Below are 141,410 nucleotides of genomic sequence, written 5' to 3'. Positions count from 1 at the left end.
ACCCCTGGCAACCAAATTATTTTCAAAATATTTAAGGAAGTTAAAAGAATGACCAGAAGTAGTCTAATAACTGAAATGCTAGGTAGAGGAGATTATAAAAACATGAGTCTGTAATGTTGTGGACTTAAATATATTATGCAATGATGCCAGAAACTTTTCTCAGACCAAATGAACAATAAAAAAGTGAAAATCTGACTATGAAACCAACATTATTAACACTTGATATAAGGGCACAATTTTCTTCCCATTTGTTGTTATTGTTGTTAACTGCAAAGTCATGTCCGACCCATTGCAACCCCATGGACAATGTTCCTCCAGGCCTTCCTGTCCTCTACCATCTTGTGGAGTCCATTTAAGTTCATGCCTACTGCTTTAGTGAATCCATCCAGCCACCTCATTCTCTGTTGTCCCCTTCTTCTATTGACCTCAATCTTTCCCAGCATTAGGCTCTTCTCCAGTGAGTCCTTCCTTCTCATTAGGTGGCCAAAGTATTTGAGTTTCAACTTCAGGATCTGGCCTTCTAAAGAGCAGTCAGGGTTGATCTCCTCTAGGACTGACCGGTTTGATCGCCTTGCAGTCCAAGGGACTCGCAGGAGTCTTCTCCAGCACCATAGTTCAAAAGCCTCAATTCGTTGGCGCTCAGCCTTTCTTATGATCCAACTTTCACTGCCATACTTTGCAACTGGGTAGACCATAACCTTGACTATACACACTTTTGTTGACAGGGTGATGTCTCTGCTTTTTAGTGTGCTGCCAAGATTTTTTTTTTAATCCCATTTATATCCCGCCCTTCTCCAAAGACTCAGGGTGGCTTACAATCTAAAGCACAAATCAATGTGCTTAGCAATAGCCTTCATTCTATGTATATGCCTGCTTATTAGTGCTTTCGCCGCCGCCCCCCAAGCGGCATTATTACAAAGTCAGCTTATTGCCCCCAACAATCTGGGTCCTCATTTTACCTACCTCGGAAGGATGGAAGGCTGAGTCAACCTTGAACCTGGTGAGACGCGAACCTGCAGGCAGCTGGTGTTACTTAAGGAGGCATTTGCCATGCCTTTCCTCCCCAGGAGCAAGCGTCTTTTAATTTCTTGGCTACAGTCCCCATCTGCAGTGATCATGGAGCCCAGGAAAATAAAATCTGTCACTACCTCCATTTCTTCCCCATCTATTTGCCAGGAATTGAGAAGGCCAGATGCCATGATCTTGGTTTTCTTAATGTTAAGTTTCAACCCAACTTTTGCACTCTCCTTCTTCACCCGCAACAAGAGGCTCTTTAGTTCTTCTTCACTTCTGCCATTAGAGTGGTATCATCTGCATATCTTTCTTTCTTCCTTCCCATTAATCCAATCTAAATCAAATTGATATACATTTGCTATGTTGTTACTATAAAATTCCCCAGAGATGAAATATTTTATGTTCATATTATCTGCTTTCTTTCATTGCTTATCCACATATTAAGTCCTAAGTTCCTGATGCTCATAAATTCTAAGTAAAGCCAAGTTAACTTATCAAGAAAAAAATAGAATGATGATGGTGATGATGATGATGATGATGATGATAACTTTGGAAGGTACCTTGGAGGTAATCTAGTCCAACCCCCTGCTCAGGCAGGAAACCCTATACCATTTCAGACAAATGGCTGTCCAGTCTCTTCTTAAACACTTCCAATGTTGGAGCATTCAAAACTTCTGGAGGCAGGTTGTTCCACTGGTTAATTGTTCTAACTGTCAGAAAATTTCTCCTTAGTTCTAGGTTGCTTCTCTCTTTGGTTGGTTTCTATCTGTTGCTTCTTGTCCTTCCTTGAAGTGCTTTGGATAATATTTTATAGGGATGTTCCAATTAGCTCCAATAGATCATAAAATGCTAGAAGCTTTTAATTCATGCTTCATTAGCATATCATCATGTATCACCTAGAAAATGGCATTTATATACAGTAGCTATAACCTTAAACCTTTGTCATATATTTGCTGAATTACAATGTTATTATTTAGATGTATTATCTATACTAAATACAATTCAATCTGAATCCAGATTAGTATGTTCAGCAAATAACCAAAAATGCAATGTAACAAACATTTCTTAAATTATTGTACAATGAAATATAAACATTCTATTAAGACTTGGTTTTATTAAACAAATTATACTGATCTGGTTCCCACAAAAAAGGAATTCATAAACTATGGTTTGTAAACCACAATAGCTGTCTTTCTATGTTGCACTAAAACTAAGCCAAACAAGCCATTTTACAATTTAGTGGGATAGGTGCATTCAGTCAAATGAATGTTCATTAAATTTTTTAATAGTAATTTTATTAAAAATTAGAATTGCAACAATACAAATTAATACAAACTAAAAAAGTGAAATAATAAATAGAAGAATAGAAAATGCAGAGAAATAAAAAAGAAATAAAAATAAGAATACAGTAAAGAAAAAATATATAAAGAAATTACCTCCCTCTTCATCAAAACAAATACAAACAATTTTAATAATATATTACCTTCTCTAAAATTACAGCAAAGGATAGCTTTTTCCCATATCCCATATCTTATCTTTAAACAAATCCTTAAAGTCCCAAAGGTGCTTTTTCAAAAGACAATTGGACTTTTTTTTTCTTGAAGACGTTTCGCTTCTTATCCAGTGCTCATTCTGATGACTGCAAAAGTCTATTAAGGATTACCAGGTATAACAGGCATGTCAAACTCCTGGCCCGTGGGGAAAATGTGATATGTCGCGCGACGTCACAGGACATTGCGAGTTTGACATTCCTGATTTCTTTTCTTTCTTTTTTTTCTTGGTTTCTTCGAACAAAATTCTTCAACAAACCTTTTTTGTAAATCACATATAGGAAAATTATCAAATTATCTTTCATTTATGTAACTCTTTTAATTATTAAGATATCACAGAGTTTGTTTTTATGTCCAATATAGCATTTTTCCCATGTTGTCCTTATCAAAGTTCTAATTACCCTTTTGCTTTTTCTTCAAAAAAATAATAATAACTCCTTAAAATTGTAGTTAAATCTTTTTTCACTAAGAATCAAAACAAACTCACATAGCGTTTTTAGATCGGGTGATCCAAAGGTTCCTAAAAGCAGAAAAGCAGTTAACAAGCAATTTCCAAAAGTACCATATTAGCAGGATAAAAGAGATGGAATGGATCTTGGCAGTCTTCTAGTCCAAACCCCTGCTCAAGCAGGAAATCCTGTACCATTTCAGACAAATGGTTGTCCAAACTGCTCTTAAAAAATTTGAAGCACCCACAACTTCTGGAGGCAACTCATTCCACTGATTAATAGTTCTAACTGTCAGGAATTTCTGCCTTCAGGTGCTTTGGAGAATAAATTCCTTGTGGCAGACTTTCAAATATTGGAACATTGTTATTATGTCATCCCTAGTCATTCTTTATTAAATTAGAAATACCCAATTCTTGCAACCATTCTTCATATATTTTAGCCTCTGGTCCCTAATCATCTTTGCAAACCTAATATATTTTTAAAGGTACAAATCATGGTTTAAGCAAAATGTCTATTCCCTAATCTTCCAAAGCATTAAAAATTGCTGGAGAGTGCAATCTTGCAGTTTTCTCACAAGGAACAATTATTCAAAGAACTTAAGGGTGATGTCAGTTCCATTCGTTGTGCAGAAAGGAATTACAAAGAGCTGTTCAACTGATTGATTCCTCATTCTACCACAATTGTTAGTGAGTTCACAAATTCTTCCCTAAAAACTTTTATTTTAAAAAATATGTTTAAAGAAAAATAGTATGTATTAGAAACATTGCTGGTATGGGTCATTTTGTTTAATTATAAGCAACTGTATTCACAAGCAGAAATTTATTCTCTGTAGTCTAAAACAACTCAATTATTTCAAGACCTTCTTAATATATTGTGCTGCCTATCCAACTTCTGGGAAACTCCAAATTTAGTAGGCTTTTATTAACAGATCTGGATTATCTGGAATGGTATTTATTTGAAAATTTTATTGTACTTAATTCATCAAAAATATTGGATTATCTGGATCTGTAATTATCTCAACACTGTACCATATTCAAATCCATGTATTTGTATCACAGAACTGAAATATTCAAGGACAGGTCATTGGGCAATGGGAATTATTTTGCATTCTATATTGCTTTTACATTACCATTATTCATATGTAGTCACTTTTTAAAAAAAAAACTCTAAATATTTATTTTAAATATATATATATATATATATATATATATATATATATATATATATATATATATATATATATATATATATATATATATATATATATATATATATATATATATATATATATATATATATATATATATATATATATATATATATATATTATTGCCATGTATACATCAATTCAAAATTAACAAAGAGAATATATTCTCTATCTTAGTTACTAGTGATTAATAACAGGGGATAAATGTTGTTGACTAATAGCTACTAGAAACATAGTGTTAAGCCAGTTTTGTCAGACACAAATGTGGCTATAAGCACCTAGAAATGTAGATGAATATGGTTTAAATTTATTATTTCTAGTAATTCTGGAATGATATACATATCAAACAATTGACAGTCTTTGAATGGGTGGGAGTGATGATACAGAATATATACGGACTCATATTTGAAATGTATAATACCTTTAATGCCATGCAGAAAAGATTTAGGCTTACTTTTCTCCCATACTTTCATTTGGTAGTTGAAGAAACTATATGTTTGCATTCTCTGCATTCATGCTCTTCTGTTTAGGTAATTCCCATAAGTTATATTATTTTTAAAAATTTCTATTTCCTTCAAAATAGGATTCCCTTATCTCAGAATTCTCAGTATTGGACATGCTGGCTGCAAAATTCTGCAAATTGGTCTATACAGTCAGATGGTATCCAAATTGTGGGAGCTTATGCAAGACTAAAATTTTAATTTAGTCTAAGATTAGGCCTAGTTTTGGAAGCTTTAGGAAAGATGTTCTGAGTGCTCTTCCAAATGTAGTAACCTTTTACCAACACCACCCCATTATTATCGTTATAATCTATTTTCTCACTTCTCAAAAGTATACAATTGTTGTGATTATTGGCATTGACATCTTGGCATTGGCAACCAAGATCAATGAACAGCAAGAGCAGTACAGAGAAACACCAGGTACAGGTTGGTATTACAGTCAATATTTAAGCCATAAACAAATGCCAAATGATGCCAATCACTTTCACTAGCTTTGAGAAAGCAGCCTTATGCTATGACACAGTGTAACTTCATAATTCATAACCCTAACATACATTCATGCAATTACTTTGTAGAAAAGACCAATATATGTTTGATGGATAAAGCCAATGAAATAAAGCATATGATGCTGCTGTGAAGTGTTCTGCCATGAGATAGCTATACAAAACTTGCAAACATTGCTATGCAAAGAGGAATGACCCTCTTTGCTAAAGTGATATTTTTCAAACACAATGACTTTCTTTTGAAGGAAGAAAACTATTACAAAAAGCTATCTATTGTGATTTGTAGGACAGTCTGAAATGTGACAAGCTTTATAAACCAAAGAAATTAGTGCAAACTTCTCTCTTTTGTTGATGCCATTGCCCATGAAGGTTAATATAGTTATACAAAGTCCATTATTTTTGAACATTGTAATGGAAAATGTCCTATTTAATAAAGTGGGCATCAACATCCTGAAGAGGTTCCACAGCTATCTGTCTTCTATCTTTAATTTTAATTAACAAAACAAATGGACAGTAAATTTAAAGCAAAGAATCAACATTAATCTCTAAATCAAAGGGTTTTACATCAGGATTACAATTAATCACATGCATGAAATACCTTATTTAATAGGGTGATGCCCTTGGTTACTTTGTTTAATCACTAAAACAATTCAATTTCCAAAATTAGAATTTGGATCCATTCCAAATATATCCCATTAAGATGATCAATTTGGTAACAACAGTGACAGAAACCCTTTGAAAAAGAAATTGCAGGCTTCATCTTCCCCTGCACCCAGCAGCCACGCATGGAAGTATTTATACCACCGGACACCTTATGCTTCATAAGACCTGAAGCTAAGTCACAGAAATTATGGGGTAATTACATTTAAAGGTTGCTTCTTAGGCACTAAGACACAAAGCGAAAATAATGTTAGTACTTTTGTAAGGCCATTTCTATCTTCAGGCTGAGTCCTTAAATATACTATCTTATAAAGGTGATGCTATACCACTTTCTAAATTACAAGATTATTGCATTCAGTTTAACTTCCAGGTTCAGCATCTCCCACATAACAATGAGAATATTGATGCAAGCATATTGATACCAAGACACAACATGCCTTGATGCCAAACCAAAAAAGGGAGAGTTGCTGTAGAAGCTTAGTACCTGGTTACATAAGATTTCATACAGGTCTTCACCATTACAGTCCAGGTAAACTATACTAAAGTCCATAAGGAACAGATCTCCTGATCCTTCTTCTCTGATACTGAGTAGAACTTATTCTGAGTAGAACTTATAGATAGATTGATGATATATTTTATTCATTAGACAATTGACCATATAAAATTATGAGCATTACCCTACTGAGAAACAGTACATTGGAAAACAAACTTTAGCACAGTATTCAAAGCTACTGTATATGCTGCCTCAGGTACAAGATTTCCCAGTGTGATTAACATTACCAAATGAAATGCAACAATAACATGTAAGATCATAATGTACTTTTCAATGATAAAAACATAATGAGAAGGGGGAAAATCTCAGTCACAGATTCTGTTCCATGACTTCCACAGTAAATAATTATAAGAACCATAATCAGAAAGTATGAATAGAAATGAACTGCATTTTTTTTAAAGTAGGTTAGCAAATGATCTCTTAAGCACATTTTCCCATTGACAGTCTTTGGGCTCTGGAGAAATGTTGGCTATGAAGTAAGAAAGAAAATTTTCTGAGATAAAAATGTTATAAGAGCCATAGTGGCACAGAGGTTAGAATGCAGTAAAGGTAAAGGTAAAGGTTCCCCCGCACATGCGTGCTAGTCGTTTCCGACTCTAGGGGCCGGTGCTCATCTCCGTTTCAAAGCCGAAGAGCCAGCGTTTGTCCGAGGACGTCTCCGTGGTCATGTGGCCGGCATGACTAGACGCCAAAGGCGCACGGAACGCTGTTACCTTCCCACCGGAGTGGTCCCTATTTTTCTACTTGCATTTTTACGTGCTTTCGAACTGCTAGGTTGGCAGAAGCTGGGACGAGTAACAGGCGCTCACTCTGTTACACGGCACTCGGGATTCGACCCGCCAAACTGCCGACCTTCTGATCGACAAGCTCAGCGTCCTAACCCACTGAGCCACCGTGTCCCCTAGAATGCAGTATTGCAGGCTAATTCTGCCGGCTGCCGGCAGTCCAGTCCTGACCAGCTCTAGATTGACTCAGGCTTCCATCCTTCCAAAGTCAGTAAAATAAGGACTGAGATTGTTGGGGGCAATGTGCTGACTCTGTAATCCACTTAGAGAGGGCTGTAAAGCACTATGAGTCCTTAGGGAGAAGGGTGGCATATAAATTTAATAAATCCTAATCCTAAATAAATCCTATATAAGTCTAAGTGCTATTGCTATATCCTGCTTGGTTAGCAGATTCCACTTTAGGTGATACTTTATCTGCTGCACTTTGGAGCTGTTGACTTCATCCCATACTGCAGATTAAGAAGTGGAGGAAAGCTAAACTTCCAGTTTTTGCATCTGAGGTACATGGTCGCACGAGAGCGGACCTCCGCTCCCCACAGCTAGTTTCTTCCTACTTGGGGGACCCTAGATGAGTCCGAAGTTGCCCTGGAGAGGTGACTGTGAAGGAGGGGCGCCCTGTCGATCACGAAGCAATGGCAATCACTTTGTTTGATCCGGGAAAAGCCCTCTGAACCTGAAAGGAGAAAGGCTAGTGTGAGATCAGCGTCTAGCCCAAGCTGCTTGCAGCCGAAGTCCCAGAGCACGAACCTAAACATCAGTGAACAGCATGCTTGGAATTGGTGAGAGTATTTTCTATCTACTATTTAAATCCTTGAAAAGATCCCCAAAGCAAGAAAGCCTCCAGAAGTGAAGGGAGGGAACTATATCCCCATTCCCTTACAGACGGAAGTGGCGAATTAACATAAAAGGTGGAAAGAGGTATACTAAAATTTGATTTAAAATATTTCAGTCTGGACAAATCTAGGAACTAAAAAACTGTCAAGATTATACCCTAAAATATTTCTGATGGAATTATAAAAATACATAACAAAAATAACTTTTCGATTGAAAGAAAAACTGAAAAAAGAAATAACTGCTAGTGGAGAATCAGAAAATAGAACACTAACAATAAGGACTCAGAAATTGGCAGAATGCCCAGAAACAAAGAAAAAGTTGTTCCTTTGAATTGTAAATAACCTTGAAGACAGCTGGGAACAAAGGAAGAGCCATCTATAAGATTAAAAAGTGTTTGAAAGGGGAAAAAAACAAACACCTGAACTGTTGCTTAAACGTAAGAACTGTTTATGGGGAAAAAAACTCTTGGCTTTTTGGCTAATCTTTTAGAGGAGAATTTGCAGGAAGGATTTAAAGTGGCTTAATATACTGAATCTGTAATTTTGACTGACTGAAAAATTGACTTTTGAATTAAAACATTGATGAAAGATTATTTGAAGGGGGGAGACAACATGGATATCACATACATATCAAAAAATGACAGAATGCCACATTCAATATTTTCTCCTGAAGGACTTAGCCTTCAGAAGCAATATTTCAAGGCAAGATAAATACTTTCTTGGAGGAAATATATGTAATGTTAGGACAAATACAAATGACAATAGATTCAAACCACGATGAAATTTGAAACAACTTTGAGGATTTAAATAAGCATAATTCCAGTCTAAATCTACAATTAAAAAATGCCCAGGAAGCAACAACAAAGGAACAAACAAATCAGACAGCAGATTACAAACTAGAAGAGTATGATCAAATTGATGAAATAACAAAGGAAAAGAATTACAATTTGACACAAACAGGAAAAAATCTACAAGGTTCTGATACAAGAAGAAAAATGGAATTATTAGAACTATTAAAGTTTGGGGGACAGAAAGAATTTATCTTACTTACTTCATCTTTTGTAGTCCCAACAACATTTGTAAAAATACAGGAATTGTTGGGTAACTTTGAAAATTACTCAGCAAAAGAAGAAGACCAGAGACAGATACAAGAGATTTGACTTGCCCTACCAGAAGGACTATTACGTGAATAAACATTTGTTTGAATATGGCTAAAAGAGCAGAGAATTTCAAACATAAAGGGGCCTTATAACAAGGATAATGAGATTTAAGTAATATAGTATATTTTATAATATATTAAATGTTAAAATAGTAGGTTGGTGTAACTTTTATTAATATATAAGTAAAATATAAACTGATTAAAAAGGATGTTATACATACATACTATAAGACAGATAAAAAGTACAGTATTTTTATAATGCATGATATAAAATATTGGGATGATGTACCTAAATGGGAAAATTTAGACAGTGAGATGACTAAAATGAAGAAATTATGACTGATAAGAATTAGATTGAATATAAGGGAATCTAAGTGAACAAAAATTATAAAAATAGGATGTATGCTGAACTAATGAGATGATGGTTATGAGAATAATATAAACTGGAGAAAATGTTATATACAGAGATGATTATTATTATTTGTATAAATATTAAAATGCCTATACCTAATCATTTATATATTGAAAATATTAAGAATTATATTTTGGCTAAGACTGAAGAAGGAAAACACAAATGGGAGAAGGGAAGAACAAAGAAATGTATTATTAATTAATATATTAATTATGAAATTATCAAATTTAATCATTATTGACTGTTAATTATTACTGTCCTTTTTTCTTGTTAAAATATAAACCAAGAAAACATGCTGTACACCAGGCACTGGAGATAATTATAGTTAAAAATCAATAATATATATATATATATATATAAAAGAAGTGGAGAAAAGCTTGATATAAAATTGACCAATCAGAGGGAATCATCATTATATAGTCTATTGTGTTGCAGCAACAACATAAAAGTAATCTCTTCATCACCGTAGTGTTCAGTTGCTTCAGTACAGCTCAGTTGGGTTCTAGATATCTTACTAAGTTCACAAAATTGCACATAGTATCCCCCTTAACTGCCTTTCTTTAGTATTAAAATGTCAAACTATCAAAACAAAAATCTTCCAAATGCTACACTGTTTTCTTCAATAAGAAAACTAACTTACCCCTCTAATAATTTGGGATGTTCTTTTTTGAAAACATTTTCCAGTTTTTCAACATCCTTTTGTTATGTAGCTATGGACAGCCTGGTAAAAAGTTATATTTCATATTTGAGTAAGAAAGCAAAACATAATAAGGCAACAAAGCTGAAAACTCATGGTCACAATCAACATGTTGGTTGAGTGGGCTGGTTTTTTTTGTGTTTGCTTTTTAATTTTATCACTTTTGAAAAAGGGTGGAACGATATTGCAGCTTGCTTTGTTTTTGTACCTGTGTAAACTGCTCCACTCATAGCAAGTCACAATGAGACTATATGACAACATATGAGATGACAGTAAACAAATGCTATTTGTATCACAATGTCTGACATTAATATGTAAGTGGCAGCATGTGTAGTATGACATTGTAATAAACATCATTCATCTCCTCTGGTCCCTGGGGAATCCCTGGGTATATAAATCTTATCTAGGTGTTACACTACAGTTTTCATGGATTGTCCACTTCAGAATGATAGAAAGCATTGCCATCAATTTTTAGCAATCAGCTCAATTAATTTTGAGCGGGCTTTAAAAGTTATAAAAACAAGTGTCATATGTAAGCTGATTACTCACTGCTGGTCTACATCATCATACAAAAATGTGGATTTTTAAAAAAAATATATTTTGGATATGATAAATAAGTTGTAAAGTTAAAATGATTCTATTTAAGTACTGACTTGAGCACATTCAATATATTGGTATATGACATATGATGTCTTTCATGAGCAAAGCTCCTCTAATAGATACAGGAAGCAGGAAACTTTGTGCCATCATGTGCAGGGCAAAAAGCCATAAAAAGGGGGCAGCTCATGATTAGGAAATTCTTCTGAAGTCTCAGATGGCTTTCACAACTGTGTTTCTCTTTGCATTCCTTGCTCTCTGGATAGGTAAAGACATAAGCCCATAATTTAGAAGAATAGTTCATCTCCTCCCCAAAGGATTATTTCAATGCTGAAAGATAGCTGAAAAAATATACCAGGTCTTGGTGCTAATATTCAAGTATTTCCTCACCAAATAGAGCAAGCAGATGATCTTGCCTTCACAACAAGCCAACATATGGTACTTATACCTTGCTGATTATGTCAAAGTTTATTAGTTAAGAATCATAAGTCTTTTAGAGGAAGGGACACAGGTGTCTGCAATTAATATGGCTCATCCCCACTAGAGGAATGTAATTTAATTCTGAATATCATAAAGAAAGGTTCTTCATGTAAATAAATAGATAACTCACAAATTATGTTATTAGAAAGAGACAGCCTTAGAGAGACTTGCAATAACGCTTCTTCTTGTTTTCTTTCCATAGCAAAGATAATTGGAGCCAAATGAGTAAAAACAATGCAGCAAGGGCAAACAGGAAAATCCCAGCCCTTTAAGAAACTCAAATAAATTAAACCAATCACTGTGGATGAAGAATACAATGTGTTCAATTAATGTAAATGGGATAGCAGTCAATGGCAAAACTCTGCTATAGCAGTGATGAGATGGGGGGGGCGTGCTAACAGATGTCCTTTTCAAGTTGTGTAAGTACAACGTGGAACATCAGAAAGAAGATAGGCACTCTTGACTTCTATGTTTTACAATAGTTACAAACAAACCTATTATTTTTCATCCCTCTTTAAAATTATATTACATGGTGCCTTTCTTCCAATCCTTTTTCATCAGCCAATCCATCAACCAACAGTTCATTTTATTCTCAATTTGTTTTATTTGTTGTTTTTTCAAATCATAAAGTAGCTTTTTTCCCCCTCTGTTGTGCATTATTTTCTCCACATTTATATTCCCCATTAGGTATTTAATATCCAAATTTATGTTGAAAATTTAGAAAAAATATATACCTGTAGTGTCCAGTGTGGTACTTATCTTCCTCAATCTCTTGTATTTGCTGCATAGAGCCTTCATTTTGATCCACTAGCATCCTCCAGTTCCTTTTTAAACTTTTCAAGGAAGTTTCTTGCCTTTTGGACTGAGTTAAATCTGTGCTGCTTAAAAGTTAAAATCATCCATGGCAAAGATCTCAGCGTATTTGAAAGACCATTCGCAACAGAGATATATTGTGGAGTGGAAAAAAATGGATTGATTACATCCAGAATAAATATGGGACTAAAAAGTTTCATTTAGCATTTGAATAAGTACTGATGTGATATTTATATTGCTTGTAGTCATTTTATAAGAGTTAGAGTGCGATAGATTTAATAGTTTATTGTTGTTTGCATATGGTAGATTATGATTGTTTCTACTTTTATACCTTGTATTTAGCTCTGGGAAGTCGGGGAGGGGGGAAGGGGAGGGAGGTGTTGGGGAGGGTTGGGAAGAGGGGAGGGGGTTGGGAGGGGTTTTGTTTTGTTTTGTTATAAATAAAATGTACTGTAAAACTTTTCAATAAAAAAAAAAGTTAAAATCATTCCGTCCCATTTATTCCAATGAAATTGCATCTTTGTGGTCTGCAAAGGAATGCTGGTGGGCTAATCAATATTTGGTGACTAGAGGAGCATCTACAGTGTTGGAGCTCGTGGTCATGGTAAGCCATGGAGACACTAGGCAACATGACTTTTAGGGCAGTGGTGGTGGTTTTATTACTTTTTTTAAAAAAAAATTCTGTGCTCTGTCTAAGGGTGCTTGGCAGGCTGCATGTACAGGCCTGGTCTAGAATTTATTTTGGAGCATTCAACTATCTAGAGCAAGCATGTCAAACTCATTTTGTTTGAGGCAACTTCTTATAAAAGAATTGCTATTAATTTGTTTTAATAAAATAATTTAAATCAATTTTTCACTTGATTTCAAATTCAATGAATTATATTGGTTGACAATGAGATTTTTTTTAATACAATTGCCAAATGCAATAAACTGGTTTTAACTATATGTTACTGGAAGGAAAAAGCAATCCCTGCTGCGTTACTGATCCCAGAGAAGCATTTGCATGTATGCAGGTATCCTTAGGGTGCCATAGTTATGGATGAGAAATATTGGTTGCAAAGTTGGCATTTCTGGATGTAATACAGATATTTTGGACTTATTTTTGTTTCTTTGCATGTTTGATATTTTTAAAAAGGCATATGCTACTGACTACGCTTATGCACATATGTAACATCTTTTGCTAGAATACATGACCACTGCTTTTTCCAGAATGTGAAAGGTGAAAGATTGTGACTAAACAAAATTTTAATGTACGGATAATACCACCAGAAATTATTTTAGCCTTTTTAATAAATGTTGTTATTGATGTTAAGCTCACCATGGAAAACATCATATATTGTTATGTATATACTAGGTTAATTATTTAAAGACTGAAGTGCAACATAACTAGATTCTAAATAATCTATTTTTCAAAACACACAACAGTCCAAACAGTAAAAGTAAAGTCCAAATTAAGAATGTTTTATTCTTAAGAATTGTTTCCTTTGAAGTGGTTTAGTTGCAATAGATGGTTAGATTCAAAATAGTTTTAAATAGTACAAAATAGTACAAAAGATACTATTTTTTTCTAGCATCAGCTAAATTAGACATATTTCATTGAGAAAAATGTTTCTCATTTCTTTCCTGTTACCTTTATGAAATCATCATTGCAGAGATGTTAAAATAGGAAATAGATTATTTTGTTATCTAATTTTACCTTCCAAAAGACAGAAGCAGATGAAAAATCTGAGGTTCTTTCCTGTTGGCTTTTTTGAATTAGCTGCTTTAGATTCTAAAAGTTTCGTTCCTAAAGAAGTAACCCTGTAATAATTTTAATGTCCTCCTCTAGTGCAGGGGTAGAGGAATCCCAGAATTCCTGAGCCAGCATGGCTCAGCTTGAAAACCTCTCCCTTTCCCCTCAGCATGGCTGGCTCAGGATTTCTGGGAGTTGAAGTCCACGAGTCATAAAAAAGAGCCAAGATTGTCTAGCCCTGCAATAGGCTTAGGAAAACCAATAGAGGGAGCTTCTTCTTCTTCTTCTTTTTTTGCAAAAAAAAAAAAAAAAGGTGCCGGAACGCCGTTCTGAGCGTTCTATGAGAAAAAAAGCCCTGATCTTCCCTAATTCTTCAAACATCCTTTGTAATATTTCTGGCATAAACACTTTTTCTGCGTTGAAAACAATCCTTTTCTTCCTTCTATGGTTTTTGCTGTTTTTCTAGTAGCAGCCATTTCTATTTTTATAATCCAGAAAGGACAGGTTAAAAAAAATAAAAGAAAGTTTTTTCCTTTCTTTCTTTTTTCCCCTCCCTCTATATCTTAGTTCTGTAGTCTCATTCAGCACTCTGTAGTTATGAAAGAGGGTTATATCATCTTTCATAACTTTCTCTTATTTTTTTTTTGTTTAATGAAACCAACCAGTTGTCCCTCTTAGCAAATTTGAACAGTCCTTATTTCTACAGAAATATGTGTTATTTATTCAATTTAATCAAATTAAACTAAGAAAGTTTAAAATGATTGTTCCGTTAATCAATTTTAAACTTTCTTAGTTCAAACCCTGGACAAACTTTTATCATTTAATTATTTTTAAAGTCTTGCATTATTTCTTCTTTTTACATTAATCGAGGTCAAAGAATCATTCACCAGATTATTTAATTGCTCTGCTGCTCAGAAAATCTCTGTCTCATTTAAAATTTATAATCCAACTGGCCACTAGAAAGTGAAGTTTTGGGTGAACCCAATATAAAGCAGATTCTGCATAAGACAGTGAGTTTTTTCCATGACACTTGTTCCTCTACTCTCAAGTTATCCATAGGGTCCCTCCAGTGTTTCCTGATAAGGAGCTGCCTTCTGGGACATAAGTAGGCAATCTCCTGGCTTCTCCTTGTCAAGTGAAGCTCTGCTAGCACCAGGCACTAGTCTCCACCCCAGCGGCTTCTCCACTGTTCAGAGATGTGTTAGTCTACCATCTCCTTCGCCCTGATGTCCCTGACTTTTCTTAAGCTTCCTATTGATTGTATGTTATTTCTACAAAACGGAACAAAACAGAACTAATGAAAAATTCTAAAACCACTACACTTTCAATATCTTCACTGGCAGCACAAAACTCACTAGAATTTCATTTCCACATATATTTTTCTGCGAGCATTTGACACAATGGTAAATAGAATGGTTTTGCTATGAGAGATGAGTAACAGAATCAAGCAACCTTCCCAGCTGCATTAAAACAAATATGTAGCCTGCTGCAGTTTACCCTAACCCTTAAAGATGGAAGCATAATGTTTGTTGTTGTTTTTAAAGTAGCCTTTTTCTAATGTAGTGTTTTTCAGAATATTAGACAGTATGCCCATCATTGCCGCCCAATATATAGTTGTGTATATGTATAGAGCATCATGTTAGGGAAGCCTGCTCAAAAGCAATACATAAGTCTGAATGCTGGAATCCATGCATCAGCATATTATTAGGAACATGGGTAGCATAAAATGAACCATCTCAGTTTTAAACTTCACAATTCATGTCAGGTATGCTATTTAAAAATGTATCTGATTTCTATAAGAACTTGAAAACAATTTTTGTTTAATTTGTGGGTTACTTTTTTAAAATTTTATTTAAAATAATATAAATTTTATATAAAAATAAATTTTATAAAAAATATTTTTATAAAATTTTATTGCATTAATATAAATTTCAAATAAATAAATATTTAATGTTTTATTTATTATAACATTTTATTTTATTTATTTAAAGTTTATTTATATTAATAATATAAATTTATTAATTTTATTAGTATATTTTTAAAGAATATGAAACTTTGACCACTGTCAAGCCCTAGCTGTAACTGACAAGAAAGCTAAGTTCTCAAAGATTATTATTAGCCACGTTATAGCAAGGAAAAAGGAATTATATTATAGAATTCTAGAAACTAGATTTGTTACCTTAGCCCCATTAGTGTCTTACATATGTTAAGAAAAGGCATTCTTGATACCTTTGTTCCTTTCTTTAACTCTCTTTTGACTCAAGGGAAGCTTACTACCCATTTGGAAGATGCAAAAGGAATGTGCACCTTCTGCAGTATTTTGGAAGCATCCATTCCTATTCCCAGGCTCAGAGAATTCCAATGCATCTACCCAGAATTGTACCAGTCAATGTGTTATAATGGAAGAGATGCACTTGACAGGCTGAGTGTGAACATCTTTCTTCAGCCCAGGAGTTTAGCTTCAGAGGGATAATTTATTTCCAGCAAGGCCAAATTACTTTATAACTATAGTCTAAGTTCAGTAAATCCAGAGCTATTCATAAATGGATAAATTTCTTGTTTTAGGTATACAATTCAGCATACTCAAGAAAGTTCATAAAATGTGTCTTGACTTTCCCCAAGCTAAAGTGCTTCATTGCTCTCAATGATGAAGAATTTCCTCAATTTTCTTTAGTTTCCTAAGTAGCAAGCTACATGTTAAGTTTATTTTATAGAATATAGCTGACCCTCCTGGGTACTTCTATTTTAAAATAAATGACCCAATCTAAATATAACCAATGAAGGCAGTAAAGATTTCAATCTCCCACTAGCTGTTTTATTTCAGTAATTCATCTCATCTAGAGCAGAGATTTACAAAAGTCTTCAGTGTAGGGGCCAGAGGCCACGCTATTGTTGCTGCCACTATTTCTAGCAGACTTGTTGTGCCCATAATGATGCAATTGTTAAATATATTTCTTTTTGGTATCATTGGCTGCGTGATTTTGGATAGCAGGCAGCAGGGAATATCTGAGTAAGCATGCATAATATTGCACTGTGTAACTAATATAGCAGACTTCACCCAACATAGATTATTATAGGCGCTTGGGCCTATACCCATCACCCTTACCCACAGCCCAGTCGATGTTCTGGTGGATGCCTGGGAAAGGGCGGCCGCCGGGGCACTTGACTGTGTTGTACCCTTGCGACCTCTGACCCGGCGCAGATCCCGTTGGGCTTCATGGTTCTCTGCGGAGCTCCCTGAGATGAAGCGTCGGAGACGAGGTCTAGAGAGCGGTTGGAGGTCCAGCCGATCCGAATCTGACCGATTGCAGTTAAGAACCTTTATAAGGTCTTATCTTGCGGCGATAAGGACGGTGAAGTCTAACTACTTTGATGCCCTTATCGCGTCCGCAGATAATCCTCCCTCAGGAGGTGAGGGAGGATCCCTTACGGGGACGAGCCGAGGAGTTTAGTCATCATCTGGCAGACAAAATCGCTCAGATCCGGACCGGTCTGGACTCTGACTGGGCAGAGTCTGATGTGGAGGAATCGGACGATCTTGAGCATGTTATCTGGACTGAGTTCGACCCTGTTTCCCCTGATGATGTGGACAGGATCATGGGGAGGCTGAGCACCACTACCTGTTTGTTGGATCCGTGCCCCTCCTGGCTAGCTTATGCGGCCCGGGAGGGGACACGAGGCTGGTTCCACGCAGTAATAACTGCTTCTTTGAAGGAGGGTGTCTTCCCTGCCGCCTTGAAGGAGGCAGTGGTGAGACCCCTCCTCAAGAAGCCTGCCTTGGACCCGGCTGTTTTAAATAACTATCGTCCAGTCTCCAACCTTCGCTTTTTGGTGAAGGTTGTTGAGAGTGTGGTGGCGCATCAGCTTCCTCTGTTCCTGGAGGAAACTGATTATCTGGACCCGTACCAATCGGGTTTCAGGCCCGGATACAGCACGGAGACGGCATTGGTCACGCTGGTGAATGATCTCTGGAGGGCTAGGGACAGGGGTTGCTCCTCTGTCCTGGTCCTATTAGATCTCTCAGCGGCTTTTGATACCATCGACCATGGTATCCTACTGCGGTGTCTCAGGGGGTTGGGAGTGGGAGGCACCGTTTTATGGTGGTTCTCCTCCTATCTCCTGGGCCGCTCGCAGTCGGTGTTGATGGGAGGGCAGAGATCCGCCCCGAGGCCTCTCATTTGTGGAGTTCCTCAGGGGTCGGTTCTCTCGCCCCTCCTGTTCAACATCTATATGAAGCTGCTGGGTGAGATCATTCGTGGTTTCGGGGTGGGGTATCATCAGTACGCTGATGATACCCAACTTTTTCTTTCCACCCCGAACCAACCCAGCGATGCCCTCGCCGTGATGTCCCGGTGCCTGGAGGCGGTCCAGGTCTGGATGGGGAGAAACAGGCTTCGTCTCAATCCCGCCAAGACTGAGTGGCTGTGCATATCGGTATCTCGGGTCAACCAGACTATTCCATCTCTAACGATGGGGGGTGAGGTGTTACCCCCCATTGATAGGGCTCGCAACTTGGGCGTCCTCCTGGATTCACGACTCAATTTTGAAGACCATATAGGAGCCGTGACCAGGGGGGCTTTTGCCCAGGTTCGCCTGGTGCGCCAGTTGCGACCCTATCTGGACCGAGATGCCCTACGCACAGTCACTCATGCGCTCGTGACCTCCCATTTGGACTACTGCAACGCTCTCTACATGGGGCTGCCCTTGAGGACCACTCGGAGGCTTCAGCTGGTGCAGAATGCGGCCACGCGAGTTGTGATGGGGGTCTCCCGATACTCCCATGTAACACCTCTACTCCGCGAGCTGCATTGGCTTCCGGTTGCCCTCCGGGTGAGATTCAAGGTGCTGGCTGGTCATCACCTATAAAGCCCTACATGGCTTGGGTGCGGCATATCTGAGGGAACACCTGCTGCCGGCATCAAGTTCCCTTCGTCCAGTGCGCTCCCACAGGGAGGGTCTTCTCAGGGTGCCACCGGTAAGAGATTGCCGGCGGACGACACCCAGGGATAGGGCCTTCTCAGTGGGGGCGCCTGCCCTTTGGAACCAGCTGCCAGTGGAACTGAGGACTGCCCCTGACCTCCGTTCATTCCGCCGGGACCTGAAGACCTGGCTCTTCGAGCTTTCTGGCCCAGGCTGAGGATTAATCTTATTTTAACTGGGGTTTTATTTATACAGGGATAAATTTAATTTTTTTAAACTTGTTTTTAACTTTTGTATTTTGGTTTTTAATTACCCTGTAAACCGCCCTGAGTCCTTCGGGAAAGGGCGGTATATAAATGTAATAAAATAAATAAATAAAAAATAAATAAATTAAGTGAACGTAATGAAGCTGAAGTATATAGCCATTTTATTTCACATTTTTATTGGTTTAAAAAATGTAGTCTATCCTTTTTAGATGAACATATTGGTCTGAAATCATTTTATTTATGCTAAGTGGTGGCTTGACATTGACATATTGTTAAAAAGGAAATCATGCTGTACACAGATAACGTAGACAAGTTTAGATCAACATTTATCTTTCCTATTTTAAGTAAGTCGAACAAACGCTTAAGGTTAGAGCAATTTCAGTCATTTCTGGATAGGTCATTCTTTTTTTAATCTGACATCCATCTTGCTTATGGTACTGAAAAACAATGCTGTATTCATTTGGGCCAAAGCATAATTTTCTGTGGTGTTGAATTTCTTGGACCTGCCATTTAAGAAAAAGAACCCCTGCAAATGGAATGGAATATTTTCCATTTTCAACCTTGAGATAGTCCAAAAAGAAACCATGATTGTGGGTATAGATTGAGAGCTCAATACTAGGAAGGTCTTGCCAGAGATCATCCACAAGTACAGTCAGTTTCATCTCGGTTGCTAGATTGAAATCTGAAACAGCATTAAAAAGGGTCTATCTATTTCTTCTAACATTCTAAAAATACAACCTCACTATCTTCTCAATGGTCCTCCTATGAAGGGACAGTTGAACTTGGTTAAAAAATGAGCAATAAATTCTTGAGAAGTGTTACAATGTTGCTTTCAAGGCAGACAATATCACCCTCTTTCATAAATAATTCTAACCCTGACCATGGAAGCTTTCCCCAATGAGGAAGAGTAGGAATCCAAATTTTAGATGGAAGAACCAATATTATACAGAGCTGTATCCACTGTCAAAGGAATCATATGCACAGAACCCATTCAGATAAACTTGCAAAAGTACTTAAACAGCTACCCTGCAGGTCTGAATGGAATAATAATAATAATAATAATAATAATAATAATAATAATAATAATAATCTCTTCTTAAAAACTTCCAGTGTTGGAGCATTCACCACCTCTGGAGGCAGGTTGTTCCACTGGTTCGTTGTTCTAACTGTCAGGAAGTTTCTCCTTACTTCTAGGTTGCTTCTCTCCTTGACTAGTTTCCATCCGTTGCTTCTTGTCCTGCTTTCAGGTGCTTTGGAGAATAGCTTGACTCCCTCTTCTTTGTGGCAGCCCCTTAGATATTGGAACACTGCTGTCATGTCACCCCTCACTCTTCTCTTCGTTAAACTACACATACACAATTCCAGCAACCGTTCCCTATAACCGTTCCCTTTTTCATCTGAAAAAAATTCCTGGAAAATTCCCTACAGTGCCTAATCTACCCTAACAAGTCTGAGTCACTTTACAAAACAACTAATTCTCCGCTTCTTTCTATAAATGTGAAAGGAGTAGAGAAATATTGAAGTATTGCCAGTCTTACAGTGACAGTATAGACTCAAATATGAACTTTTATTTGTATTCAATCTGATTTGCTACTTGCTCCCAGTATAACTGAATATCTTGAACTTCATCAGCACATCAGTAAACAAAAGAGCATTCTCTAGATCGGCAAACTAGGAAAGGTTGTTCAGGTGCAATCCTACTTAAGGTTTTTGGAATCTCCTATTTCAGCAGAAATGTTCATTGTAGTCTCAGGAAACTCTTTGTGCCCTTTGGAAACTCTGTGGTTCCATAAGATACCTGGACTAGACAAATATATTCATCCTCCCTGAAGAGGCAGGTGGCCCCAATCAACTTCATAGCCATCATGAGTTAATCTGACGGTGACAAGGGACATGTGGTAATGTACCAAACCCTCAGATTCCATCACATCTGCCATGAGACAGCAGTATGTGGAATTCCATATGCTTCAGGCCCTGGATGATCTCAGACAGGGCCATGGTAGCCCTATTGCCTTTGATTCTTGTTCCAGGGAAGGCATGTTGAAATTCCCCAGAAACATAATCCTGAAGATTTCCATCACCAACTCCATAATAATACCTTCTCCTTTATGATGATGCCAAGTCCAAAATGGATGAACACATCTTTGGAAAGAGAAGCTCAGCCTTTCCTAATAGAAACCAAATCTGTCCTCTTATCCACCATAAAATCATGGATGAGGGAGAGATTTATTCCATGCAATTTAGCAGTAACAGCTGAAGATCAGGGACTCCAAAGATCCAGTAAGCTGACTTTGGGATCAGGATTAGGGGGTTTTCAGAAACAGCCCTTCCCCTGCCTCTCATTATATATCTTTTGCCAATCACTGCTTTGATCTTCATCCTTTCCTTCATATTCCGCTTTTATCACTGGGTCTTCCATTTTCCATAGTCCATAAGAAGATCCCTATTTACTGTCCTATTCACACATCTCTCCATATTTTTATCAAATCAATCTACCCTGTTGCATTCAGTGCCCTCACCAAAACCCACAAACCTTCTAAAATGCAATTGAAACTCTTTGGCAACTCTCATCCCAGTTAATCTGTTCAACTTTTATAATCTTATATTCTAATTATCACCTGCTGTCACCCAAATCAGTCAGGGAAGAATATTAACCTTTTACTATCTCTCATAATTGCTTTTGAGTTATGGCATTGAAGAAGACTCTTGAGAGTCCCTGGGACTGCAAAGAGATCAAATCAGTCAATCCTAAAGGAAATCAACACTGACTGTTCTTTGAAAGGACAGATATTGAAGCTAAAGCTCAAATACTTTAGCCACAAAATGAGAAGAGAGGACTTATTGGAAAACCTGATGTTGGGAAAAAATGAAGGCAAAAGGAAAAGGGGATGGCAAAGGATGTGATGGTTAGATAATGTCATCGATGCAATGAACCCGACCCACTGGAGCAGGGAGGCAAGGAATGTTTCAGGTCCCGACCCCTAAGGAGATACATCTGGTGGGACCCAGAAGAAGACCCTTCTCCATGGTGGCTTCCTCTGTCTGGAACATCATTCCCCCAGAGATTAGACTGGAGCCCATTCTGACACTTTTTGGGAAGGTCCTGAAGACCTGGTTCTACCAGTGGGCTGGGGAACCCAGAGTGGAATGGAGCCCATTAAATGGCTAGTGTGAATATGTATTGTTGGGGGGGTACTATTTTATTATTTTTCTTATTATTATTTTTATTCTTTTTATATGGTGTTTTATATCCATGTAAGCCGCTTGAGTCATTATGTATGAGTAGGCGGTAATATAAATTTTCTAAATAAATAAATAAACCTGAGTTTGTACAATCTCCAGGAGACAATGGAGGACCTGGGGGCCAGACATGCTGTGATCCATGGGGTCATGAAGAATTAGACATGACCTAGGGACTAAATAACAACATCATCATTTCTCATAGCCAAACATGTTACTAATAAGACAAAACATATTGGATTTTTATATAATTTTTCCATTGAAGAGCCTTCTCTAGTTAGTATCCATTTCCATTAGTTATTAAACCAAAATTCTTAAACTAAAACATAATATGCCTATAAAAATTAATATATGTAGCAATAAGACTACAACATAAAAGAGAGCGAAGACCCAGAGTTCAGGCCAACAACAATGGTCTTACTTTACAGGAAGTCAGAGTTTGGTTGAATGTTAGGGGAAAACAAAATATTAAAATGTTAATATTTAAAGTAGAGCAGTAAAATAATTATCCAGAAAGAAAACTAATTCCTCTTTTGCAGATGCATTCAAATAGAGGTTGGGCAGGAATATGTCAGGATGGTAGCAATTGATCCAGGAATGAGAAAAGGTTAAAAATAAATGTAAAGCAGAGATGCAAAAAGTGTATCCCACAGATATTTAAGGCTTACCAGCATAATTTTGCCATCTCCTTGGGTTTCCCAATGGGTGGGGTCAATAATTGAAACTCGTTTTTCCTTTTAGAGAAGAAAGATGAAAGGAAAAAACCCCACTGAAAGTAACCAATGGTTCCCAGGAGACTTCAGGAATGGCAAAAGGAAGACCCAAAAATTTAAATCATGTTCTCAGCCTACAAAAAATGTGCAAAAATAGTGCCTTTGGTGGAAGCTTCTCCAAAAGTTCTCATCAAATAGTTGTTGTTTTTTTAATTCAAAAACTGGGAAATTATTTATTAGATGGAAAGTAATCATATTAACTGTACTTAAATAAATTAAATTTTAATTAGATGAAATCCAATTTAATTTTGTAACTGTTCTAACCTATTTTCAGTGCATTTCCCCTCCCAATATAGCATTCAAAGGTAAGCAAGTCTTTATAATAAAATAATGACATTACAGAATTATAAAGGAAAAAAAAGTCCCTTAATATGTAATAAAATAAATTAAAAACATATATATATATATATATATATATATATATATATATATATATATATATATATATATATATATATATATATATGCACACACACACACACACACACACACACATATACATATACATATACATATACATATACATATACATATACATATACATATACATATACATATACATATACATATATATATATATATATATATATATATATATATATATATATATATATATATATATATATATATATATATATATATATATATATATATATATATATATATATATATATATATATATATATATATATATATGGATCTTTGGTTATTCGGGTTTTTCCCCGCGTAGAACTAAAGGTGTAGGCGCAACGTTTCGACGGAATCCCATCCGTCATCATCAGGCTGGTGGCTTCTGCTTCCTTCTTCTGGGAGAAGCATGTGGCTGTTTGTTCCTCTTTTTTAAACTGCCAGAGGGGGTGTGTTCTGTGGGTGGAGGTGTGCTCTGATTGGGTGGGGGACCAAGTGTGTTCTGATTGGGTGGGAGTGTGTTTTGAATGGTGGGTGTGTTCTGATTGGGTGGGGGTGTGTTCTGAGTGGATGGGCTGGTCTCAGCTGCCAGCTCCAGACCTGAGCTGGTGAGTTGTGCTGCTTTTGTTCGGCTTCGTGTTTGTGGTGGTGCCATGTTTTTATAGTGGGTGTCAGTTTGCCACATACAAACACCCACGAAAACCTCAGAAAACACACACACACACACACACACACACACACACACACACACACACACACATATATATATATATATATATATATATATATATATATATATATATATATATATATATATATATATATATATATTGCAATCTACAGAATCTCTACTGAATATATTGAAGAATTATTGTTCTCCATTTCAGTTTCTAGTGGAATACATTTTCAGAAAAGATAAAAGACTTCAGCGTACTTGTTTAGGTGTAATGACAAAAAAGTAGATACATATACTTTAAGAAAAAAAACCAATTGTATGTAAATTATTTGATTGGCATGCTAAACAGTTAATTAAGTGCCATTGTATACTACCACTGTTTTTATAGTTAGTTTCAAATTAGCCATAATCATCTCCATCTTTCTTTGTAATACTGTCAAGCAAACAAGGCATCACATGAAGAAGAAACAAAGTCCTCATGCACAGGAGGAAGAGGAGGAGAACAATTTTTTTTGCTGCAAAAATGCCAAGCCTACATTCCCCATGAAGGAATTGCTGAGACATCTAAAGATCAGGAGCCAGGAAAGTAGAGTAAAGCAGACATTCCTTCCAATGGGAAACTCTGTGGAGTTGCAACATTTCCAGGCATTACAAAAGAAAATGCGAAAGTGTTGTGAAAGGAAAAAAAAAACTTTACTGCAAATTCATCTACTCTGCAGCTGAGCCAGAAATCAATCAGGTTCAGTTCTCCAACATTGCTGATATTAAGTTACTTTTAAATTGGCATTGATACCTTACACGAAAGTAGTTTTACTGTTTGAACACTACAAACTCAGAGGAGAGCAGAATGGATAAAAAAACACAAACTGAAAAGTTGCCTTTACCTCACTCTTGAATAATATAGTGATAATGATGACCTGCTTTTGCTGTTGTTCTCAGTTGGTGTGGGGGGTAAGTGTCATTGCTTTTATGTCATTAAGCTGACCCTGATTTGCATATAAATAAATATTTAATAAGAATATGCTCTATCATCAGCACTTTACTTGTTCAAAAGTAAGACTAATTTACATTCAGTATGTTGCTTCTACTGACCATCACTACTGTGTTCACTCTCTCAAGCACACATACAGAATTCTTTAGGGAAACTTGTCAGAAAATAAATCCATAAGGAATGCATAAAAAGTTGAACTGATAGAAATAAACCAACACTGAAATATTAACCATTTCAGTTCACATATGCATGAGAACATATTTTCCCATCCTTTCAGATTACAGTAATATTAACATAATCCCATGCATATAAATTATGGTGGATTCACTACTTACAAACAGATTAAAGGTGAATTATAGATTTTCCATTAGTACTCTATTCTGTGTTAACAAATGCATTAGTTCAATAAGATGAAGGTAACATGTTTTATGAGAAACTAAGACAGAATTGACGGGAAAATCACTTTGGATGATGACAATTCAACTGCTGAGTGAGCACACAATTCATGGTTTCTTAATGGATTGTGGTGCAACATCTCCACACAGTGGCAGCTGTGGGAATTTTCATTAAAATTCTAATGGAACAATTGGATAACAAGTAGTAGTATCTCAGAGAAGAGGTGGAAAAAGTCAACATTGTCTAATATACTCAAGCAGTTTGGAGCAGCTTTTGATGCTACATCTGAATGGAATAATAGTAGTGAAGCAGCATATTTAATTGCATGAGACTTTGGGTGCATTTGTTTTTGCTCTTTGTTTTGGAGGTGAGTTCCCAATACAATGCAAGCTTCCTTCCAAAGAGATGGAGGAAATCTCTGCTTTGAACATGCAAAGCTACTAGCAATCTGTATAAACATCATTAAAACCAATTGCACCGCCGTAAAATAAATAAAGCTTCATATCTTTTATCACCTCAAAACATGGAATCATTTTCTATAAATCATTTTCTATAAAAATTTATGTGGGGATTATGAAAATTGAACCCAAGACTTTTTGTTTATAAAATCCATCTTCTGCTTTGCTAATGGTTTTTCAGCCCCATAGATCCTAATGAGAAATAGTGCTAAGCACACTGTATACATATTTAATATACATAGTAAAATGGGCCTCAATGCATTTAGCTTCAGATGAATTGAGTCCAATATCTGACACTGCATTTTGTCGATAATCTCAATAGTACATTTCCATGACTCAAATGACTCCTTCTGCTGTCCAATATTAAATACTTTCACTAGCATTACCAGCGTAGAGATGGACATGTGAAAGTTCTACTGCATCCATATCTTGCTTGACATTGGCTTGATGAAAGGCTTGTCTTCACCATAATTTTACCTAATGTTATTATGGCAGCTAGTATCTGTTTCAGTTAATGCATCTAAAATGAACACTGAATCAAAAGCCCACCAGGTATTTGCAGAACAACCGGTGTTATGGTTACTTCTGCCCCTGCCAAGTACTCTCACAGGATGAGCATCTTTAGGCACCTCCTTGAGGCAACGTCATCTGATGGGACCTAAGAAGCAAGCCTTTTCTCGTATGAAGCCTGCCTTTTTGAACAAGCTCCCCCTGCTTCATCTTGAGATTTAGATGGCCGCAATGCTCTAAACTTTCAGGAAAGCTTTAAGTTTTGTCTCTGGGCATTGGCCCAGAACGATAGATGAGCCCATCTTCTTGGTGGAATTATGTTGTTGTTGAGATACTGGCTTATGGATTTTGTCTGTTGTTGATATTTTGTTGTTTTTATTGCATTAATAATGGAGCCATGGTGACACAGTGGCTAGAATTCAGTATTGCAAGCTAATTCTGTCCACAGCCTGGAGTTCGATTTTGACCAGCTTAGGATTGACTCAGCCTTCCATCCTTCTAAGGTCGGTAAAATGAGGACCCAGATTGTCGGGTGCAATATGCTGACTCTGTAAAGTACTTAGAGAGGGTTATAAAGCACTGAAGTGGTATATAAGTCTAAGTGCTATTGCTATTATTTTTAGGAGTGAAGATTATTTCATGTACATTGGCTGGAGTACTGACTACATGACCTGAGTGACTATATAAATCTTTCAAATAAGATGAAAATTAATTTCACATGTATTTGTAACACATATTTATACTGTTGCATTTGTTTTTCTTTAACCCAACAGGCTTTTTATTCCATTGAATTGGCTAAGGAAAAATTACCATTATGTTCGAAATGTTTGACAGCTACTGTACTGTTCAATTGCTGCAATTACGTGTGGGATTTTTCATTTCTTTAATTATCTACCCCCAAGTAAATGTCACATCTTAGTAACTATATAGGTTTTCTCCTTGACAATGTTCCTAACCTCTTCAGTTGTTTTTCATTTCTTTAGTACTATAAGCAAAGCCTTCAGTTAAAGATTTTGTTCTCTCATTTACTTCTGTCATCTATTTAAATTTTCTTATAACTTCTATTAAAAGACTATAGTGGTGTTTAGCATTTTAAGATAATATATTTTAAAATAGTTGGACAAATGTACTTTAAGTGGACTAGTCCTAATTTAGGTCAAAATTATGCTTAAATATACTATAACATAATTAGATTCCAATTAAATTTTAAAATAAAAGTGGAACTCCACCCTTGGAAGAGAAATATAAGGGTATGCCATCTGATTCCATATAGCTTGACTTCCTAAGTTTATCAAATATGGAAAACTAACATGTTACTTTCAATGGCTCACATGCTTGTCTCACTATTAATAAACTTCAATCATACCATCACAAATGAATGTATAATGAATACATATGCAAAGAAAAGAAATGGATCTTGATTTTAAGTAATTCAGATTTTTAACTTGTGGTCTCTGGAAAATCACTTTTATCACTGCCTGCAGGTTCAAATGAATCTGCATGTCTAAGTGGCATATTTCACATCCAGAGGTTTTTATGCCAGCTAAATATGGCATGTTAACGCAATCCTTCCTATACAGAGTCAGTGTTGTTTTATATTCACTAGAATTATGCTGTGTTAGTTGTAGAATACATTACATTTAAAGCTATTGTTGAACACTCTCTAGTTTTACTATTTAATCCAAATAGCAGTAGCAATAGCACTTAGACTTACTATATATACCATCCCATAGTGCTTTACAGCACTCTCTGGGCACTTTATAATGTCAGCATATTGCCCCCAACAATCTCAGTCCACATTTTACCAACCTCAGAAGGATGGAAGGCCAGTCAGGATTGAATTCCAGATTGCGGGCAAAGTTAGCCTGCAATACTGCAGTTTAACCACTGTATCACCAGGACTCCTATCCAACAACTATTTCAGGTGTGGCCAAGATACTTGGTTGCTTGAGGCAGAGAAGAAAATTAGAATCATTTCCAGGCAATGCACCTGTTGAGTGTACCTAGTAATCCAATAAGCCATAAAACTGTGTCTCTCGGAAACTTGGAAACTTTAAGATGTGTGAACTTCTTAGTTCACACATCAGAAAGTTGAAGTCCACACATGTTAAAATTGCCAAGTTTGAGAAACACTGCCATAAATAGATATAGGATATAGGAGTGAGTGTGAATGTCTCAGTAGCTACCGTAAGTCAAATAATCAAAACTCTCCATTATTGGTGTGTTTTTCTTTACATGGTCTTTCCTTCTTGTAGTCTTCATCACCAATAATTTTCCTATTTCTAAAATACCCAACAAGCCACAAGTAAAATGTCCCCAACATCTTGTCAGCTTTTGGGTAGCAATGTGCCTACTTTAGCCAATAACTACCAAATGTAAACATATTTATGCAACAGGTCTTCTGATAGCCACTTCATTTGTATATCTGGCTCCATTTGTTCAATTAAATGTCCTTATTTTTCTTAACAATTATAATTACATTATTTTTCTTATTTGGAGTTAATGTAAATATGGGCAAACAGGTGCTGAAGGAAAGCAATTCCCGTTCCAATCTTCCCACTGATACGATTGTTACAATTTGTAGTCAGGTAATGTGTGTGGGCTGTTCTTTCGTCATCCCAATGTTCTCTATTTCAGTCTGTATCCTAAGCCTATAGGGATCCTAATTCTCAGACAGGGGTTAGTTAACAGGTCAGTTGAAATTTTGCTGTCAGCCAGCTCGCTCTCATTTTTTTCTCTGACAGCTGTCACGGATAACATTTCCCTGTACAGTACACTCTAGCACCAATACAGGTCTTTTTTTTCCATTTTTTAAAAAATCACAGCTTGACATCATTGACCAATTGGAGAAGGCTAGCTTTCAAAAACAGCAAGGCTGAGTTCAATTTTTATCAATGGCAGGTGAATTGTCTCCATCTGATAGAGGTAGTCAGGATAGAGGAAATATATAGCACTTGCATTATTGATGAATGGGGTCAATAGCAGTTCTCTGTTCCAAAAGCAAGAATAGTACTTTTTCTTGCATGCATCAAAGAAATGCATATGTGGTCTCTCCTCCCATCTTTTTTACATAGATATTCTCCCTTTCATTTTTCAGAACATGTATTTGACATGACTTACTCCAATGAGCACCTTCAGCAAAAGAGGAAGTAATTTTGCATCAATTCACCATTTAATATTTTTTAAAAGGCATCAGAAGAAACAAACTAAAAAAAAACACAAGGTGAATCTCAAGGTGGTGCTCTCTCACTCACATTGATGATTTATTCATAGGCAATCTAAAACAGTCAACACATTTAACAGAGCCGTCCCCTGGGACTGTCTTATATCCACACTATCCAGAAAGAATGTATTCTTTCAAAATGGCTTTGGCAACACTCTCTGAGCATTCTTTTTTTTCCCCCTCACTGAAATGCATTCGCCATTTTTGATTGTATGAATAAGTCATGTGTTAAATGAGCTCCACATTAGCATTACCTTTCCTTGTGATTCACACATTACCCATTTAGCAATAAAATACGGTTCTTAACCTTTGCACCTCCTTCTCCCCATTCTATTGATTGGTGTAGATGGAGGAGAGGATTACCAGATTGGTTTGTAGCAGGATGTAATTTGCCTAGTAGATTGATTGATCAGGAATTAGGAAAAGGTAAAGCTGCCCTTGAGTTAAACACAGCAAGAACTGTATAACCTTGTTTTACCATTACTTCAAATGAGTAATTGATCCAGGCAGTTTTGCAAAGGTATTTTGCCTTTTGTTTTTACTTTACACAAGTAGCCTATATTAGGTCAGCACAGGGCCCAAGAAGTGAGAAAATACTGCAAGAAGAAAAATGGTATGCGGATAGTGCCATTGCAAATTATCTGGATTCTTTGAATACTAGTGTGTGTGGGGGGGTGTTTAATGAGAGGCTCCTAGAAAGAGAGCAGCTGCATCTCATGCAGATTATGAAGTACAGGTAGTCCTCAACTTACAACAGTTTGTTTAGTGACAGTTCAAAATTACAAAGGGACTGAAGAAAGTGACATGATTATTTTTCACACTTAAGACCCTGGCAGCATCCCTGGGGTCACATGATCAAAATTCAGATGCTTGGCAACTCACTCATATTTACAATAGTTGCTGTTTCCTGGGGTCATGTGACCATTTTTGTGACCTTCTTGCAAAGTCAAATGGGGAAGCCAGATTCACTTAACAACCATGTGACTAACTTAACTGTAGTGATTTACTTCAGAATTGTGGCAAGAAAGGTCGTAAAATGGGGCAAAACCCACAACCATCTCACTCAGCAACAGCAATTCTTAGGATATGGAAAACAAATAGCAAGAATTAAACCCTTTCTTTCAAAAAGGCGTGTGTGATCTAGTAGTCCTTACTGAAAACTGGCAGGATGAAACTCAGGACTTAAATGCAAGAGTTGAAGGGTAAGCCAAATTCAAATGAACAGGCTTCCTGACAAAACTGGCATTATTTGTGAAGGAAATGTTTCATGTAAGGATCTAGGAATTTGACCATAAAAGTCTAGCAAAGAGCATTCAGGTAACAATAAAGGTAAGAGGAAAATATCAATGAAATTGCTGCACTATAGATAATCAAGCCAGGATGAAGATGGATAAATGCCCTTCTGTATTAGATTAAAGAACTTTCAGTGAAGAGAGATTTCAATTATCCTGAAAGGCAACTCTGCCAAAACTGTATGGGTCACACACACACACACACACACAAAAATCTGTTTCATTTTTCAAAAGTTGAGGAACTGACAAGAGAACTGCCTTACATAGATCTGATACTAAGTAATAAGGAAGAGCTAATTGATTAAGTATAAACAGTGGAACCTTAGGAGGAAGTGATCATGTCATGGCTGCCAGATTCTAAAGGAAGTTCATTTTGAGCAGAAGCACACATGCATACTGAATTTCTGAACCAGGTAGAAGAAACACTATGTGGGATTTTATGGACAGAAATTCTGTTAAAGGAAGTGCAAGTGGGTTAGGAGTTCCTCAAAAATAAGATACTAGAAGTACTATTGTACACTATTCAAATAAGAAGGAAACCCAGTGAATACCTTAAAATACTACTGTGGATTTACAGTATACAAGGAGGTTTCTACTGAGCTAAGAACTAAAAGACGTAAGAAATGGAAGGTAGAACTAAGGGGGAATCAGAAGATGGCTAATATTTTCCAGAAATCAAGTTAGAAAAGCTTAAACATAAAAGAAACAGCTTTGAAGAAAAACTGAAGACCACAAAACAAATATTTTTTGTTGTATCAGTAGTAATGGAAGAAAAAGCAAATTTGTGAGCCTGCTGCTAACAAAAAAATGAAAGGATGGTTAACAAATGATAGGGAGAAATTGGTGTAAGATCCAAACTGGGTCAGTCACTGGAACCAGAAGTCTTCCAAGCTTTTGAACTCATGCTGGAGCCCATCTTCAGGGAACTTCTCTACTGGAATATGTGCTTTGGGCTATTCTATGAGTCCTATTTATGTGGTGTCCTCCTATTGGTTGATTGATAGCTAGAGAAATTATTGAAGCCTACGAAACAGGCCCCTTGTCATTCAACAGGAGTGCTGATTTACCACCAATTTATCAGGTACTTAGAAGCTGAAGGCTTGGCACCACAAACAACAGCCAATTGCCAACCATCAACACACCTGTCAACCAATAGGAAGGCACCACATAAATATGAGTCATAGAATAGCCTAAAGCACATATTCCAGTAGAGAAAAGTTCCCTGAAGATGGGCTCCAGCACAAGTCCAAAAGCTTAGAAGACCAACCCAAACTGGATCTTGTAATATTATCTTGGGATACATATGATTGCCTTCATTCATGAGAAATTTGTGTTCTTGAATTTTTATTTTGAGAACAGATGGGAACTGGACTCAAATGGAGTTAAGCAGAACAATTTATATCAAGAGGAACAAGCAATCCAAGATGAGTAAAGATATGGAAGCACTAAGCTACCATGAATGAATTTCTACAGAACCAACTCAGTTACATCAGTCTTGAACGAATATGCAGATGTCGTTTCACAGCTCTTCTCTTCAAAAAGCTGGTGATGGAGTGAAAAGAACCCAGATAATTTACAAAACTAATGTTGATATCTAGTAATACTAGTACTGTGGAACAAATTATTTTTAACAATTAAAAATAATGCATTATTTGACAGAGCCAAGCTTATCCAAAGCTGTCATGCTGAACAAATCCGATCTTTTTGGGTAGAATGAATGGTTTAGTGGTTAACCACGGCAATGTGGTGGACAGAACATTTGGCAATAGAGGAAAAAAAAGATATGAGCTGGCCTGCAACACTATTAGATACAGAGCAGACCGTATAATCATATTATACCCAACAAGTATGTATCAATGGTTCCAGGTTAAGGTGAAAGGATGTGTGAAGCAGCATATTACAAGGTACTGTTCAATACCCTGTACTGCTCAACATATGATAAATCTACCGGTACTTAATACAGGATCAACAAAAACATGAGAGGAGTGATAGAATAGCAAAGATTCCAAGGACTATCCCAACATTCAGGAAGATCTTGACAAATACATGAATGGGGAGACTTCAGCAGCATGAATACAAATTCCTTACAAATTTCCAATTACAAATTTGAAAGCTAGCATGGTGGCAGAGGTTAGGTGCTAGACTAGCACCAGGGGGATCCAGATTTATCCATCCTCATCAAACGATGTTCACCAGATGATTCTGGGTCATACTATCTGTCCAGCTTATACCACAGAGTTGCTGGAAGGAAAAATAAGATAAGAATGTATGTGCAGTGGCTTTGTCTTCCTACATGAGACAACAGTGATGCAGCTGCAAAAAAAAGCAAAAATAAAAATGCAAATAACCATAGGCTTATTGATATAAGTACAGTATCAAGATTAAAATATATCATTGTTCCTCTGTTGGTGTTGATAACTAGAATACTGAGAATCTGTAGGCATCATATTTTAAGAAGGACATTGACAAACTGGAACATACACAAAAGACAACAATTTACTTAAATCATAAAGAAGTATATTTTGATTAAGGGACGCGGTGGCTCAGTGGGTTAGGATGCTAAACTTGTCGATCAGAAAGTCGGCAGTTTGGCGGGTCGAATCCCGAGTGCTGCATAGCAGAGTGAGCACCTGTTACTCGTCCCAGCCAACCTAGCAGTTCGAAAGCACGAAAAATGCAAGTAGAAAAATAGGGACCACTATGGTGGGAAGGTAATAGCGTTCCGTGCGCCTTTGGCGTCTAGCCATGCCAGCCACATGACCACGGAGACGTCCTCAGACAAGCGCTGGCTCTTCGGCTTTGAAACGGAGATGAGCACCGGCCCCTAGAGTCGGAAACGACTAGCACGCATGTGCGGGAGAACCTTTACCTTTACCTTTTTATATTTTGATTGGACATCAGAAACAATTTTTTAATGGTAATAATTGGAAGGTGGTAATTTTCTTTAGCTAGAAATATATAAACAAAATGTGGATATGTATCTGACAAAGATAACGTAGGAGTAGATTCCTGAACCAGACCAAATTGGATTAAATAACCTTCACGTTTTCCAACTCTTACATTGTGATTTTGATTTAAAAAGAAATGATAAAAAGATGTCAGTACAAGCTCTTAAAAAGACTCCCTAATAAAAAGGGGCAGAAGTAGGAAAATACAACATTCAGTTTCAGTTTCCAGTGTCCATGGGGTCGCGATGGGTCGGACACGACTTCGCAACTAACAACAACAACAAAGTAAGAATACTGCCTTTTTATAATTAGTTGGAAGATTGCAACTTTTATTAAGAATAAAAAGTAATATAAGTGAAATAAACTAGTTGTAATAACTGCCACAAATAAAGTGCATGTTTTTTTATAATTTCACAATTGTCCTGCATTTTAAAAAGTATTTATAGGTATAGGTAAATAGCTACATGAATAAGGGTTGTACATAACAGATAAGTCAAATAACAAATTTCAAAGTATTTTATAAAGGAAAGCAGCATTGTTTCACAAATTCCCCATGAAAACCCTCTATTAAATTTAGCACTGCTGTAACCTTTTCACACATATGATACTAATTTAAATAATAACCATTTTAATAACATCGCTATCTTAACAGAAAATTCTATCAAAAATGCTTTGTTCTGTACAAGCCTAAAATTAGGTTGTGAAAGGTTATTTAACTAAGACTTAAAATTAAGTCTTTGGCAAAAGAATCTCTTGCAAACATAACAGATTCATCACACTTCTCTATTCTTCTACCCCTAAGGGGGGAGAAGAGAAGCTACAAGTAGTCAAGATGACAATATTACATTTCCAATGCTTTATCCTACTCATTTATACTTGATTCTTTCTGGCTATTTGCTCCTACCCCCACCCACCACACCCACTCCAATATTTTGCAGCAATTGACAGAAAAGTAGGAGTATCTTCTCACCTTCCCTCCCTTCTCATTTAGAAAATAACCTGCCAAAGTAATTTTTCCAATTGTAAATTTGGGGGCAAGAGTCAAGCCAACCATTACCAGCAGCAAATCTCTATGATCAGTAGTCAGCATTATCTCACAATAGGAAAGCAAGAATTCAAAAAAAAAGAAATAAATTACTGAATGCTTTGAGTATGCTCTCCTGCTGTATTTTCCAAGGTCCACATACTTTTCTCCCTCATTTTGCAAAACAGAATCCTCAGTACTTTTGAGGCTCAATCAAGGCAAGTTCCTTTGACACATAAAATTCCTGCAGTTCTTCTTGCTCATATTTTATGCATGGTCTTTCTATATGGGCCCCAGGCTCTATGGCATTCTGGCCAACAATCTTTAGATTGACAAACTTGATTTTCCATGTATTCTCCCTAAATGGGCAGCGTATGAGGCCAAAGATTTGTTCAAAGATTCCCAAACAAGAAGTACTTCTATGAACTGTGCCAGCTACTGCTACCACAACTAATCCATATCGTGAAACTGTACACTTCAGGCCACCTGCATTCAAGTTGGGATTCAAAAAGAGGTATTCTTCTTTCACTAATGATAGCAAGCGAAGGCTCACCAATTCTGCACCTGAGTACTCTTCCATGTTTTGTTCAGACGTGTTGTAACAAAATTTTAGGGTTACATCACCCCAAAAATGTTGTGGTCCCCATTCTTCTTGAGGTTCTCCAATCAATGGGTTCTGAGAATTTAGCATTCTAAAATACCACTGACAAAATTCTTCTGCCAGATTGTGACACTCTTTGTTGTCCTCTTGATCTCCTTGTGTTCCTCCATCTTCTGGTTGCTGAAAAATAAGAAACAACACAGAAGTAGAATAAAATAGTCACTTTTACTTTATAAAATAACAAGAGATAATTAAAAAGATCCTAAAAAATTCACAGAACAGTAACAGAAAAATGGTCTTGCTTTGAAACAGTATTTATGAATGTACTGCCTAAGTACCTGAATAATAATTTATTTGGATCCATTTTATAAAACAAATGGAAGATTTATGGGTTTTTTAAATAATTTTTTTCTATGTTCTATTTCAGGCATGTCAAACTGCTGGCCCGCAAACGGATGCATCACACTGAAACCGTGCCCACCCCATTGCTGGCAATGGGGAAAAATTCTCAATACGTCATGCAACATCACGAGTTTGACATACCTGTTCTATTTAGACTGTGAACAAATGCACTGCAAACCATTTCATGAAACATTTCAAACATGTTTGCTAAAAACTAGTTAAGCGTAATCATGAATGACTTCATAGAATGTTTGCTGCCCATCCACTGTTATTTATATTACATAAAATTTGATAAAACTACATGTCAGTTTTTTCAAATTAATTCTATGGTAGAAGTAAATGTTTATGACTTCTGCAAAAAACAGAAGCTTGGAAAGTAACTGAAAGTATCCATTTTAAAACTCCTTTCAAACAATTATATTGAGTATTTTCCAGCTGGTAGCTGAATTGATTTAATCTTTTAATATTCAACATGACTCTGCAAGAAAAAGCAGTGGCTTTTAATAAGGCAAAATGCAGTTTTTCGTACCTAAACTCAGTGAGTTATAACTGAGGAGACAAACATTTTCTACGTCTACTTCTTTCAAATTACTAAGGCCCCATTAAATATATTATGAAATGTATCTCTAAAATATATAAACAGGTTATTAGCTTCAGTACCTTTTTAACATAATTTGAAAAATCTTATTCATTTATGAAAATTTAGAATTAAGTAAAAGACCCTAAGATGAATTTTGTGGAGTGAATGTGAATTAGTTGAAGGATATTGTGAATTATTTGAAGACCCTGAATATTTTTATTTTTAATCTGTTAATAGCTAATAGTGACATTTTATAGTGTTTATATGTGTGTGTAATATATCAAGGCATGTCATGTAGGGCTTTAAAGGTCAATATCAAAGTAGGAAAAAATATATTTCATCTTTTCAGAATTACATATAAAATATAATTTATAGGACAATCCTGTTTTTTCTGTAATTGAAAAGATAGTTATTAGAAACTAATACAAAAACAGGTACAAAGAAAAGGGTTTTTTTAAAAATATTTTTGAATTCCATATAAGTAGAACACAATAATAATAAAAATGAGTGAACAATTTTATTTATTTGTCATATTTACACGGCTGTCCATCTCACAAACAAGTGACTTTGGGTGGCATACAATAGAGTTGAAAATAACATAAACTAATATTAAAAACTATAAAAATTATAAAATTAAAATTATAAAAGTTATAAAACTAAAACAAAATTCTTAAAAACAGATTAGGTGAAGAATAGACATTAATTACACTGGAGTCATCATCATATTTTGCTAGATCCCTGGGGTCCTCATGACACAACCAGGTCATGAGCTTCAGCAACATTAAAAAGAGATGAAGCTAGTGTCACTTCAGTGGGAAGGGTATTCCATGAAGCTGAAGCCACAACACAAAAGGCCTGCTGTCTAGGACCCACCAAATGAAGCTCCCCAGCTGATGGGATGCACAACACGACCTCTCTGGTGGATCTAGTAGGATAAGTAGATGTAATTAAAGAGAGGTGGTCACCCAAGTGATGTGGTCCCATGCTATGTAGAGCTTTAAAAGTCAAATACAGCAACTTGAATTGGGCCCATAAACAGACTAGTAACCCATGGCGCCATGGAGCAGAAATGTAACGTCTTCTACTGGAATCACGCATAACTACCCACTATAAATACTCTTCAGGAGCAACTCTATGTAAAGTACAGTACAGTAGTCCAACCAGTAGGTGATTAGATGAGTAAGTAGAGCTACTTGATCCAGGAATGGGATCAACTGATGCACAATAAAGTTGACTAACGTCTCTTAGCCACAACTGCCGCCTGCTGCAGTCATTGTGAGTCTAAGGAAATCGCCAGATTGCACACAGGAGTTGTGCAGGGCAGTGCAATCTCATCCAGCACCAAATAAGGCACAGTCTAGAAATGGTGAGCCCCAAAACTCAGTTATCCAGACTTGCCAGGATTCAGTTGAAGCCTGTTATTTCCCAATAAGACCCTCACAGTGTCTAGGCAGCAGGATACGACATCCAGAGAATTGCTAGTTTGCCACAGGCAGAGATGTATCTCACCCCATGGCAATAAATGAGCTCACCCAGTAGCACTCCACACAGTAAGGGCCAAGGACAGGATCTCTCCCCCCATCACCACCAACTGGAATTGCCCCTAAGAAAAAAGGCAAATCAGCATGATACCATGCCACCCACTCCCAATCCTCTGAGTTGGCCCAGAAGGATACCATGGTTGATGGTATTGAAAACAGCCAGAAAATCAAGCAGAGTAAATATGGATGCAAAACTCATCCTGCCCTTAGCAGACAAAATTCAAAAATTCAACCCATTTGTCTGGGTCTGAATTCTGATGGAAACGGATCTAGATAATCCAATTTATCCAGAGCCTTCTGAAATTATTGTACAACCGTCTTCTCAATCATGTTCTCAAAAAAGGGAAGGTTCGATACCGTAAGAAAATTCTCCCATACAGGTCCATCAGTGACTTCCTCAGGGAGCAAACCATGGCCTTTTTAAGAAGTAACGGAACAACCCTCTCAATCAAAGAATTTATGACCACTAGAACCCACCTACACAACATCCCCCCGATCCCTCTACCAGCCAAGAGGGGCATAGATCTAAAGAGCTGGTGGCTAAGCTCAGAGTCCTAAGGACTATGTACACTTTATCAGCTCAACAGGCTCAAATGGTTCCCAGATAGCCAGGAAAGATACCTTCCCAGGTATCTCTTCATACTTGCAGCATCCATCTCTCAGCACATTCAAGTGAATTTGTGTAGCAGATATTGAACAAATTCTTCTGCATGAAGAGGGCATGTGTTACCCAAAAGAATAGGATGGCTATCAGAAGACACATAAGGGTGGAGAAGTACTGATGCATTGCTGCTCTTATCACAAGGTAGGCCTTACTAGCAGCTCTAACCTGCGTCCAGTCAAGTTCATCCCCTATTGAATGCCACAGCATTCATTTCTTTTCAGCCCTCTTACCTCCTTTATGAACTACAGGATCCAGGGCTTTTCAACTGGTGGTACACGTACCACCGTTGGTACTTTGGTACCTGGCAGGTGGTACGCAACCATCCTAGAGAAGTGGTAGCGGGGGGGGGGAGAAGAGGAATTAGCTGAAGCGGTGGCAGCACTGCACAAGCCTGAGAGAGACAGACAGCTGGAGCGGCAGGGTTGTTGGGACTTGGCAAAAGCCCCAAGATCAGCACCAGGCTCCAGCTGATTGGTGCTTCCAAAAGTAGCATGTAGCTTGAGATGCACGGAAAAGGAGGGGGTAGAGCGGAAAGGATGTAAAAAGAGGTTTTGGTGGGAAAGGGCCAGCGAGGGGCTGTCCCCGCCCCATCCCCTGGGCGCACACCCAGGGGGCGGCAAGCACCCAGCGTCCATGCTGACCACTCAGAAAGAAAAGAGGCAAGACCAGGCCGACCGGGTGCTGATTTACAACCTCGTAGCTACCATCAAAGCCAGAACGCGCTCAGACTGATCCATGGGGCAGCCCTGGAACCAGTGACAGGCTGCCTTGCCGCCTCAGCCCCACCCCTGCCCCACCCCCTGGGCGCACGCACAGGTGGTGAGCGAGCCCGCAAGGGCTGGCATCCCTGGGGACTGCGCTCTGAGCGCTTTGCAGGTTTATTTTTTTTAAGCTGCCCGACGCTTCGGGCAGGCTTCCCATTTTGACCCGTCCCCCCCATTGCTGTCTCTACTCCTGAAGGGCCTCTGTGTGGCTCTCAGCTCACCTCTCCCAGACCCATGCATGTGTGTGTACACGTGGGGGGATCTCACTCCTTGCAGCCCCACACTGTGACACTAGGGAGGAAAAGAATGGGAGAGATAAGAGAAACTGTGATGGGAGCTTCTTGCAGCCTTCCACGGGGCTGGGAGCAAAAACTGAAGGAGGCAGGGCACAATGCGATCAGCGGCACATTGAGAAAAAGAAACAAGTACTCCAAAAAACAGCTATTAGTTTACAGCCTGCTATCGCATAAGATCTCTGTTGAGGGCGCAGGCTGCAAGGGGTTAGACAACCCCCCGTGCGTATACACACACACACACACACACAAACACGGGTCTGGTAGAGGTGAGCTGAGAGCCATGCAGAGGCAACGACGGGGGGGGGGGGAGAGATCAAAATGGGAAGTCTCTGCCCACCACAGCCTGCCTGTTGCCACCTCTGCCTGGAGCCTCTGGCAGCTTAAAAAAAACAAGCAAAAGTGAGAGAGGGAGGGAGGGAGGGAGGGAGGGAGGGAGGGAGGGAGGAAGGAAGGAAGGAAGGAAGGAAGGAAGGAAGGAAGGAAGGAAGGAAGGAAGGAAGGAAGGAAGGAAGGAAGGAAGGAAAGGATGGAGGGAGAGGCAACTTGATTGGAAATGCCCCAGTTCAAAGGAGAGAGCAATTCACAGACAGAACTTTATTGGCAATCAAAGTTAACATTGGTATTCTTGAATTGTGAGCTCTTAGGAAAGTATCCCCACCTTGTGTATTGCTAACAGCCATTTCCAGTGGGGAAAACAGGACAAAGCAGAGTGGGGAAAAATATTTTCCTTTGCTATATTTTCAGTCTGAATTTGACCAAGGCAGGATCCTTACAGAAAAGCCCTTTTAAGGATTATGTATTAAGAGAAAAGCAACTAAGCTACCATATTTTCCGGCGTATAAGACGACTTTTGAGCCCCTGAAAATCTTCTCAAAAGTTGGGGGGTCGTCTTATACGCCCAGTCGCCTTATACGCCGGAAAATCAGTGGGTGGCATCTGGCGGGAGCCGGCAGGGCAGTCCTGCGCACGCGCGCACTCCCCGGCTGCTGCGAAGAGTGTGGAGCCGGCAGGGAAGTCCTGCGTGCGCGTGCGTTTGCAGGACTTCCCTGCCGGCTCGCTCTTCCCTAAGAGCGTCGGACGGGAGCCGGCAGGAAAGTCCTGCTCCCGTCCGACGCTGTGCTTCCGCCGGGCGGTGCTGGCCGAGACGAGCCAGCAGGCAGCCGCCGTGAGCGCGGCGCTGAGGGGTAGCAGCCCCATGCGCAGCAGCAGCCGCCGGCTCAGCAACAGGTCCGAGCGCAGGAGCCGCACCGCCAGGCTGCCCAGGAAAAGCAGCCACACCGAGAGGCTGCACGCCCAGTCCAGCTCCATGAGGGGCAGGGCGGGAAGCCGGTCGGGAAGAGGGACTGGGAGCCCGGGCCGAGCGCGCCTCGGCTGACGGTGAGAGGGAAGCGGCACATGAAAAAGAGGCTGCGGGCGGAGCTGCCCCGCCCTGCGCCGAATGGGAGAAGTTCAAGGCCTGGGGGGGGAAGCAGGAGGGGCACCGGCCGTGGCGGGTGGCGGCTGCCCTCCGGCGCTGCCTGCCGCCCGGGAAACGCTGCGTCTCGGGGGCCAGCAGAAGCACGGGAGCAGTGGGAGGGCCGGCGGGGCCAGTTGGGCCTTTGCCTCCTCTGCGATGGACAGGGAGGGCAGGGCATGTAAGTATTTTCCGGCGTATAAGACAAAAAACCTTGAAAAACTTCTTAAAAGTAGGGGGTCGTCTTATACGCCGGGCCGTCTTATACGTCGGAAAATATGGTACCTCTATTCCTAAATGCTAAAGCTGTTGCACATAAAAAACGGAGGAGTTCTGGTCAACTATCACAGCCACAACTTTGTACTGTTGTCTATGGACGCCCCCACTAAATGCAACCATGGGACAAACTGAGCCTGGTTTTTCTCAATCTTTTAAATGGCCACAAACTACTAGCAAAAGTGGCATTTGATCACAAGACAAGGAAGCATCGAGAAATGTTTCCCCTTTTGCATTTTAGGATCTAAGAAGGGACAGGAAAGGAGAAAAGGAAAGAGGAAAGAAAAAGAAAAAGAAGGGAAGAGGGGAAGGAAGAAGGAGAAGGAAGAGGGGAAAAAAGGGGAAAAGGAAGGAAGGAAGGAAGGAAGGAAGGAAGGAAGGAAGGAAGGAAGGAAGGAAGGAAGGAAGGAAGGAAGGAAGGAAGGAAGATTGTAATGAGAGAAGTCCTGCCTTAGCACTTGGCCACCAGCAGCCCTGCTGCCCTTTCACCATCCCTTTGCCCCCTCCTCTTGGCCTATCCTGGTGGTCTCTCACCCTATCACAAAAGATGCTTTGGTTACAAAGCCGGGTCTCCTTGCATGGAGAGAGAGTGGGCCTCCCTCTGACCCACACACTTTGCCCTCCTGCACCCACCATGAGCAACCTGGCCAGGGAGAGTAAGCACAGCAGCAGCAGCAGCCTTGAGGAGGTAAGCGCAGGCGAGCGCCCCCTCAGGGAAGTGGGGCTGGACTGGGTTGAGCTGCAGGGTCCTGGTGCCCCAGGAGCTCAACGGCCAGGCTGGGTGCTTGTCCTCCACTGCCCAGGGCTCCGGGCAACCCGTGCCACGGTCCGGGAGTCCCCCCACTGCCCAAGAGGGACAGTAAGGCTCCTCTGGTGGACCAAGCCCTGGTGCCCACCCCAGTCCCACCCCTCTCCACTGGAGACCTCTGGATCCATCCCCCCAGTTGCCCCCACAGGCACCCAACCTGAGAGACGTTGAGCTGGCCACGCCCCCCCCAGCATTGACTTTGTCAAAAGGTTGCAAAAGGGGATTCAGATGACCTTTGGGGCACTGTGACCATTAGAAGTATGAATCAGTTGCCAAGCATCCAAATGTAAATCATGTGACTCTGGGGATGCTGCAACAGTCATAAGTGTGAAAAATGGTCATAAGTCACTTTTTCCAGTGCCGTTGTAACTTCAGTCACTAAGTGAACTGTTGTACTTTATCACTTTTTGACACCTTGCTAGCCGACTGGTGGTACTCGAATATTGCCATATCATAAAAGTGGTACAATCGGTGAAAAGGTTGAAAAGTCCTGGGTTAGAGGTTGCATTCCCGCAATCAGATCAAGACATCAGTTGCTCTCTTATTCCAAGTGGTGGCTGTGTCTTCTGATGGATCATGCAACAGAGCAGCAGAAACAACCCACAGACCCCTTTGAAACCCATCAAGGTCCATCAGCTACCAGGCACGAAGTAATCTAATGGGTCTAACTTACTTGCAGTAGATGGAAATGTCAGAGAATCCCATGGTAATCAGGGTGTGATCTTACCATGACAAGTGGATACCAAAAGCTCCCCCAATTTCAGATCACACAGTACAGTGCCAGGCTCTGGATTTTCTCATGTCTGTCCTGGTGGCTATGAACCCTTTGGCAACCTCAGACCCAATTCCCATGGTAGGCAGATTGAAGTCTCCCAAGACCTCTCTGCCAACTGAGAGATAAAGTCAATGAACTCAGGCAGAAGATTGCTATGCAACAGGGAGGCTGGCAATGAATAAAATAAATCACAAATGTTCCTTGCAAATCCACTGAAGAGCAGTTTAAATGTATTATTGTTTCAATAATCAAATATAATTGTAAAATATTTTTGGCATTGCTTATTATTTATGTACCTCACCTGTATACTAGGATTAGTATATGTTTGCTCTGAAGCACAAACTTCCAGTCCTTCACACCAGTACTCCTTTGTACGATAAATAAGCTGGTGTTTTTCAGAAGAAGGTGGCACTATAACTCCTTTTGTTGCCAAGTACTTGAAGATTATCTCTCGAAATACTTTCTTTCTTTTCAACAGCTCTTCAGCACTCTGACTGTACAGCAAGATGACATTTATGGCTTCTATAAACAAATTCAGAAATAGGTATATTACCTAAAGTTAATTTTATTGCAAAAGAAAACTTGTAATTTGATTGAAAACCATGTAAAATTCTGAAAATATATTTCTAAATTATAAATATGTAACAAAGATGGCAATTTTGCTGCTGAAGCTGTTCCTTCTTTCTCTGAGGTGAAAGGAATTTTATATTGGGGAAAGGTTAGCAAAAGACGTAGCACAGAAAAATCTATTCTATAAAGATCTGCTAAATATAATCATTAGTAATTCTGGATTAAAGAATCAGCTTCCTGATTTGCTGAAAATGTAGAACTCTTTCACCCACTCAAAAATAAAGATTCCTATAATCAAGTCTCATCATCCCAAGTGAGAAAAGCAATGTGTTCCCCATGGCCAATGAAACGCCCCATTAGCAAAAGAACTGGTCAATAATGCAAAAAACAATCATATTTACTATTTTGAACATTGACCTGTTTCTTCATTTGGTGTATTTTGAAATATAGACCAATAGTACACACCATTAATGTGAGCAGAACATTTTCAGAAGCTTTATTTTGGCTGTAAAGATAGAATGGAAAGTGAGTATTTCTGCTTAGTCTGGCAATCAGAAGAAAACTGATTAAATTGGTGCATTTTTAATTATGTGCATAAGTATATTAAATAGAATTTATAAGGTTCTCAAAGATTGCAGGATCATGAATATCACTCACTTTAATATTGCTCAAATATTTTAATTATTATTTACGTACAAGTTACAGACAGCTCTAAGATATACTATAATATGCTGTAGATGTGCTATTACTGATATGAAAGCTGTATGAAATCATCATTCAAGTAATAATAGAGCCAGCACAAAATGATTTTATCATAATGGTTTACTCTGGGGCATATTACTTTCCCATTGACCTATAAATAGTATCTGAACAAAGAAATTGTTTTATACTGAAATAATACACTGATTTTATCTGCTAATATATTTAATTAGTAAAATATTTTGTCAGAAGACCACAAGGAAAAACAAATTACAAACAAATATATAGCTAATGGTTTGACAGGTTTTTTGACAGTTTTCCTCTGTAACAGGGTGGGAAAACTACTGCAATTTTAGTTGCAATAGTTCTCCGGGTAAGATTTTTATTGAAACAGCTTTTTTAAAAAGAAAAGCCTACCCTAGCAAAACGATAAATTGTTTTTACCTTCTTGATTCCTACCACAACGCTTTTAAAAAATCTTTTAAAAAGAAAAGGAACATTAGCTTGAAAAATGTTACTTTTAATACATTTTTGAAAAAAAGGTAAGAACGTTTTGATTCTGTATCCAAAACACAATGCTGAGAGGAACAGTGCTTCAAAAATATAGAGAATCACATATATTTTCCATAAATTACTCTGGATAACCTTAACCACAACAGCCAGAAATTGGTTATGGAACAAACATTTGTTCCACATCATGTGCCACCATCACCCTTTTTTCAAAGTTGTTTAAAGAAACTCGCTTATGGTTGATGAATAGAAGTCACAGGGCCTGGCGTCAGTTTTCAAGCTATTTTCAAACCAGGTTATCTGTTAATAGGCAATTTCTACGGCAAAATACCCGTGCCTCGCCAGTAGGCGGGAGAGAAACCTCACTGTATGAATACAGCTGAAGGATGCTGCAGGCCCACATACTTCTGGCACACCTGAAGAAGAACCCCCGCCTAGGCTACGGGAGGGCTGAGGAAACGGAATATCTCATTCCGGTAAGTGGTCATTAAGGAAATACCAGGCTGAATTAAATGAACCTCAAGTGAAGAAGTACACCTTTCCAGCGGAGGCCCAAAATGCCTTCTTCAAACTCATCAGGATACCGGGTCCTTCTAGCCCAGGGGTAGGCAACCTCGGCTCTTTTATGACTCGTGGACTTCAACTCCCAGAATTCCTGAGCCAGCCAAGCTGGCTCAGGAATTCTGGGAGTTGAAGTCCACGAGTCATAAAAGAGCCGAGGTTGCCTACCCCTGTTCTTAGCCCCTAAGATACCTTGGCGGTTGCTGGGCTGCACGAGGCGGTTGGTCACCGTGTCCGCTAGAGCCAGCAGATCGTCGGTCTGGAGCAGTTCCAACAGCTCCCGGCAGCCGTCCCGCTCGCGCTCGTTCATCCCCGCCCCAGCCGAAGCCATATTGATGGGGGGGGGAGGGGAGGCGCGTTGCTTCTTCGAGCGCGAGGCGGGGAGCACAGACCCCCGCGAGGCGAGGAGCACAGACCCCCCGCGCGGCTGGGGCACCTGCCTGAAACCTTGACAACCGAGCGACGCAGGGCGGAACAACGCCACGTCCGTCTGTTATGTCTTACGCCTGCCTCAACCTTCCGTGCTTCCGTAAATTCGACAAATCGACACGGAGAGCGCGGGTGAAAACTGTTCGGCTTGGAACAGAAGCGGCCTTTGTAGTTCCGTCGCTATTATTAATCTACGGTATTATTAATCGTCGTGGAGAGTTGTTGTTTTTCTTAACTTCAATACTATATATATAGTCTTTCAAATACCCAGCTCTGGTTTTGCAAAACACGAAAACTTTTCTCTATCCGTGCTTTTCTTTTTTGCAATTAGCTTTATTTTCCCGAATAAAATGTACGTAGCTGTTAGTTGTAAGCTTTTGTCTAAAATTTTGTTTTGGAACTAAAGTTAAACCAAATATTAACAAAACGTATGTGCCCGCGCGCGTTTATTTCTCCCCACTTTTTTTTTAACAGGCTCCTCTATTCAGCTATTTTATTTGACCACAACTTATTTGTAGTTTATTCTTCGAGAACCACGTCAAATGTGAGAATATTAAAATATATCACGATATCATAATTGCAAGATTCACTAAAAGAACAAGGGGGTGATGCCATCCCTCTTAAGACATTTCCAAGTCAAATTTCCATTTTCCAATGCCATATCAAAAGCATAAAATAATTGTTAAAAATACACGTTTTCCCAAATACACGAATGTAACGACGGGACTGAGTAATACGCACGCGTTTTGGAAATATATAACATCCCAAATATGAGTTAGGCTGTCTTTAAGAAAAAGAACTTCAGGATACAAAGTGGAAAACAAAATAAGATTTTTTAATTGCAGATTAATCTTGTGAATCAGAATCAGTTTGGTGCAGTAGTTAAGGTATCCGGCTAGAAACTGGGAGATTGCGAGTTCTAGGATCTTCTTAGACGCAAAACTAGCTAGGTGACCTCGGGCCAGTTACTTTCTCAGCCATGGGAAGAAGGCAAAGGCAAATCTCGTCTCAAAAACCTTGCCAAGAAAATTGATGGAACTTTGAGTCTGAGAACTGAACATGATTGAACAGAAGAAGAGGAAGGACCTCTAATTCCCAATGATTTTATAGAAAAGCAAATAGCTCCACCTTAAAAGACAATGATCAGAAGAAGAGCAAATACTTTTTAAAAGTACAAGAACATGGTTCAGTTTGGGTTTTCAAAATCCATTCCTGAGCTCAGTATTGTTATTGGGGTGTTTTTAAATCAAGCTGTAACTAGAACTTTTGTTTCCAAAAAAACCCACCCTCTTTTAACAGTTCATATTAAATTTGCCATTTTATAATCTACACTACAGTTGTTCATGTTACCAAATTGTGCATTCAAGCAGGTTGAAGCTTGTTTATTTAACAGTGTTACCTGCTTCATGATATAGTTTTGTATTAAAGCTATACAAAGTGTCTTGCTAGCTGCTGCATAGCAATATTACAACTAACAAAGTCAAATGATTTTTTCCCCAAATTCCACATATCTTTAATATTTTATTGAATAATTTTATTGAACAAAGCTATTTACAATACAAAATTTTTAAATGAAATACTACTGTTGATTTATTGCAGTTTGATGGCTCAGTTTTTATTTGTACTCGTATAAAATGCAGAATAAAATAATTTAACCATCAAGAAGGAAGCACAAATTTCCTTACTTGTTAAACCTGTAATTGCTTTTACAAATTAAACATAGGATTCAAAAATTCAAAAATATACACTGCATGTAATCAAGGTGTTATATACAGTGCAAAATAAATTAAAAAAACCCTTTAAAGTATTTAATCCTACACCTTGGCATTAAACAAGAAATGCTGAATCTTCTCTTACATGATTCAAACTATACAGTTTCTAGATGTTTAATTGAATATGGCTAGACCAAAGTACCAGTGACCTTTCCCACAGATAAGCATTTCAAATTTGTTCTATAAAATAGATGGCAGAGATAGAATAGCCAAACCAATAGTTTTTACATGACTGAGGATGCACAGAGCATTGTGACAAACCAAATGGATAAACAAGTTTGAAACATCCTTTAAGAGTCAAGTCTTCTAAAAGGTATGACTTGGGAACCACTGTCAATATTTAGGGTAGTGGAGTTATCCTAAAAAAATCAGAAAAATTGGTAATTGTACCTAGGTTGAGTCAGATTTAATAGATGCTCGAAGTATGTACAGTATAATTTTTATGTTTTATTTATATATCTGGCATCTGGTTAGAAACAGTCAGCCATGCAGTTTCTTTACCCAATAAGGGGATTAATTGAGCAGCATACCAAGTGTTTATTAGCTGGCAAAACAATGGGCAACCCTAACACAATCATTTGTTCTAAACTTTAATTTTCAGGGTAGATGACATAATCTTAAATACAGCAGTAATCTTGACGTTTTTCTAGTAGTATGGTCATGGAGATAGGATTGGGGAACGGAAACCCTAGCACATTTTTAATTGGATCTACTAAGCACTTCACAATGATTACTGCTGGCTTTATATTTCTCATCAGACTGGAGATAAGGGGACTTTTGCAATACCAATGTCAATTCTAAGTTAACTAGAAAAGAGAACATTATTTGCTGCAATAATCAAATCTTGCCCACAACAAACAAGTGTTTGATTGAAGTCACTCATGTAACTCTTCTTTTGCCCAAGAAGAAACAATCAGTATCCTGTTTTAAACGCTGGTGAAAAGTCAAAACACTTACAAAGGGCAATCAATGTATTTTCCAAAACTGCATAATTTAGGGTCATGGAGTTAGGCTCACTAGTTTAATTACTAACTCATAGTGTTTAACAGCAATTGGGAATATCTTAAAATTAAGTATTGCAAATCTAATAGCTGACAACTGAAATATTAATATCTGAAAGACAAATATTACCATTTGTATAATTTCTCGTAAGCATTTGTTTGGTGTCAAAGCACAACCAATCAAATGGTATACCTTAAAATTCCACTCAACTGTTTTTGATTAAAACTGGTAACATAGCAAGTGGAAAACGAAACACTTTGCAGGTTAATCTTCCCTTTCAGTTTTATACTAAATGTTTAAGATGTTACATAATTTGGGATTGATTTGAAATAGAATGTTTTCCTGAGGAAAGCCTTATATTTCCTGGATGTAAGTCTGGATACTTAGATGCCTATAAGTCAAGAGTGCAAAGACACTGAAAGTAAAATTGGACAACAAATCAATGTTTTTCATATCTAGCAAATTAAAACTCAGCTTAGGAAATATCAAAGTATAGTCATAGCACTAATTATCCATCTTAGCAAGTGTCAGTACCAGGCACACCTTACTTGGGTTTAGATCATAACCCTGACAGATCCACAGGGAATAACAGGTTCAGTCAAAAAACATAGAATAAATAGCAAACCATTTTACAGTCACTATGAAAATTGCACAGCTATGCCTATCTAATAACTAGAAGTCAAGCTTAGCACGTTATCTTTAAAGTATCATCACCCCTAATGTCGATTAAGAAATGAAACACTAAAACTGCTAATACAAACTGAGATCCCAGAAAATGTTTTATTTTTGAAAAAACTCAGTTTCATGTATTGATATATCAAAGCATGCTGTCATTTAAAATTGCCAATTTTAGGACTCCTGTACAAGGAAAACCTATTTTGGAATCTGACCAAATTAAATAAATTCCAATTAAGACACAGTTGAAGATTGAGATTTGCAAATAACTCCCATTTAATAATATAAAGTATTAAAATATTTTAATAAAATCTCCTATATAGTAAGATGTACAAATATATTACAAAATATATGTTTTTGGAGTTTAATTATCTCAAAAGTAGAGAACTTAGGTACCATATTTGTGCAATCTTGCATGACTTATAAAAGTAAATTGAAAAAGGTCTGTTCATATTATAATTTGAATTGTTTCAACAGTAGCCTTTAATATTTAGCATAGTCAAACACAGCTTCATCTGTGTAGTCATTAAAAATATCATTTGGTGCCTAGATATCAGGATTGACCTAAAGGTGGTTAGAAATATAATTATATTTCAGGCATATCTGTGTTCAAATTTTCATACTTGTTTCTTGAGAAAAAAATGTCCTTAGTCTTTATGAATAAAATATCTGATTTTAAAAAAATCTACTCACTTACCTGAGAGTACGTACCATTAAACTCAATGGGACTGACTTTGGAGTAGAAATGTGTAGGATTGCATTGAAAATATAGCTCAATAGGTCAACTAACGTTTTCATTAAAAAAAACATAATCCTTTGTAAATATTTTCAAACCCCTGTGTCTGCAAGAACAGTTCTTAATGTTTATTATGAAAAATATTTATTTTTCATAATAAATATTTGTACACCATTGCTTTTTTAAAAAGGGGTATCTTGGATATTTGGGGATTAGAATACTCTGCTTTTATATGTTATTTTAAGAATAAGGGGTTTAAAGCTTAACTTTTCAAGGCACTGTGCAAATAATTTTATTGGTACTCAGAACTAAAGCAATTTATTTTTACTGCTTATGTTTGTCAAGGGATTTTAGATGTATGCTCACTTCAAAAATTATTCAGAAATGCTTTGAACTTTCCTATATTATACTTGCATAGAAGCCTGACAAAAGAACTGCTTAATGAATAACAGATTCTATGCTTAAATTACTACTTCTGAATTATTGTCATAGCATGCACTGCCATGATCGCTTTTGTATGAATTTAAGAATGCATTGTTTCATAAAGAAAATTCAGTGCAACTTTTCAATGGTGATACAATATGAAAACAAGTTTATATTCATAGTGTCCAAATGTCAATTTAAATCAAGTGCGACCCTTTTTAATTCATTTTAAATACAAAATTTGATTTTAACTATAATTCATGCAAACAACCTTAAAATGTTTATGCTTAAAGTTTATACACCAGCTGAATTCAGTTAAATTCTAGCCATGTGAATTTACTATTGAGCCTAAAACTGCTTTTTGATACCAAATATTGTAGCTGTGTGGATTTGCTAGTTGTTATGACTGAATTCTATCCATACATTCATCATGATCAGGTCTTGAAAAACTTTGGTGCATTTGAATGCAGTTCAATTAGGTGAATTTGGAAATATCAAAGACATACTTTAGCCCTTATTGTATGCCTTAAATCATTTATTAAGATACACTGCCCAGCACTGATTATTTTTTACATTCATTGGTTCCATTTCCAAGGTACAAAATATACCATTGCAAGAAGAGTCAACCTTTATAAATGGATCTCTTTTTAATTGATCCAATTTTAGTGCACAGCAACATTGAATGTGACTCAAACTAGTTTTATCATACAGAATGGCTTCCTTTGAACATACAGATTCAGAAAGAGGCATGTCCCACAGGCATTTTTCTCTGGAACAATTGTTATCAGTCAGCATGAAACCTACTCTGTATACAGCCACCCAGTGAATTTACGTAAGAGTAGAACTATGCAAGAACATGTGGCTTTTAGATAACTGGTACTTTGGAGGGTTTAAACACAGTCTGCTTGTTTTCTGGATGCTAATACTGCACAGCTCCTACTATCACTTGGTTGTGACCCCTGTGCTTTAATTCTCAGAAAGGTCATGATTTTCTTTAGTAATTTTAGACTTCTTTTTAATTAAGGCCAAGAAGGGGAAAGCAGGTTGATGCAGAATATTGTAGTGTTCCATCACTACTCCTCAAATGGAGAAGTCTTCATACATCATTTGCTCAGGCACCTGCAAAATAAAATAATTACATTGGTTAGTCCTTTGGAGTCTAGTATCATACTGAGATTCAGTCATTCATTTTTCCTAAACAAAAGCAAGGTCAAACAAACTAAATGCTTGTTTAGAGAATATAAAATGATAGCTAGTTACCATTTTTCTCTGAAGCCTTCATGAAAACACTGAAACACTGTAGAATAAGTTTCATAATTTCATCTGGTCAAGTAATGATTTCAATAACATTGCACAGTAAAGTGCTGTCAAAACTAGCTAAAATCCTATTATCTGTAATATAATACTTTTTCATTACTATTGGGCTAAGGCAAAACTATATGCTACTATTTACCATTATATGTAATATAATTTTATTACATTTTTCTCACCCTATCATTTTAGAATCCTTTTTCTAACAGCGTATGTATCCATTTGTTCAACAACTACATACTTAAATCTTGTTTAACATTTTACTGCTGTACAAATACCTAAAATTATACCTTGCAAAATTGAAAAACTTACTTTCATCATCTGAATCAAATCCAAAAAGTGTCCGACACTTCTTTTGTGCAAGATGATGCTGAAGTGCTTCTGAGTTACAGTAGGTGGTCAAACATTTGCTACATCTTAGTCTCTCTGATTTGCTACACATTTTGCCTTGCTCTGAATGTGCATCTGCTTTATCAGCCAAAGTTTTTCTTCGTTTTGGCATGCTAATATATCGTTCATCAAGGTAACTTGGAGGCAATGGTCTAATGTAAGGCCTTGTTAAAATTAAGCCATATGATGTATTTTCTGTTATCTGATTTGGTTTAGAAAGTGTCTGAGAATCCACTAGAGTATTATGTGATATATCGGTACAGTTCTGCAGAACAGGTAGAAGAGATCCATTTTCTGTCCTAGTATTGGCACTCGTTTTTTCCAAATCAGCATCCAATGCGGCTGTTGTTTGTTCCAGTTCACCATGCCCATTGACTACCTGATCATTAATTTTACAGCTTTCAAAATTTGGCTCTACTTCAGGTATCTTTTGGTCTATTAAGTTCACAATTGTGACAGCACTGCCATATGCATTTTCATTCCCATTCTGGATTAGATTATTTATTTTTTTCTCATTCTGAATATAAGTCTTTGGTTCTAAGGAATCTTTCCTTGCTTTCCAAGTGGGAACTTGCAAGTCCATTACAGCCTCCTTTTCACCATCATCATCTGCTATTTCTTGAATACCACACTCCGATTCCAAAACAACTGAAAAATTATTTTCACTGACTTCAGGAGGATTTGTTTTGTTTAAGTAATGTTGAGCTTCATGCTCATATAACAACGAAATGTCGTCAAAAAGTTTACAGCACTCTGCAAAGTTACACTGAGCTTTAAACTCTGTATGACTTTTCATATGTTCTGCAAGCTCAGTAGACAGCTTAAATCTCTGATTACAGTTAAAATGCAAACAGAAATATACATTTGGATAAGTATGTTGTTTCAGATGATCAATAAAATGATGAGAATCCAAAAATTTTCTCTGACAAAACCTACATTTTCCATTATTCCATTTCATTATATGCTCTTGCACATTTAGATCAGAAGGATGGGCCTTGCGTGCATGCTTATTCAGAAACCGTATTTTTTTAAAGACTCTAATACACCCATCAGCAGGACACTTGAAATTACTTGTGTGATCCAAATCATTTTGAGGACAGAGCACACCATTTACTTTGTGAAGTACAGGGAGTTCTCTATTCAGGCTGTTTTCTGATGATCCTTCTTTAGTTTCTGCCTCAGGAATATTATTTGAATAGTTATCACAACTACCATTTTCAACAATATCATCCTGGCTATTGGCATGATTTTTGGTTACATCCAGTGCAAGTTCAGAATTCTGCATCTCCTGATTAGTACTTTGAATGACTAGTTCCACTTCATTTTCTTTAGTACTCTCCAAGTCCCCATTCTGAAGGGGAACATCAGCACCAGAACAGTTCATTTCATTTACGATAAGAGTTTCTTTATCAGCAGAAGTAGCAGCCAGATGATGCCGTGTCATTTTCTTGATGTGATTTTTTAAGTGCTTAAGCATTATACTTTTTTGTCTGAATTTTCTACAACACATTACACATGAGAAACTGCCCTTTTTCTGATGGGACTGAGCATGCCTCACAATGTGACCACCAACAAATTCTCTGTTACATAATATGCAGCGATGTTTTGGTACATTGTGATCAGTTTTAGATGAATTAAGAACTACATGGTTCTTTTTGCAATTACCATCATTTTCCAATTGTGCTACTGAAGTATCTTTATGGTCCAGTTCTCCATTGTTTGTCTCAGGTGTACAAGATTGATCACTTCGCAGTACTCGACGTGTCTTTGATGTATTTGCAGAAGAAAGCTCAGCTGGACGTTCACTCAGTTCAACTGAGGCTTTATCTCTTAGCAGTGCTAAACAATTCTGTTTGATCATCAAAAAGTTCCAAAATTCTGGATCAAAAAACAATCCCTTTTTCAAAATTGGGAGCAACTCAAAACGTACACGATTCTGAACTGAACTTATTTGTTCATTGTATTCATCATCTGTATATTTATATAGCTGTTCAACAGTATAATAGGACTCCAAGGTGCGCTCAATAAAAAATATAGAAAGAGCACATATTCGCACTATTTCTAAGTCATTTGGCAAAAAGTGAGCAATGGTTTTGTATATCAAGCATTTCATTTTTGGATCATCATGAAGATCTAGCTGAAGAGCACTTCCACATATTTCTACACAAATCTGTAGACCTTCCTTACCAATCTGTGAGAAAGAAAGGAAAGGTAGAATAAATTCAGAATATTGAGTCTTCTGCATTTCCTTCCCAGAAAGCTCATAATATCTCAAAATTATAGTTCAGTGATACATCAAATGTTCCAAATTCCCAGTATCTTTAGGGAGGGACTGGATATAAAACAAAACAACCCAAACTCTAATATACAAGAGAACTGGTGAACAGAAGTAAACATTCTTAAAAGTATTATATTATGTCAATGTAGAAAAGTGACAAATAATATTGCAAACATTTTAAAAGGTACATTCATTTTAAATTATCATTGTACATTATATTTTCCTATTACAGCAAGTTCAATTACTTTTGTCAAAAGCGGTTTATGAATGGAAGCTCTTCTAATTGTGGAAGACTAAATTTTGATCATTTTTTCTAAATACAGTTAAAGCAAGCACAACATATAATTTTATCTTTTAAAATACAAGAATAATTACTAAATTAAGGTTTAGGCAATAGCATAAACAAAGTACTCCTTTTCAATGATTAAAATAATGCATCTTTCAGAAGGCTTGCAAAGTTGCTTTGGAAAATGATCGAATTACCTCCGCATTGAAGTATTTAGAAAAGTGGCAATTAATGAATACACAAATGGAAAAATTAGGAGCCGTTTCCAAAGCAGCTGCATAAACCCTAAAAAGACTGCTATTTCAATGTTTCAATGCTCCTGTGTACTGCAGACACCTTCAAATGCTTTGTACAACCCTATTAGTATCATCATTAAAAAAATAAATACTTTTGCAACAAAATCCAATGACTTTTTTATATATTGCATAAAACAATTATGGAACTGTATAAACTAGTATACATTAATTATAGTTTGTAAAGTGTAAAAAGAAAATATCTTCTTTTTTAAAGTATATGTTGAGCTAATCCTACTAATATTGGTCCATATTAGAGCTGTACATAGCACATTTTATTCTTGCCCTATAATAAAACTTCAAAGCACGAACTCAGTAAGTATGGTTAGGGTACTATTTGCTGTTCTCCTATGCTAGATGTGGAAATAAAAATATTGTCAATAAAAATAATGTCAATATATTCTTTTTCAACAAATAAATATTTAATTATATAACAACATAGCTTATAGAATATTTAACATTGGTTCTTTTAAAACACATATCTGAGGCAAATGCTATTACTTACTTCATCCCTAATGACTTTCATGAAAGGGAAAATAACTTGTAAATTTGTAGCTATCCTTAAAAGATGGTAGCATTGATCTACAAATACTTGCTTCGATGGGTTAGATCTAAGCTGCAGTTTACTCCAAATAAAGATCAGCTCCCTGTAAAACAAAATGAAGCTTATTTTAGGTAACCAAGATACCAATCTTATAGTATTTATCATGTTGTTAAAATCTATGATAGATATAATTCAGGGTTATAAAAATGACATTATTTGTGCCATTTGCATAATGGTACTATTGCATAAATTATGCAAATCAGCTTGGAAATGCACTCTCCAATTCAATGGGCATTTATTAAAAATAAATGGAGGAGCCACCTCTTCCAATTAGTGTATTAAAATCACTGTATGCAAATTCTACATATGGAAGTATGTAACATTATCAATATATTATTCAAAAAGCTATTTGAGAGAAATCATAAATAAGTAGTTGAGCCTAGTTTGTCTGCAGACCTAAGGTTCAATTTCCAGCATCTACAAATGTAATACGAAAACTATGAGTCTCTAGAGCCATTACCAGTCTATGTAACATTTTTAGAGTAATCAGCTTAAATATAAGGCACTTCCATTCTCTTAGATAATTCTCCATTTTGGAATTATTTGAACAATTAAAATATAAGACACAGTTTCATAAAGACACTAGCCATAAATGAGAAGTTGTAAAGAAATTAACTTGGGGGAAAAATTAAGTTGCTTTCTAACTGTCTGCTAAGTAAATCAGTAAGGTAATCCATTATTTTTAAGCAGTTTATAACAATACAAAAATATCTAATACCTAAGTTTTCATAATATATTGAATTGATGTATTTTATAGTCAATTAAATTGCACCAAAGCACTATTTACTCTTAATAATTTTAACCATTCCTTTACAATTTATTTGTAATTTTCTTTTATTATAACACTAGTCTAAAGCAGTATTATTGAAAGAAAAAAATTACCAGATGCAATACATATCCCCTTTTTTGAGCTGTGGAATAAGAAACAATTCACAAAGATTTGATGCTACAGCAATCTTCCCTTCTTTTGCAATGTTGCAGATGATTTCAATGCCATTCTTGCAGTCAGTCCTCAGCAAATGCTGTGCAATCAAAATGAGATAACTCAGGCAAATGTAGTAAAAAAAAAGAGGCTAAACTTTTACAATAATTGAAATTCCTAGCTCCTAGTACTAGTTCTATTACCCAATATAGAAAGCTAATAACACAAGGGGGAAGAGAAATATATACATTAACAAGAATTTATATACAGCATTTTGTTTTATATTAATTTCAACAGAATAGTTAATGTTACTATTTTCCATGACCAAATTTCTCATTATATTACTTGTTACGTGGCAATCTTAGAGCAGGATTAATGAAATGCTAATACTAGGAAGTAGTTTTCCAATATCCAAAAAATAATACATACAAAGTTGTGATAATCTATATAGAATCATAAAGCAATGATTTTTTTTAAAAAAAATTATTTGGTCATTTATTTTGCTTAATATAAATTAAAATACTATCCCTTATCAAGACATATCACAAAACTGCATTAAAGTTGTTAAACTGTACCTCTTGGAATAGGTGATCTTCTAGTGGAGACATATAAAGACACATGAAAAATGCTTGATGGAAGTAAAGATCTTTGCTAATATTAGGATGATTCATGCAAGCTTTAATAAGAGCCTTTGCCTCTGGGATGCGTTCACAGGCAATAAGGTATCTGGCACGTAATTCAAAGAACAGTGGATTTTCAGAGCTTAAATATTTGTTAACTGGTAAAAGAAAACAAAAAATTCAGTTATAAAATATTGACAGTAGGTTATATTAAATCAGGTTTACACAATATTGGAAGCATTCTATTAACATTATTAAAATTAAAAACTGGATAATCCATGGAGGAGAATAGGGCCAGTATAAAATTACTGTGACAGCAATGCAAAAAATTGCAGTTCGTTATTTTCCTTTTGTCACTGTCTCCCCCACCCCAACTGAGTCAGGTGATAAATATAAGATCTTTCTTTCTGATTGAGGACTGGGTATGGGGAACTTCAAGGACATATGCTAAAGAGAACCATTTCACCCATTATAATTCCTACAATTTCCTTCCAAAATATTCTCTGGCCCATTCCTCTTAGAAACATGTAAATCCTAGTGTATGTCGTGCAATCTTCTCCTACAATAATAACAAATAGCATTCCTTTAATGCTGCTCCTAAATATGCACATAATTTAATCCTTGTAACTATTTAAGACCATAAATACTTTAAATTAGAATGCTGCAATATTGTTCAGTGAGTTCATACTCTATTCCTATGAAAGTTAACAGCTTGACATTTTACTTGAGAACATATCTGCAATAAAATGATTTATTATGTGCCATCAAGTAAGTTTAACTCTTGGCAACCTGATAATTTTGTCCATGATGTAACAAGATGCACAGATAAAATTATTTTTTAATCCTGCACCCATCTCAGAAACAATAACTATAAAACCAATACAAATTGTTTTCCATGCATAAGAAATAATCTCAAAATCCACAATATACTGTACACTAAATTTTCTTATCTTTCAACCCAACTTTAGTCTCTAATTGAATTAGTTCTATCCTGTGATTAAGAAATACATTACAACATTCACCGCCTGGAAACAATTTTACAGAAATAAAATAAAAATTTCCTACATTCAACATTAATTTAAATTATGCTATTTTCAATATATATATATATATATATATGAAAAACAATTTGTACCTAACTCTTGAGAAACTGGTCTTCCTTTAAGAACAGCTTGTAATACAGAATCCTCCCAAGGTCCACCGTCTCTGGTAATTCGAGTCACCAATTCTAAGTTAACATTTCTGTATCTGCCGAGTCGATTCTGGCAATCCTATGGAAGAGTAAGTAGTGAACATTAAGGTACTTAGAATGTACACTGGGAATGTATTAGTACACTGCATATAAAGCAAAGATTTCATCTTTTGTAGCATAAAGTTAGGGGCACCAACTGCACTAATTGCATATTTGTCAAAATGTCAAACTGGCACCATACTTTTTATTACTTCTATTTATTCATATCCCACCTTATTTTTACAAATAACTCAAAATGGTGAATATATCCAACACAGTTTCCGTCTCCATTTTCCCCACTAACAACTACCCTGCGAGGATGTTGAATATGTGTGCTGGCCCAAGGTCACAGAGCTGGCTTTCATGGCTAAGGTGGGACTAGAACTCACGATCTTCTGCTTTCTAGCCTTGTACCTTAACCACTAGACCATATTGACTCACTTTACTGTTAACATTATCTGTTAACTCAAGCATAACTAAGTTTGGTAACCTAGTTCACATCTTCTCTACCTTACTAAAAGTTTTAAGTAAAAACTTGAATTGACCAAAAATCATGAAGTGTGACTGAGAATGTAAGAGAAATAAATGGTAGAGCGTGAGTTAATGGAAGAAGAAAAATAGACATATAATGCACAGAGTTTTAATGGAAATGTTTTAAAAATGAAAGGTTGAGGAAGGTTAACTAAGAATTCAGTAAAATGAACAGAACTGAAAATGGAACTGATTAAATAATGGAATATAATTATCTGTTCGCAATACAAAGTCATAACTGCCATTCTTTAGCTGGTGTTGGCCTTCATATTAATCAATTTCTTCTCAAGAACCTAGGATGTCATAATGTATATGTGCAGATCCCAAAATTTTTAAAATTGTTGCCTAATACTTTTTTTGAAATTTTTCTTCAAGTCCATTTATTGCCTCTTCCAAGCTCCTTCCTTCCTTCCTCCCTCCCTTCCTTTCCAGCAGGCAACTAAATAACTGCTGCTGGGTGAGAGAGTGAGGGATTGTGATATTGGCTGGGAGACTGCCATAGAACATTGAAAATAAAGATAACATGACTGCAACAGCACAGAGGCAGTCAGCAGCATGAAGCACAATTTCCCCAAAATTGATTCCCTTGGGAGTCATAGGTCCCAGATTTTGGACATACCCTGTTAGCCATTTGACATACCTTGCTTCAGAAACGATTGCCTTATAACACACCATTTTACCCAGTTAATAACCATGACAATGAGAGTTGTAGTAGTATATAGATATCACAAATAGGCAGTATTGAAAGGAATAGTATGTTAGAAGATAAGCCAAGGGCTACTGAAAATTTCAGCAGGGAAGACCATTATAGGAAAAATGTTTATGAATTTAATTGGCAAGGTTTATGTGACTTTAATGCTTATTAAGGTTTTCTAATTTGCCATTAGAAAGTTATTGAACCTCTGCGGAATGCAAGGAAGAGAGATGGTCTAATACAATAACAGACTCTAAAGTCACAAACTGATTCCTACATGAGTTTGATATTAAAAATTAATAGTTATTTATATACAATTCACAGCATTGTACGTTGACTCCGAATGTCATACTTAAATTTTAAGTAATTTAGAAACTGAATTTTTCTTTTTGATAAAAGTTCCTTATGCAGGTAATTCTTGACACAACAACTGGAACAAAAATTCCTGTCACTAAGCAGTACCGTCAGAAAACAGTGATCACATTGCTTAGCAGCAGCAATCCCTGCAATCCCATTTGCTCTCGTTAACTTAATCCCATGGTCTTTAGGCAAGGCAATCTCCTGCTGCTTCAAGGTCAATGGGGGAAGTCAGCAGGAAGTTGTAATTCCCAGACCCACAGGCAAATTACTAGCTGCTACTGGATTAGGGAGAAAGGGGTGGGTGTAAGGAAGGGTCAGAGAGGGTTCAGAACAAGTACTACACAGTGTGTAAAGGTCTGTGAAATGTGCCACTTGGGTAGGGTTGAGTAGGTGAGGGTGCAGGGGGTTGCACTAAATGATTCAGGGAGGGCATGTGAGGGTTTGTGACAGGCACTGCATAGATCAGGGAGGGTGGCACAGGGCTGTCCAAGTGACCAGTGCAGTGCAAGTTCAAAGAGGCTAGGGGAGGATGCACGAGGAAGAGAGTTATCCCAGCAACTTGCAGCCTTCTCTGCTGGCTTCCCCTTTGACTTTCTGGAGAAACTGATATGGAAGATTACAAATGGCAGTCATGTGATCATCGGGCACTTGGGAACCAGTTGTAAGTACGAATGAACTGTCAAGCATTCAGATCACAATCATGTGACCATGGAGGTGCTGGAATGGTTGGAACTTTGAGGATCAGCTATAAAATTACCATTCATTAAGTGCTGTCAAAACTTTGCATGGTCACTAAACAAATGATCATAAATGAAGGACTACTTGTAAATTGGTAGCATTATGCCTGACAACACTTAATTATTTGAACACTAGCAAATTACCTGGATTGACCCAAGAATGTCTTTTAAAGGATCTTCATAGAATTCATCTTTCCCAAAGAATAGTAACAGTTCGAAAAAGCTCCTATAAATCAAAGCAACTTGAAGTTAAAAAGAAATAAGCAGAGCAAACGTATGTCGTAAGTTTAAATAAAGAATTTTAAATGAAGGAACAATGTTGACAAAGCTCTGTGGATTCTCTCTCAGGCAAGCTCATTTAATTGTATTACATGAGAGAAAGCAATTGACATAGTAAAATATTGGCATAATATTCTTCCCAATATTGAAGTGGTATGTTACACTATTTATTAGCTGAATTTCTAGTATATTACAATTTCTATACAAACTTCCATAACGTGGAATTGAAGAAACACTTTATTAAGTGCCGCTGCAACCTAAAATTTCTAATTCAGTTAAAGATTACAGATTCAAGGGAATTTAAATGATGAATCAACAGTTGGTGCTCTAATTCTTCTCTCTCCACACAGAATGCAAGTTTTTTTTTCAGTAAACATTGCATTTTTTCAGTTTCCGCTGCAACCTAAAATTTCTAATTCAGTTAAAGATTACAGATTCAAGGAAATTTAAATGATGAATCAACAGCTGGTGCTCTAATTCTTCTCTCTCCACACAGAACGCAAGTTTTTTTCCAGTAATCATCACATTTTTTCAGTTTTTGCTCACATTCATATTATTCTACATCAAACATGTCAAACTCGTGACCGAATCGGGACTGTTTTACCATTGCCAGCAATGGGGTGGGTGCGGCTCCACGTGACGCTTCCTGCCTGTGGGCTGGCAGTTTGACACCCCTGTTCTACATCATTAAGAGACAATGGATTGTTCTCAACATCCATGTCAGATAAAAAAAATAAGCTGTCTAAGGACACTGAACTTTAACTTCCAATCTACAACTGTTGGCTTGATAAAATTAAAATTGCTGTTAATCAGAACTGAACCTCTATATGTATGGGGGTGCCAATTTTTGATACCCTGAGGTTTTAAATATTTGTTGTCCAGCTTTCTTGTGACAATCCTTCACCAGAGGTTGTAAGTCTAGTGCCTTAAATGAAGTTATGAAATATATTTTGGTCTTCCACAAGTTTTGAGAGATTTGGTAGTGATTTATGTATAAGTGACCTAACAATTATTACCCATTTTTGTAGAAACAATTTGATAAAAAGGCAGCTTGATGGTAACACCACATTAGGTATGGTGAGTGGAAATACTGCAACTTATTATATTTTTGTATTAGGGAATTGCTATAGCAAGATTTGCCTATAGATATGCAGTTTTCCTTTTGACTTGCCTAAAAACGAAGGATGATGATACCCACCAGCAACCTGCCCTTCACTAGGTAAGAATGCTTGCCTCTAGTCAGATTCCAAACCCCAAATATGTACTCTGCACTGGCCAATGCACTATTTGATATATATCCAAGAAAGTCAGGATTGAGTTTCCAATATTTCAAAATACTACTGGATGATAGGCTTGAGTTTGAATAAATAATTAAAACTTCTTGTTAATCTGAAAATGTTTTGCTGCCATAACATACAAATTAGTTCATGTCTTACATTTTATTTCCTCCATTATAAGTCATACATCTAATTTTAACTGTATTTTTAAAATAGTAATTATTCCTATCTCATAAATAGATATTTAAACAAACATGATAATATTATTTCATATCTTAGTTTGGTAGGGAAATATGACTAAATGAATGATGAGCAATATCCTTTAAAATACTTCTATGTTCATCAATATATTCCACACAAGTTCTTAAACAGTTCTTACATTTTACACATTTGGAAAACAATGACAACAATCTTTTTCCCAAAGCTTAAAAAATTATCCTTGAAGGTTAATTTTTCAAATTATGCTATAGTACCCAGAAAGTTAGAAAGTTTACAGTAGGAAGAACATTGTCTACTTACAAGGCTAGGCTACTTAGCACATACTGTACATGTTCACATTCATCTGGAAAAGATACACATGCAGATGTGAAACAACAGAGCGCTGTTTGGAGTACTTGAAGCTGTGGCAGAGGAACCTGCCATCTTCCAGCATAATCTTCAACAACCTGTTGGCAGAGAAAACGGTACACATTAAACTTGATCTGAAACAGCATATATAAGCAGGAATAGACTATGCTACTATATTTTATAGCTAGGCAATTTTTCTTTGTAACCTCACATGATCACAATTTACAACCTTCACAGCCAGTTTCCAACAAGCAAAGTCAACGGGGAAATCAGAAGTCACAAGTTGCAGTCACATGATGTTGCACTTAACAACCACAGGTGATTTGTTTAATGACTGCAAGCAGAAGTTATAGCATAAGTCGGCACAGTCTCATTGTTAGGCATATGGTGTTAGCCTACAATGTTGGGTTGAAAATATATTAACCATAATGCTATGTCTTTAAGAAGTTAATTGGCCAATGGGTGTGTAAGTGTTCTCATGGCCATAAGAGGAAGCTAGGAACGTAGCTTCTCTCTCTCTCTGAATTCACTGATCTCTACTATTACTGTTTTTGCTCTGCTGTTGGTTTACTACTGTTGTAAACCTGAACTGTGTATTGACCTCTGGACCGGTAAGAAGACTTTGTATTTTGGATTGCTACTTGGACTGTTTATTTTTGACTGTGCATTTTTGTTTTTACACCACCTCAAAGTAAAATACTTTTTGCTTTTAGAACTCAGTGTATTTCTGTGTGTGACTTTTACTGCTCTCAGTGCCCTTCCTTGTCTGTGCAACTCTTTGGTAGCACAAGGAGACCTCTGCACAATAAATTCCATAACACTGGTTATGGGCCCAGGCCTGTACTGAGAGTAAGTACACACAGTATTCCTAGCTGAGTTTGTGTTAGCTTTTTGGTGTAAAATGGCACAAGAACTGATGTCAGGCATCTCCTGGATAACCCGGTTGGATGGGACAAACTATGTTTCCTGGTCCACGAAATGCTGCTTGCTTTTGCGCAAGGAAGGACTATGGACTGTTGTAAATAACCCACCAGATACTACTGCTTGGGATCCAGATGACGAAGAGGATGCAAAAAAGTTAGACGACTTTAAACGAAGCAACGAGAAAGCTCTTTGCATTATTGGACTAACACTGAATGACCAGCAGCTTGTCCATATTCGTGGTGAGGAGTCTGCTGCTAGGTGTTGGGGCGTTTTGCGAAGGCTTTATGTTCGAGACAGTGTGGGTGCACATATACACCTTACACGTAAGCTGTTTAGGGCTCGTCTGCAGAAGAATGGAGATATGCTGACCCATTTAAATTACATGAAAGCAATTTTTCAAGAGCTTCATGAAAAGGAGCTGATTTTTTCAGAGTTGCATCAGGTCTACATTATTCTGTCATCTTTGGATGAGAGTTATGATGGATATGTTTCTTCTTTGGAAGTCCTGACCAGAGAGGAACTGACATTGACTAACATTACTGGGAGACTGCTGGAAGAGTCCAGAAGGAGGCGTGACAGAGACCAGCTGAGAGAGACACAGCCACGAGAGAAGCAGCCATTCTCCACTGCTTACAATGTCAAGAAATGTTATTCTTGTGGGGCTAAAGGGCATATAGCCAAATTCTGTAGGAAGGGTAGAAAACAGAATGTGAATAGCAGTGGGAAGGCTAAGAAGGGCATTGGTTTGGCTATTTCTGGTGAACCAACATCCAGAAATAATGAATTGTGGGTTGTTGATAGTGGGGCTTCACAATGCATTACTAAAGTGAAAGAGAGGTTTGTTAATATGAAAAACAGCAACCAATATGTTTCACTAGCCAACGGTTGGAAGATGAAGGCCTCTGGTGAAGGTAATTCCTATTGTCCATGCATTGATGAACAGTTACCTATGTTATATATACCTAAACTAAGATTCAACCTGTTATCTGTAAGGGAATTGGTTAAAGTTGGGTTTGTGGTAATATTCAGAGGGGAGCAATGCACTATTAGGAGGAATGGAACCTGTGTAACTGCTAATTTGAAAAATGGTTTATTCGTTCTCACAAGTAACCAGGTTAGTACAGTTAAAGCTAACTCAATATGTGAGAACAAGAAGCCACATGATGAATGTATACATTTATTGCATAGGCGGTTAGGGCATGTGAACTTTAACTCACTACGTAAAACAGTTGAATTAGTAGACGGACTTAAACTGAAGCCATGTAGTAAGTATTTAAATTGCAATGCCTGTAATCAGGAAAAGAGTAAGGCAACTCCTGCAAACAGGATAAACGGCTTCAAAACAACTGTTCCTTTGGAAGTTGTGTTTGCTGATTTAATTGGACCCATGAAACCAAGTTTAGGAGGGTCATGTTATATTTTAAGTATATTGGACCACTACTCTCGTTATGGATTTTGTTATCTGCTTAAGTCAAAGGCAGACACTTTCCAACAATTTGCAAACTGGCTGAAGTTTGTGGAGAGGAAAACAAAGAGAAAGGTTCAGTGCATAATTACTGATAATGGTACTGAATTTACAAATAAGCGTTTTGTTGATATGCTACAATCAGCTGGCATTGAGCATAAACATTCAGCCCCTTATAGACCTCAACATAATGCTTTTGTTGAGAGACGTGGGCAAACGTTACAAGCCATGATGAGAACCATGTTACAAGATTCTGGCTTAACAGATAGACTGTGGGGGGAGGCAGCAAAATGTGCAAACCATGTTCTGAATATAGTTGTTAATACTTCTACTGGTAAAATACCATATACTATATGGCATGGTAAAAAACCAAACCTTGATTACCTGCACACATTTGGCACCCCAGCTTGGGTCCACATTCCTGCACAACTCAGGAGTAAAGGCCAACATAGGGCTAGGCAATTATACTTCGTAGGTTACGAATCTAACCATAGATCCTATCGTTTCTGGGAACGAGGCACAACTAATGTATATAACAGTGCGAATGCAAAATTCCTTGAGCACGTTGGTTGGGATAGGTTAGAGCAAGAAACTGTTAATACTGATCCTCTAGTGTTTGAGGACTCCTCTGATAACGTAACTAGTAATGATAATACATCTCCTGTAAATATAAAAGATGAAGAGGAGATAGGGGAGATAAAAGAGAAATCAGAGGAAGGAAAGGAGTCAGAAATTCAAAGCCCTGTAATTCCTTGGCGTTCAATGCGTATCAGACATCCACCTGATCGCTATGAAGCTAGTATAATATGTCAAGTTAGTGTAGAGCCATCTAACTATGATGAGATCAGGATGTATCCTGAAAAGGAACAAGCATCATGGAAAGCTGCAATGAACAGGGAGTTGAAGTCTTTGCAGAATCTTAAGGTTTATCAGAAAGCAAAACTGCCACCTGGTGAGCAAGCTATAGGTTGTAAATGGATATATAAGTTAAAGAAGGGTGTAGACGGGACTGTAACCCATAAGGCACGTTTGGTTGCACAAGGTTTTGCCCAAACTACTGAGGATTATGACGAAGTGTTTGCACCCAGTCTAAGGGCGACTACTTTAAGAGCAGCTTTAGTATGGGCAGCTAAAAACCAATATATGGTTAACCATGTAGATGTTGAAACTGCATATCTACATGCTCCATTGCAACATACTATTTATTTAAGAATACCACCAGGATTGACCAGTGATAGAGACCATGATTGTTGGGAATTAAAGAAAAGCCTCTATGGATTGAAACAATCAGGCTATGAGTGGAATAAATGTATAGTTAATGAGTTAAGTGCATTAGGTTTTGTAGCCAGTAATGCTGATCCTTGTTTGTTTAGAAGGGAACACAACGGAGCATTATCTTTTCTTTTATTATTCACAGATGATATTGCAATAATAACAAAAAATGAGTTAGAAGCACAAACTATCATTTCAAGATTGCAAAATAAATTCACAATTAGAAATCTTGGAGAAATTAGCCACTATTTGGGGTTAGATATTGTGAAAACAAATAGGGGTTTTAAGGTGTCGCAAGCCAGTAAAATATCTCAGTTATTAAAGAGATACAATATGGAAATGTGTAAACCAGCAAAAACTCCGATGGCTATGGATTTTAAGGACACTAATGTTGAGAGTCCTGTATTTGATAAGACTATGTACCAATCTTTGATAGGAAGTCTTATGTATCTGAGTAATTGGACTAGACCTGATATTTCTTACTGTGTAAATCAATTAGCTAGGTACAACAATAATCCAACTGTTAGACACTGGCAATCAGCTAAACGGGTATTAAGGTATTTGAAGCAAACTATTCACTACTCGTTATATCTAGAGCCAAATCGTGAGTTAATCCTTACTGCATATGCAGATGCGAGTTTTGCCTCTGATACAAACACTCGTAAATCTACCTCAGGGTTGGCTATAATGTTGGGTGATTCTTTAATTGGATGGAAGTCTATTAGACAAAAACACATAAGCTTATCTACAATGGAGGCTGAATTTTCATGTCTATCAGTGTTATGTACAGAACTGCTAGTGTACAAACAATTATTGTTAGATATGGGTTTAAATGTAAATGATCCATTCATTGTGTATGAGGACAATCAAGCTGCGATAAAGATGGCTAGTAATGCTGCAGTAAGAACAAGATCTAAACATACTGATCTTCGTTATTTGAATGTCAGACAATGTATCAAAGATAAATTAATACAGCTAGAGTATTGTTCATCTGATGTAAATATTGCAGACCATTTTACGAAGGTACAAAGTGCTGTGAAACACAATGCTAATTGTGAAAGAATGTGCATAAGATTGTAAGAGTTATATATTATTCTACCCAAAGGGGAGAATGTTAGGCATATGGTGTTAGCCTACAATGTTGGGTTGAAAATATATTAACCATAATGCTATGTCTTTAAGAAGTTAATTGGCCAATGGGTGTGTAAGTGTTCTCATGGCCATAAGAGGAAGCTAGGAACGTAGCTTCTCTCTCTCTCTGAATTCACTGATCTCTACTATTACTGTTTTTGCTCTGCTGTTGGTTTACTACTGTTGTAAACCTGAACTGTGTATTGACCTCTGGACCGGTAAGAAGACTTTGTATTTTGGATTGCTACTTGGACTGTTTATTTTTGACTGTGCATTTTTGTTTTTACACCACCTCAAAGTAAAATACTTTTTGTTTTTAGAACTCAGTGTATTTCTGTGTGTGACTTTTACTGCTCTCAGTGCCCTTCCTTGTCTGTGCAACTCTTTGGTAGCACAAGGAGACCTCTGCACAATAAATTCCATAACACTCATGTTTATGAACGTTGCTTAGTGATGGAGTTGCCATTCCCATTTGCAATTGGTAAATGGGGACTTACTGTACTTATTTTTTTCCCCAAACAGTTAGTGCTACAAAAATGTATTTCTATTTTTGTTAAAAGGAAAAGAATACTTCGTAACACTGTTCCATGGCTAAGAATAGAAAACATACAATTCAAAACATTCACAATTTAAGATGGCCTGTTAGCCCTCTGGTTTATGGATAAAACACAATACCTACTCAGAAACAAGATACATAGTACAATTGCTGTAAAACCAATTTTCAGTACCCTTACTTCTAAGTAAATGTGCATAGGATTCCTGCCTCAGTATCAACACACTACTAGCTATTTTGATTGGTTGCAGAATTAGCCAGATATTTAGATTGGATCCAGCATTTTTATCCATTTATTGAGTCCTTCCCAAGGAGCTAGGAGAGGTAGATATTGTTGTTTGATGGTATTAAAGATATTGTCATAGTTTGTAAGCTGTTGCAAGTAAAGCTGCTTTTTGCAACTGATGGGAGATTTTTCAATGCTGATGGTGTTCAAATGGTGTTCTAGATGTTTTGGAATTTTTATTATTAATTATTATTATTAGGGCCAGTTATACAACTAGATGTTTAGATTGACTTTGGCATTTTAATCCACCTATTGAGTCATTATATTTTATCCCTTTTCAAATATACACACACATATTTGATCAACTCAAGGTGGTGAATATATTTAAACATATTTCTCTTGCTTACTATTTTCCCAGAACAACCATGTAAGGTATGTTGGGCTGAGAAAGTTACCCAGCCTTTCATGCCTAAGAAAGGCCTAGAACTCACCGTCTCCCGATTGGTATAATAATAATTAAAAACACTGCAAAGAAAAATACCCATAGAAAAAATATGATTTGTACCACATTTTATAAAAACTTGTGTCCAAAATTAAAAAACAATATCTAGTCATAATTCTACAGAATATCATTATAGTCAATGTGACAGATTTGCCACACAGCATTCAACTGCAATACAAAGCTTGGAGTATGTACTACTTACACTATAACCAAGCCAAATAGTTAAAACTACAAGTCACAAGAAATAAAAGAAACTACTGGTTTGCTTACACTGTTTGCAAAAGGATCCATTCAATTGAAAAAGCCATCAAATGTCAATAGATGTATGTAACATCAGATTTCACTTCAACATGTAGAGAATTACACTTGTTTCTCCAATTGAAATGTCCAATTGATATATTACATCTATCCTTACACCCCCACAAGTTATCATGATTAAGTAGAACCTTCACCTTCAAACCATTAAAAAACCTATTCATAATTCATAGGATTACAGTATGAATACACCTATTACACTGTCAGTTCAAAGTTAGCAACTCATTCACATAAAATTCCATATTCTTTAAAATACACTTTACTTTGGAAAGTACAACACTGATTAGAGAGGCACATCACTGTCAAGTTAAAAACAATGATTAATATAAAATAGGAAGATCAGAAAGGTGGTTAAATGTATTTCTACTGAAATCTAAACATATTATCTGTATGTACACACAAAAACAGTTTGTTAAACCATACTGGCTAATTATTACACTTTTTCCTAAGTCAAATTCAAAAGACATTATGATTATGACGAGTGAATTGACCCTAAATCTTAATTCTTATTTTTTGTTTTGCTGACACCAAGATATAACTGATTTTGGATAGCTCTATAATATATTGTAATCACTATAACACTGATTTCAAAACTGTGATACATGATTTGTAGGAACTGGCTTTTTACTCTTTTCTTATGCTGAACTGATATAATACAGAGTAATCTCAAAATAAATTTAAAAAGCCTGTTGTATGGAAAATGTATTGGAAATAAAATTTATGCTTCATTTATAGAATGAAGATGATTTTCAAAAATAATTTTCTGCAGTAAAATAATAATATTATTTGCATAATAGTTTAGTGACATTATTTACATTTACAGCAAATACCGACTCACATTTTAAACATAGAAACACCCCATCCTGCATCTCATGACACTAAAATAGCTCAAAATTACTTTGTGATTTTAACGTGTCAAAAACTTTAATAGGTTTTATACTACAGTACATCTTATTCAACAAAAAATATTTCAGATTTACTAAACTACATTGCATTTATATAATAAACACTTGGGAGATGCAATTAACTTAATGCTTCATTCAAACATATTTTACATTGTTCTGTAAATGTTCCAGTTAGGAAGAAAATTATTACACATATTAATTCCATTCTGAGACAAGACTCAATAATTTCAGATATACATATTCACTGAATCATACCTCCAGCATGGAAACTGACGCCTGGACAAAGAAAATGGACTTTCCATGTTCTACTTATAACCAAAAGATTCTTCAGCATTAGAAAGATAAATATATGCCCCAACTACTAAAAACTCTGCAGTTTGTTATTAGCAAGTCATCAATAAATTACTTATCAACATAAATTTAATTATATAGTTACCATTCATTAAAATAGTGTAGAACTTTTATACAAAAAATTATTAATATGTACTCTGTATGAAATTATTTTTCAAAATGTTTTGCATTCAATTAAGAGACTTTTTTTAAAGTAAGGAATAGAGAACTGGAATGATATTTTTATATCGGCAGCATGAACTATGTAATAAGACTATTGTTTTTACACAGGATGTTGTTTACTTGTGCATTTTTATATGTATTTCCTATACTGGGTATAGAAAAACATCCAGTATATGGCCACACAAGTAAGCTCCTATCAGATAAATATATGTGTGTATGTGTGTGTATAAAAATATTAATAGTTCTCAGAAGTATTACAGAATCCACTTTAACCTATGAAATGGTATTTATTATTTCTAAATTGAAAGTCAGTATGAACCACACATCAAATTACATATAATTTTCTTTATTTTGTCAAATGTGATACAGCATATGAATCCAGACACTGAGGTCTTTCAGTCATACTTTATGACATAGCTTTCTGTGAATATAGTGAACAGTGGTTTATTTCATACACTATGGCTAAATGGTTAATTGGGTAAGTCAAGCCACAGCTTTAATACAATTTCATTTGAATAACAAACCAAATGTATTTACTAAAAAAACCCCAATTGTATTTAATTGGACTTATTTTTAGGTAAATAAGGATAGGATTCCACCTAAATAATGTAGAAATGAACAAGACTAGCACAGCATAAAAGTAAAAATCATATTTAGACAAGTTCACTTATACTCTAAGACTCTCAAATATTAAACAATTAAACACCATTTAGAAATCACGACAAACCAATTATTTAATCAGAAGATTCGTCATTCATCATAGATGCCAAACACAAGCTAATGTTTGTCTAAATATGTAAGATTATGCACATTTACCGGGATCAATTTTTATTTGGGCCTTTTCTCCAACCTCCCCCCCCCCCTGCGCCTCAGAACTACCTTTAAATTCCCCAAGCCACGTTAAATAGAACAAAATATAATCCAAGCAGGATTATATAAAATAAAATACCAGCGAAATAATACACGGCACGGTTAGAATGAAGTGGAAAACTCAAAAGTCAACACACCTGTTCACAACCAATCAAGTTCTTCCCTCCCGTCAGAAAAAGACCACGCAGGACAAAACACCCTCCACAATGTGACATTTTTGCCTGACAAAACATCCTCCAGAGTCTCCTCCCAATAGGGAAGGGAACAAATTAGCAGCAATAAGGCAGCAACTAGGTAAAATGAACTCCCAACTCAAAAGAAGTGGGCCGTTTTCTCCCCAAACCCCCCATTCACGCTCAGGCCAACCCAATGCGAAGTTTTTTTTCAGACGAGGAGGCGGTCTGGGAAAGAAACGAGCCCCTCCCCAGCCCTTTTTAAAGAACCAGCCTCCTTGTTGTTAGTTGCGAAGTCGTGTCCGACCCATCGCGTCCCTATGGACAATGTTCCTCCAGGCCTTCCTGTCCTCTACCATCTTCTGGAGTCCATCTAGGCTCACACCTACTGCTTCAGGGACTCCATCCAGCCACCTCATTCTCTGTCGTCCCCTTCTTCTATTGCCCTCAATCTTTCCCAGCATTAGGCTCTTCTTATTGCCTCAACATCAATTCAACAACAACAACAACAACAACAACAAATCCCAGCTCCTAGACCAGGGGTAGGCAACCTGGGCTCTTTTATGACTCTTGGACTTCAACTCCCAGAATTCCTGAGCCAGCACAGCTGGCTCAGGAATTCTGGGAGTTGAAGTCCACGAGTCATAAAAGAGCCCAGGTTGCCTACCCCTGTCCTAGACTGAGAGGGACACACCAACTCCGGACCTGCGCTGGAAACGGAGCCCACCCCCTCCCCTTAATTAATTTGCAACAGCAAATTAAGCGGCCCAGGAGAGGACGGGCGAAAGGGCCTCTTTCTCTGCACCACAGAAGGCGCCCCCCCCCGCAATCCTGCCAGCCCGTGAGATAACCTGTAGGAAGGGAAGGGTCAGGACCAGGGCCAGCCACCGAGGGCGACAGGGACAAGGACAAAACCAGAGATCGGTTGGGGAAAGAGGAAAACCGACGTCGCGTAAACCAACTCCCTCCCCGCCGCCGCCGCCGCCGCCGCTCAGGGACGGACAGCCTCCTGGCTCGGCGACGGGCGGCTTTCCTACCGCTCTTCCTAGAAAGGAGTGAAGAGAAAAGACAGAAATGAAGGGGAGTCGGTTTTCCGCGTCGACCAGAAAAAGGGGGAAGCGCCTCCGCGTAGGCTCGCCCTCTCTTGTGTGTGTGTGTGTGTGTGTGTGTGTGTATGTGTTTTCCTTCCCCTGCAGCCGCTACCTCTGCAAAGGGCCGTTACGGAGAGGGTTCGCCGCAGAAGGTTCTGTCCGAAATTCCTTCGCGTCCATCGCTCGGCTTGTCTTCGCCCCCGAGTCCCGGAGTGTCACTCTACAGGAGGCGGGACTAACCACTCACCTGGCAGAAGCGGTAGCAATAATACTGGCTGCTCAGGGCAGGAGACAACCCGGCGGGAAGGCGCGGCTCATTAATGGCCTTGAGCTCCTCGCCGAGTCTCTCCGATTCCTGGTCGCTCTCGTCTTCCGCCATGCTGCTCTGGCCGCCCTGCGCGTACCGAGTCTCAGCTCCCTCCCCCCCCCACCCGCCCGGATCTGCCGGATGACCCGCCCTTTCGGCCGCGTACTTCAATTCCGGCACCGCCCCCCGCGGTGCCTCCTTAGTGGCGTGCGCGCTCGTCATTCAAACGCCGATCTTCATCCGCTGACCTACAGAACCTTCCTTCTAGCGAGCTCCGGTTGGTTAAGCCCCTGATTGGCCGAGCTGTATTCCCTGCTCGGAGCTGAACTTTCAGTAGCACTTTTTGATTGGTAAAGAATGTCATCGATAAAAGTCGCTAAGCCCCGCCTTTGCCCTTGTCGATTGGGCCCACATTTCATCCTTCAAAGTAAACATCTCCGCCTACTCCTTGCCAGCGGACCACAATAGCGGTACAACTTCCGTTCTTTCCTTTACGCGAGTGGTGGCAAGTTTTGTCACTCTCCCCCTCGTGAGCCACAGAGAACGGCGTTCACTTTTTCTACCCTCGCACGAGCTGACTCGCTTTTAGCAACGCCTTCATTGGAAGAGGTGTTGCTAGGGGGCGACGTCCCGCCTTCCTCGACGAACCAAAGAAGAGGAAACAACTCTATTCAGCCCTACCATCCGCCGTCGCCGCTCTCCCCCCCCCCCGCCTTTCCGTGTGCCTGTCTGTCTGGCAGGCGGCTCCGCCAAGTCTGTTCCACGCCATCGCCGAGTTCTTTGGCGGGCAAGCACGGAGCAGATCGGAGATTTCGTCTCGGTCAATGTGGAAGCCGAACTCCGCGCTGTCAGGATCGGTAAGGGCGAGTCGGAGAGAGAGAGGTTGCATTGCATCAAGCGCTGCACTGTAACCCACCTTGGCTTCTCTGCCCACCCCCCACCCCCCGGCGGGGAAGAAAAATTAGTCTAGGTCAGGGGTAGGCAACCTCGGCTCTTTTATGACTCGTGGACTTCAACTCCCAGAATTCCTGAGCCAGCTATGCTGGCTCAGGAATTCTGGGAATTGAAGTCCACGAGTCATAAAAGAGCCGAGGTTGCCTACCCCTGACCTAGGTTGTGTGGAACGAGATTGATGGGAAGGAAGGAGACTCAGACGGTGGCGGGAGAGAGGAGTTGAGTGAATGTCAGAAAGCGGGAGGGGGGGGGGCTCAGAAAATTCAGGTGATGGAGAAAATGCCTTGCAGAGTCAACGAAGAGTCTCCCCTTTGAAAGGAGGGAGGGACGGCAGGGTGCCTTGCTGGAGGCACAGATTGAAAGGCTGCACCTGATGAGGGACGTCTGTCAATATTACGGGAATTTCTGAGTCCGTGAACTGTACCGCTGACCAGGGTTTACAGAGACTGGGGGGGGGGGGAGGGGGAAAGAAGTTTACCACCTTGAAAGTATTTACACCGAAAAAGATTCATCTGGTTTTGGAACAGCCGAGATTTAAAGTCCCTTAAATGTATGGGAAAGATGGAAGTGCAACTCTTGAGACCGTTCCCTACAGGACAGTGTAGGACAGACTATATGTGTATTCTGGCAAGTAATCCCACTGTCTTTAATTGTACTTACGCCCAAGGGAATGTGCATAGGACTACATCCCTGAAAGCTCTTACTAGGCATAAGATCCATTCAAGAGAACCATGTTTGCTTGTGAGCAAATATATTTGAGTATGTGTTCTGAGGCTGCAATACTGAATTTCAGATTATTAATAATGTATCAATATTAATGTTACATAATATAATAAATAACAGCGTTGGAAGGGACCTTAGAGGTCTTCTAGTCCAATCCCCTGCTCAAGTAGGAAACCCTATACCATTTCAGACAAATGTTGGTTAATCTCTTCTTTAAAAATCTCCTGTGTTGGAGCATTCAAAACTTCTGGAAGCAAGTAGTTCCACTGATTAATTGTCAGGACATTTCTCCTTAGTTCTAGGTTGCATCTCTCTTTGGTTAGTTTCCATCCATTGCTTCTTGTCTTGCCTTCAAGTGCTTTGGAGAATAGCTTGACCCCGTCTTCTTTGTAGCTGCTCCTTAGATATTGGAACACTGCTATCATGTCACCCCTGGTCCTTCTTTTCATTAAACTAGACATACTCAATTCATGCAACCGTTTTTTATATGTTTTAGCTTTTAGTCCCCTAATCACCTTTGTTGCTCTTCTCTGCACTCTTTCTCTTTTTATATTGTGGTGACCAAAACCAGATGCCAATAGTTGGAAAACCACTATTTGCCAATCTGTTTCTAGTTCCAGATTAATTTTGGGAAGTAATCCTTATCATTAGTCATATATTGCAAAATAAAAAAAAATGATATGGTATATGATTTGATATTATTCCCCACTGTTTGAACAAGAAGCTGTGTCATTTTCAAATACACAACTAAATTGAAAAGAAATGTGCATACTGATCCTATCCTTTTTATTCTTGAGTGTATCATTTTGAGCAATAAGGAGGACTTCCACTTGGGTTTGTTTAAACCATAGTTCACCTTCAGCCACAATTCATATACTTTGCAGGTAGGGATCTTGATAACGCTTGTAACATAACTTTACCGAAAACTCAATTTTTATTCAAAAGAAAGTGAACGAATCCTATCTGAGGATGGCTCATTCATTCTAGTCAGGCCATGTGTGGAATCCACTAGTGCAATCATGCACTCTTTAAATGTTAAAATAGCCTTTTTTATGCTTGGCAGGTGAAATAAATGTTACACAGTAATTATAATTGATCTTGTGCACATTGCAGCATAAATATTGGATACCATTCTAGAATATCATTCTTGAAAATGTAGGCGTAAAACAGGTTTGTTACCTTTTGGGGAATAAATGTTTGAGTTATCTATCAAGGTATATACTGCAAAACATAGAAGAAGGGGATAAAATTTTAAAACTAAATTGCATTGCTTTAGGTAATTTACATGACTAATATCCATGCATTTAATAAGTTTTCCCCTTATATTAAAGAAAAACCAATTGAATAGCAAATTTGGAAAGACTCTGAGGCTGACTCCAAGTCCTTGGGAGGCTATTGGTTGTGTATTCCTGAGCTTCCTGATTTTTAACTGACAACAAAATATACTGTCAGGTTGAATGGCCATTAAAAAAAATATCATGAATCGTATACTTTCCACAGATAGATACTACAAATCAAGTCACTTCTTTACCATGGATTTTTTTTAAATGGTCTAATCGTTTTGCTACAAAATCTTGATCTAATCACAAAGTTTAAATATAGGCAATTTTAAGTTGTAAGAGTTTATGTTAGGTATATATATTCCTCAAATATCAAAGTAAATGAGATTATATTTTGGCAAGTAAGTACCGCTATTGAGAAACCAGAAATTAAAACAGGTAGTGTATTCAGTTTGGCCATGATTTTCTTTTCCTTAATATGATTATTATCAAAGCAGCCATTCAAAATGACATTTGTTGGTCGTGTATGTCAGTTGGGCATGCAGCTGCTAATGGATCAAGAATCAGTTATTAGAGATCTCCTAAAGGCACATTGTTTCAATCTTCCTAATTCATCAGTTAACCTCTTTTTTCCCTTTCATCAAAGTTTTCAACAACCAGAATTGTTTTATTGCATTTCCCAATATAACATATCTTCTTTCATTAATACAATAATTTTTGAACTACTTTTTTTCCCTTTACCTAGGCCATTTAAACCCAAATCATTAAATATTTAATAGGAAATAAACAATTTAAAGTACAAATAGCTTATGCAAGAAAATATTGAAATATTCCTTCAATTTTATAAGTAGCGCAAACTTATTTTGTTAAAAAGTCACTCCTATTATCTTCAGTGATGGTAATTCTGTAGAAAACATGCTAGGATTCTAACGCATAGAAGTATTTAATTTTTTAAAAAAAATGACAGCAGTAATAGTTATGTAATAAATCAGAAGCTAGTTTGAAGTAAAGTGATGGGTTTCTAATACTAATTTTCCAAGGAAAGAAAAGGAAGCTAGGTTTGCAAAGCAGTCAAAAGTGTCTGCTTCATATTTTACTGTGAGGCTGAAATCTGATCTGACAGCTGAGTGGAATTAAGCTGATGCTGTATGAAGACTCCTTCAACATTTTGTCATGCTTTCATGTTTGTCCAGAAGAGGTGTGCTCTTCCTCCAGAGTTTCTTCAGTTTGAGTCTTTTCTCTTTTTGTTTTAATATGAGAGATGTGATTTTTAAAACAACATATACACAATTGCAAAAAGAAGCTTCTCAAACTCTGTAACGTGTAGTAGGGACAACAATAAGACCCCTATTCATCTTACTTTTATTTATTTATTTTATTTATTTAGATTTATATACCGCCCTTTCCCGAAGGACTCAGGGCAGTTTACAGGGTATTTAAAAGAAAATCCATACAAAAGTTAAAACAATTAAAAAAGATTAAATGAAACCTTGAGAGAAAATAAAAACCCCAGTTAAAATTAAAAATTAAAATTAAAAATTCTCAGCCTGGGCCAGAGAGCTCGAAGAGCCAGGTCTTCAGGTCCCGGCGGAATGAACAGAGGTCGGGGGCAGTCCTAAGCTCCGTGGGCAGCTGGTTCCAAAGGGCAGGTGCACCCACTGAGAAGGCCCTATCCCTGGGTGTTACCCGCCGGCAATCTTTAACCGGCGGCACCCTAAGAAGACCCTCCCTGTGGGAGCGCACTGGACGAAGGGGGCTTGATGCTGGCAGCAGGTGTTCCCTCAAATATCCCGGACCCTCGCCATTTAGGGCTTTATAGGTCTGCATGTCTTTGCTCGATGTCAGTAAACAAACAATACAATAATAACCTCTCTGTTAGGATTTCTTTGTACTCTGGTTCTGAACAGAAATGTCTTTTCAGGATAAAGAATTCTAGAACATCTAAGCCATTTGTGCTTATATGATCTTTGAAAAAAAAAACTTCTCAAGAAATTCATGGGTAATAGACATGCCAGGCTTTAAAGATAGTTGCTTTCTGACCATTTAGGGAAGCCTCCACTCAAGTAATCACTTTTGTGATTAAAATGGTACCTCTACAAGCTGTTTAAAAATAAAAAATGGTTTCACATAGTTGTACACAAAGTGTGTTTGATCTATATCAGGTAAGAAATCCTCCATTTTAAGTGCAAAAGTATTTTGAGTGGGAATGCTATGAGTATTTTGGTAGTGTTCATATAATTCCATGAACTATTCAAGCAAGTTCATTGCATAGTCAAGCTCTGTATTCCTGCAGTTGAAATAAGATTTGAAATGAAATATTTAGTTGTTCCTGATTTCAAAAGAGCCAATAGAGAACTTATGTGTACATGTAGTACATACATATAGCATACTAAATAAAATGTGTTGGATCTTCAAATAGAGTGGAACTCATTGAACTTGAAAATTGAGGGGAAAAGCAACATTCACCAATTCCCCTTTCTTTCTGCTACGTGCAGGGTTAAATTGTAAAATCATATCTTCAACAGGAAAATTCTATTAGAAAATAGTTCCCTCCATCAATAGGAGGAATGGATCTGTCACACAAGGACAAAACAATATTTCTGAAATACCTTACTTTAGCAATCTTTTTGCTTTGCTGTGTGGTATCCCTATTTTTAATATTGTGCTTGTTTCATCACAGGAAATGGTATCATACAGTATGTATTGTCTGCACACTGGTTAAAGCATCAATTATAGCATGCAGTCATGGGGGGGAAGTACACCCTCATTCAGTTCTGTGGTTTTATGTATCAGGACATAGTAAAAATCATCTGGTCCTTAGCAGTTCCAAAAAGTAGGTAAATACAACCTCAGATGACCAACAACACATAACATATTATATCATGTCATCATTTATTTTACAAAAAGAGCCAAAATGGAGAAGTACACCCTTACTGCTTCCATATGTATGAAAAAACTAAGTAACAGCCAACTGTTGCTAATCAAGTGTCCTTGATCAATTTATCGTTAGCAAGTATGGTTACCTCTATAAAAGCCAATGTTTTAGAGTTTGCTGGTCTCCAGCATTACAGTGTATGTTAATGCCAAAGAGTAAAGATATTGACAATGATCTTAGAGAAGCAATTGTTACTGCCCATCAATCTGGCAAGAGTTATAAGGCCATTCCCAAACAATGTAAAGTCCATTATTCTACAGTGAGGAAGATTACTCACAAGTGGAAAGCATTTGTGACAGTTGCCCATTTTACCAGGAGTGGATGTCCCAGGAAATTCATCCCAAGGTGAGACGGTGCCATGCTCAGAGAAAATGCAAAAAAAAAATGCAAGAGTTATATCTCAGACTTCACAGGCCTCGGTTAGCAAGTTAAATGTTAAATTTCATGACAGTACAGTTAAAAATAGACTGAACAAGTATGGTTTGTTTGCAAGGATTGCTGGGAGAAAGCCTCTTTTCTCTAAAAAGAACATGGCAGCCTGGCTTAGGTTTGCAAAGTTGCATCTGAGCAAATCACAAGACTTCTGAACACTGCCCTTTGGACAGACAAGATCAAAGTGGAATTGTTTGGCCATAATGCACGGTGCCATGTTTGGCAAAAACCAAACACAGCATATCATCGCAAACATCTCATACCAACTGTCAAACACGGTGGCAGAGGGGTAATGATTTGGGTTTGTTTTGCAGCCACAGGAGCCAGGCACCTTGTAGCCATTGAGCCAATCATGAACTCTTCTGTATACCAAAATGTTCTAGAGTCAAATGTGAGGCCATCTGTCTGACAGCTAAAGCTTGGCCGACATTGTGTCATGCAACAATACAATGATCCCAAGCACACCAGCAAATCTACAGAGAATGGCTGAAAAAGAAAAGAATCAAGATGTTGCAAGGGCCCAGTTAAAGTCCAGACCTCAACCCTATTGAAATGCTGTGGCGGAACCTCAAGAGAGCTGTGCATAAACAAATGCCCACAAACTTCAATGAACTGAAGCAATGTTGTAAAGAAGAGTGGGCCAAAATTCCTCCACAAACATGTGAGAGACTGATAAAATCATACAGAATATGGTTACTTCAAGTTATGGCAGCTAAAGATGGTTCTACAAGCTATTAAATCACAAGAGGTACTTAATTTTTCACACATGGCTTCTCTATTTTGGCTTTCTTTTTGTAAAAGAGCCTTGGTGGAGCAGTGGGCTAATGCCTCCTTAAGTAACACCAGCTGCCTGCAATTAGTGCAGGTTCGCATCCCACCAGGCTCAAGGTTGACTCAGCCTTCCATCCTTCTGAGGTAGGTAAAATGAGGACCCAGATTGTTGGGGGCAATAAGCTGAGTTTGTAAAAATGCCGCTTGAGATGGGGCCGAAAGCCCTAATAAGCAGGCATATACATAGAATGAAGGCTATTGCTAAGCACATTGTGCTTTAGATTGTAAGCCGCCGTGAGTCTTCGGAGAAGGGCGGAATATAAATGGGATTAAAAAACAATGATTACATGCCGTAATATGTCATGTGTTGTTGTTCATCTAAGGTTGTATTTACCTTCTTCTAAGAACTGAGGACCAGATGATTTTTACTCTATCTTGTTACGTAAAACCATAGAACTCAAAGAGGGTGTACTTTCTTTCTTTTTATTAAAGAGTTTTAAAACAAAATTTTACAATACATATCCCCAAAACCCACCCACCCCAAACCACCCCCCTTCCCCCTCCCACTTCCCAGAGCTGAATACAGGGTTATAGATATAATAATCATATTCTAACTAAAATTATCCATTATAAAATTAACCAAATTCATAATGTGCTTTAACTCCCCTTTAACATAGATACATTCAAATTATTAAAAACAATAATAACTTAAACAAAAATATAATCAATACTAATACTAAAATTAATAACAATATCATCTAAAATCTACTCATAAGCTAAATGGAACTTTTAGTCCCATATTTGTTCTGAATATAATCTATCCATCTTCTCCAAACTGAAATATATCTTTCTTGTGAATGATCCTTCAAATAAGCAGAAACCTTAGACATTTCTGCAAGATTCGATACTTTAAGTACCCATTCTTCTATAGTAGGCAAACTATCCTTTTTCCAGTATTGTCCCACCAGTAACCGTGCTGCTGTTATCAAATTCAACATCAGATTGGTTTCTTTAGTATCACAATCTACAACAATACCCAATAAAAACAATTGTGGAGAGAACTTTATCTTTCTCTTTAAAATCTTTTGAATGTTCCACCAAATTTTAATCCAAAAAGCTTTTATATTTCTACAAGTCCACCACATATGAAAGTAGGTGGCCTCTAAACTACCACATCTCCAGCATTTAGACTGTAGGTTAGGATACATGTTAGACAACTTTTTGGGATCCAAATGCCATCTATAAAACATTTTATAAAAATTTTCTCTTAAATTTTGAGCCTGAGTAAATTTAACATTTCTAACCCAGATTACCTCCCAAATATCCAACGGAATTGGTTCCTGAATATTTTGTGCCCACTTTATCATACAATCTTTAACTAATTCCGTTTCTGAATCCAATTCAATTAAAACATTATATATCCTCTTTATATGCGCACGATTTAAATCTCTAATTTGTTTTACTAAGTTTTCATCTGTAATTGTGATGCCAACCTTCTGATCCAGCTTCCACCTAACTTTCAATTGGGTATATTGAAACCAAGAGTAACTTATGTTTTCTTGTTTTAACTCATCTAATGATTTAAGTTGCCAGTTATTCCCTTCCAATCTAAGTAATTCCTAATAGGAAAACATATCCAAACTCACTCCCATAGATACGCCTTCTATCGTGTGTCCGGGAATTCCCCAAATTGGTATTTTATAATTTAACTTATAATAATACTATTTCTAGACACACAGAAGGCACTTCTAACAATATGAGATTTAAAAGCCCTGTCCACCTTTTTATCATAAAGCACATATGCATGCCATACATAAACCAAGTCCCAACCCTCAAGGTGAAGTATTCTTTTATTAGTTAAATTAAGCCAATCGCTAACCCATGTCAAGACCACCGCATCATAATACAATTTCAAATTAGGCGCCTTGAGTCCCCCCTCTTTCCCTAGCATCTTGCAGAATCTTAAATTTGACTCTTGGTTTTTTCCCCACCCAGATAAATTTATTAATACCCTTCTGCCATTCATCAAGGTTGGCATCCTTTTTCAATATAGGTATCATTTGAAACAAAAAGAGAAACTTTGGCAGAACATTCATTTTAACAGCTGCGATTCTTCCCAATAGAGATAATTGTAATTTTTTCCAATTATTTAAATCCTTTTGTATCTTTAACCATAGTGTTTCATAGTTATTCTTATATAATTTTGCATTTGAAGCTGCAATATACACTCCCAAATACTTAACCTTTTTTACTATTTCAAAACCTGTTAACTTGGTTAACATTTCCCTTTCACTCACAGACATAGTCTTAGACAATATCTTGGTCTTATTACTATTTACCTTAAACCCAGAAACCTTTTCATACAGAGTTATAATTTCCATCAAATCTATAACCGATTGTATCGGTTGAGATAATGTCACAACCAAGTCATCAGCAAAAGCTCTCAATCTATAATCGTTCTGTTTTATTTTAATTCCCTTTATCAAAGAGGACTCTCGAATTTTAATTAATAAAATCTCTAACGTTAAAACAAACAACAATGGTGATAGGGGGCATCCCTGTCTTGTACCTTTTTCAATTTTAAACGTCTCTGTTAACCCCCCATTAATTATAATTTGTGCAGTTTGTTAATTTAATTTAATTTAATAATTTGATTTCTATACCGCCCTTCTCCCGAAGGACTCAGGGCGGTGAACAGGGCAATACCCAGCTATTCATCTCCACCCCGAACCAACCCAGTGATGCCCTCGATGTGATGTCCCGTTGTCTGGAAGCGGTACAGATTTGGATGGGAGAAAACAGGCTTCGACTCAACCCGGCCAAGACTGAGTGGCTGTACATACCGTCATCTCGTTTAGTCCAAGAGGTTCCATCTCTGACTATAGGAGGAGAGATGTTACCTCCCATTGATAAAGCACGCAATCTGGGCGTCCTCCTAGATTCACGACTCAGTTTTGAAGATCACATCGGAACCGTGGCTAGGGGGGCATTTGCCCAGATTCGTCTTATATACCAATTACGCCCCTTTTTGGACCGAGATGCCCTACGTACAGTCACCCACGCACTCGTTACCTCCCGTATTGATTACTGTAATGCTCTCTACATGGGGCTGCCCTTAAAGACCACCCGGAGGCTTCAGCTGGTGCAGAATGCAGCTGCGCGGGTTGTGATGGGAGCTTCCCGATACTCCCATATTACACCCCTCCTGCGGGAGCTGCATTGGCTACCAGTTGCCCTCCGGGTGAGATTTAAGGTGCTGGTACTTACCTTTAAAGCCCTACATGGCTTAGGTCCGGGATACTTGCAGGACCATCTGCTGCCGGGAACAAATTCCCATCGTCCAGTACGCTCACACAGAGAAGGCCTCCTCAGGGTACCGTCAGCTAGGCAATGTCGGCTGGCGACCCCCAGGGGGAGGGCCTTCTCTGTGGGAGCACCAACCCTATGGAATCAGCTTCCCCCTGAGCTTCGGATAGCCCAAAACCTCCAATCCTTTCGCCGCGGCCTCAAAACACACCTGTTCCACCAAGCTGACCTAGACTGACAGGCATCTTAATTAATTTATATTTAGTATTTTTAATTCATTTTTAAATTCTCTAATTTTTTATTGCACTGATGTTCTCAATTTCATTTATCTTGATTTATGCACTTATTATATGTTTTATTGTGAGCCGCCCTGAGTCCTTCAGGAGATAGGGCGGGATATAAATCCCATCAATAAATAAATAAATAAATAAATACACAATAAAATCGAATACAAAAATTAAAAAGCCATTAAACATCATGCCCATAAAATCAATACATATTAAAGTTAAAACTAGTTTTAAAAAACCCAACCCCATCCCGTCAGACCAGGCCAGCTTGTTCGAAAAAGAATGTTTTGAGATCGCGCCGGAAGGAGCGAAGGTCGGGGGCCATCCGGAGCTCAACCGGTAAGCGGTTCCAAAGGTCTGGCACGCCCACAGAGAACGCTCTCCCCCTGGGGGTCACCAATCGGCATTCTTTGATCGGCGGCACCCTGAGGAGGCCCTCTCTGTGGGAGCGCACTGGACGGAGGGAAGTTGACGCCGGCCGCAGGTGTTGCCGTAGGTAATCCGTTGTTGATATGTAGCTTTAATAGAATGTAAGAATCCTTCTCCAAAATTCATTTCCTGAACAACTCTCAATAAGAATTGCCAATTCAATTGATCAAAAGCTTTTTCCTCATCCAAAAATATCAATGCTGCAGGGACTTGGTTGTTCTTATCCAAATATTCAAGCAAATTTACAATTTGTCTTACATTATATTTCATATACCTTCTAGATATAAATCCCGATTGATCACTATGAATCATTTGCTTTAAAACTTGCATTAATCTATTAGTCAATACTTTAGCAAAGATCTTATAATCTGTATTCAAAAGCGATATAGGTCTATAATTTTTAGGTTGAGTAAGGTCTTGATCCTCCTTTGGAATCAATGATACAAAAGCTGTCCTCCAAGATGGAGGAACTGCTCCTCCAGTCTGAATTTCATTAAACAACATCTTTAAAGGTTCAATCATTTCAACCAACAACATTTTATAATAAATTGCTGTTAATCCATCTGTTCCCGGGGCCTTGCCCACTTTCAACTGTTTAATAGCTAAAGAGATTTCCTGTGATGTTATTAAGCGATTCATCTCAAGTTGTTGTTCTTTTGAGAGTCTAGGAAAGTGTGCTTCCTGTAGATATTTATCTATATCTAAAGCTTGTATGTTTTCTCTAGAATATAATTTCAAATAAAAATCTAAAAAACTCCTCTTAATCAACTTTTGTTGATAGACTTCTTTTCCTTTATATTCTATTTTAATATTTGCATTTGTATACCGCCCTTTCCCTGAGGACTCAGGGCGGTTTACAGGGAATTAAAAACAAAACATACAAAAGTTAAAACCAATTTAAAAAGCATTAAATTCACCCTGTACATTAAAACCCCAGTTAAAATTTTCCCCTCAGCCTGGGCCCGAGAGCTCAAAGAGCCAGGTCTTCAGGCCCCGGCGGAATGATCGGAGGTCGGGAGCAGTCCTCAGCTCTACTGGCAGCTGGTTCCAGAGGGCAGGCGCTCCCACTGAGAAGGCCCTATATTTTTATCTATAGTACGTAATTTCTGTTTCTTCCTTAATTGGTAAGCCAACCACCTACCAGGCTTATTGGCATTACAAAAAGTATTATGCCTAGCATAACGCAAATTAGTTGCCACTTGGTCAGCCATTAACATACTAAATTGTTCTTTCAATAAATGTATCGAGGTCCTTAAATTATTATCCAATGGATTCAAAATAAAATCTTTCTCCTTAGATTTAATCTCTTCCTCAAGATCTTTACGTTTTTGCATTTGCTTATGTCTATAAGCATTATTCATATAAATCAAGACCCCTCTCATATAAGCTTTACTAGCATCCCAAACCATTCCCATCGATGTACCTTTATGCATATATATAACAAAAAATTCTTTCACATGTTCCCTACATTTCTGCAAGAACACCTCATTTGTAAATAAATTTTCATTCAATCTCCAGGATCTTCTATTACCATCTTCAGCAAAAAACTCCAACCAAACAGGACTATGATCCGACAATGTCCTAGGAAAAATCTTAACGTTCTTAACCCTAGAGAAAAGATCAGTAGTAATTAAAATAAAGTCAATCCTAGAGAAAGATTTATGTCTATCTGAAAAAAAGTAAAATCTCTATCTTTCATATTCCTTTCCTGCCATACATCTCTTAGCTCCAGATCCTCCTTCAAATCAAAAAAGGCTTTGGGCAGTTTCGAATAATTAGAAGGGTTTTTAAAAGATCCCTTCTTGTCTTCAGATGAGTCCAAAACTCCATTCCAGTCCCCCATCATAATAACAGATTTGTAATCCAATTCAATTAGTCTATGATGTAAAAATTTAAAAAACTTTTGCTGTTGTTGGTTTGGAGCATATAATCCAATAAGAAGAACTTTCTTTCCTTGTAACATCAATTCAATACTAACATATCTCCCTTGTTTGTCCGATTCAATTAATCTAGCCGATAAATCTTTTCTTAAATAAATGACCACTCCAGCGTTCTTGTCCGGAGCAAAAGCTGCAAAATGTGTTCCCAACCGGGAGTTAACCAAATACTTTTGGTCCTTTAATGCAATTTTGTAAGCAAACAATGTCATTTTTATGTTGTTTCAAATAATAAAATTCTTTCTTTCTTTTCTGTGGTGAGTTTAAGCCATTAACATTCCATGTCAGGAACTTCACCATCTCTGGTGACCAGGAGCCTTTGGAACATAACCTGAAGATCACCTGTTGCTCTCTTCAGGCGTGCTCCTCCCACAGGCTCTGAAACAGCCGCATCTTGCGTAGTTAGACCAGATACAAGCTTCTGTTTTTGCTCTTTTTCCTTACGCTTGTATGCAGCCCTAGTCATCCTCTGTTCTTTCGGGTCCTGCTTTAACGCGAAACTCTTCTCCATAGTCTCAGCCTGCCACATCTCCTCAAGAGGCAGTGACATTGCCCCTTTACTCAGTTGTTTATCTTCCTGTGTTACTTCTGTTCTTTTAACTTGAGGAGACGGTGGTGAACCTGCTTTAAGGACCTTTGTATAAAAATCTTTTGCTTTTAAAATTGTGTTCAACCTATACCTCATCCCTGCATAATTCACCACAATTCCAATGGGTATTTCCCAACTAAACTGAATTTGTCGCTTCTTAAGCTCATCAGACAGAAAGGTGAAGTCTTTCCTTTTTCTAAGAATTTTTGGGGGTATCTCCTTTAAAATTATAATATCTTGGCCTGCAATTTGGAATCTTTCCCGGTAGAAAACTTGGATAATTGCATTTCTAGTTGATCTCCTGGAAAAGTAAATCACTACATCTCTAGGTAATTTTTTCTGTCTGGCAATCCAGGAATTAACCCTAAATATCTTGTCCATCTCTTTAACTAATTCTTCAGGTTCACATTTCAAGACAGGAGCCACTGCTTGCACCACTTCCCATTCCAAATCTTCTTTAGGGTTCTCTTTCAAACCCCTTATACGCAATGCAAACTCCATGTCTCTATATTGTGAGATGGTGACTTCATCTTCTGTTCTGTCAATTTTAATCTCTGCTCTGTCTACTTTCTGTTCAGCACTGATAATTTTATTTTCCAAATTCTCAACATACTCCATAACTGAATCCACACGAACATCCAGGCGTTCAGTATGTGCAGCCAAGCCCTGAAGTGCAAGCACTATATCCTACCTCATCTGCTTGTTTTGATTAACAAATTCTTCCTTTGTTTCCTTTATTTCTTTCTGTAATACTTGCATTGATTGCATCACAACTTGCTGAATATCTGCCAATGTGAATGCAGGTGGTGGGGGGGAAGGTGGTTGTGCTGTAGGTTTCATTGTAGTTTGCCCTGCAGCTTATAGTACCGGTAAAGAAATTGCACTTTTGGAAATTGTAGGGCCTCCCCCATGCCTTGCAGCCATCTCTTAGGTTTTGATTTTCTCTTTCTTCCAGCAGAATCAAAGTTCAAAAAAAAAAGAAGGGGGAAAGAATAAAAGTTTTTCTCCCAAAATTCCTTGTCCTTCAGTAAAAAAAAGGGCAAGCTCTCAAATACACGAAATCCTGTACTGGTTAGAATCAGTTGCAAATTGTATCTCTTGCTATGTTGCAAAATGTAGCAACTTTCCAAAACTGTCAGTTCATACAAGAAAGCAACATTCCAGCACCATTTTTACTCCGTTTCCATCAGCTTAAAACTTGAAGAAGGTAATGAGTCTGAGTTAAAGTTAAAATCCAACTTGAAAATTCAAATCCTCCTGTTTCGCTCTGCCTGCTTCTTAAAGAAAAAATACTCACAGTTCTGTCTAAGTAGCAGATGTAGTTGTCGCATCTAGTTCTACTCCATTATGGAGCAAAAGCGTCCTGGGAGCGGAGAAAGCCTGGGCTCCAAGGGAGCTCACCCCGTTAACCCCCAAACTGGTTGAGGGAATCACAGGGGAGCTCTACCTCTACCCAGGCAAGCTCGTCTCTCCCTCTTCTCCCGAGGGAGAGACTTCGGCACCGCGGGACAGCTGATTTTCGCTGTCTGCAAGTGCTCTAACACTTCCCAAGGTCGGGCGGCTTCTGAAACGCCGCCATTCAGCGCGGCAGCGCTACCGGAAGTCAAAGAGGGTGTACTTTCTTTTTCACATGACTGTAACTAAATTCTATTGTATAAGCTGAATATAAATACAAACTCACTCACTCACTCTTTTTTCTCAGTTTACTAAAGGCAGCAATGGAAAGATTTGATGTAAAGCCACTTCCCTCCCGGAGCCGTTCAAAGACAGCTTTATATGTGACCCCTCAGGATCGTGTGACTGAATTTGGCAGTGAACTGTATGAAGACGGGGGAAAACTCTATTGCAGTTTTTGCAATGTGGTCCTGAATCATGTCCGCAAGTCTGCAATCAATGATCATCTCAAATCCAAAACACACACCAAACGTAAGGGAGAGTTTGAAGAGCAAAGTGTCAGAAAGAAACCACGGACCCTGACTGCCTCTCTGCAGTGCAATAGTACAACCCAGACAGAGAAACCCAGTGTAGTCCAGGACTTTGTAAAAATGTTTCTGGAAGCTAGCATTCCTCTTGAGAAGGCTGATCACCCCGCCGTACGAGCATTTCTCTCTCGCCATGTAAAGAATGGGAACTCCATACCCAAGGCTGACCAGCTGAGGAAAATGTATTTGTCTGACGGGTTTACAAATCAGCTTATTAAATCTGAAGAACACTGAGAGGAAAGCCACTTGGTTCTAAGTGTCAAGCGTTACAATTGCATAGCAGTGATGTGGTTTTATTTTTATATTCATGCATCTGCAATAGGTTTTGTATTGTAAAATGACAATCTGTCTCGGAATGCAGTGGTGTACAACCAAGAGTTAATGGCTACATAATAAGAGCTTAGCACTAGGTTGCTGAACTTTTGGGGTGGGGGGGAGGGCAGGAAGTGGCAAGTAGGTGCCATATTGCTTAGTTTGTAATCCCTGTCTTTAATACCATAGAAAACTTCCTCCAATTGTTTCTTTTACAGTATCTGATATTTGTAAGTGAACAAATTAGGTATGGTTTAAGCCCAATTGTTTAATTCAGGGCTTTAGTACTAAAGGTGTCTTATATGTGTGTTTATTTATTAGGCCCATGTTGTTTGTATAAATTTATCTTCAATTTAACTCTATTTAGAGTTTTTACAGTATTCCTGAGCTTTGATATCCAATGCAGTTGTCACAGTTCTGCTATGCAAACAGTTATTCAAAGCTTGATTTTTGTTTAGTTCTCTGTAATTCCATGCAGCGTCACTCTTGCAGAACTCACATAAATGCCAATGCACTTTACACTGAAGGCAAAGCATAAGCACCTGCATTTAGATTTTTATTTTCAAGGGCATCGATTTATATCCAGACCTCCTGAAAGCAAAAATGTATGAGGCATTTGGCAGGAGTAAAGAGTGGTTTTGCAAGATTTTAATTATACTACAATTAATCAGAAGAAGTTGTAGACTCTCAGAATAGCATTATATACTGTAAGCAGTTACTTATCAATGCAAGGGGTTTGCAAACAATCCCTCTCTCAAATGTTATTTTCTGACATTCTATTTCTTAAAGTTAAGAAATAGAAGTGTCCTGAATATTTTTAAAAAATCCATTTGAATATCTAACATGTTTGAACATTGCTCAGTTTGGATCTGTGTAAATACTATGTCTGAAACAGATTTGCTGATATCTTTCCTTAAATACATGTTTCCTTTTCTTGTTTGAAATTCTTTACTGGGAGCATATGATTATTGATAATTTAACTCTTGATTAAAATATGCTTCATGTGTTATTAGCTGCAAACTATAATCTTGCCCAAGTTAAGCATGGTTGATTTAAATAGTGCTTAAATCCTAATGATTTAAATTATTATATAACACCTGCTAAATTTTGTTTTTAAAAAGGTTAATATTCCTTAGATCATGTCCCAGTTAATTAACTTTCACAGTAACATAGCCAAGGAAGCAGAGCAGTTTCTTATGACTGGTATGCTTACCATTATAAAAATGAAAATGTGCACTCCGCTCCAGTGAGGGAAAATGCAATGAAACTTTTCACTATTGAGATCCTATTTGAATTAGATCATGTGTTATTGTCTTAGTCTTGCATATTTATCTTTCTTTGAATTCAAATTGATAGATAGCAAGCTAGGCTGCTACACTGCTGCACATTTGAAAATGTCCATCAAGTTCATAACAAAGTTTAAAATAAAGGTTTAAACTGCTTGGTTTATTAAAGTCTGGTGCTTATACAAATTGTTCTCTTGACTTTTTCCAAGGAACTGCTTGGCGTATTAAAAATTGTGACTTTCATCTAATTCTCGGATTTGTGTAGAAATATTAAGCAGGTGTTTTTGTAAGAGTAAACCCCAGAATGAGTCATTCTACGAGGGAGTCATTTATAAGTCAAAATTAAATTTGTATCCATTAATTTCAGTAGTTTTGTATCATGAAGTCTGAATATCACCTAAAGTTGTTTCTAATTTTGGAGGAGCTTTTAGTTTTCTTTATTCAGAAAAAAACCCTTTCCTTTTCTATGGTTTGTGCTTTTTTTATTTCTTGTCAAGTTACTCTAAATTTTGCAAAATGTAAAATTTCTTAAAATTGTCCATTAAAGCTTGGGGAAAAAATGAGATTTTTTTTCTTCCTTAGCTGAACATTAGTGACCCTTAATTTAATTACTTGTACCTGGAGAATAATTCCTGGAACAAAGCGCTAGTACACATAAGTCATATGATAGCATAAATAAGGCCCGCTAAATGTCATTTTTTGAATTCCTAAGACTACTTGTTGAGTTTTAAAACATGGCCATAACTATATTAATTTGCAGGAGTGCATTCCAATTTTATAAACAGGCCTGTTATTGCAAAATTTAGTATTAGATGAGTGCCTCTTCCTACAAATTAAGCACATTATAATAAATTGAAATTAGGGAAATATCATGCTTTTTATCTAAAAAGAGTGCTATCTAAACAATATGTAGGATTTTGTTTTTGTTTTGCAGACTTGAGTATCTGATATTTTGTAGAGATTTTTCTTTGCTTATCAAATGAAACTTAATGTATGTGTTAGTTTAAATAGGGGGCTGTAACGCATTATCATCAATAGATGTGTATTTCTTGTCTGCCTCATTCATAAATGTGCTCTGTATGAACTTTAGTAACAGAGTAGAGGCCCTATATGTAAAGCAATGGAAAATGCATGTTTTAAATTTCATAAGATTATATCATTCTGCTACTTTGCTACTCCCATTTGCAATCTTGTACATTAACAAGGACATACCAGCAGAATCCTTTTGTGTTTGTATGTTTTCTTTTCACTCTTCCAGCTAACGTGCAGAATAGTGGTCCATGTATTTTTTCAGGCTTCTCAAACGGCTTACCACAAAGTGATTTATAACTTATTCCATAGTACTTTATATAAGTGTGAAAAGACTGCAGCCTAATAGGGGGGAAAAGTAAAATTGTCTTTTAATCTGTACGAATAGTAAAAATCATGACAAGAGGGTTTACGCTTTTTTTAAAAAAAATCACCATTTTAAATGTGCAAAATGAAACTTTTGTCGAAAATGAGATCCAGAGAAGCAAATAATTGAGACTTTACTTGCACCCGCTTTATTATTTTAATAAACTTTGTGCATATAGTGAACAAGGAAATCAGTAATGCTATCCAGCCAAGGTAATATATAATATTGTTACATAGATTTACTGATCAATTATATGGACAGAAAAGGCCAGGGCTGCAGTCTTCTGCTTGAGTACTTGAAAGTAACTTATGTTAGATTTTCTGTGAAATGTGCTTCCAATTAAATTGCATAACATCAGGCCACATAAATGTAATTAATAGGCATAGGACTGTCTCTGGCAATCCATCATTTCTTTATGGTTGTTTAGTATGTTTTAAAGACAAGCTTGTATTTGGTTTTTTTTACAGCTGAAGTGTGTGCATATGTGCACACCTGTACAGGAAAGACAAATGTTAAGGTTTTTGAAAATACATTGAATGAAGGCAACATCATAATCACAATGCATGGCATTCAAAATATCCTAAGTGAGCAAATGAAAATACTAATAATGGTCTGTTGAATGTAGACTTACTTTTACTCCCAGAAAATCAGTAGGGCTTGGTCATTGCTTGCTTTTCACATTAATTTCAATAGAATTTAAGTATAGGCAAAAAAGTACAAGCCTGATAAGTATTAAACTTCAATAAACTTAGATGAGCTTTCTTCACATAAATGTGAACTGTTCCGAATTGTTCTTCAAATATTTGATGCCTTTCTTGCTATCTTTTAAATAACTGAACTCACAACAAATGTTCAAAGCTAATTTCTAATCTCAGCATTCAATCTTGATACTGGATTGAAAAAAAGTTTTGCCCAATCAGTCTAGTTTATTATAGAAAGCAAAACATCTTTTTTTCTAGCCAATGTTCTTACAACATTCAACATTTTTAACACATATATTTTTGAGAGTTAATCAATTGCAACCATACAAAATTTAACTGTTAAATTCTTAATTTGATTCTGTCTTTTTTTCCCTTTGAACAAAATAAGGAACATAATTATAATGTAATAATTGCATTTAATTTACAGATGCACATCATATGGATAATTTTGCTACCCTTTTTTTACTATTCCATCTTCCCACTAGGGTGAATTTTTTTTGTTTGGTTTGTTTTTGGATTTGCTCATGCATGTTGAGAATTCATTGTCATTATGTTTTTAATGCTCTGTGTTAACTTTACAGAATAAAACATTTTAAAGTAAAGACCACTGGAAGCAAAATTTTATATTTAGAAGCATCAAAGTATTGATGATTTTTTCTCTCTTCTATTGCTGTGTGGAGATTTGAATGGATGTCTTAATATAATTAATTGCTTTGCTTCCTTATATAAGGAAAAAGTTGGTTAAATTGTTGAATGTAATGATGCTACCCTGAATTGTATTTTAACATTGCTCTTCCTTCAAAAACAGTTCAGGTTGTTCTCCTTGAACACAATGATATCTGAGAGAATTCATGTAATAGAGATCATTGGCACATTCCTGTAATTACTCCACAATTTAAGAATTGCCGAAAATAGCAGCTTGGTTTTGGATGCTTCTCATATGTCCAAAAAAACCCAGTAAATTTCAAATTCCCTGAGACCAAATTCTTTCAGACTACCATCTAGGATCAAACTGCAATTTTTAGCCTAGGGTTTTTAATAAAAAGCACAGAAAAGTTCACACTGCATTTTACAGTTTGCAGTCCTACTACATAGTTTGGCCAGAAGAAAGATGTTTTTTGAAATGAATGAAATTATAAATAACTGCCTATAGATGGTGCTGTTTTGCAACTAATGTCTTTATTTTAATTGCTTTTTTAAAAATTTACAGATGAAATTATTTGAAAGGCTTATATTATGCACATTCCATAAAGAGTTTCAAAACCTACCTCTTGTAATATTACACCATAAGCATGAAAACAGTATGTCCATAGCTCATCCCAGAATCTCTGGTGGATTTTTTTTTCTTGCTGCACATTATCCCCATATAGTAAAGGATACTAGAAATGTTTTCAATTTGGTTTAAAGTAATATTAGTTTTACTGACAATAGTTTACATCTTGTCGGTTCCATTGAGGGGACTGTTGCCCTTCAGATAGCAGGGGCCTATGCAGAGCAGGACTTTATAATTAATAACCACATCTTGAATTGCAAGTGGCAACTGACTGGCAACCAATGCAGCTTGTGTAGCAGCAGCAGTTTCTTAACTCATTTTTTTAAAAATGCAAATGAGAATTTGATCCTATGCCTTCATCCATGTTCTATGCCTGTATTCTTTCCTGTCATTTCTATAGTTTCTAACTTCATCATTTTACTCTCAATACCATTTGCTCTTCCTAGAGAAATTTTTTTAATAATAGCAGGAATAAAAGGATTTCTGTAGCACATAAATTACTCTTGTATTTAATTGACAAAATACATAAAAATACCAAAGAAGAGCATCTATTTCAGTTTTGGAATAGTTTTTCCCCCCCCTTATAGTTGCCTTTTCACTTATGTCATTTGGAAATTTTAGGCAAGACATCTCATTATGTAGGTATACATTTAGAATTAATGATGAAAAAAGCTTTTTCAGTAGCTGATAATGTCAGATTTGCCATTCTCATAATGCCATGCAGACAGGTTTCATTTGTAGTAATAGAATCTTAAGATTGTAAAGTTGGAAAAGAATCATCTATGCCAACCCACTGCAATGTACAGGAACATTCCTTAAACCAGGGGTCCCCAACCTGTGGGCCATGGCCACCGGGCTGTGGGACAGGCTGGCCAGTGCACGTACGTGTGCACGCATCCACACACACACACTTGGGATGTTGCTGCGCCATGGGGCATGAAAATGGGCCGCTGCCACACTGCAGGGTGCAAAAATGGAACATCGCCATGGGGCGCAAAAACAGGCTTGTGCCATGCTTTGGGGTGTGAAAATGGGACACCGCCATGCTGCGGGCTGCAAAAACGCACCACCGTGCCACGGAACGCGGAAACGGTCCTGCGCCATGCAGGAATGGGGCAGGACTAGTGAGTATCATGTGGGTACTTGCCCTGCCCCATTTGCATCACACGTGTACGCGTGCATGTAAAATGCTTCCCCCTTCCTTTATCTCCGGTCCGCCAACCGAGAAAGGTGGGTGACCTCTGCCTTAAACTATCCATGAACAGATGTTTTCCAGTCTCTTCTTGAAAATCTACAAAGATGAAGGACTCAGAACTTTCATTTGGGGGATATTTAATCAAATTAGTGTTGAGATTTTTATTGGAAAAAGTGATACCATCTAGAGAAAAAAAATATTTAGAAGACATAAGGCATTTTTTCCCCTTTATCTTTGGCCCTTTTTCTAACTGAGGGCCTTCCATGTGGAAATACTGACACAGTAAATCAATGAAATGACTAATGGTGCAGTGGAGGCTTGCAATTACAAATGTTTTAACTGATTCCTGTACAAGTGACATTATATTCATGGGAACGGAACCATTGTTTCAAGGCAGTGAAACAATGTGCTACTGCATTGTGCTTGATGTATCTATGCCCTCATTTGGCAAATTTCTGACTTGCAGTACTGTACAGCTCCTAGGAACATGTTGGTATAATTAAGGTAAAAGAGCCTGAATGTACAATTATCAGTATGCCAGCATTAGTAGTTGGAAAGACAATTTATTTTATTTATTTTATTTTAATTCCATTTATATCCCGCCCTTCTCCGAAGACTCAGGGCGGCTTACAAGCTTAGCAGTAGCCTTCATTCTATGTATATGCCTGCTTATTACAATGAAGGTCTGCCATCGTGACAAGCAAAACAACAGCTGTTATTTTAGTTTTCTGAAGAGGGGGGAAAAGATGTGTGTTTAAGCATGGAATAGCAAAGGTAGAATCACATATCCCATTAATGGCCAGGAAGAAAGTACTGATTACTGACCACACACTGAATTCATCTATAGGTCAGAAAGGGTAAGGAACAGCTGGCTGACAGTTCCTTGTGAGTGTTAGATTTGGAAATGTCTTATTAATAGCATCCTGGTATCTGAATAGATCTTGAAGTAGTCAGTCCAGCCCATGTTTATTTCTTATTGGATTTGGCACGCTGAATTCAGATGTTATGGAAAATAAGTTTAGTTGTCTGGAAAAACCCAACAGACATATCTTCTGACTGATCATGTCTCATTTGCTTACTGTTTTTTTCAATCATGAAACCACGAAGTTTGAATACAATGCTCAGGAAAATTTGCTCATTCTGTTTGAAAGTCTCCCTTTTGCTTACCATAATCTTGGTGTAATACTTCTGAACCTCAACTGTGATTAAAAGATCAGGATTGTCTGTGGGCACCTATTTCCTTCCTCACTTTTCTCTTTTTCTGTGCAAGTTTCCAAAACTTGCTTTAATATATTGAAGAACATGGACACATATTGATTCTTGAGCAACAGTACAGTTGTAAAATTTTAACTCTTATTAATAGTAGTTAGGTTTGTACCTTCCAAATGTTTCAGGATTGCAGTTCCCCAAACTTCAGGTAGGGTATTATAAGAAGACCAAAAGGAACATTATCTAAGGATATTTCATAAAAAAATTGTCTTACTAAATCCTGTTGAACTATTGTATTTGCTCTCTATGGCCTTGTTGTTGTTAGTGGCGAAGTCGTGTCCGACCCATCGCGACCCCACGGACAACATTCCTCCAGGCCTTCCTGTCCTCTACCATCTTCTGGAGTCCTTTTAAACTCACACCTACTGCTTCAATGACTCCATCCAGCCACCTGGGTTCGTGCAATTTGCTAATCCATAATCTGATTTCTAAACCATGGTTTGTAGGTTTTCATATCCATTGTGTTTTGTTTAATAAACCATGATTAAAGTAATAATGGGTTTATACAATGTGTGAACCAGGTGGTATGTTAATACATTTTCGAACAGGATAACAGAATAGCATTAAAAATTAATTTTATCACCCAATCTGTTTAGGTATTCTATCAAATGTATAGACATTTTCTCTCTTACTGATGTTGGTTAATATTTCTGGATCATTAAACATGCCCAATTCTCACTCATTTGGTTTTATTGGAGGTTTGGAAGATCCTAATGTTCCTGCCTTGTTTTTCAGAGCTTCCCTTTTAGCTGCAATTTTGTTGACATTGACCAGCACAATTTATGTTGAACCTACTGAAATGAAGTTTTAACAAATATGATATATCTGAGCAAAATATTGCAGCAATTTTTAAACCATTTTAGCTTTGCATTTTAAAATATCCTTAAACAGTTATCTGAAACTACACTGATACTACTTTGATTTGGGTTTGCTTCCTTTTATTCTGCACTGGTTCCTCTCACAAGGTGGAAAAGATACTAAAAGATAACAATAACAAAACAGTAAGGTTGTGTTTGGAAACCAAGAGCAGCAATTCTTCTGCAGGAAGATCTGGGCTGAAAAAAAATCTGCTTTGTGTGAGATAAAGCCCCTTTCCACTCCCTCCCTTCTTTCACTTCTCTTGATCTCGCTGTTTGTGAGCACTGAAAGATGATTTAAGAATGTCCAATGGTGCAAAAGAAAATATTTCTGTTCCACAGATTCCCTTCCATTTTCACAATGACCCTGAAGTGAGGATAACTCCAGGCCATGTACATAGGCAACTTTGTACTACTGCTTCTCTTGTTGATGCTGATGGTGGACAACTCACTGACATACGGTAAGAGACACAACTGAGAACAATCTTCTTCAGAGTAATAGCAATATGTGCATGTAGATGCTGTGTAAGTACTCTACTCATGTGGAAAACTATAGCTCTTTTTAGATGAATATATGAAGCAAGATAAGAGCTTGGTACTCTTCATCCATATCTTACTAAAGTTCTAATTCTGTAAAACATATTTATGACCAAGTTATTAATTTATGCAGGACAAAAAGCAATACAGATTTTTCAGTTCTACTCTCTGTGTTTATGTGTTTAAATAGTATAGATACACAATTATATGTATATTTTCTCAAGCTAAGTCCAGCTGATTAGAATATAGCTTCCTATAAAGCAGGTTTGCGCAGCCTGGTTGTTTTAATTCAACTGCCTACAAGTGCACTTTGTCAGTAAATGTTTAACACATTTTAACATGATAAAAAAGCAATTTGGAGTTTAATTTGTGAAATGTGCAAAAACAGTAAATGGTAATATTTTTTTTTCAAAAGTGCAAAAATGTGTTTATTGCATTGTCTTTGTGTATTCATATATACACATATATGCACACATGTTGTTGTTGTTAGCTGCGAAGTCATGTCCGACCCATCGCGACCCTATAGACAACGTTCCTCCAGACCTTCCTGTCGTCTACCATCTTCTGGAGTCCATTTAAGCTCACACCTACTGCTTCAGTGACTCCATCCAGCCACCTCATTCTCTGTCATCCCCTTCTTCTATTACCCTCAATCTTTCCCAGCATTAGGCTCTTCTCCAGTGTGTCCTTCCTTCTCATTAGGTGGCCAAAGTATTTGAGTTTTAGCTTCAGGATCTGGCCTTCTAAAGAGCAGTCAGGGTTGATCTCCTCTAGGACTGACCGGTTTGATCGCCTTACAGTCCAAGGGACTCGCAGGAGTCTTCTCCAGCATCATAGTTCAAAGGCCTCAATTCTTTGGCGCTCAGCCTTTCTTATGGTCCAACTTTCACTGCCATACATTGCAACTGGGAAGACCATAGCCTTGACTATACACACTTTTGTTGACAGGGTGATGTCTCTGCTTTTTAGTGTGCTGTCTAGATTTGCCATGGCTTTCCTCCCGAGGAGCAAGCGTCTTTTAATTTCTTGTGCACACATGTAAATACTACAAAAATAGAAATGATCAAAGCAAACATGAAATGTATATTATGAAAAACAAGTTTATAGATTTAAGTTTCATATTGCTTTATGCCCATTAACGTTCATTGTGAAAAACCAGTTGGGGATATTTTGCAGAACCTTAGTTTACACCTTTTTCCAAGCATGTGGAAATTTGGAATAGAAACTCAAAGGGAATGGTAGTATCATCTATGGTGATTTCAACTTGCATTGTTTTTAAAAAATTATTATGGTTGCCCTAATCTTGACTTAGCCTGGAAATCCAAAACTTCTTGAGCAAATTTGGGCATGGTTGTAAAACCAGATGGCTGGTCTGGGGTGAGATGCAAATTGGAGGCTAAGGAGGATGTAGGTAGAGAATTTTTAATGACAAAATAATAATTATTAGATTTTATCCCACTTTTAAATATATAATTCAAAGTGGAAAACATACCTAATACTCCTTTTTCATATTCCCCCTCAACAACAACCCTTTGAGGAGGATTGGGCTGAGAATGAGTGATTGGTCCAAAACTATCCAGCCTAAGGCAAGACTAGAACTCATAATCTCCTGGTTTCTAGGCCAGCACCCTAACCACTGTACCAAACTAGGTCTTTTGAATTGTTGCTTTATTGGCATAGCAGACTGCCAGGTTACAGATATTTTTTTATATCAGCTTCTGTTGCTTTCCATATGGGTTTACCCCACCAGTCCTGTCTTCACCATTTCCAGATGCACACCCTGCTAACTGGCAGGGAATGTGGACCTCTGGATCTGGTTCTTGGGAAGAGAGTATTCAAAGGTTAATCCAACATGGCTGAGCCTTGTGAGAATCTGAATTCTGAATTCTGATGGAAAAAGTCGACAAATACATTTATCATTTATCATTGTAAGGAATTGTGCACAAAAGAGTTTGAGAATCCCTGGCTTAACTTGAATGTTTTGTCTAACTTGATAAATAATAATAATAAAATAATAAACCTTTATTGTCAAAGTACAACATGTGTACATTGAGATTAGCTGAGCCTCCCCCCGTGCTCTCTCCCCTCAACACACAGTGACAACAAACCCTCCATCCTACCACACCATGTGAACCAACTACACCACACACCGGCCTCCCAAGTCAATGCTGCATAAGATTATGTCCCATTTAAAAGCCTAACAGCCCACGGATAAAAGCTATTTTTCAGCCTGTTGGTATGGCTGGCTATATTCCTGTATCTCCTACCAGATGGTAGGAGAGTAAAGAGATACCGTCCAGGGTGTGAGTCATCCCTGAGAATCTTCCTCACTCTTCCAAGGCAACGAGCCCTGGCGATGTCATCCAGTGGTGTCAGGGAACAGCCCACAATGTCTTGTGCTGTGCTCACTACCCTCTGTAATACTTTCCTGTCCGCAGCTGTCAGACCAGCATACCAAACCACAATACCATACGAGAGGACGCTCTCTATAGTAGACCGGTAAAAGAGGGTCATTAGCTGTTGTTCTACCCTGTTCTTCCGCAAGACCCTAAGAAAGTGAAGCCTCTGTTGGGCCTTTCTAGCCACCTGGGTTGTGTTAACTTTCCAGGTCAGATCTTCACAGAGGTAGACTCCCAGAAATTTAAAGGAGGAAACTCTCTCTACACAGTCCTCCCCGATGTAAAGTGGGGCAGGTTCCTCCTTTTTTCTCCAGAAGTCTAACACCATCTCTTTCGTCTTGCCGATGTTTAGGTGCAAGTTGTTGTTACTACACCATATGGATAGTTTTTGTACCTCCGCCCTATATGCTGTCTCATCCCCACCTCTAATAAGACCCACCACAGTTGTATCTTCTGCAAACTTGATTATCGCAGTGGATGGGTTAGATGATACACAATCATAAGTGTATAAAGAGTACAGGTAGGGGCTAAGCACACAGCCCTGTGGCGTGCCGGTGCAAAGCTTCAGGGGGGTGGACAAAGCAGACCCGACCCTCACTGTTTGTAACCGATCCCTAAGAAAGGATCAAAGGAGTTTTGCTTCCCCTTTAAATGTGGTTCTCTATGGGCTGCCACTTCTCCTTTAACTTCTGTTTTTCTTGTCCATGTGAAAAGAACAAAGGTTAGTTCTTTCAAATGAGTTGACACGCTACATATAAGGAATTGAAATGGGAAGAGCAGAGCTTACAATATATATTTCAAAGCCCTCAAAAGGGAAGATGAATTTTTTTTCTCAGTATTGTCCTACTTGCATTTGTCCCTAACTAATATTCTAATGATGGGGCTGTTTGGTTTATCTGTCAAGAAGACTGTTCATAAACCTTGGGTCCTTAACGTGATACCCTTTGGACTTCTCACTCCCCTACCTGGCTTCCTGTTTCTGACCATTCCATGGTGGTAGCACTTTTTTTTCTTTCTCTTTTTATTTCTTGCAAATATTCTTGAACAGAATATTTCTGGCTGGGGGCTGAACCGTGGGGTCCTCTGAGCTTGGTGGTTTTCTTGCAGATGTTTCATTGCCAAACTATGTAACATCAACACTGCTAGGAGGGAATGGAGGCTGAGGAGGAGGAGGAGGAGAAGGAGAAAGAGAAAGAAGAAACCTGGTGGTTTTCTTGCAAAAATTTCATCACCAAACCAGGCAACATCATCAGAGATGTTACCTAGTTTGGTAACTAAATGTCTACAAAAAAACCACCAAGCACCATGGACCCTATAGTCTTCCTCTTTCTCCTTTTCCTCCTTCTTCCCCCCTTCCTTCCTTCCTTCCTTCCTTCCTTCTCCTCCTCCTCCTCCTTCTCCTTCAACTTTCCCACCTTCTCCCACTCCTGCTCCCCCCCACAACCCCCAATCCCCTCCAGCCCTATTGTGAACAAACTAATAGTCCCAAGGCCAATATAAATCCCAAGACAACTTTGCATAATTCTAAATAGCTTTGCTGGCTGCTGAAGTCATAAGTTTATTATCATTCATGTTCAAAAGCTCATGACATTTAAATAAGACTTATAAAAAATTAACTTGTGAAAGGAAAAAAAATCCCCCACAAAAAAGTGATAAAAGATATCTGTTACATATTGCGTACATTGGTGCTACTGAGATACATAAGTTATGCAAAACATAATTTCCATCTTGCTTTTCTCTCTCAGATTCTGAGCATGATAACTGCACCACCATTACTATTGAAAGAGGTACAAAATACTATAAAAATCTTGGTGACTCAGCCACTCTAGAGTGCCCGGTGACCTACTGCAACAAAAAGCCTGAAATGAATTGGTATATGCTGAACAAGAGCAAACAGAAGTTCCATATATTGAATTCTGAAAAAGAATACTCCATTTCATGGATAAGTGAAAAGAAGTTTGTTTTGAATTTTCAATCAGTTAATAAAAATGACAGTGGGCAATATCGTTGTGAAGCAATTGTAAGAAAAAATAAACTTACGAGTCATGTTGTAGAATTAATTGTTCAAGGTAAGCATTGGGGCAATATTTATCCAGTTTATCATTTAAAGTTCTTGAACAACCAATCCTCACACAATTTAGTTCAGCATAATGCCTTGGGAATAGGACAAGTTATGAAGTTGGGAAGAGACAGACACTAAAACATTAATAGCTCATTCAATCTTCTGATATTATCAGCCAATGACTCAAAAAAATATCAACATTATCTTCAGCAATGTGATTATCTATACTCTAGTGAAGAAAAATATTTTTTTCAAAAATCTGTGTTTTCATTCTAAATAAGTGACTAATGTAGTTAACAGACCAGATACTGTAAGGATAATAAATTTAAGCATAAAGTAAAACAAACAAAGCTACTCTTGGAACAAGATGTTCAGGGAATAGAAATTTATTCTGTTGAGGATGAGATCACATTCTGGTTCACAATTTAGGTATAGGCCAGGGGTCAGCAACCTGAAACAGTGAAAGAGCCACTTGGAACCGGTTCCCTCACAAAAGGAAAAACTGGGAGCTGCAAAAAATGTGTGCACATGTGCATATATGCGCGCATGTGCAGAACAGGGTTTGACTGAAGAGTGGAGCCAAGCCAAGATATGCACCTACCCTGCATATTTGAATTGATTGGTTGAACTTTTTTAGCCCCACTTTTTTTTTTTTTGACTGCACGTCAGAGGACTAGGAGCCGCAGGAGACGGCTGAAAGAGCCGCATGCGGCTCTGGAGCTGCGGGTTGCAGACCTGTGGTATAGGCCTAAATATGAATGTCCAGTTTTTGAGATTGCCTAACCTGTATTCACAAAGTTAAAAAGTAGTAGACTGCTATGTCTGTTCCTTGATATGTTAGTTTTGACTAATAAATGCTCCAATTATATAATTTTGAACCCTAATTTGAGTTACCTTCGAAAGTTATCTGGAAATTTCAACTGATTCAGAAGGCTTGATTGAGACTAGTTATAGAAAACATAAAACCTCATTCAGTCCACTTCCAGGCACAAAATGGAGGGATAACTATAACTTACAAAATCTTGCAGTGTAGGAGCAGACTACTTGAAAAAGTTCATTTTTCCATAGCAGTCTGCATGGGTTTCGTTAAATTATTAGGATTGTCAGAGGATCTTTCTAATACCTGCTCTCACGTTTTGGAACTGCTTGGCAAATCAGAACAAATTAGCTCCAACTTTGTTGCTGTAATAGTCAAAAATATATTTGCTGAGTTTAATTTAAGGACTGATTTGTTGTTTACTATCTTCCAACAATAACGGCTTCTCTCTGTCTCTGTCTCTCTCCTAGTGTCTGTTTGTGTGTTGTACTTTCAAGTCAGTAATGACTTTTGGTGACCGCCTGGATAAGTCTCTGCAGTTTTCTTGGCAAGATTTTGGAAGTTGTCTGCCACTGCCTTCTTCCAGGATTGACAGAGAGTGACTGGCCCAAGATCACCCAATTGTCCATGTGCCTAGGGCCAGACTACAATTCACAGAATCCTAGTTTCTAGCTTGGTGTTTTAACCACTACAGCAAACTAGTTCTCATATCCCCAAATACTTGTGCTACTTAATAAGAAATACGATGTTTAACAGGGCAATGGCACACAGGAAAGATGAACTCTCCATTGCTTTATACATCTTGAACAGTCTCCTTGCCAGCTGTTATTAATATGCTTATAATTTCATTTTAAAAGAAAACAAGGATCCAGAGACAAGTTTTATGGCTGAATGCATCATCCAGTTCATCATCAAGCATCTGTTTTGTTCCTAAATTTCAATTCCTTGTGTTCAACCTTCAAATTGCTTCTCTGATTGAACTTAGCATTTCTGTTTTTCCTTTCAAATCCAGATTTATAGGGACTTGAACATTAATGGGCTTGGTCATTAAAGTATGACATATTAGTGATAATTGGCCATGTTCGAAGACTATAATGAGCCTTAAAAAGTTACAGTAATAATCGTGATAGCTGTATTCACGCAGTACTGAACATCATAGCCAAGCAAACACATTGCAAATTGCCACAAGACATAAACTTGGATTTATCTATAGCTGGTATCCCAAAAGTGCTTTTTCAAAAGGCAACTGGGCTTTGTTTTTCCTTGAAAATGTTTCACTTCTCATCCAGTTCTGAAGAACTGAAAAAGCTTCTTGGATGAGAAGCAAAAAGTCTTTAAGAAAAAACAAAGTCCGGTTGCCGTTTGAAAAAGCACTTTTGGGACAGCCATGATCTGTCTGACTGAGAATAGTGTGGTGTCTTAAAATTTCTTTAGTAAAAAGCTTAAAATAATTGCGAAGCCTGAATTGGATCAGGGAAATGGAGATCTAATAACAGCTTTGGAGACTTCTTCTCACACAGCAAATAGTGCTGGCAAATAGGAATGCTTATAAAACCCCATCCCCAACACTGAGAAATGTACTGACACAGTTTCTTTCAACCTGCAATTTATTCCTTCAAGTAACTTTTCTGACTTTTTAGATTTATTGATACTATTATATCTACAGTGACTCCTGGAACTTCTTTGAACTAAGCAGCAACAAATTGCCTTTATTAAAAACCATGCTATTATTGCTTTGAATGTTAATGAAATTTTACCTGCATTGTCTGTATAGATCACAGTAACTCATCAGTGTTTCTAAATGGTACAAATACTACAGAAGATCAGAAACTACCTAAAAACAACAAGTTGTTGATTATGATTTCATCCCTCGGTACTCTGTTCCTCATTGTTGGCTGCTTTGGATGGCTGTATTTCATAAGGAGGCATCAAGGTATGTTATATAAATATTTTTTTTTCAATTCTCAGTTGGTTCCACAATCAGAGATTTTCCAGTCTCTGCCTTTTGCTTTCAAGTCATCTTTTAATTTCTTTTGTATGCTTTTGGAAGTATTAATTAGGCTACTTAGTTGATTTTTATGAAACTCTTAAGTAAAGGTTGTTTATTTCAAATATTAATGTCTTGTTCTATGAAGAGAAAAGGACATTGGGATTTGAAATAAACAACTTTTATTTCAGAAACAGTTTAGATTTACTTAAAAAGATACTGAGATGTTTTTCTTTATTAAAAATATATATTTATGATAAGGTTATTTTAACAACATGCTATCTTTTCCTTCTCAGTAAAAAACACACAGAAAGTAAAAAACCCAGAAAGTGGAAATAACAGGGTATGTTTGTTATTAACTTATCTCTTTATTTTTGTATTCTCATCCTTCCCTATGTGTGCCCCTGCAGATGTAGCTAAACAACACTATCTGTAATAGAGAGTTATCAGCAGGAAAATACACCTCTTGTTCATTTAGTCTTAGAATGCTGATGAATTGGAGCAAAAAAATGAATCATGCACATTGCAACGTTTCATTGAATATCATACTTTCCTGTCTCACTTCCAAATACTTAATATAACTAATCATGTTTTTCTTCTTACAATCTTCTCATATCCTTTCAGTGTAGGCCAGGTCAGGAAATAGACTTCAAAAGAAAACATGGATTTTTACTTTATTGTTATAGGCTACAGTAACAGACATCAGACAGTGTTTTCCCTTCCCTTCCTCTTAAGTGAAAGAGAGTTAAGATCGTGTTACCTTAAGTTTCTTTTTCACACTGTCCTCACTTTTTGGATTTAATTCATATTTTCATAATTGGCATATTCCTTTTCCTATCCCTGTAGTTCTATCTACTTCCCCCAAACATATATAGTGTGAAGATAAAGGCCTTTACTTCCAGAACATTTTCATTTGTACAATGATTGATTTCTTTCCATTTATGCACAATTTAAAATGATTCAGCCTTTGAGCAAATAGTTTAGTAATATTATCTTTCTAACAGCTTATACCATGCCATCAGTGCATAGTACATCACGCAGAACTGCATAAAAAGATTTGTGTTACCAGATTGCCTGTAATTTTAACACTAGAAAAATGGAGTAATGGTGGTAGAAGGAAAGAATAAGAGAACCCTCAACAGTTTTCTATTTTCATACATTCCCTTAGTAGGATGTTCAGTTCCATAGAAATCTTGTTCCTAGATTTTTTTTTATGAAGTGTTTAAAATTAACATCAAATTTGATAATTGAATTGTTTGGTAATTGCTGTTTTGTTTACTGACAACTAACTATGCTTATCTATTACATTCTTTATTTCTTGTTATTGTTATTTTTGCTATAAGAACACCCAACACTGCAATGATGGCACGACTCATATCTCAGATGAGGGAGCCATCTGTAATGAAGATTCCATGCCTTGCTTGTTTCAAGTTCCCAATGGGAATCCAGACAATTACCAGATGGCATCTAGAACTGGTCTAAGTTCCATGAAGGTCAATAAAGTTCTACCACAATATAAACAAGACCCAATTATTTATGCAACATTAAGCCATGGAGAATTTTTGCAGAGAAGCAAGCCCTCTGAAGAAACTCAATTTACAGAATATGCCATCATTAGACCGAAGAACTAAAGGTGGACATTATTCATTCATTAGTATTCTTTTATGTTGTCTAGTATGGTTTAGCAAGCTTATCCACAAACACCACTTATACAGACTATTTCTGCTTGGAACATTCTTCTGGAAAGAAATAATTATTTACATATTTTCCAGATAATGTATGTCTAAAATGAATCACATTTTCTATGCCATTGCTTTCTATATTTCTGTGTGGCTATCTGATGTATCTCTGTACAACCAGACATTTGTTTATCCGACTAGCTGCCTCAGCAATTGGGATTCCTGTTGTCTTATTTTTGGGCACCCTATCTGACATGTTTAAGACCCTTCTCATAAAATTTTATTGGTGAGTTTTTACAGAGTAGACCTCCAGGTCTTTCTCCAATCCTGTAATCTTTTCCAACAATTGCCAGGGACAGCAACTATCACAGTCCTTGTAAACTGGGTGATGAGCAGTCTAACATGGGATTCTTTTTCTGTTGTATCATCATGATCAGAGCTTTTTTTCTCATAGAACGCTCAGAACAGAGTTCCGGCACCTTTTTTGGATGGAACCTTGTAGGGTAGACAAGGCGGGTTGTATGACATGTGTGAGTTCCGGCACCTTTTTCTTTTACAAAAAAAGCATTGATCATGATTAATGAGTTTGTGGATACTCTTAGTCTGGCTTCTCAACTGAGACCTATCTAGCTTGGGTGGACCCTTCTGGTGTACTTTCTGGTGGTAGATCTTCATCATAGCTTTCAACCTTAACAGAACACATGACAAGGTGGTACCCACACGGAGGGATTTTCTTGTATATAGCAATTCCATGTGCATAGCAATATAGCAAAATGGTCATATAATAGCAATAGCATTCAGACTTATATATCACTTCATAGTGCTTTACAGCCATCTCCCTGGCAGTGAGCAGAGTTACCCTGCAATTCTGCATTCTAATCAGTGCGCCGGTCATTGTAAGGTGGCAGCATTTTGCCTATTACACATTATATCAAGGTTTCTGTAACTTTGAAGATATTTATAAAGACATGTCACAAAATAATTTCTATTTCTATGTATAAAGCAATTAATTTGTGACACATTTTATTAATACCTTTGAACTTACCAGAAACATTGATATAATCTACAATAGAGAGAATGCTGCCAACTTTACAATAATTATATGACCATTGTTCTAATTTCATGTGGTTTCCAAACTATTTTGAAAACATCTGGTAAGCATAATTGCTTTCTTCCCTACATTTTACAAAGGGTATTAAAAAGTTAGATAGGATGATTTCACCAGTTTTGGTTCTTCATCCATTCCTTGTTTCATTAGGAATGTGGCCCTTCATAGAAAATATTAGCCTCTCTGATCAAATTAATCCATGACACAATTGATTACATGAGCAGTTTATTTATTCAGAGGATATAGATGAATATTTTATCTGTATTCTATAAAATTTAGCAATAGATACTGATTGCCTAAAAAATCAATGAGTTGTCATTCTGAGTAATTAAAACCTGTCTTCTACCAATTTTTACTGCATTTTAAGTTCACTATGTAATTTGGAGGAAGCCGAACAACTAACTGGTGTTGCAGAAGCTATCCTATGTGATCTTCCTCAAAATATAATTTATTGAATAACCAGGGATAGACAAACTATGGCTTAATGTAATATGTATTTCTGGCTATTTGGAGATATTGAGATCAGATGAGATTCTCCATTATAACCCATGCTTTTACTATCTTTTGTTCGTTATGTTCTGATATACGGTAGCTTCAATGGCTGAAAGGAACTAGTGATAGAGGCCACATGCTTTTTCTGATTACCATCTGTTAAGAACAACTGGAGGAAATGTCTATGTCCAGACTTTAGGCTTCCAGAGATAAAGTTGGCTATACAATAGCAACCAGGATGCTGGCCTAGATGGATATTTAATCTATTTAGTGAGCATTTTTATATCTCTGGTGATTAATTAAATCAGTATTTTGATTTTCGAAGTTGATGTTCAAAGCAACTGGCTCCACAAATTCTAGGAAGTGAAAAAGAAACTTAGACGGGGGGGGTGATACAGTTCTTACTCATAAAACTGACTAATATTGAAGCAGGAAGTGTATGTGAATATTTAAAAAGTGAGTCTGAAGATTAGTAGCACAGATGCCAAGTGCATTATTCCCGAAATATGTTGTCCCTAGTTAATATTCGTCTAATGATAGTAAGGCCATCAGATTTACTTTGACAGAAGGATTGTAGCCTATCATATGGAAAGCAATCAATATGCCTCCAAAAGTAAAATAAAATGTAGAGGGCACATAGTATCATTAAGAATGCAGACTAACTGAAAGAACAAGAACAACAATTGAATGAAATACCCTATTTTTGAACTGAAAAATGTACTACAAAGAAAAACAGGAAGCATCATAAAAAGCAGGCACACTACAGAGGAAAGTGTGTTGTTCACAGATTAGAGGGGGTTGTGCAGTTCACAAAAGGAAGTGAAACTGCATACAAATGAGTTCAGTTAGAATTTTTGGTGGAAATAACAGCATAGGAATATGCTGCTTGTTTTCATCTGCAGGGGGGAAAACCTAGTCCTTTCATGTCAAAATTACCTAATAATCAGTTATGACACTAATCTTTAGCCAATAAATGTTTGTGTCAACATAATGCTAAGCTAGTCTTTCCCAATCTAGCACCCCCTAAAAACCATATTTAACTATGTATGTAATAGTAGAAAACATTCCTGAATTACAACTAAAATTCATTGAATTGACATCTGGTCCAGATGTTATCTCATTTTTATGTAAGTTCAAGAATCCACTTTAAAGATCTGCCATACTGATGAATATATATTTTCAAATTACAAGAAAAAAATATTAGTGCTTTCAAATAGTAAGCAGATGGCTTTAAAATAACAGTCTTTTTTCACTGGAGAATTTAAAGTAAAATTATGTTTATCAAATATATTGTGGCTGTTTCTCTTGATGGAAAATATATTCCCCTCCAAACCCTCAAGAACTACTGCAAAGTCTTCCAGAAGTTCCCATCATATATGTTGATTTCACTGAAACCATTTTTATTAATCTTTCTTTCACTTATTTCTCATAATTCATGTGAAGGTTGGCTTCTGCTGCTTATGGAATCTGTCTTTAGCCTGTCTTATCCTAGGCATAAAACTCATTCCCCCTAGTTCAGGGGTAGGCAACCTTGGCTCTTTTATGACTCGTGGACTTCAACTACCAGAATTCTTGAGCCAGCTTGGAATTCTGGGAGTTGAAGTCCACAAGTCATAAAAGAGCCAAGGTTGCCTACCCCTGCCCTAGTTTATAGGAGAATTTGAGTTTCCTGTTAATCTATCATGAACTTCCAAGAGCCTTGGTAGAGCAGTGGGCTAATGCCTCCTTAAGTAACACCAGCTGCCTGCAATTAGTGCAGGTTCGCATCCCACCAGGCTCAAGGTTGACTCAGCCTTCCATCCTTCCGAGGTAGGTAAAATGAGGACCCAGATTGTTGGGGACAATAAGCTGACTTTGTAATAATGCCGCTTGGGGGGGGCGAAAGCCCTAATAAGCAGGTATATACTTAGAATGAAGGCTATTGCTAAGCACATTGTGCTTTAGATTGTAAGCTACCCTGAGTCTTCGGAGAAGGGCGGGATATAAATGCGATTAAAAAAAAAAATTCGGCCCCAAAGAGGAAGCTATCTGAAAAATCCATAAGATGTTACATGAATCTCTGAGACATGGTAACTATGCTGAAAATGAGCAAGAATGATATATGTTAAGTCACCGTGCTTAATGAATACCAAAGAGCTTCTAGTTAATGCACAGTTTCATTAAGTTGATATTATAGTTTTTTTTAAACTCTCCTTTATTATGATGATATTCAAAACAATGACATCTTTCAGGTCAGCAGTTTTAGTATTTGGCTCTTATCCCTCAAGAATTCGTCAGTCAATAAAATAAACTGTTATTTAATGCTTCTGTTGTAAATATTTACACTTAAATGTATACCATTTCTTTCTAGATAATTCTGTGGTAACATTTGATACATCTCAACTATGTTTGGGGTTTGTTACCAGTTTTAATCTGTGAAATATATTTGAGTGTAAGTATGAATTAAAGCTGAAGTGAATGGCTAGCAAAATATGCAGGTTTGTCTACATTAATACAATTCTATTCTATTCTATTCTATTCTATTCTATTCTATTCTATTCTATTCTATTCTATTCTATTCTATTCTATTCTATTCTATTCTATTCTATTCTATTCTATTCTATTCTATTCTATTCTATTCCACTCTACTGGGCGGTATTGCGCTTCTCGCCAGCTTCACACCACCCGGCTCAGCCCCTCGATGCTGTGAAGAGAGCGCCCCGCTGCCTGCCAAAACCAGGCAGGCTGGGGGCTGGGCGGCATTGTGGAGGTAATATTGACTCTCACGCTGCTCACAAAATCCCTTCCCCCAGAGCCCATCAAGAAATAGGTGAGGGCAATTTGCTGGCCTCCTCCAGGCAATGGTGTATTTCTTCATTCCTCATGAAGGGTGACACCTACCCAGCTGCGTTTTTTGCCTGTTTTTCTTCCTCTCCCATCTCAAATATTTTCCCACCACTGTGTTTTAAGGAAGGAAGGAAGGAAGGAAGGAAGGAAGGAAGGAAGGAAGGAAGGAAGGAAGGAAGGAAGGAAGGAAGGAAGGAGATTGGAATGAGAGGGAGGGAAGTCCTGCCCTGCTGCCCTTTTGCCATCCCCTTGCCTCCTTCACTTGGCCTATCCTGGAAATCTCCCATCTTATTGCTAAGGATGTTTTGGTTACAAAGCCAGGTTTCCTCCAATGGAGAGGGAGTGGGCCTCCATCTGACCCACTCACTTTTCCCTCCTGCACCCACCATGAGCAACCTGGCTAAGGAGAAGAAGCACAGCAGCAGCAGCCTTGAGGAGGAGGTAAGCACAGCTATGCACCCACTTGGGGGAGTGGGGATGGGCTAGGTGCCACGGGAGCTCAAGGGCCGGGCTGGGCATTTGACCTCTGCTGCCCAGGGCTCCAGGCACCCTGCACCACCCTGTACCACCCCCATAGCCTGAGAGGGACAGTGAGGCTCCTCCAGTAGACCATGCCCTGGCCTCACCCCAGTCCCATCCCCCTCTGCCGGAGACCCTCGGATCTGCCCCGTCCTGCCCAGGCCCCCACTGGCACCTATGACACAAGCAACATTAAGCTGGCGATGGCACCTAGTAGGCCACACTCAGTCTGGTCACACCCATCTGGTCCCCCAAGGGCAACCACAATGCTGATGCAGCCCTCAATGATATTGAGTTTGACACCCCTGCCGTAGATTCAGGCTGTAAAATTCCATCTGCCACTAGGTGGCAGCAAAAAACACATATGTCTGCAACTCCTTACTAAAATCAGAAGATAGTCCTACATAGGAACACTTGTGTGTATAATCAGCTATAAATTGACATCAAATTGCTGTGAATGAAATGGAAAACATTTTTTTGAAACCTGATAGAGTTATTTTGCTGTTACAAGTGGGAGGATATTTCCCATGACTTGCTAGTCTTCTAAAAATGGAAACTACTCAGGGCAATGCTCAGGAGGAAAACCACAGACTAGAAACTTACCATTTCTCTATTTTAAACTTTTATACTTTAATATAGTGCCACAAATTTATAATATATTTGAAGTCCAACAATAACAACAGAAAATGGCTCCCAAATTTTATTTATGCCCTAAAAGGAATTATGCCCTAGGCATGTTTTCTTAATTGACGTAATTCATCTTCATATCTGTTGCTATTTGCTTTGAAACAAATATACATAGGAAAGGAGCCAAAATGAGTGCAAATTTCTCATGAACTTTGGCACCCGGAATCCAACAAAAATGCTGAGAAAATCTTCTGCTTTACCAGTCTGAAAAGAACCAATTCCCAAAGTGTACGAAATGTACAGATCTGATTACTAGCCAAAGTTTGCTTTTAGTTTTCTGAATTTTTGCACATTATGTGAGAGTGGTTAACCTCTCCAAGAGGTGAAAAAAAGTTCTTTTATATAAATAGCAGCTTCTAATGGTTTGTATGCAGCTCCATTAAGAAGCAGTTCTGCAAAACTAGTTGGACCACTAGTTGATTGGATTAGAAGACTGGCCGAGGCCCTTCCAGCCCTATGATTTTGTTCTGACTTGTCCTGTCCTATTGTGTCCTATCTTACCCTTAGAATACAATAACAGAGTTGGAAGGAACCTTATAGGTCATCTAGTCCAACCCCCTGCCCAAGCAACATTTTTGACAGATGGCAGCCTGGTCTCTTCTTGAAAGCTTCCAGTGATGAAGCTCCCACAACATCAGAAGGCAAACTGTTCCATTGGTTCTCACTGTCAGAAAATTTCTCCTTATTTCCAGGTTGAACCTGTTCTTGATCATTTTCCATACATCATTCCTTGTCTGGTCTTCGGGTGCTTTGAAAAATAGGTTGACCCTCTCCTCTCTGTGACAGCCCCTCAAATGTTGGAACACTGCTATCATGTCTCCCCTGGTCCTTCTCTTCACTAGACTAGCCATGCCCAGTTTCTGTAACCATTCTCCAGTCCCCTTATCATCTTTGTTCCTCTTCTCTGCACTTTTTCCAGAATCACATCTTTTTCATAGTGTGCAGTATTCTAGTGTGGTCTTACTAAGGCTTTATAGAGTGGTATTAGTAACTCATGTGATTTTGATTTAATCCCTCTGTTAATACCCTACCTACCCTACGCATCCTATCCCATCCTATCACATCACATCTGTTCCTAAAAGATGTGTTGTGCTGAAATATCACTGGCTCTGCCCTATAAAGAGAAAGCTGGGCCATAAGAAAGGCTGAGCGCCAAAGAATTGAGGCGTTTGAACTATGGTGCTGGAGGGGACTCCTGCAAGGCGATCAAACCGGTTAGTCCTAGAGGACTGCTCTTTAGAAGGCCAGATCCTGAAGTTGAAACTCAAATACTTTGGCCACCTAATGAGAAGGAAGGACTCACGGGAGAAGAGCCTAATGCTGGGAAAGATTGAGGGCAATAGAAGAAGGGGACAACAGAGAATGAGGTGGCTGGATGGAGTCACTGAAGCAGTAGGCGTGAGCTTAAATGGACTCCAGAAGATGGTAGAGGACAGGAAGACCTGGAGGAACATTGTCCATGGGGTCGCGATCGGTCGGACACGACTTTAACAACAACAACAAATGCCTAAATTTATAAATCTCATGATTAGAGTATGGAAAAAGAGAACACTGTTCCTATTTTAGAGGATAGGGGAGAGCCTCAAAGATTTGCAGCAGTTGTGGAATGGAAGAAATGTTTGCTTGTAAAAATCCAATCTTTCCAAAACAAGACTGTATAACTTTCTTGAGAGAGAGTAACTTCTCTGCCTTACCATTCACAGAGAGGAAGGACAGCAAGCAATTGCATCGGAAGACTTGGACTCTTTTTACTTAATCTACTTTATTACTTAATTCCAAAGTGCTTGATTATTCTGGTATTAGTTGGATAACAATTTGTCTATTTTTCTTTTGCTTTCAAAAGCTATTTGCTTTGAACTTGACTTTTTGAAATAGCTTTTGTGCATATTTTTCTGAGTCACTTCTTTGGGAAATAGATGCCAGGAACAACTTCACCTTTTCTGGATTCTTTTTGTAAATATAAAATTTCCCATGTATGCTCTTTATATGCTTTTTTCATTTATTTTGTATTTCACCTTTTTATAAAAAAAGAGGATTAAAAAAATCCTCCTTTTTCCTCCCTTTTTTTTAACAAGAAAAGAGGACTTTTAAATGTCAGATAACATAATGAAATCTTTGCAGAACTTCTATTTGCATGTTTGATGAATACTACTGCATACATGGAGTTCAAATCCTGGAGCTAGCAAACTGATACAAAACGTTCTAGAATATTTGGCAATGTAGCAAGCCCATACAGCAGAGAAGTAAAGCAAAATACACCTTATAACAGCGATTTTAAATATAGTTGACATATGATGCAAATTCTGAACAGTTTTACTGATAGAATTCTAAAACACATCAATGAAAAATATTTGTTCAGTGTTTATGTTCTACTTTTGCAAATAAAAATGTGATATACCCAGAATGACATTGACGATAACTTGTTTCCAGATCTAGGTCAGGAAATGGAAATAATTTTTACAAAATTCACAGCTTCCTGCCTTTATCACTTCAACCCATTTATACAAACTGATGTGATTTAGAAGAACAATGATTGATTTATTCCATTAACTTAACCGCAGTACATTTACTTAGTAGGACATGCAAGATAGTAGGATGGTAGGATAGTTCATTTCTAATTCTGGATGAACATTCTAATAACAGTATTGAAGTATTTTGTTAAAATATTTTGTTAGGCTTGCTGCTATAAAGATTTGTTTTCTCTGTAGATTATCAATGTTTTGACTATTTGTATACGCAGTGTCCAGCAGATTGGGAAAATGAGCCTTAGTATAAAAGTTTTACAAAGTCACATCATAAATATCTTGCATTTCTGGGATCAATGAATGGAACAACAACAACAATTTAAAACACTTTCAGTAAGGTGACATTTAATAGAGCATGACATTTTCGAAAAGAAAGCGAGAGTGTTTTTGTGCAATTGCGTCTCTTACATGCAAGAAGAGCTGATAGTTTGGATAATAAACTCAATATTATTAGTAGCAGTAACATATAGAGTTACATATAATAAAATACAACACAGTAACAGTAATATATGAAGCTAAAATGATTTTGAAAGGTAAAAACACATTCAAAGCAAGCAGATGAACCTAGATGCACTATATTTACAAGGTCAACTTACAGCAAAACGATATCTAAGCCAAATATCATTGCCTGCAGGTTTTCAGAAACAAGACTGTTAGATTTTTGGTTTCTGTGGGTGTTGCTTTTTATTTTTTGGAGGGCATAGGCTTCTATAGTAAGGAAAAGTCAGTATGTCTATGTCCAAAGCTAATGAGAAGCCATAATGGAGTTTGTCTGGCTAAGTGTACTAGGTCAACCTATCAATTATAGGTTATTCAACAAACCAATATTTAATAAGCCATGACATAGCCCAATTTTGTAAACATAATAACCGAGAAAGCACTCTCTCAAGTTCATCCAGGAATTTTTGGAACTGCATACAAGATATTTTATTAAATAAACAAAAGTCAACACTTTGAATTATGTAAGAAAACATTCAGGTAATCCTCATTAGCAAATGCCTCATTTGGTGACCATTCACACCTATTTCCTTAGTTACTTTGTTAAGTTTTTACCTCACCGTTGTAGATAACTCAAGGCAGTGAACATATTTAATACTCCTTCCTCCTCCTATTTTCCCCATAACAACCCTGTGAGGTGGCTGGGGCTTGAGAGTGTGTGATTGGCCCAACATCACCCAGCCAGCTTCCACACCCAAGGTGGGATTAGAACTCACTGGTTGCTAGACCACCACCCTAACCACTACACCAAATTGGGAGGCTGATTTAAAAAAATACAACCAATATTTATATTTTATTAACCCCTGCAGGTCTGTAAAGCAAAGAAAAATGAAGTAAGATTGTAACCACAGTGCAGTTTCATTTATTGAACAGTTCACTTAACTGTTGCTGGTCTACGTTGTGTTCACTAAATGAGAACTGTTCTTTATCTAAACTGTGAAGTATGTTTCTTTCCTCATTTCAGAACAGCCCTATAAGCTGTATTCCACAGAACACTGGAAGTCAACCTCATAATATATCTGGAATTTTCTACTTAAACGGGGGAATATTTACTTACAACGGGGAATATGTTTGAGAACTTCTCTATTCAGTTGTCTCCTGCCTATTATAGTAGCAGCATGATTGACTATTGTGTAGTTAGCACAGAACTCTGCACATCCATGTAACTAATATGCACGTATACTGCATATTTTATACAAATATTATATGGATATACTGTATGTATAAAGAAGTAGTCTACAAATACTTTAGAAAAATAACGTGAGAAATATCTGTAGGACATTTGTTTATAAATAATGCACATGTGCAGAATCTTTTACAAAAAAACTCCCAATAAAATTAAGTACAGAGGTTCTATAGTTACACATATTATTAAACTGTGTGTTAGGTTAAAAGTATTTTTTTCCTTACTCAGGAATAAATGAGAACTAATGCAGGAAAACTGTATCTGGACAGAGGAAATTAAACCTTTCTTGAACTTAGTTTGGATTGTATTTCAAAGGATTCTTTTCTGCCAAGGAATATTATTGACGGGCTTCCAATATGAGTTCGGAACATCCATTGTGGCAAAAAATTAAAAGCTTTACCACCCATAATAGAATTGCCATGATAGAAATATAGAACATATTTTTTTATTAAAAATTGTGCAGTTCCCCATTAAACTGTAGTAACTTTATATTTGGGTTTGTACTGGACAGAGAGAAAAGGGCAGAGAGAAAGTGACTAATCTGATCATTGGTCCAGAGTTGATGATCTAGCCCTTCATCCACATCTCTAGGAATAGGGTTGATCACAATATGCCACTGAACACTATTACTGAAAATTTTTTGGTCACTATTGAAATCTTCCTTTTAACTGGGTGATTTGGTAGCTAATAGCCAATCCATTTCACTGCAGTGTGGAAGGCTCAACTATGTCAACAGAGAAATGTAAGCATCTTTTCAAGGCAAGTAGAAACGCAGAACTTGGACCACATATTCATTTAAACTTGCTGCCTTCATAATATGCGTGGTTGATTGTTTTTCAATTCCATAGAGAAAAAACTGGTGCTGGTTGAATATCTTAGAATCCTAGAAGAGAAAGACATAGTTTATATATTTCAATTTTGTTTTGTTTCTTTCCTCTTGTTTAAAGTAAGTGGAGCTTTCTCACTTTTCTAAATCTTTTTCATCTATTTTTGTAAGCTTTTTGTCTCTTGATCCTTCAGTTAAATTCCTTGTGGCTAATGATTTTTTCTCAGTGTCTTTATTTTTCATAATATTTCTATACTACCCCAATCAGCAGTGTAAAGAAACTCATCAATAAAACAAGAGCAAAAGAAATATGATTCCCTAGAGCATCATTAAAACACTAAAACATTAATAATGTTGCTTATTTTTAATTGCAAGGTACCAAAAGTTAACTGAAAATGTTGTTTTCAGTGTCTTCCAGAATGCTGGAAAAGAAAGGGCCAAGGGTCCCTCTAGGGACCAGCAGGTTCCATGGTATGTAACCATCACGAAGGCATAAGAGACAAAGAACAATAATACAATTGTCCATGGTAAAAACTAAGACAAATATTGCAGACTATTATGATGCAATCACCCAAGCATTATTCCAATTCCCACAAGTTCTCTGAAATAGTATATGCTATATTCAATATCTCCAGAAAGTGAAGTTTGAATTCCTGGAGGCAATGCCAGAGCAAAAACACAGCCATTGAAAAATAGTAATTATGATCCTCAGCCCACCTACTTAACAAAAATGGGAAATCACTAGTTCGTCCCAAGACATTCAGACTGGTGGATCAATTCTGATGGGAGAAGGCAGCCTGAAAATACTTCAGTGGCAAGCACATATGGCTTTATAAGTTAAAATCAATACTTTGAATTGCACCCAGAATCAAATAATATAAAAGGCAGCAGCTGAGTTGCCTTGGCAATAAATGGGCAGTTACATTTTGGGTCAACTAGTTTCTGAATAGTCTTCTAAGGTAATCAGCACAACATCAGCACAACATAACTCCAAGGTACGGAATGTTTCAGCTAACTTAGCCCATGATTGGAGCAACTGGTTAAAAAGAACAGATCTGCCCCCATGTGTGGGTCTTCCTTCTCCTATAATCATCTATCCAGTGCTTCCTGAAATAAATTTCTTTGTTCATTATTATCTCAATTCTGCCCTCCCTCATCAATGATCTTAGCATTTTGTACTATTTGTTTTTCCTGGTTCTGACCATAATATGAAGGGCACTTTTGTAGGACCACTAAGTCCAATTTATAGTCAACCATCTAACCCCCTCTATCATAATTATTATCCAAACATCCATATATCAATCCTCACCACAATCATGCATGCAGTTACCCACAATACTCATTTTCTACCCCACTTATACAACTTCCTAATAATAAGGGACGCAGTGGCTCTAAGGGACGTGGTGGCTCAGTAGGTTAGGATTTAATCAGAAGGTCGGCACTTTGGCAGGTCGAAATCCGAGTGCCACATAACAGAGTGAGCGCCTGTTACTCGTCCCAGCTTCTGCCAACCTAGCAGTTCGAAAGCACGTAAAAATGCAAGTAGAAAAATAGGGACCACTATGGTGGGAAGGTAACAGTGTTCCGTGCGCCTTTGGTGTCTAGTCATGCCGGCCACCTGACCATGGAGACGTCCTTGGACAAGCGCTGGCTCTTCGGTTTTGAAACGGAGATGAGCACCGGCTCCTAGAGTTGGAAACAATTAGCACGCATGTGCGGGTGAAACTTTACCTTTACCTAATAACCTTACCCTCAAATTTTCATAGAACCTCTGACCTTCCTTGTGCACCTCTCCTGCTAGTGTTTTTTAATATGACAGGTGTCTTCCTCTCTCTTTTTTTAAAATTTTATTTATTTTCTAATATTACATTCACATATTTGAAAAGCAACGTGGTGGCTGAGTAGTAGTAGTAATTCAATATCATTAGTACAGATTTCAGATTGCTACACATTTCCTCTCTTTTTCCCTACATATATACTGTCTATTTGTAAATTAAAAGACAAGTTTTATCCTATCAATCACATAGCAAATAACTTTCTTACATATATCCATAGTTTTTAGTTTACACATATTCTAATTGTTTAACATACAATCTTTTAGACAATCAATGACCTAATAGATTTTTCAGTTTCAATTTCCACTAACATTTAAATTTAACATTTGATATTTATCATTCCCAAGATTTTTAATATATTCCCAATTCATCTATCACCATTCCTCACAAAATCTAATATTCAAAATACACATCCCGTCTACTTAACTTCTCACCCTCTATGTCAACAAATTAATGATATGATATCTTTCCTTTTTGTTAGTTTTCAGGGTTTTTTTAAGTAGTAATCAAAAATTCTTTTTATTTCAGTATTTAATACTTCCTCTCTCTTCCTCTTTGTATCTGCTTTCTCTTGCTTAAACTAATAGTTTTTGTTTTTAACGTTCCATATAGACCTATTTATTACTTTCAACACTAAGTTTTTAGCTTATCTACATTATTCATCTTTACATGACCTTTATGCACAAATCAATATTCAAATTAGCTATTAGTATTTATACTGCTAAATTTTAATGACCAAAATTTTTTCTTTATCTCAGTTCATAACAATGTCTTGTGTTCAACATACACATCTATTTAAGTACATTCTGTTTTAGTTTTCAATAAGATGGTCGAAACTCCATTCTTCTTGAGTCTTATTCTGGCCTTTTTCCTTTGCCAAATCATCTTCCATGTCCTTGTTTTGGGGTTGTCAAACCAATCTCCTTGTAATATCATGTATATTAATTGATATTGGCAAAACCATCCAGTCGCCATTTTTTTGAGAGGACTTGTAGGTCTAGTGGGTTGTCTCGTTATTCTTCCATATCGACGTGGTTGTTCTGAATTGTTTATCTTCTCATCCAACTGTTCTTTTTCTAAATCCTCTAATTCCTTCTGAGTTGTATAAGAAACCTTTTCCTTTTTCCAAGTTGTCAATGACTTTTCTGAATTTTCAAATATCAATATTTGTTGAATAGTAGATTCTTCTGTCATAGTATTTGAGTGTTTCATTTTTTCTATTGTATTTTGTATAGATGATTCATTAGTTGTGGTCAAAGTTTGGGCTTTCATATCTGGGCTGTCTTCTTGTTCCTTTCCATAGCCTCTTAGTATTTCATTGGTTGTGGTAAGAGTTTGAATTAGTATTTTCAACATATAGAGAGTTTGTTGATCTTCATCTATAAGGAAATTTTGTTCCTGGTCTTCTTCCATATTGGCATTTTAAACTAAAGGCTTTACGCTTAGAAAATCCAAAAGAGATATTTTTTTTCTAGGTAGGGAACACAAAGCCTTTCACAGCTGTTGTTTCAAAGTTCTCAAGGTTATGTATCTTATCTAGTTCCCTGGGCAGTCAGCCAGGCCCCTTTTAAGGTTTCCCTTTGAGTCCCAAAGTTATTTCAATCTTTTCAGTTTTTCTTTTTCTTTTTTCTTATAAGAAAAAACCCAGATTTCCAACAGAAGTAAATAATGGAAAATAAAAAATAAAAAATCTTTCAGTCCACATGCTTTAAAAAGTAAAGTTCCAATTGGGATTTACTTACTTTTTCAACGTTTTTCAACGTTTTTCAATACTCCCCTGGGTATTTAGTCGCCGCTCTTTCTGGAGGGAGGGCTAAAAAACCCCTTCCCTCACCGCAGGGGGGAGAATGCTCAGCAGCTTAAGGAGGTACAGAAAGTAATTAGGGTGTAAAAGAGGTAGATCTCACCCAGTCTCTTCTGCGCTGCTTTAAGAATTGCCTGGTGGAAAATGTGACTTTGGCTGTTCACAGCCTAGGGACGAGCCATAATGGCCATCCTTTCATCCGCTGGTTTAGAGGGATCGCCAGGTCTAACGGGACAGTTGCGGCTCTCCCGTGATCCAGCAAACACCCTTCCTCGCTGGTCGCCTCTTTGGGGTGACGTTCAACCCTTTTCAGGGCCCCCCAGTGATGCAAAACTGGACGGGGGAGAGAGAGCAAGTCTCCCAGCTGTCCATAGCGGCTGTGTGGCAAACCAGAAGCCGACAGGTGTCTTCCTCTCATTTCCCCACTCAATGAATGGGCAGTACCATTCATTACTTATCTCTCTCCTGGGGGCAAATTTTCAATCTACCAGTCAGACTATCAGTCTCATTAGGTAGACCAGACCAAGAATCAACTCCAAGGAAGATTAAAACTACTTTTATTAATGTGGGCTATAATAGCATAATCTTGCAACTCTGACTGTACTACACCATCTCCCCCTTCTTATAGCCCAGTGACTATCATCATTTTCATCCCTTTTTGCTGCCGCTACCATGGTCTGAGTACAGCTTGACCCTGTCTTACATATGCTTCCACGTAGCTCCATGTTTGCTCAGACCACCCTCCCTTATGTTACCATTAGCAATTAATCATACCAATATATTGTCAAATCAGGGTTTTTTTTAAGTTGAAGGCAGAAAAATGTTTTCATGTATATCTGTTTTGTTTTGTCCCCTGGACTAGCCGCTACATACCTTTATCAGTCAGGATTTTGTGAGTAGAGTACTTAGAAGGCAAAATACAATGTTACATGCTTTCAAGTTAAAATTCTAAGCAAAACTATGCTTTCATAGAATTGTGATATTATGATCAAACAGGTGTATCCTTTGTGCCACCTATATCAGGGTCCAGAAGAGAACATATAGATATCCAAGAAAAATATTCTTAAATGCTTATTTCTTGGAGCACTTCTTTCTTCAAATGTATTTGTTTTTTCTCCAAAGCCCTAATCTACTCAAAGGAGCATGTAATCTATATTTTACTAATAACTAAGTCCCTTCTAGCCCAGATACAATGGTAATGGTATTTGATGGTATTAATGGTACCAACTATCACCTGGTGCACTATCTGGCTGTCAATCTTATCATTTAAACTTAGCTAATTCTACTGTATTGTAAAACTACAGTAACAGCATCTTGCAAGTCTGAAAGTTGAATTCTCCTGCCATCACCTTTATAATCTAATAACCTGGAAAGCCTAAGCCTCTTGGTCCACATTCTCTCCTCTTTTGCAGCTGTGAACTCTGTTCTCTCTCAACCAGGGGTCTTCAAACTTGGCCCTTTTATGACTTGCGGACTTCAACTCCCAGAATTCCTCAGCCAGTGCTGGCTGAGGAATTCTGGGAGTTGAAGTCCGCAAGTCATAAAAGGGCCAAGTTTGAAGACCCTTGCTCTTAACTGACTGTTCCCTAGGCAGCATCTCTTTACCCGTCTCTTGAGTTCGTTCTCACATGCTATTCATTCCCACATGCTGGATGACTTTGGGCTGGGGAAATAAAAAGGTTTGAATCCGGTTTGGGCCTGATTAATAAACAGGTCTGAATCCAATTAATATTAAATTAATAAATTAATTAATAAAACCAACAGGGAATTGCAGGGCTGTAGGCTAAACTGGAAAGACAATTATATGAACGTATCCAGGAAATTGCCACAAGATAAATTTGACTGGGGAAAGATTTTACTTTCAATAGCTACTAGGTAAACATCACTAAAATAAAAGAAGGGGGCAAGGTCAGATTTCTTACTGGAGAAATACATCCTGCTTGTTACATAATGCTACTGTTTTGGAAAGGATCCCTTTCCATTTTCCATCAAAGCAAAAGTTTTGAGAGTAGAAAGGACAACTTTTGCAACTGAGTTGTAACCCTTGAATATTCTTCCCAGAATGCTACAGGGAATGTAAGAAAAGGTTAGTGCAGATTGAGAAGAAAGTGAAGGGACTTGCACAAAGAATTGCTAGTTCTTTAAAACAACATATTTTTTCCAGAGCAGTAGCTCTTTTCTTCTCCCTTAGCTGGCTATTTAATCCTCAGCATCTCCTCTTCCTTCTATACATTCAGAAAATTGACTTTATTAGCCTTTCTTCTCATTTTTCTACATTGGTCTTTTGTTAGGTACAAGCCAAAAGCCATTACACAAACAAGCAAACCTCCTTGTTGAAGTGAAAAAAAAAGATAACTTTAAATTATGAGTGGCTTGTTTCTTGGTCCACAAATTACAGCAAGCTGATTTTCAGGGCATTTGAAATTACCATGCAGTATAACCCTTTTTCTAATGCATCTTAGAGAAGGGATAAGGGAGCATGTGAAAATATATCTTAAGTATCATACATTCAAAATTCATAACAGACCGCTTTGTTTATGAAAGGAAGTTGGCATTATCTCTCCTAATGACGTTTGGCTTCAAGATAGAAATGTGCAGGAAAACACACCCCAACATTTCCCGTCAAAGCATTCATTTGTGTAAATATGACCTTTCGAATTTCAAGATAACTCTCCAAAAAAAGCCAGACATTCCCAAACCGCTCCTAGCCCCCTATCCAATCATCCTATCAATTTTATCAATTAAGAAAAGTATGGGTTCCAAACATATTTTAGCAGCTTTCTGTACTGTAAACGCTCATGTTCAGAACCTCTTGTTATTCATGATTTTTTCATAAATTCTCTAAATTGTTACCACCATTGTTGTTGTCATCATCACGATCCTCTGTTTATGGTCAAAGAACATAGAAACGAACAATGGTATGCTAAATTGAAAGTTAACTATTCTGCCCGTATGAGAGCTTTCCAATGTGAGGACACACATACAGTATATGATAAAAAAATTAAAAAATGTGTTTATGCCTTTGCAATCCATGAAACTCTTGTACCTTTGTTAGATAAAAAAGTACAAGTTAAAACACTACAGAGGTAAAACTATACAAAGTGAGATAAAAATGATGAATAAGATATTAAATCAGGGAAAAGCACTCCAGAACTGCTCAGGCTTCAAGCTGAGAGCAGTGAAGGGTGGATATGAGTCTGTTATAGCAGAGTTATGAAAATATGTTCAGCCAGATCTGGGGATTCTTCTTTACTTTAATCCAGGCTTTATCTAAACCCAGCTTAAACATGGACTGCAGAGCAGGGAAACTTCCTGTAAGCCAAGTTGCTTTGTTTTTGTTTATCTCAGCTGCCAATTATGTATGCATTATTTCAATTGTTCTATATTGTTTTATAGTACTTTTAACTGCTGTTAGCCATCCAGAGTTATGATTTTGATATGGGTGGCTAAATAAACTTAAATAATTAATAAATTATGATTGTTTGTTTTTCCCTTACGGAACTGTAATCTATCAATAAAAGTTGGGCCAGAGAATTACCCCCTAGACTGTGGGCCATACCACAAAAGACTTCACGTTTTACACTGAAAAGTTTTATTGTTGTAGATAGATACTTATTACCCTTCCTGTTTGTGTATAAGCTATTGTGTTCCAGGTTCTTCGTTCATGCAACATATGTTTGGAAAAATGGTCTTTCCAGGAGGTAGTTGACTAAAAATAAATGCCTAGATATTGAAAGACCTGCAGCTGCAAATCAATAAACTCTTTTATGCCATTATCACTGGCCTGTGGGTTCTTACTTTTATACACATTCAAAACAATTTAGATAAAATCTGTTAATATTTTAGCCAAATATTCTAACAGTTTCATTCATAAATAAACACGTGCATTCACTTCCTAGCATGCATTCAGTTTTATAAATCAAAGAACCCTTTTAAAGTTCTTTAAGTTCTGCTACATCTTTTGATTTCTTCTTCTTTCACCTATATTGTATTCATTTTTCTTTATTTCACTGACTCCATCAGTTCAAAACTTTTATCTCTTCCTCATCATACATTCTAAGTTGAAATCTTCTGTATAATGTGGCCGTCATCACATCCATATTGGTATCTGCCATCTATCATGGCTTTGTTAATCAAGATTTTCCTGTAACTCTTTTTAATAAGACAGCAGATAAAGGATAATCAACCTTAGCTGCCTCTGCTGTTTTGCTGAATTTTGGTCAGAATTTCACAAGTAAGCAAAGGCCCAGTTTTATTTGAAACATGCTAATGTTATCCTATGTAATGAAGTACACTACAGGTCAACATACTGTTGCCCACAAGCCACCAAGTAGAATGTAAGTAAGAAAATAAGTTTATTTTAGTAACCACAAGTCATAAAATAGGAATACCATGAACTAACAATAAAACAGTGAAACTTTAAGGTAGAGTAATAAAAATATTAGATGTAAAAAAGTTGCAACAAAATAAAACCAAAGCTACAACTGAGTAAGTATTTCTTTCAAGTTTAAATGAGAGCAAAGCAAAAGTAGGAATTTGGTTGCTGACACTTGAAAACCTATGTGCAAGAAGATAGTTGAGTATTTCAAAGTCAAAGCCCTTGAATTCATCTGCCATTAATAATTGGGCCCTGATCTCATTGTGAACGAGTCAGTGGAGAACACAACGGATAATGTCCTCCAATTGTCTACCACACAAAGACAGAGGCATGGTTTACAAAATCCTTGATATGAGTGTGCAGGAATGTTAACGTCCTTCTGAGTGTAGCATTGGATTCTACACTTTTATAATCCTGATACAAAGATTTAAAAAATGGATGATTGTACTACAGTGGCATCTTTATTAGCATCCCTTTCAAAAAACCAATTTCTAATATTTTCTCTCCTCCAAGATCTAAGTTCTCCTAAATATGGTAGGGAACTAGAATGTACAATCAATGTGCTTCTGAAGAAAGTTTGCATAGATGAATCCTAAGGATTTATCTGTTCTATCCACTTGAAGTGATCTCAGTCAGTGGGGTTGAAATGTCTTTTAGAAATCTCTAAAAACTTTTACCAGTTAGAACAAACAAATTAATTGAGTGGAGCTAGTATGTGTCCCAATATAGTATTATGGATTGTAATATTTTCTCAAATATTCAGTTAACGCACATACAGGGAGTAGGATGGGGCAAATTTTCTCATATCAATATCTTTGCTTGATATAACCCAGGCAACTTCATATTCTGTAATCATATGAAGAAAATTTACTATATGAAATTAAGTAGCAAAGATAAAAATGTTCAAGAAATTGTGTTTTATAAAACTGAACAATTTACCTCTACGTTTTTTCCTTTGTCGTCGCCAGCAGCATACAATCACAACAATAACCAGGATCACAAGAATCAAAGCAAATACAACTGGTAACACAGGAAAAGATTTTTTTGCATGGTCTGCATGGAAGAAAAAAGAATGTTACTGTACTGACAGTACAGAATGGATCTATATTACTGAAATTCACATTCCTCAGTCCACTCTGTTAGAACCTACAAAGAAAGTGTGTTGCAGTTTTCATTGATAAGGGACCTCCATTTGGTGAGCCCCAGGAGATGTTAAATCTGTCTGTATGTTGTGAAATCAAATAATTTCTTCATGAAAAATCTTTAATTTCACAACATATAGACAGATTTAACCATAGTTTCAATTGGGAAAATGTGACAGTCCTAGATCAGGGCTAATCCAAAAATGCCAGGGAATTTCTATTTCCTGGCACTGTGACAAATCAACCATCAATAGACACATAGACATTAACAACATCTATAGACAATGCAAAAGAGATTATCTCCATGGCCAAAAAAGAACAGTGTGAATCCACTACCTCTCCACCAGCAATCAACGCCCAGATCATCATAGATTCACTCCAAGATTAACATCAGACCAACAATCAAGTAAACAATACCCCAGTCAAGAAACTGCCATAGAGCCAACAGGAAACAGCCCAACCAAAGAATCTCTAAGACCACCTCCACCAACACAGCGCAAGCCACCAGAATATAAACTGATAGCAAACTGTACTCCTTACTAGCACTGATGATGTAACCTAGTTTGGGTAATGAAATGTCTGCAAGAAAACAAGCAAGCTCAGAGAGAACCAATTGACCTCTCATGTCAACCCTGAACTACAAATATTCTACTATATAAGGAAAAAAATATTAGCAGTAATAAGATTTCCAAACGCCTTCCCACATACAGATACACAGTTTTATCAGCTTTTAGAAAAGTGCTGGCATTGGGCCTATCTGTTCTGTTAACTTACCTATTTCTTTTTCTAGCACCTCAATGCTTATCGTTTTTCCTCTGTGAGTAACATGGCAAGTCAGCCCTTGTTTAACATTTGACATGCTTACAAAAATGTTGCTTGTGACAGATAATGTGCCATTTGGGTTTGTGGTACCCGTTTCTTTCTTTTCACCTTCTGGTGGAAACCATGAAATGTTTGGTCTTGGAAAACCAGTTGCTAAACATTTGGCACGCAAGTGATTATCAGAGACGTTGTAGTCTGTAGATGTTTTGAGATTATCTGTGACACAAATCACAAGAGAAAAAATTGATAATATAGCAATAGCACTTAGACTTACATACCGTTCCATAGTGCTTAATAGCACTCTCTGGGCAGTTTACAATGTCAGCATATTGCCCTCAACAATCTGGATCTTCGTTTTACTGACCCCGGTAAGATGGAAGGCTGTGTCAAACTTTCAGGATTGAACTCCAAACTATGAGTAGAGTTAGCCTGCAACACTGCATTCTAACCACTGCACCACTAGGGCTCTTACACTATAGTATAGGAGCTCAAGTGAGCAATAAAATGTGAATAAGGAAACAACTAGATCATATGTATGTTTTCAAATGGAAAGTGAACTTCTGGACAGAAAATTCACATAATCACTTCTAGGTAATATCCTCAAATATCATACTATGTACCTTTACCTCCCAGTGTATGCTGTTCTGCAACAAAGTATAAATTAGATTTGTATCCCACAATATACTATCCTGTTAATCTAAATAAAAAAAATTTCCCTTTCCAGATGCTTTGCATTTCAATTGATATCAGACCTAGATAACTTCCCAGAGATTGTTGGAGTTGCTCAAAATATTTGATTGATGCCAAATTGTTCTAAATAATATTTCTAACTTAAGGTACTGTAACTGCAAGGCATTGTGGTAAAAACCTTTGGGGGAAACTAAAAACTGCCTCTGCCTTATATGGGTAGTAATAATTAGATATCCTATAATAGAGATCAAATGCGTTGTTGCAATGGCCAAAAAAAACCCCTCACAAAACAAAACTTCTCAAACGTCTGGAAAATAAAATAAATACATACTGAGTTGTGATGTAATTTCTGTAAGATTCCACCAAGCTCTAATTTATCTTGTTAAGACTGTTGTTTTTTTCTTGCATAATTCAGCATATGATTTATTGTAATAGTCCCACATTTAAAGACAAGGCTTCGTCAATCCCCTTTTGAAGATAGTTTGATTTAGGCAGACTTACCATAAACAGAAAGACAAGGTTCTCCCATGACAGGCCCTACAGGATACAAAAAAAATGCACACTTGTAGCAGCCATTATCTTCGGTGCTCACATTCGACAAATTAATTGCAGTATCGTGAAGGCTCCAAACTATAAAATTGATTCGATCTTTGTATTTTAAAACAGTTGAACCTGTATCTTTTGTGTATGTTGCAATGTTGTCATCATTTCCATTCTTTTTTTTTGCCCATGTAACTTGGTAAATATTAGAATTTTGTAATGAAGTGCATCTCAAAGTGACATTGCCACCCAGTTCCACATCTTGATTGCTTGTCATTACTGAACCTGATAAAACATAAAACAGTTAATAATTGCTAATTGTAAATGTAATTTAAATAAAAAAACTTTCTCTTTATAAAATCTTCAATATTCTTTATAAAATCCTTTTTTCCCTAAAAGGCATTTTAGTAAGTTATAATTCCAAACTTGCTGTGCTCATTTTAGCCATTCCTCCACACGTCTGGCAGATTAAAAAAATTGCCTGTTCAAATAAGCAAACAGCTTATTTCATCTTCATTATCTCTTCATTATATGTTCTCAGGTAATGAACATCTTCATTATCTTTTCTCAGGCAGGAACAAAGTCAGTAATAGTAATAATGTATATATGTAGCCCTTTCCAAAATTACAAATGATAGACAAAATATGGTGGAAAAGATTCTGAGTGGTCTATGCATGTGTAAGAATGTTAGTTGCGCAACACTTAAAATACATGATTTCCCCAATTCATTATAATGAAAACTATTCCATAAATGTCTTTTACTAGGCTTTGAATATATTCCATAGTTTATAAATAGAGAAGCTATTGTCTCTGTTTGTAGGCTACAATTTATATTTATAGGCTATTTCTACAATCATATAGAATTAAGGCAAAGCGGAAATAGCTTCTCAATTTATAGGCTATGGAATATATTCAAAACCTAGTATAAGATATTTTGCTGTGATTCTTAGTGCTAAGTAAAATTTCCTGCTACACCTATAATGTTCCTTGCTCATCTTTATTAGACTCTTGGATTAATTTCCTCAGCACTAATATTTTTTCATCAAATCCACGCTATGGAAGAAACGTAGAATCACAGATTCGTTGGACTGAAAGGGGCAATGGAGTTCATCAAGTCCAACTCCATGCTTGTTCAGGAATTAAAATTAAAGCAGTCCAAAAATATGGCTGTCACAAGCATATACTGTAAATGAAAGGAACTCTCTCACTTCTCTGTTACTAGTTCTACTTATCAATTTGCTCTTATTGTTACAAAGGTATTCTTATGTTTCAATCAAATATGTTTCCATATAATTTAAACCTATTATGCCATGTCTGTACTCTTATTTTAACCTGTAATAATATAATTCTAAAACCTGGAATGTTCACATTCAGACATTCATAGGTTGTTGTTTTTTAGTTCATTGTTTATAACAAGATCATTCTGAATGTTTTCAATTTATAAACGTACTGGGAATCCAGATGAAGGTCCTGTCACTTGTAGTGGCAATAAGATAATGGAATGATTAATAGTGTGCAAGAGAATGAAGAGTTCTAGCTTAGCTGGTAAAGACAATTGTTGATTCTCTGAACACATCTTAAAATGAAGAATCTCCCTAATGTCTAGTACAAGCAAAATGATTATAAGACATCTTTTGAATCAGGCTGCTTTTGGGCTTCTCTAAGCATTGGAGAATGTTAGGGTTTAAACAGCTGAAATGTAAATCAATCACAACTGTACTCTACAAAGGTAATCTATGTTAAGTAAGCTAAATCAAAGATTCTTGAATGAAATGGGTTAAGAAGCAATGATGCACTGCTCCATCCCAAGCCAACCAAATTGTATAAATATATTGCCCAATGCTTATTAGTATATCTGTGGCCAATTCACATTGCAGGTACTTAAATTCAAAAATATTCTGACACTTCAACCAGTCTAGACACAACTTTAGCCAAAGAAATCCCAGAACAGTCTAGTTAGATGAGGTATCCTAGAAATCCTCCATTTTTAAGATGCAATCACAAGATCAACAGCTGCGCCAAAACACTTTTTTAACCTCTTCATTGTTTACATTCTCTTGTAAATAACCAATCATTTTATTTCATTACTCTGCTATGTGTCACAGGGCCATCATCTACACTCCTTTCATCTGCAGGTTGAAAGTTTCAGACTAATGCTATAAACAATAAAATATAAAATATCATGGAAATGATGCAAGTTCTTGATGTCTGAAAAGTGACATATCAAATTTCATCTCTATGCTCTCACAATGTCAGTATTAGGCTGCCATCTACTTTTAACACTCATGGCTTTCTTTGAACATTTCTTAGCATCTAAAGATGCTTATAGAGCATCTTATAAAGCGCAGAAAGGTTAAGTTCTAAATTCTGCCAACTAGCCATTTCAAAAGAGAAAAGCACTATTGAGAAATGGCATTGCTTGTACAGCAATAATGGTGTGAAAGAATTATCAACAGGAAATCTTTTCTCTGACCTCATCATAAAATATGCAAAAAAAAACTTGATAGTTCTGAAATGTTTTCGGACCAGATACTTTGGACTGATGAAACAAAACAATTGAAGCATTTAGCCATAACCAGATAAGATACATTTGAAGAGAAAAGGAATAAATTATTTGAAGAAAATAACACCTTGAGAACGGCTAAGCATGGGAGTTGCTCTAAATATTTTGCGGATTGTGCAGCAGTCAGTAACTTAGGATACGCTGCGCAGATTGAAGAAAAGATAAATTCCCCTAATTATCAACTTTTCCCAAAATCTAATTCCTAAGTTAATGAAGAAACAGAACAATTATTGGATACTTCAGCAAGACAACAATTTGAAATGACTTTCAAAAGAAAGAAAGAAGAAAGAAAGAAAGAAAGAAAGAAAGAAAGAAAGAAAGAAAGAAAGAAAGAAAGAAAGAAAGAAAGAAGAAAGAAAGAAAGAAAGAAAGAAAGAAAGAAAGAAAGAAAGAAAGAAAGAAAGAAAGAAAGAAAGAAAGAAAGAAAGAAAGAAAGAAAGAAAAGCTATAGGAAATAATATAATATGACTGTGGTGGTAACTTCCATTCATTAACATTTTTCTAATCTTAGAAATGAATTATACTTCTCAAGCTGGACGTACCCTGTGTGGAACAGAACACTACAGCTATTATGCACAAAGCCAGATCTTGCAAGGTCCATGTAGTATAAATACCCTTCATTCTCTAGGATTAGCAAAGAAAAAATAAATTAGTAAAACATTTTCTACCTTTTTTTTCATTTTGAATATAATAAAAGCAGATGATGTACCAATTATAGGGTCAGAAGAGAATTTTTTATGTCTAAAGAACATAACACAGAGAAGGTGACATCTCATCTTACATACTCCATACATACAAATATTATTAAAACTGGTGAAAAAATGGAAACCTTTCTGAAAGCACACAAATAAAGAATTCAAACCCGCTGAATCACCTGGCTTGTTTTATAGTATAAGAAGCAACAGAATGCACCACACCACACTCTCATATTTGTGCAGTGATATGCAGCACAATTCTATGTAACACCAAGTGTGATTTTCATGGATTGTTGGATTTTCTAAATGAAGTGGTCTGCATATCTGTATGTATGAGTAAACAATATGAAAATGCACAGAGTATCAAGATGGAGTTGACCTTTAGCTGATAAAAAGAGACAGGGGAACCCAAATACTATAATTCAAGTTGATTCGGTACCCAAACACAAGATAATTCCTGTCATCATCATCATCATCATCACCATCACCATCATCACACTTTAATAATATCACTTCCATTCTTAAATTTTAATACAGTTAAAAGCCCCCCCTCAAATCTTTGCTTTTCAATTTTTGCAGTTGTGATTTAATTCTACAGATCCTTCAGTGAGCTACTTTGCATCATTAAATACCTCAGTGGAAAGCAAGCACAACTAAAAAACTTCAAGGGATCCTTAAAGCAGCTCCCTCAAGCTTTGAAGTACCTGTGGCTGCTTTGTGGTACAGATCCAGAGGGGGACATCATTTGTGAGCCAAGTGCCTACGGAAGGATTTGCGCAACCCCATATTTATTTATATACTGCTACTTACCTTGAACATATCTTTGCTGAAAAGCAGGCTATATTAAAAATGAAATAATTAATTCACCACTCCAGCAATGTGTAGTCTAAGTCACTTTGTATAATTTAATTAAATCCAAAAGAAAAACAACATGAAATTCCTACGTTATTTTTGTCCACTTCAGATTGGGAATATCAGCAGTGAAAGAAATCAAAATTTTAAAAAAAGTAACATAGTAGTAGCATGCAGCACCATCTCCAACGACAGCAAGCTAAACAAAAACAAAAGAAAAATGAAACAAAACAAACCCACCATCAAGTTCAATTGAAAAGTTCTCAGGCACAATGAGAATCACGGAAGGCTCTTTTTGCGAGTGTAAAGCTTCTCAAATGCATTAGAAAATCTTCTCAAGTGCTCAGAGAAAAAAACGGAAGCCTCTTTTGCTGGACTAAAGTTTCTGAGGAAGTACAAGGCATACTTTGGCACAGTGCTTAACTTTTCTTCATTCCTAAAGATTTCCTGGCTTCCCCAGTTTCACACACACACACACACACACACACACACACACACACACAGCTGGACATGGACAAAAAAAATACATTAGTTTCTGGTGGATTGCAATGTAAATATATCACCTCCCCTTAATGCTCCCTTTAATTACACCAGTGCAAATTATCAAACAGAGTATCAATGAGGATATCTGTCAGGACCCACCCCAATCCACGTCTTAGGAAAACAAAAACTCTTGGAGTCAGTTCTAGTCCAAAAGGAATCTTTACGAGGACATGCTTGGTTGTGGGAATACAAGACAGGATTTAGTATTGTTTTACAAATTGAAATTTTACAAAGGGTACCCGGTTCAACCCCGCCTTTCCCTCAACCCCATTTGGTCAGACCCCATCATTTTACTTCGTGTCATCCCCTTCGTGGGGGAAAAAAAGGAACTTCGAATCTTTATGGTTATTGCCTTCTTCCTCTCCAGAATTAAAAGAAGACACAAGCCACATGCCTTCTTCTCTAACCCTCCCTTTTGTTCCCCCCAGTTCAAAAGGTTCCCTTGGTCTTTGAAATAACCTAAGGCAGGCTGAATCCACATATGCTCCTCCTTCCTCGGGAGATGGCAGAATCCATAGGGGGGGATAATGTTTTAAACATACATTTATGAATGTGATATAAATGGATTCTGACAATATCTATACACACATACACACACACACACACACACACACACTGTACATCATATGCATGCATATGTGTGTGTGTGTGTCTGTGTGTGTGCGTGCATGAAATATACATGTATATTTGATCTGTTTGATATTTTGCACTGGTGACAATTAAGGGGAGATGTCAAATTAACATTCCAATTCCCCAAAAGCTGGATGGCTATCTAAGACTAAAGTGGTTTCTGAATGAACTGTATTTTATATGAGGTGCCTGGCTAAGAATTATACAAAATATACAAAATAATATAAAAAAAAATCTGTCATGAATGCAACAGCCCCGTGGTGGCGAACCTATGGCACACGTGCCACAGGTGGCACCCAGAGCCCTCTCTGTGGGCACGCGTGCCATCGCCCCAGTCGTAGGCCTTCAGCTGGGTTTATAAAATCTTTTTGCTTTAGGACTCCAGCACCATGTGCAAAAAAAAAAAGGTTCAATCAATTTCAACTTCTCGCAGGGAAAAAAAAGTTCTCGCAAAGTTGGAATTGATTGATTGAACTTTTTAGTCCCACCCAGTCTGCCGTTACCACCGCAGCCACGCCCACCCAATAGGCCACAACCACCCAATGGGCCACACCAACACAATGGGCCACGCCCACCCGGCACCCGACGATACATAAGTAGGTTTTGGGTTGCAGTTTGGGCACTCGGTCTCTAAAAGCTTCGCCATCACTGCAATAGCCAATACTAAACTGCGTCAAAATGACTGACAGTGAGGGCTGGAGAGAATGTGTACACAAAACACAGTCATGTACACAAGAGTAAATTTTCTATCTTTGCATATATACTGAAAATACATACGACATGCTCACAGAACATTACAGAACAGCTGGATATGCAAATATATATTCTGTTTTGGTGTGAAAAACATAGATTGGGAACAGAATTCTGTAGATTAGTATCTCATGCCAATTGGAAAATATATCTTGGATATTCATTGTTGGACTAGAAACATAGAAAAATACATCAAACAGGGGAAAAGTAAAGGGACACATAATTACATATGATAATACAGATACTCCATAAATATCTGGATAATTCATTATGAAACTGGAAAAAAATCAAAAATTCATCTGAAATTTCCAAAATTGATTCTAGAAATATTCAAGGGTAAACATAAGCACTTCAGACCTGATCTATTAGTTTTTCATCATTTTTCAAAATTCCTTGAAAAATCTTTTCCCCCCAAAAGTTTGAGGAAAAATTGTTTTTGAAAAACTGAGAAGAAATGTTCAATAATTGCCAAATAAGGCCTGAGTTCTTACAACTAATACTTTCTGATTATAACATAATCCTACTAAAATAGCATATGCCTTTGATTTAGCTTCTGAAAATTCTTGAAGAATGGGCTTAGTGAAATAAGAATTGTTATAACAAGTTGACATGGGAAGAAAAAGTGTCATATGGAAAGAAATGACAGGATGCAGATGGAAGCAACTGGGAGTGGAATAATAAGAAACAGTGGAAGAAAAATATTTATCAAAAGAAAAACAGAAATGGGGTTTTTCCCCCCTGCTTTTAAGGTCAATGGAAATACGTCAGTGCAACAATGAAGTGAATTTCCTTAAAGAGGTCCAGTGCCCACAAAAGATAGGCAAAAGTAATTAAAAAAGAGAAGAAACCATAAAAGTAAATTTATTATTCATTTGCTGATGTTATCCCTTTATTAGAAATAATTTACAGCACTTCATTCTAGAAAATCCCAAAGTGGTTTAAAAACCGCACAGCAATTCTAAAATACAATAAGAAGAGGTAGAAAATGGTGAACACAATAAAAGCAGGATGCAGTCTATCTATTCCAAGAGTAGTATCAGGAGAATTAATGACTGAAGAAAACCAGTAAAATAGGATTTAAGAGGGGGGGAGAGAGAACAAAATTGAGGGTTTGTACACTGTACCGGGAACGTCATCTCAAAGCAGAAGGCCCATCTCTGGGTCCCCCACCAAGTGGGAAACTTCCCCCAGGATAGTAAATGCCTCTGTGGCTGATGTCATTGGAGACACAGTTTGAGGTAACCCTGAATGGTTTAGAGCTACAAAGATAAATATCAATACTTTGATTATGGCTTAATGTGAGACTACTTCTAACTCTCAGTTCACAGGGTTACACAAGAAGATACTGTGATTAATGGAATCAAAAGCTGGTGAAAGATTGAGTAATAGAAATAAAGTTGTCTATATGTTTTAAATCCAGTAGGTTAACTAAAGACAATATTTCATATAAGCAGACCAGAATCCAATCTGCAGTGAATCTGAATAATCAATATCTTCCAAGAATACATATAGTTAGAATGCCATGATTCTTTCAGTCATTTTGATCAGAAAGGAGGATTTGTCATTTAGCAATAGTTATTAAAATTTTCTAGATCCAGGAGTTTAGTCTTACTTTTTCCTATGTACTACTTTTGAAATTAGAAATTTCTTGGAGCAGGGATCTATATTCTACAAGGGCTATAGGATTCACTCTTGTCATAATCAATAAATATAAAATCAGCTGTTCACAAACATCATAACAGAGCAGTAACTCTAGTGACAGTCTAGTCTATTTGCTTAAAACACATATAATAAGATATTAACCGTGTTTACTCTTGAGAGAGAATTCCTAATGCACACATTCATTCCAATGCACAAATCCATTCTTAGACAGCTCGTATCTCTAGTTTCTTTCTGCACAACCAATTTACCAATATTACTTCCCTGATGCTGCACATAGTAAAGGTAAAGGTTCCCCCGCACATGCGTGCTAGTCGTTTCCAACTCTAGGGACCGGTGCTCATCTCCATTTCAAAGCCGAAGAGCCAGCGCTTGTCCGAGGACGTCTCCGTGGTCATGTGGCCGGCATGACTAGACGCCAAAGGCGCATGGAACGCTGTTACCTTCCCACCATAGTGGTCCCTATTTTTCTACTTGCATTTTTACATGCTTTCGAACTGCTAGGTTGGCAGAAGCTGGGACGAGTAACTCTGTTACATGGGACTCAGGATTCAACCCGCCAAACTGCCAACCTTCTGATCGACAAGCTCAGCGTCCTAACCCACTGAGCCACCGCATCCCTGATGCTGCACATACTTACCTTCAGTTGCAGACTCCTCTAGTGGGGAAAAGGAGAAGGCACCCAAGTAAAGCTGCTCTGTGCAGCTAAACAGTCAACTGTAATTTTAAAAAAAGTTTGGAATGCTCCTCCTGCCCTTCAAATCCTTATTGGGGAGGGGAGGGGGGTAATCTCAAAACATTATTATTTTACTCAGAACATCTGGAAAATAACTTGTTACTAAAACTGGTTGGATAGATGTTCTCAGCTGATAATCCCCAAAAGAAGCTAATTATCTAAATAAACCAAATAATTTTGTCCCAAATAATCCTTGTTGACCCATGTTGTGAACTGCAAATCGTTTAAAATACAGAAAGATCTGGTGTGATTTCTGCTTTCATCAAAACGTTAAGTGATTAGAACACCTGAACTGGTAATTTGTTTGGGTAAACTAATCAAGAAATGTCAAAAAGTACAGTAGGATACCGAGGATGTGCTTAGCCTTTTCAGGAAGCTGATGAAGTGGAACAAACAGGGTTTTGAAAAGAACAGTTACGTACAGATCGTTGTTTTCAACTCTGCCATTTAATAATGAGAAACCCAGGAGCAAATTACTTTTAAGTGGTTTGCAAAGGTTTAAAGGTCATCTATTTCTAAATTTCTGATATGATTGTAAAAGAAACTGGCAGAAATTGCAACAGGTACACAAATTAAACCAGAATTATTTTCACTATACATAGTTATGATGTAAAATATTTGGAACACTTTACTGACTGAGGTCAAACAAGAAATGATTCAAGTAAAATTGCTTCCAGGCACCACTTCCAGGTATCCAGGTTTCATTAGATCAAGCAGCAGAATAGTAATCTGATCCAGTATGTGAAATCTTAATTAAATCTTGAGAAATTTAGTGGGACTTAATGTAGTTATTTAGGATTTATTTATTACAAGTTCATCTGTGATGTTTTCAGACATTATTATAACAATCTCAAGAAAGCCTGACAAATGAGCTTTAGAAAACTAATAAAGACATTGAAAAGATGTGATTTTAAACTAATCAGCTGGTGCAGAATGCGGCCGCGTGTTATATATTCAACACACACACACAACCCCCTCACAACTATAAGGAATCCCCGGCAGCCGTTGACAGCCGTCAAAAGGCTGCCGCGGCATTCCCCCCCCACACACACGCGGCAAGCGGCCGATTCTGACAGCTGTCAAACTGCCGCGCATGCGCAGGACACTGACAGCTGTCAAACCGGCCGACTCTGACAGCTGTCAAACTGCCGCACATGCGCAGTACACTGACAGCTGTCAAACTCCAGAGAACCGCGCATGCGCAGTTCAGCCGGAGCTGTCAAAGCTGCCAGCTGGCCCCGGCAACAAGCCGCTGACAGCCGTGCCTACCTTTAGCCGATCTCCTCCTTATTGGGCGTCCTTGTTAGGCGGGAGAACCCCGCCTGTTTATTGGTTCTTGAGATTGTTGTTGTTGTCCCTGTTCACTATAAATACAGGGGATTCCCGGTGGGGTTTTCGCCCGGGACCTCTGCCCAATAAACGTGTTGGACCGTGCCTACTGTCTCCTGTCGTCCCTCAAGACAGTCCACCGCGCGAGTTGTGATGGGAGTTTCCTGACACTCCCATGTAACACCTCTCCTCTGCGAGCTGCATTGGCTTCCGGTTGCCCTCCGGGTGAGATTCAAGGTGCTGGTGATGACCTATAAAGCCCTAAATGGCATGGGTCCGGGTTATCTTAGGGAGCACCTGCTGCCAGCATCAATCTCCCATTGTCCTGTGCACTCCCACAGGGAGGGCCTCCTTAGGGTGCCGCCGGTCAGTGAGTGCCGGCGGGTTATTCCTAGGGGGAGGGTGTTCTCTGTGGGTGCGCCTGCCCTGTGGAACGACCTGCCTGTGGAACTCCGGACTGCCCCCGACCTTCGTTCGTTTCGCCGGGACTTAAAAACCTGGTTGTTTGATTTAGCTGGCCTGGACTGAGGGGTTTTAAATTTTTAAATTTTAAATTAAATTTTAAATTTGAGCTAACGTTATTTAATTCTATTTTAATTTTAACTGTATTCTAACTTTTGTACTGTTTTAACTGTTTTTAACTTTGCCCTGTAAACTGCCCTGAGTCCTTTGGGAATAGGGCGGTATAGAAATCTAATTAATAAATAATAAATAAATAAATAATCTGACACCACCACATTTAGTAGTATGATTTTACCAGATTCTGGACCTGAAAAATAGGACTTGGAGACCTAACACGACTCAATGCTATTAGTTGTCCACCCTGCTTTAATTGATTGTTCTGAACTTTAGAAAAAATGTATTTTTCTAAAATAGCCCAAACTTCCTTATATTTTAGGGGCTAAAACTTGAAAAAATTGCCTTTAAAAATTTTAACCATTTCAGAGTATTAGTTTATTTTAGCCAGCAAACACATTCAGAATGTTATAACATTTTGAAGTTTTATCAGTTATGTTTGCATGCTTTTTTAAAGATAAAAAGTGAGCCTGTTTCTCTTGTGTTCTCTTTCTTTTTCCACATACACACACTGGTGTCTCTAACACACATCTGTCTATATATTATCTCTCTTGAACTGTTAACATGTTGATATGTAATGGGGGGGAAAACAAGAGTCTGATAAGAATATTCCTTCCCATTTCTATCAAACTTCAAGTGCTGTGTTATGAAAAATGATGCAGGCAGTGATCTAAACACTAGATGGCAGCATACAATCTTACCATTAAGAAAGAGTTACTGCACTTGTTAATAAAGTTAATAAAGACCAATGACATGCAGATATTCTGATTACTTGAGGTAATATTAACAACAACACATAATTAAGATCTGACTGTAACTTCAAACACTTGTGACCCAACATTAAGAACAGGTAGCCAGCTGGATAGAGATTTTCATAAACTCCTTTCCCTGACTGGAAAAAAAAAGTCTATAATACTAAAGCAAAGAAAACTTCAGAACTGAAGAAGCTTCTCGAATGAGAAGCAAAACATCTTCAAGGAAAACAAAGTCCAGTTGCCTTTTGAAAAAGCACCTTTGGTTAAAAACAAAGATGCAGAGTTATGTCCTTAAAAGATAATTTACTTCGCAGATTGTGTATGTGTGTGTGTTTGAGATTGCATTGTAGCAAATTAAAATGCGTTATAATCTGTTATGTCCTCAGAGCAAGACGATTTCGTCTAGTGGTTACTGTACCTCCCAGTGGAAACTGGGAGACTGTGAGTTCTAGTTCCACTTTGCATGAAACAAAGCTGGGTGACTGGGGCAGTCATTCACTCTCAACCCAACCCACCTCACAGAGTTATTGTAGGGAAAATAGGAGGCAGAAGGAGTATTATGTATGTTTGCCACTTTGGCTTATTTATAAAAATAATAAAGGCAGGAAATAAATAACAAACTGCCTGAGCAACTTGCTTTACATACAGTATAAAGTCATCTCCCTACAAGGTAAGGTATTAGGGTTTATCTATTGTTTAGTTAGTTTACCTTATTGGGGCATCAAAGATTGTAATTGATCAATAATTTTTGAGATTACAGGTAGTTCTCAATTTACAGGAGTTTGTTTAGTGACCATTCAAAGTTACAACACCACCGAAAAAGTGAATTATGACTATTTTTCACACTTATGACCATTGCAGCATCACAATGGCCACGTGATTAAAATTCAGACATTTAGCAACTGACTCATGTTTATGATGGTTGAAGTGTCCTGGGGTTGACCTCCTGACAAGCAAAATCAATGGGGAAGCCAGATTCACTTAACGGCTATGTTACTAACTTAATAACTGCAGTGATTACTTAATAGCTGTGGCAAGAAAGGTCATAGAATAGAGCAAACCTGACTTAACAACTTTCTCGCTTAGTAACAGAAATGTTAGGGTCAATTGTAGTCGCAAATCACAGACTACTGTACTTTGCTGCTTTAATCCAGAATGAAAGGTCTGAACTAGGCATGCATTAATACTTCTCTGTACTGGGTTGGAATTCCTATCTAATTCCTTAGGTCACAGGTGTCAAACTCGATCGCATCACGTGATGTATCGTGGTGATGTTTTTTGCCTTCGCGGAGCCAGGGTGGGCGTGGCCTGTGCATGACCCATCCAGCCCGTGGGCCGCCGGTTTGACAGCCCCGCCCTAGGTGGAATGCCCAATACTAAAAAAATATGCTAAAGCCCTCATTTAAGAAGTCACAACTGTCTGATTTTAAAAACTATGGGCTGATGGGCAATATTCCAAATGTAGTTGCAGCGCTAAGATAAAATTTGTCCTGCAGCTCCTGGAATTGTTGGTGGCCTCACTGTAGCAAGCAGATAGTCTTGAACGTTCTGATGAATAATACCTAGCACAGGGGTCGGCAACCTCGGCTCTTTTATGACTCGCGGACTTCAACTCCCAGAATTCCTGAGCCAGCATAGCTGGCTCAGGAATTCTGGGAGTTGAAGTCCATGAGTCATAAAAGAGCCGAGGTTGCCGACCCCTGACCTAGCAGAAGGAAATAGGGTAGTGCACCCCTGCTTGTACTTTGGTAAAACTGTTGTTGCAAGTGTTGACCACAATGTTTTTTGCAGAGATGGCGCAGGAGGTGGGAAGTAG

The 141,410-nt window shown here is 37.4% G+C and overlaps 5 protein-coding genes across 7 annotated transcripts; 2 read left to right on the top strand and 3 right to left on the bottom strand.

The window, feature by feature from the left end:
- Positions 1–34,351: 34,351 nt before the first annotated feature.
- Positions 34,352–46,335, bottom strand: LOC308667427 (uncharacterized protein C3orf38 homolog). Of its 2 annotated transcripts, none has more exons than XM_081326636.1 (3): positions 45,762–46,335; positions 43,531–43,751; positions 34,352–35,850 (listed from the first exon to the last, which is right to left on the bottom strand). In XM_081326636.1, the coding sequence occupies exons 1-3, from the start codon at positions 45,898–45,900 to the stop codon at positions 35,263–35,265; spliced, it is 948 nt and encodes a 315-aa protein (XP_081182762.1). In that variant the 5' UTR covers positions 45,901–46,335; the 3' UTR covers positions 34,352–35,262. The 2 variants fall into 2 exon arrangements, with proteins under 2 accessions (XP_081182762.1, XP_081182763.1); XM_081326637.1 differs by lacking the exon at positions 45,762–46,335 and adding an exon at positions 45,375–45,447.
- A 1,151-nt stretch (positions 46,336–47,486) lies between these two features.
- On the bottom strand, positions 47,487–73,345 carry ZNF654 (zinc finger protein 654). Its single transcript, XM_081327113.1, has 9 exons — positions 73,174–73,345; positions 62,939–63,084; positions 61,008–61,089; positions 58,446–58,581; positions 57,266–57,468; positions 56,651–56,790; positions 55,670–55,811; positions 52,230–54,498; positions 47,487–51,725 (listed from the first exon to the last, which is right to left on the bottom strand). Exons 1-9 carry the CDS (start codon positions 73,303–73,305, stop codon positions 51,718–51,720), a joined length of 3,258 nt encoding a protein of 1,085 aa, XP_081183239.1. The 5' UTR covers positions 73,306–73,345; the 3' UTR covers positions 47,487–51,717.
- A 559-nt stretch (positions 73,346–73,904) lies between these two features.
- On the top strand, positions 73,905–90,577 carry CGGBP1 (CGG triplet repeat binding protein 1). The gene is made up of 2 exons (XM_081327514.1): positions 73,905–74,090; positions 88,579–90,577. The coding sequence occupies exon 2, from the start codon at positions 88,595–88,597 to the stop codon at positions 89,090–89,092; it is 498 nt and encodes a 165-aa protein (XP_081183640.1). The 5' UTR covers positions 73,905–74,090; positions 88,579–88,594; the 3' UTR covers positions 89,093–90,577.
- On the top strand, positions 88,666–108,085 carry LOC308667914 (B- and T-lymphocyte attenuator-like). Its single transcript, XM_081327513.1, has 6 exons — positions 88,666–88,802; positions 97,490–97,608; positions 101,829–102,152; positions 104,737–104,895; positions 105,246–105,292; positions 106,293–108,085. The coding sequence occupies exons 2-6, from the start codon at positions 97,539–97,541 to the stop codon at positions 106,578–106,580; spliced, it is 888 nt and encodes a 295-aa protein (XP_081183639.1). The 5' UTR covers positions 88,666–88,802; positions 97,490–97,538; the 3' UTR covers positions 106,581–108,085.
- A 4,201-nt stretch (positions 108,086–112,286) lies between these two features.
- LOC308667696 (OX-2 membrane glycoprotein-like) lies at positions 112,287–133,046 on the bottom strand. Of its 2 annotated transcripts, none has more exons than XM_081327111.1 (6): positions 132,575–133,046; positions 131,612–131,693; positions 128,468–128,791; positions 127,229–127,492; positions 126,252–126,365; positions 112,287–117,352 (listed from the first exon to the last, which is right to left on the bottom strand). In XM_081327111.1, the coding sequence occupies exons 1-6, from the start codon at positions 132,581–132,583 to the stop codon at positions 117,345–117,347; spliced, it is 801 nt and encodes a 266-aa protein (XP_081183237.1). In that variant the 5' UTR covers positions 132,584–133,046; the 3' UTR covers positions 112,287–117,344. The 2 variants fall into 2 exon arrangements, with proteins under 2 accessions (XP_081183237.1, XP_081183238.1); XM_081327112.1 differs by having other exon boundaries at positions 132,857–133,046.
- Between the last annotated feature and the right edge of the window lie 8,364 nt (positions 133,047–141,410).

This window comes from Vipera berus (genome assembly GCF_964194415.1).
Source record: "Vipera berus genome assembly, chromosome: 4".
Lineage (NCBI taxonomy): Eukaryota > Metazoa > Chordata > Lepidosauria > Squamata > Viperidae > Vipera > Vipera berus.
The sequence above is the reverse complement of the archived record's forward strand: the minus strand, read 5'-3'. Positions and strand labels throughout refer to the sequence as shown.

Bases quoted from the DNA above. Each gene is read 5' to 3' on its own strand.
- LOC308667696 (XM_081327111.1), bottom strand. The intron at 128,792-131,611 runs GTACGTCCAGCT...ATGTTTTATCAG, and splicing joins AGTGTTCTGTTCCACACAGG to GTTCAGTAATGACAAGCAAT. The intron at 127,493-128,467 runs GTAAGTCTGCCT...TTTGTGTCACAG, and splicing joins ACCTTGTCTTTCTGTTTATG to ATAATCTCAAAACATCTACA.
- CGGBP1 (XM_081327514.1), top strand. From the start codon at position 88,595: ATGGAAAGATTTGATGTAAAGCCACTTCCCTCCCGGAGCCGTTCAAAG.
- LOC308667427 (XM_081326636.1), bottom strand. From the start codon at position 45,900: ATGGCTTCGGCTGGGGCGGGGATGAACGAGCGCGAGCGGGACGGCTGC. The intron at 43,752-45,761 runs GTATCTTAGGGG...ATTTGTTTATAG, and splicing joins GCAGCCCAGCAACCGCCAAG to AAGCCATAAATGTCATCTTG. The intron at 35,851-43,530 runs GTGAGGTACATA...CTTATTTTTCAG, and splicing joins ATACTAATCCTAGTATACAG to CAACCAGAAGATGGAGGAAC.
- LOC308667914 (XM_081327513.1), top strand. From the start codon at position 97,539: ATGTACATAGGCAACTTTGTACTACTGCTTCTCTTGTTGATGCTGATG. The intron at 97,609-101,828 runs GTAAGAGACACA...TTTCTCTCTCAG, and splicing joins GGACAACTCACTGACATACG to ATTCTGAGCATGATAACTGC. The intron at 102,153-104,736 runs GTAAGCATTGGG...TTGTCTGTATAG, and splicing joins TGTAGAATTAATTGTTCAAG to ATCACAGTAACTCATCAGTG.
- ZNF654 (XM_081327113.1), bottom strand. From the start codon at position 73,305: ATGGCGGAAGACGAGAGCGACCAGGAATCGGAGAGACTCGGCGAGGAG. The intron at 63,085-73,173 runs GTGAGTGGTTAG...CTCTGCCAACAG, and splicing joins ATTGCTACCGCTTCTGCCAG to GTTGTTGAAGATTATGCTGG. The intron at 55,812-56,650 runs GTAATTTTTTTC...TTTGTTTTACAG, and splicing joins GGGGATATGTATTGCATCTG to GGAGCTGATCTTTATTTGGA.